Below are 127406 nucleotides of genomic sequence, written 5' to 3'. Positions count from 1 at the left end.
TGGTAGTGCTGACGAAAAACCAGAAGCAGAGCAGGACCAGGCTGGTCAGGATTGGAAATGAGTATATCAGAGGGACAAAGTCAGAGAGGCAGGGTTGAAATGATTTGGATGTGTGCAGAGGAGGGATAGTGAGAGGCTTGGTGTGATGGAGGATGGTAGGGATAGGGCTAGATGGAGGCCGCTGAAAGACGAAGAAGACCAAACACATCCCTACTCAGCTGTACACTGACTGTGACTGGTCACATCTGACCAACTCATCTAGGGCTAGAAATCTAGAAAGCCGTTGAAGTATTTCTTTAAATAGCATGAATATGCACATGTCGAGGAGCGTGTCAGGCTACATTTCACTGTGTGTTATACTTGTATAACTATGCATGTGACAAATAAAGAACCTTGAATATGCAGTGAGTTCTTCTGCTAATTTAAGGAACTGGGATGTCTTTAGCAGAGCTCCCCAGCAGGTCTTGTATTATGTAAAAGCACAATATAAATGTGTACAGTACAGTATAGAATCCAATAATGTTCATCCCACAGTGTCATTTCTTCATAGTTATCACAATACTCTTGCTTTCAAATTGGTCTTACTCGTCTGCTGATACCTACCGCTGCTCTGTGCCTTCTTCGTACTCTTTTGTTTTCTCTTTCTTGCATTTCCTTGTCCGTCCGTTCTATGACTGCATTTCCTCAGGATCTTTTCCCTTTTTTTTTCAATGCCGCTCTTCTTCCATCGCTCGTCAAGCTCTCGTTCTCTCCTTATCTTGCATCCCACAAGCCTGGAGATCACTGCAGGCTGATTGCTACATGCTTCACGCATATAAACCTTGACGATGTCCTTAAGATGCCTCCACTCCACTCCATTGAGACGTAAGCACATGAACGCAAAAGCACACAAATGCGCAATCCTGGACAGGGCTACACATGAGTAGGAGACTCACACAGACCTTCCCTCTCTCATTCTGCTTTGCTCTGCCCTATTCTCCTCCTCTTGCCTTCACTGCTCCTTTTTTAGTCTTGCTTGTTTATAGTAAGTCGATGGAAGACGTGGAGTAAACCACACAGGAGAGAGATCAAACATGCCAGCTGCATTTTAAATTCTGATTGAGATAGATAGATAGATAGATAGATAGATAGATAGATAGATAGATAGATAGATAGATAGATAGATAGATAGATAGATAGATAGATAGATAGATAGATAGATAGATAGATAGATAGATAGATATTTTAACCATTAGAGAAAAATAACTCATAATCATCTCACAGATGTAACATTATCTACAGCTACTTTCATTACCATTGATATTCATTTAGTCTTTTTCTCCCATTGATCTTTCTGAGTTAACTTCTACCATTTTAATGCTTCAATCTTAAATATGATCAACCTATCTCTAATAATCAGCTATGTACCACAGGCCTTCAAGCTGGCTGTAGTTAAACCTTTACTCAAAAAGCATCCCTAGACCCAGCAGTCTTAGCTAATTATAGGCCGATCTCCAACCTTCCTTTCATATCAAACATCCTTGCCTGCACATGCCTGCAGCACAGAAACAGCTTTAGTGAAGGTTACAAATGATCTTCTTATGGCCTCTGACAGTGGACTCATCTCTGTGCTTGTCCTGCTAGACCTCAGTGCAGCGTTCGATACTGTCGACCATAATATCCTATTAGAGCGATTAGAACATGCTGTAGGTATTACAGGTACTGCTATTAGGAGTTGGTGGGGTCTCTCTGGTGTGGCTTCATGGGTTTTGCTTCCTTTTTCAGCACAGGTAGTTGGGGCGGTGTGTCACAGGATGCTGGCACACCAGCGGTACATCAGACGTCATTTGATAGCGCGTTCTTAAGGAGCAGCGCGACGGACGCCTGGTGTCGGAATGTTGTCGCCTCCCTGAGTTTTAATGTGTTGATTGAGCTCTGCGGTGTGCACTACGGCAAACCCATGTTTTGGATTTGGTCTGCTTATCCGCATTCCTGTATCCTTAGCTGGACCCATCACCCGGGTGATGGGTCCAGGTGCTGGTGCTGGTGCTGCCAGGTGCTGGTGAAGCCGCATTTCCTGGATTTCTATGGAGATCAACCTTGAGATCTACCTCTGCATCCCGGAGATTTACGGTGTGACAAGTGAGCTCCCCAACTCTCCCCATGCCTGTTGCCGTTTGCTATCGATTGTTTGGTGTCTTCCCCTAAAACTTCGTTTCCCTTTTTCCCGTAGATCCACCCTGTGTGCGCTGATTTCCCCGTTCACTCCGAATGCGTGTCAGCTTCCTTCCCTGGTTTTCCCTCGTTTATTTTACAACCTCCCAGCCTATGTAAATACTCCGGGCACTGTAAATAAAAAGCACCTTTTGCACTTCTTACATCTCTGTGTGTTCTGCCATAGAGTCCGCTCCTTCAGCTTAACAACTGCGCTGCAGTGGTTTGTATCATATCCATCTAATAGACTCCAGTTTGTTCATGTAAATGGAGAGTCCTCTTCACACACTGAGGTTAGTTATGGAGTTCCACAGGGTTCAGTGCTAGGACCAATTCTGTTTACATTATACATGCTTCCCTTAGGCAGCATCATTAGAAGACATAGCATACATTTACACTGCTATGCTGATGACACCCAGCTCTATCTGTCCATGAAGCCAGATAACACACACCAATGAGTTAAACTGCAGGAATGTCTTAAAGACATAAAGACCTGGATGGCCGCTAACTTTCTGCTTCTTAATTCAGATCAAACTGAGGTTATTGTACTCGGCCCTGAAAATCTTAGAAACATGGTATCTAACCAGATTCTTACTCTGGATGGCATTACCTTGGCCTCCAGTAACACTGTGAGGAACCTTGGAGTCATTTTTGACCAGGACATGTCCTTCAATGCACATATTAAACAAATATGTAAGACTGCTTTCTTCCATTTGTGCAACATCTCTAAAGTTAGAAATATCTGTCTCAGAGTGACGCTGAAAAACTAGTTCATGCATTTATTACTTCCAGGCTGGACGACTGTAATTCATTATTATCAGGATGTCCTAAAAACTCCCTGAAAAGCCTTCAGCTGATCCAAAATGCTGCAGCAAGAGTCCTGACAGGGACTAGAAAGAGAGAGCAGATTTCTCCTGTTTTGGCTTCCTGTTAAATCCAGAATTCAAAATCCTGCTCCTCACATACAAGGTCTTAAATAATCAGGCCCCATCTTATCTTAATGACCTTGTAGTACCATATCACCCTATTAGAGCACTTCGCTCTCGCTCTGCAGGCCTACTTGTTGTTCCTAGAGTATTTAAAAGTAGAATGGGAGGCAGAGCCTTCAGTTTTCAGGCCCCTCTTCTGTGGAACCAGCTTCCAGTTTAGATTCAGGAGACAGACACTATCTCTACTTTCAAGATTAGGCTTCAAACTTTCCTTTTTGCTAAAGCATATAGTTAGGGCTGGACCAGGTCACCCTGAATCCTCCCTTAGTTATGCTGCAATAGACGTAGGCTGCGTGTTTCTTCTTCAGTCACCTTTCTCACTCACTATGTGTTAACAGACCTCTCTGCATTGAATCATATCTGTTATTAACCTCTGTCTCTCTTCCACAGCATGTCTTTATCCTGTCTTCCTTCTCTCACCCCAACCAATCACAGCAGATGGCCCCGCCCCTCCCTGAGCCTGGTTCTGCTGGAGGTTTCTTCCTGTTAAAAGGGAGTTTTTCCTTCCCACTGTCACCAAAATGCTTGCTCATAGGGGTCATATGATTGTTGGTTTTTCTCTGTATGTATTATTGTACAATCTACTGTGCAATATAAAGCGCCTTGAGGCGACTGTTGTTATGATTTGGTGCCACTGACTCTGATATCCTAGGTGCTTACAATAATACTACAGCAGTCATTTGGAATCTGCTGGTGCATGCCACATTTGGTTGATGTGGATAGGGCCCATGCCACTGGGCAACTTCAAGCTGCTGTTCTGCAAATCCAAGCTGCAGTATTCTCTGCATTAGTTGTCGGTGCTCGTCTCATCTCCCAAGTTCAGCTCATTAGTCCAAGTTTGAATTTTTATTTATCTTTTATTGTTCATGTATTTTGTTTCTAGGTTCATTTTTGCCAACAAATAAAAGCTGCTGCTTTAAGTTAAGTTCTCCGTCTCAGAGTCCTGCGTTTGGGTCCAACCCCTGCCTGCCAAACAGCTTACCATAACAGCAATGCCATATCTCCACAGTCTGAGCCTGGACTCTATCCTCTAAAATGACAATGTTAATTCCCCAGAGAATGGGGTTTATTAGAGACTACATCCAGAATTTGGGAGTGGAGAGAATGGAATGGCCTGCCTGCAGTCCTGACCTCAATCCCACCAAACACCTGTGGGATCAACTTGGCCGTGCTGTTCATGCCAGAGTGACCAATATATTCACATTGGCTGACTTGTGACATTGAAGAATGGAATGCCCACAGCAGTGTGTGACCAAGTGGTGACTAGCATGAGAAGGAAGTGCCAGCCTGCTGTGGCTGTGTATCGTCCTTCCACATGGTTCTATGGCCTGTGTTTGTTAAATGAATAAATTGTTAAATTGCCAAAATGTCATGTTTCTTAGGACTTCAATCATCCAACCCAATAAACAACACCAAACAAACTCTGGCTATTGCTGATTCTGTTTTTGGACATGAAGCTGACACCAACAACCATAGTGAAGTATCTTCCAGTGGCCAAAGCAGGTGACATCGCAGGAGCTCTGAAACTGTTGGCTAAGGATAAACATAAATTCTGTAAAACTATAACTCCCATTGGCAGTAATACCAGTCAGCTACATCAATAAGAGGTCACTAAAATTTGAATTGAATCAGTATGTAACAGTCAAAACAATGTTGTACTAGGTAGTTTTCTCTGGTTCCCACTAATTGGACCAGGAGTGATGTGTTTAGCCACATGTCCTTCTTAAATTGCTGGTTGTCTGAACGGTTCCAAAAAATAATGTGGGCTTTATAGATAATTGGAAGACTTTCTGGGGAATACCTGGTCTTGTTAGGAGCTACAACATCCAATCCTTGGATGGAGCTAATCTCTTTTCTAGGAATCTGGTCAAACCCCCCAAACTATCCAGAGTTGAGACCAGGAAGCAGAGTTTCAGTCTGGTAAATGGATTGGTTCTTATATAGTGCTTTTCTACTCTGAGAACTCAGTGTTCATACAGTGCACAGTCTGGAGCAGACAGGGATCAAACCACCAACCTTCCGATTAGTAGGTGACCTGACTGCGTCAGCTCCAGACCACCAAAAGACAACAAAAAGTCCCAAAGAAAGAACAATGTGGTATCTACAACTATTGCGGGGTCTACCGTGTTATTGTATGGTCTACCTTATAGTATAAAGCGCCTTGACGCAACTGTTGTTGTGATTTGGCGCTATATAAATGAATTAATTTCAACTGAATTACAACTGCACCAAAGAGTAAAACAGTGAAATGCAGATTATTAAGTTTCTCTCTTAAGTTCCTATTGGTACATGAATTAATAATTCATCAACGTATTGATGTACTCTGCCTTACGGACACCTGGTTACAGCAGGTGGATTATCTTAGTTTAAATGAATCAACACCCGAGTCATACTAACTGTTAGAATCCTTGAAGCTCAAGTTGAGGTGGGTGAGTGGCAACAATCTTCCACTCGAGGTTATCAATCAACCAAAGACCCAGAAAGTGTTTTAATTGTATTTGTTGATATTTGTCGTCCTCCTGGACCTTAATCAGAGTTTCTATCTGATGTCTCCAGGTATACCCTGGGCCTGCTCCTGGAAAGACATGCCCAGCCAAAACACCTAGCCTTAGCTGTCTCCTTTCGATGTGGAGTAGCAGCACTGCTCTGAACACCTCCTGACTGACTGAAGTCCTCACCCTATCGCTAAGGCAGAGCCCATCCACCTTTCTGAGAAAATTTCCACTGCTTGTATCTCAGTCTAATTGTGTTAACAAGAAGATCGGACTGAGATACAAGACTCCCCCAAACAACAACACACCACCTGGTGGCGGATGGATGCATAACATTCAGGACACAATAATTTACTGACATTGGGCATCACATAAAAACATAACAATTAGATTAAACAAGTAAATCCGACCAGTGACAACAACAACAATTACTCGGCTAGTCATACATTGTGAAGTATTACATCTCCACAGCGCAATACCATTGATATTTATTTAGACTTTTGTTGTCCAATTGATCTTTGTGAGTTCACCTTCAGTAATTACTTCCTCCAAACAATCAATGTGTGTTTTAGACCCCATTGCAACAAGACTGTTCAGAGAAGCCCTATCATTTATTAATGCTTCAACATTAAAAACTGTAAACCTATGAATAGGCTAAGTGCCTGAAAATGCTTCAACAAGAGTACTGACAGGGACTAAAAAGAGAGAGTATATTTCACTGGTGTCCCTTCATTGGCTCTCTGTTAAATCCAAAATTGAATTAAAAACCCTTATTATTACATAAAAGGTCTTAAATAATCAGGCCCCATCTTATCTTAATGACCTTGTAGTACCATATCACCCTATTAGAGCACTTCGCTCTCGCTCTGCAGGCCTACTTGTTGTTCCTAGAGTATTTAAAAGTAGAATGGGAGGCAGAGCCTTCAGTTTTCAGGCCCCTCTTCTGTGGAACCAGCTTCCAGTTTGGATTCAGGAGACAGACACTATCTCTACTTTCAAGATTAGGCTTCAAACGTTCCTTTTTGACAAAGAATATTATAAGGATGACCCTTAATCCTTCCTTAAGTGTTTCTTCTTGACTCACCTTTATGTGTGTTTGTACACCATTCTGCATGTAATTATTAGTTATTAATAATCTCTAGTTGTGTGTCTTTTTCCCGTCAGTCCCTGAGCCTGGTTCTGCTGGAGGTTTCTTCCTGTTACAAGGAAGTTTGTCCTTCCCGCTCTCACCAAAGTGCTTGCTCATAAGGAGTCAACTAAATGTTGGGGTATTCGCTGTATTATTGTAGGATCTTTACCTTACAACATAAAGCAGCTTGAGGCAGACTGTTGTTGTTGAGACCCCCCAAGCACACTGGGTATGTTCTTTGTAGCCATTAAAGAGTAGAGATTAATAGTAATTTTGCAAGAAAAAAAAAAAAAAAAACTCTCTCTCTCACACACACACGCACCAAAAAACCCCAACTTTCATACTGGGATAGTGATGAAAAACGTATACCTTTAGTAGAATGGATAAATGATTACATTATTTATAATATATATTAATATAAACAACATATTAAACAAAATATAGATGATATAAACATAATTTCCTCCTGAATTGTTACCTTCCTATATTAATGCTGCTTGTGATGGCAGAAATAGAAGTGCAGTCCCGCTAACAGAGCGGGAGCATAACAAGGAATTTGAACATTAGCCGTTCATTATATTAGCCTCGACTCGTGGCGGTAATAGTCGGTGTAGTATTAGCAAAAATAGTACCAATTATTCGACGGAGCGGAGGGACACCAGCGTGCTGCGGTTTGTGAATGTCTAGGGATCAGCGGAGAAACACCAATGGATGGCGGCTGTGCTGCGGTTCAATGTTCCACCGTTTTTTCAAGTGGAGAGAAAAGGCGACTGACGCTTGAACGGGTGGAGACTGCTACACGTTTAAATCCCCCGGGTCGGTTTTTCATCTTTCAGCAAGGCCAACTTTTCTTTTTTTCCTTTTCCTCCCATCCGTTGGATTATTTAGAGCTGTTTTAATGTCGTAAGTTACAGGTCTGCAAGGGCGTCGTTGTTGGGAAGTTTATTCCGGGGGGGGGGGGGGGGTTTGACCAGCAAAGGGCCATGGCAGTCGAGGCTCGGCCGGAGCTGGTCGGGAAGCGGTTCCTCTGTGTCAGCGGTGCCGAGCCGCCTGAAATCGGCGACATTGGTCGGTGGCCGTGGAGGTCCGGGGTTATACGGGCCGTCAACCATCGTGACAGCGACAATGCCGAGCTGACGGTAAGGAAAATGCTGACTTTGTCCTCGTAGTTGTCTGTTACATGCAAAGCAAACGGGAAAATCTCTGTGGTTGGTGGCTAGCCAGCGAGGCACTGTTGTAGGCTTGCCAGGCGGAAATTATTTTGCGGCTTTCTTTTCGGTCGCTGCGACTCTTCGGACGCAGGAGTCTGTGGTGTGTATGCACACCTGATTAGTAGAATATGTTGCATTGTTTACGTGTGAGTTTGGCTAGTTTTCGGACCGCTTAAGCCTGCGAGTCAATGCGTGGTAGCTTGGAAAGCAAACGGTTAGTTCAGGTCTAAGTTCTGCGCTTATTTACACGAAATCCTCCAACTTGTGTCTTCCAGTAGGCACGCGCTGTGGCTCAGACTGATATAAGTGGGCTGGTTATTCAGTTAGTGCCCAGATCATTTGAAGCGCGGTGTGCCTCTGCCAGCCTGAGGGATATTGTAAGGGTCGATTGACACATAATCAATGCGAAGCACCGAGTGACACGTGAATGGCTCATGTTGTCATTGGAGAAAAGCATGTGTAGGAATTTGAGTCCCTGCTTTACACTGCAGATCAGCTGACGCGTGTCAAGTTGGCTTTCCACAGACGTTAAATAGTCGTTATTACTTCGTGGTTACTAGTCTCCGTCCGTGTTATTAGGGCATTTCTTGTGGCCACTCGGACTTGCGCACGGGTGCGGGAATGCTAGGATTTCCAAACACACAACAGAAGAGGCTCGCTGCAGGCTGAACAAAGGCCATTTTGTCTTCAAGTAAAATATATGGTTTGCATTTTCAAAAAGGACCTTCTGTCACGCTCCTGTCACGCAGGTGCCCATACGTTTCCCGCTTCACGTGTAATAATTGCATTCGTAATAGTAGCCGGGCAGTAAATACACAACCCTCCTTCCTATAAAGAGGCATTTTTTATAACGGGCTAACGTGCCAAAGCCAGCAAACAATGAAATATTTGCCCTGACAAGCCCTTGGCTGGCGAACGCAGTGTATAGTGCATTCTCCCCTTTTCTTTTGTTCAGTCTTTTTTGACTGCCTATGCAGATAACTGGCAGAAGCCCCAGCCCAGCTCTGATTTGATGCTTTAGCCTGTTGTCTTTGTCTATATGTTCCCTTTTTTGAGAGCAGTAAAGCGTCTGGCTTTAAAGCTTATGGCGAATTTAATCATGTGATTGTCACAGAGCTCTGTGGCGGATTTATTCTTTGTGTATGATTTTATTTGTCAAGTTAATTTCTTGCATATTTTCCAACGATTTTGAAGCTTAAACGTTTTTTTTTCAGTGTTCTTAGTCCTTGGCAGACCATAGATGCAACTGATTAATACTGATGTCTTTTTGATTAGAGAGTGGACGAATTTGTGTTGTCACACCTTCCTTGCTTTCTGTTATTCATATAATCAAAGTATCAGGCTGGCATGGGTGGTTATCTTTCATGAATTAATTACAGTTTCATAACAAAACATTGTTGGTGCCTTCACTAGATCAGACATGTGCTTCTTTGTACTGGACAACAGCCGTGTCCCCAGATTACTAATGCCCAGTAGAGCTGGTCCTTGTCTGTGATGTAACTTAGGCATGGAGTAGTGTTCTACTTTAATTCCATACAGTGTGGCACAGTCTCATTAGCAAGGGGCTTAACTATCAGAGTGAATACAGTGGAGAGGGATTTGAGAGTAGATTAGAGGAAGTGTGTCAAGCCAGGTTGCCAGGCCTTTGTCAAGTGTCTCTGATCAGATAGGCCAAAAGTTCATATTTACTGTTAATGCTCACTGAGATTTATTACTCAGCAGATACAAATGTAGAAAAAAGAGAACGCCCCTTAATGTTTTTCACGTTTGTGGCTGAAGTAGAAATCAATGAGTGTGTATCAAAAATCCGTTGGACAGAACAGCACTTAAGAATTCCTGTAAAGACGATCCTCTTGGTTTCACTGTCTTAAAGTTGCATTTAATTCTAGGGCTGTTCGATATATTGATATATATCGGACGACGATATAAAAACATCTATCGTTTCATTTTACGCTATCGTTTATTTGGTGGTGTCGCAAAATAAACTGTTTACAGCCATATTTGTTCATGGTTCTGATGGTCGCTGTAGTGGCTTCTTCTTCAATTTCTTAAAGTTCTCTCTTTCTCTTATATTTAATATAACCACACTACAGACGGACAAGCGCCTGTTTTTATGTGTTGTCGTTAGCAACAACGACGGTAACACCATCGCGTGTCCGCTTGTTTATGTTTCACAATAAAGCTCAAGATCCTGTTGAGACGTTTCAAAATAAACTGAATCACGCGAAAGAGCAGATTATTTACAGATGAGAATTAAAAAAGACGCCAGGTGCTAAAAAATAAACCTTAGACTCAAACGTTAGAAAGTTACAACTTATGTCTAAAAATGTATCGTTTCATACATCGGTTAAAACACTCGACTCCAGCTACACGACGCACAACAGGAAACACTTCACGCAAGTCGAGCTGCCCGAGATTCACAGAATTTACAGAAAATGTTACATTTTTGTGATTTATATCGTTATCGGACGATAGACGTCTTATATCGGGATATGAGATTCTGGACATATCGCACAGCCCTATTTAACTCTTATATGGAGTGGAAGAGCTTATTACTTGATTTGGAAAAAGAAAGAAAATATGTTGTTTCTCTGATTGTTGCAGTGCGGTCCGTGTGACCTGATCACAGACAGCGTTGATGCACTGAGATGTGATCGGTCAGACGTATTCATATCGTATTCATTTGGTTGCATGGTTAGCCAACCATGTTGGCTACTCACAGTTTCTAGAGTTCATTTTGCATAAGACAGTTTAACAATTGTGTGTAAATATGAAGAGCTCCGAATTAAGTGACCATATACCCTGTGTGTTTACTCAAGGGTTGGTACAGGGTGCTTTGGAGGTCATTGTTGGTAACTGGTTGTTTATAAAGGTCTTCTAAGCTATATTATCAGGGTTGATTGAGTTAATGTAGAGTTTTCCCAGGTATGACATGAGAAAACAAAAAAGTGAAACTCGTTGGTATTTTGACTTCTGCATTTTTCACTCTAACACTCGTGGATTGAGTCAGTGAGCATGGAAATAATCATAATTGTCTTTGTGTGATTTTACCAGGTTAATATTCAAAATTCAAAGAGCCATGAAATGCTGTGGACTGTGTCTGACAGAGATTTTATTATGTCAAAATTATTTAAGATCTTAAATTTGACATCTGGCTAAGCTGTATATCAAGTAAAGTGGCAGAACCTGTTTTACCTTCAATATAAAACATCTTCAGTCAGGCGTGGGCGATATATCGAATATACTCGATGCATTGCTAGTTTTTGCATGTACGATGGTTAATGGTTATGATAAAGCCATGTTGAGTATAAATTGCCATAGAAATATTAAGCTGTCTGCATATGAGGTTTTCCTCTCCCACACGCTGCGAAGGCATTATTACTCCGTTATTACTCCATTATTACTCCGTTATTACTCCGTTATTACTCCTACTTTCAGTTTTTATTTTGTCTCATGAATTCATGATGATGTTGAAAAAAAATGTTGAACGGTGTATGGTTCAAAATAACATTTGGCTTTGGAGGTTGTAAACATATCGTGATATATGTCGTTTATTGTGATATAGCCCAAAAAAATATCATGATATTAGATTTTCCTCATGTTAACCCAGTCCTACCTTGAGTGTAGTGATTTGGTCCTATATAAATAACACTGAATTAAACGCAGCACGGTGGTTAGCACTGTTGCCGCACAGCAAGAAGGTCCTGAGGTCAATTCCACCATCAGGCCGGGGTCTTTCTGTGTGGAGTTAGCATGTTCTCTCCGTGTTTGCGTGGGTTCTCTCCGGGTACTCCGGCTTCCTCCCACCGTCCAAAGACATGCAGCTTGTGGGGATAGGTTAATTGATTTATCCAAATTGCCACTAGGTGTGAATGTGCGAGTGAATGTGAGTATGAATGGTTGTCTGTCCCTGTGTGTTGGCCCTGCGACAGACTGGCAACCTGTCCAGGGTGTACCCCGCCTCTCGCCCTATGACAGCTGGGATAGGCTCCAGCGCCCCCCGCGACCCTGAAAAGGATAAGTGGAAGCGAATGGATGGATGGATTAAATGCTGTTTTCTGTTTGTCTTCAAATCATTTGTTTTCAAAGTACTTTCTGACAAATAAACAAGTAACACTGATTGCTTCTCAGTGTCCTGCAGTTTAACTATGACTTCATTATGTTGGACTACAACCTGTAGGCCTCATTCATCTCAGTGAGCTTGACATAACGTGACATGAACCATTGTTCACTCCTCTCCTGGTCAGAGTGACCCTTGCCAGAGGTGTTTGTTTATCTCTTCACGAGCGTCTTTTTGCCCAGGAGCAGGCTTACAAATACATTGTAACTAAATCTTAATCCTGTTACACAGAATGTCATAACTGTTAGTTAACCCTTTACAGCCGATCGGAGCGGGCACGCTCTGTTTTGCGTAACTATTTTTAAATCCCGGTAGCTCTGAAACCAAGTAAGCTAGCGCAATAATTTTTTTTGCATATGAAACTGGAGGAGTTGTACTTACATCTTATGCCATCAGCTTGTCCTAGGTCACAGTTTCCTTCCACATATAGCTTTGCAAAAACTGCATAAAAATCACTTGCAGCAACAAAAACATGATATTCCAGAAACACGCTTCGCCGATCCATCAGCTGTTTGTAACACTTCCTACGTCCATCAGCGCGAACTATCACATGACCGCATGACCTGCCCGAAACCGGAAGTGACGTCATTTTGCGGAAATGTAGTTTTTTACGATCGGGGCCTTATGAGCTTGTGTTTTACTTGTTATGTGTTTTAAAAAGTTATGTTTGACTTTATGACTTTCTGTGTCGTTTCTGGGATGCTTAAGACTCATATTGCACTGCTGGAAATAGTTTATTTTGATGCACATGCTGTTATTTTGCAAATTTGCACTATAATATTTATTTTCGTTTTCCCTGCAGTATATAAAAATTGGTGTATCTCAAAAATAAAACTATGAAGACACTCAAAATAAATTTCCTGTGGTGGGAAACTAGTTTGTGTAACTTTTTTGTATTTACAGTTTTGAGGGATAAGCCTCTTAAATTTCTCTAACTAGAAATATATGTTAAAAAAACAAAAACGATTTTCAATTTTTTTGTAGTTTATTGCACTTTTTTGCACTTTATGTAATTACTATGCACCTAATGCAGACATATTATTAAAGTTTGGGCTATAATGGTTGTATTGATGTATAGCAACTTGAAATGCTCCCAAAAATGGCTCCACAGCATGTAAAAATATAATATAAGCTCTGGCGAACTTGGTTCTATGGTAGGTCTTAAAGGGTTAATAAGATACAATGTATCTGTTTTGATGAAATAACAGTTTAGTTTGATACAGTTGGTTCTGCTTATAATGATATTTAATGAGTAGCCGCAGGGTTAGATTCAGTCTACGTGTGTTTATTTTCCATCTCATGTCATATCATGTCAGGCTCTTGTTACTTCCTAATCTATTTGCAGTGTCACTAGGTGTTTGCCACCTGAGAAGCCTAAAGTCATTTTAATTAGCTCTGCTTCGGTTCTGGCAGGATTTTTAAAAAGAATAAAGTTCAGAAAATGAAAATAAATTACTCCATTGATGATTTTTGTGAGTTCCTCTGCATTTGAGCCAGTATTGGTTCTGCAAGCACTCTGAAACACAAACTGGTAGCAGGTTTAAATGGAACTGATATAAAATGATAAATATTAACCCGAGAGCTGAACATCTGTGAAGCAGTCATATTAAACAATGTCTAAACAGCATTATAGGCCCCCATAGTTTTCAGTTGCTTGAGAGACAGTGACACATGCTTAAAGAAAAGGCAAAGCTCAGCAGCAAAGCTCTACTCTGGCACATTAGACACAAAATTGACAAACTCATCTGGATTCACAGTGAATAGAAAGGGCAGGGCAGCCAGGTCATTGCCTATAGGAGCTTTTGTTTTTCATTACAATCCACTGTGTGTGTGTGTGTGTGTGTGTGTGTGTGTGTGTGTGTGTGTGTGTGTGTGTGTGTGTGTGTGTGTGTGTGTGTGTGTGTACAGAACCTTTGGTGCCAGTTTGTTTTTAAGGCTGTAGCCTTCGGTCCATCACTGTGTGGCTAATCAGCAGAAAATAACAGGCTGTGAGTGGAAAAGAACCTTCCACATACAGAATCCATGCATGGGTGTTGCAGTGTGTGTGAGTGTGTGTGTTGGGTCGTGAATAACAACATTGTTTAGAAACAGAGGGAATAAATGTGGCAGAATAGATGCTGTCAGCTTCTTGTGTAGATGTAGGCTTAGTCCACATGAAATAGACCCATATACTATATCATTCTGTACAAGACACAATGGATTTGAGTTCTTTGCATTGTTGTTCGGTGCTTCGTCTGTTTTTCAGTTTTCACTTAAAATGTGTTCTTCAACAGGTCAGTCCAAATTATAGTCACATGACTGTACATATGAGTCACATGGTCTTCAATTCATTTTGTTACATGGTTAAAAAATATTGTAAAATTTCTGTTAATATTGTGAAGAAGCTTTGTATTATCTCAGGCCGAGCTTCTCACCACCGCGCACTCATTTCTTTTATGCTCTGTAAAAATCTCTCATTGAACAAATACTCTAAATTTCATTATATAATTGAATAGTTAAAAAAAGATTTGGGAGAAAAGAAGCACTTGTGTCTGTTTCGTGAGCCACACAGGATGTAAAGCTGAAAAACGATGTTGTTGGGAGGTTAGCTGAGCACAGTTAAGACTTTAAATGTACTGCAAATTCTTCAGGATATTCTTGTAGTACTACGTTTCTCACATTAGTTATAGCATTCGTTTCAGTTCAATCAGGTAAATAAATGAAATGTGTAGAATGGTTATATTTATTTATTAGGTTGGCATCAGTGCATTGAGCTACATTTTGCAATATGACATCCAAGCTGTGAGGTGTCTGTGCAGCGCGGTAACGAGATCCACCAAATGTTAGTGGTTTGTTTTCTGGTGCCTAAGGAAACAAAATGTAATCTGAAGCCAAGTTGGGATGGCTGGATGCACCCTTCCCCCATTGCTGTCAGACACACACACACACACACACACACACACACACACACACACACACACACACACACACACACACACACACACACACACACTGAACCTCATTGCTTCATACAGCAGCCACAAAGTCTTCTACAGGCTCTCGGGCTTCCTAGATATCCCTGGGAATATATTAGGCTCCTCTAGTCAGCAGCTGCTCTAGCTTCCTGCAGGACCTTGTCAGACCTCAGTGGGCTGTTCTTCTGTTCTTAGTGTGGCATGGTGTAACTGTATAATGCTAAAACGTATTATAACCTTGTGTATTGTTCCTAGCTGCAGCAATACATTTAATGTTAAAACCAAAGGAAGGCTGTCCATTTTCACTTTGTCTATTAAGCAGTAAGTGATTCTTCATTGATGGCTAGCTGCACTGAAATGAGAGAATGCATCAGGTAGCAGTAATGCTAACTGATGCTAAGGTTTGTAGAGCACTTTTTAAATGATGACTTGTTGGAGAGGGTGTTTGAGTCAGGTGCACTGTGCTCTGCTGCACTAAGCTTCAGTCTGATACTCTGTGGTTGACTTTTCCCTGTAATAGGTTGGGTGTACGATATTCCACCCATCTTATTTGCAAAGAAATGACTCTGCACCATAACGAGAGGGCCAGGTGGCACAATCAGTGGGCAGAGCAGAGGTCCACAACGTCCGATCAGGAGCATTTCACGTAATATTACGGTGTAATTTAACCCCTATATATCCTGGGGTTAAGTTGTTCTTTTCCCAGGCACACTGCAACCATAACAGAGTTTTTTTTTATCATGGCATGATTGGGAATCCTAATATCATCAACATCTGTGGAAGGAACAAAAATCGCCACTGTACCATCTCCTTCGCTTTGTTTTTTCTCGCTTGTAGTGGTAAGAAGTAATCTAGTTACTGAGATAATGTGGTCAAACTAGAAAAAAGCTCAAGTTTCCAAAACAGTTTTTAAACAAATTGAACTGGAGCACTTTCAAGGACTTTCTTGACAGACCAGAAGTAAAACTAATTTCTTTTCCCTGTGTAAGTAATGGTCAGGAGGTAAGGCAAAGCAACAGTAAAGCTGTGTATCATGAAAATACTCAAAAGTTCATTTAACGGCAACATTTTAAAATAGAAATACATCAAAGTGCAGCAGGAAAGCACTAATGAAGCTAAACAGAATGAAATAACTAACCTCTCATGCCTTACTGGAGAATTCCCAAGCTCTCCGAATCACCGTCCAGTTGAACGATGTGCTCTGCACAGTGTGCGAGGGCGGACACACCAAACAGCTCCCATATCAGGATTTTGACTGTGTAATATTTCAGCCAGAGCAGTGAAACTTCCAGTACTCCGCTCTCACAGCAGAGCATGTATAACTGAGTTATAGAAGGAAGATCCCAAAGCATCGTCCTGCAGATTGACTCACTTGCTATCATCAGTGTCTACGCCTTCATCAGGTGGTGTCATCCGCCCGCTCCAAACCTTGCAGTTGTTCGTCTGAGCTGCTTTCTTCCATTAAAGCTTCTCTTCCTCACTGACTGTTTGCTCTATAAGGTAAATGCCTCATCTTTTGGTTTTCTGTGTTAAAAACCCAACACAGTGAGTAATGAGTGATGCAGCGACGTTACAGTGGTGAGCTGGAAAATGATTATACATCTAAAGAAAAAGGACAGTCATTTTAATTTTTCATAAAATAAATGAGCCACTCACATGATTTAATTTCTGTGTGTAGACAGACTGTGTAGTTTTTATTACATTTTGGCCTCATGTTGAATTTCACATCATCCTCCCCCAAATAATTCAACTCAATTAAATCAAAACACAATGCAAAGTAGTATTAAACTGTCATCATATCAGCTAACCTCATGCCCTGTTTTCACTCTGTGGGAAGGCTTCAGTAATGGATCACAGCTCAGTGAGTGGCTTACCTTTGGAGGATAACAGTGCGTGGCCGAGCTCTTTGGAAAACCTTCTAAGCTCTCAGTGTAGGCATGAATCAACAGCTACGTGAACAGCTTTGTTTAGTCAGGATCTTTTTCTGTAGACGGCTTTGAGCAAACTACATAATGCACTGTGTAGGCCAATGTCACGGATAAATCAAAACATGTGAGCTGACCTGTGGGGTTTCCACAGCAAAGTCAGTGTCTCAGTAAAGCATGTAGGGAGGAAGCATAAGGAGCGAGTAAACCTGAGCTCGTCTGACTGCTTCAGCACCTCTGTCCTCACGCTTGGCTGATTTGGCATAAAAGAGGTAATGCAATACTACACACTGAGATGGTTTGACTGGACTTAATGTCTAAAATGTTTCTTCAATTTGTATATAGCTGGGATCCAAATAAGTAGTATAGATCAACGCCACCATGGGATGTCTCTCATAAAAGCAACTCGACTCAATAAATGACTTGTGTCGCACTTCAGACTCATTTCAGTCCAGCCCAGAGCTGTTCTGTGTGTTTTTGAACGCTGCTGTCAGTCAACCAGGAGACTGGCTGGGCCCTCTAACGAGACTGTTACCAAAGAATGTGAGCGAAGCTATTTTTGTGTAGCCAGTAATGAGGAGGTTGTACTCATTCAGTTTGGAACATCTCCCACATGGATTGATGGAGGCACTGTGGCTCGCATGCGTTCATCTTTTCTTCTGCTGCCGTCTTCAGCTTTGGAGCACAGGGTGAGTGGAGTGTTGTTTGTCTGCTACCTGTGAGCAGTGAGCTTCAACTTACATAATGCGCCCGACTTCTGTCCTAGCTGAAACCAGTCGGCCCTGAAACATAATTCACTTAATCTTGTCATCTACTGATTCGTTATATTAAACGTGGTTGCTCTGTGCCAGTGGGACACTACAAAGCATAGAGTGACAGCTGGCGTGCCGGCAGCCTCAGTAGATGAATTTTAAACAGAACACTTTGTTCTCTGTGAGCAAAGACACCAACCATTCCTACCTGATAAGACTGTGATGAACAATATAAATCTCCTATTATGGTTTTGTCACTACCACCACCATAGATGCTGGCTGTCATGGTTACTGAAGCACACCACCTCGTTGATTTCTCTAAATCTTACCATGTGTTTTTATAAACAACAATAAGGTAACACCTTAATCGCCTGCCTAATCCTGGTAGGGCTCACCGTGCTCCCAGTATGGCTTAGACCCACTGGGGCACCGTGCCAGGCTGATGCTGGTCACGTCTGTTCTGGTGATTGTTTTTGTCATGCAGGGGGATCCACTGTACTGAGCGGGGTGTGCTTTATACTAACATTAATATTACTGATTAATGTTCTCCTGATAGTCCTTTAATAATATGGTGAGCATCTAGTCTGATGGAGTCTGCTTTTGGCTTCACCTGTGGCTCCGGTCGGTGCCCTTATTGGACTTAAAGAAGCATTGCAATAATAATCACATCTCTAAAAAGCTGCCGTTATATTTTATGTGTTGGATGCTCTCTTTACTTATGTGGAATTAGTTGTTTTTCATGTATCTACCACATGATGTGTTTGTTGCAGTGCAGGGTTGTGTCCAAGGATGATGACGTCAGCAGTGTTGATTTTTAAATGAAAGCTTAATCTGACGGTGCAAACTCCACTGTGTGCTGGGAGGCCACCATTAAGGAATAATTATATCTCAGCTATTTAACTGATGAAGTCCACTTATGTTAATTCTGGTGTTCTAAATTGTTCATTGTTGTATATGAACGTCCACGTGTGTCTTTACTAGGGCTGCCACAAACGATTATTTTGATAGTCGACTAGTCACCGATTATTTTTGCGATTAGTCGACTAATCAGATCATCATCCATTGGACGTACAGGTACAGCTTATTGCACCAGCAGCATCTGCTCTTATATCACTATCATTAGCTTACAGCTTTAAGATGATAGTTTATTAAATTTTAATGAAATTTGCAGATTCTTTCGGTGAAGTTTAATAAACTCCTTGCTATCTAAAATATAACAGGACACCGGAGTAAATTCTGGAGCATCTCACACTTCTGATAATCAGTTGTTTATTCAGCTGTGTAAAAACTATAACTTTAATCTCATCTAAACCGATTTACTCAGGAACAAATAAAATATTAAAAAAGCCAAACAATAACATTTTTAAGTTATCTAAGTGACTCATATATATTTAACCTGAGTAGCGACAGACGGCAGTGGGTTTGAAAACGATTTGGGTGAGCCTAGCCCCCGGCTAACTATCGAGCTAGTGGGTAACAGACGTCTCCGAAAACGTCGGAGCGCTTTTGAAAATATGTGGTGTCCTGATAAACTGAGCAGATATTTGAGGTTTACACAGCTACATTCTCCATGAAAATATGTGAAACGTTTATTTTGTGACCCAGAAAGAATAATAAGAGTAACATTAAAACTAACTAGCTGCCGCCATTGTTGGAAACTGAGCTGGGCTGCGCTATGAATTCTGGGACACAGCTTCTTCTTCTTCTTCGGGGTTAATGGCAGCTGGCATCCTTGTACATGCAGTGCTGCCATCTTCTGTGTCAGTCCGTTATTACACTCTTAAATCCTGCTACTTATTCCTGCGTCCTTTGTGATCTTACAAAGCTTCAAACGACGCGTCGACTATTAAATCAGTCGTCGACGATTTTGATAGTCGACGTAATCGTGACTAGTCGACTAATCGTGGCAGCCCTAGTCTTTACCTGAGTTTCTTCTGTTTGGGTAGCACAGAGTGTGGAGAATAAATGGTGCACGTTAACCTCCTCCTGCCTCGACCCGGCTGTGATACGAGTATACCGAATACTTCTTTGTTTAACTGCTGGGTATACCCAGATGGAAGTTATTGTATGTGCTGTACTCCAGTTTACCTCCGAGCTGTATGTGTAGATCCAGTTTCCAGGCGATAAACGTATAGTCCAGCAGACGAGGTGTAATCTAAGTTGATCGCTTGACCATTAAATGAGTTTGAATGCTAACCACTGAATGACGTTATAGCAGGAAATGCAAAACCCACTGTTGGTTCTTTGTCTCTTACCTCTGTCCGTCTGTTTGATCAAATAGCTCAAAAAGATTTCTGCACACCTAGGGCTGTGCAATATGACCAGAATCTCATATCCCGATACAAGACATCTATCGTCCGATAACCATATAAATCACAAAAATGTAACATTTTCTGTAAAGTCTGTGAATCTCGGGCAGCTCGTCTTGCGTGAAGTGTTTCCTGCTGGGCGTCGTGTAGCTGGAGTCGAGTGTTTTAACCGATGTATGAAACGATACATTTTTAATCTTGATGCTTGCTCAATCATCCAGGTAACTAAATCAAAGGCAGCCATTCCCCAACTCTCTGTCAATGGGACTCATGGCCATTGATCAGTGGTCATTGATCAGTGGTCATGAGAATTTGCATAATTAAGATTAAGGAACTGACCTCCCAGCCCATTGTTCCTTCAGTGGGCTGGTTTCAGTCATTATGCACATGTCCTGTTTATAAGATTGGAACCTGCAGTCAGCTGAGACTGAAGACGTCACTTCGTCCAGATGAACAGAATTAACTTTTGGAGATACATTTTTAGACATAAGTTGTAACGGCGCCGTTTTCTTTGTGAGTATTTATTACACGGCGTGCTGCGGGGAAAAGCCTGTTCTAACGTTTGAGTCTAAGGTTTATTTTTTAGCACCTGGCGTCTTTTTTACTTCTCATCCGTAAATAATCTGCTCTTTCACATGATTCAGTTTATTTTGAAAAGTCTCAACAGGATCTTGAGCTTTATTGTGAAAGGTTTATGTAGAAAATAAACAAGCGGACACGCGATGGTGTTACCGTCGTTGTTGCTAACGACAACGCATAAAAACAGGTGCTTGTCCGTCCGTAGTGTGGTTATATTAAATATAAGAGAGAGAACTTTAACTAATGAATACAGCCACTGAAAACATATTGCTGTAAACAGTTTATGAAACGATAGATGTTTTTATATCATCATCAGATATATATGGTTATATCGAACAGCCCTATGCACAGTTATGTGTAATATGTGCAGCACTGACTGAAGGGACAGTGCAGGTCATTTGGACGATCTCATTTATGGATGTTGCCGTTTGCTGTTTTCATTTAGAGTCAAAGACAGTTGGCTGCATGCACAGGACATGCAGGAGAATCAAAATACTGTTTGTCTGTCTTCAAAAAGAGCCTGTGTACACAGACAGTATGGCACATGACCAACAGCAGCAGGTATGCTTGCAGTAAAGAGCCAATGACAGACGGTCAGTAGCATTAAAAGATATGAATGTATGTGTGTGAGTGTAGGGGAGAGGTGGTGAATAGAATGTGATTTCTTCTATTAGGTGGTGCAGCAGTGGGTAAAACAGCTGTTTTCACGTACACCACAGTGTGATACTTGAATCACAGGCTGATATCAGCTATTGGCTGAACCAGACTCCCGATTCTTAGTTCTTTAGAAGCAGCGACACTTCATGTTTCTGAACTCATATTGTGCTTCATGTTCTTCAGCAATGAATCTGTTTGTATTTTTGAAAAATGTGAACATTTCAGCGGCTGTGGTAAGCTGCTGAAATGTTTCTGATCACAAGCTCCTTGATTTGGACCTGAAAATAAGAGAAACTGATAGATGTACACACTGGTACGCTGAGCCTGGCCCTCTGCTGTTGGTGCATGACTCACTAGCTGGCATTCAGAGAGACAGAGTGAGGGACGGAGGAGAGAGAGATGATGTTACAGAGAGCTGTAAGAAAGGAGCGAGCGGCTGTTATTTGAAAAATGAAGGGACAGAGTAGAGAGAGCTGTGTACTCTCATTAGCCGTTTGGTTCTGTAGCCAGCCAGGCTCTCTGGAAGAGAGGGAACGAGAGCAGAGGAGGAGGGAAAGGGAACGTGAGAGAGAAAATGGGAATGTGAGAGAGAGGGGTTTCTTTCTCCTCTGTCTGGCCTCTCTCCCATAGCAACAGCGGCTTAGCCACGTGAACGGCAGTTCCTTTGAGTTCACCCGCTGCACAGAGCTTAACTCCTTCAGTGCCAGCTTACAGCAGAGGCACAGAGCACAAGACAACAAAGATCTACAAAGGATCTGAGCACACTGTATCCTTTCCAACTGTAGCGTCTTCAGTTGATTTCATTGACCACACAGTACTAATCACTGCTCTACCATCTGATAGAATATGTGCAATATAATACAGTGGTGTCCATGACATTTGCACAATTAAAAGCTAACAGTCCTGTAATGCAATGCAGACATTTTACACATGCAACAATTATTTTAGTGCAGCTGAGCAGCTTCTAGTGAAGACACACTGAAATGCAGGGATACTGCTCCCTAATGAGTGATCTTTAACATAGTTCAGCAGAGTCGTGCACTGAACATCATGCGGAGGAGATCAGAGTACGCTTGTGCACTTATGTTAAGGTTTACAGCACTGTGAGAGTGAAACGGTGGAACGACTGTTGACTGGAGAAAGCATGGCTCCCCTGTGGAGTCCAGCTTCACTCTGCCTGTGCAATACAGACATAGAAACATCTCTTTTTCTTCCAAGAAAAACCCCAAAACAAAGTGAAGGGCCGTGTATTTGAGTGTGTAGTGCTTTCAAAGCAGAGCTTCATCTCCGTTTCACTAAGAGTGCAGTCGAAACGTTAAAGAGCTTGTTTTTGCCTTTGCTGCCTTCTGTTCATTCTGTTCTCTTCGTTCAGCAGCTAGCTAACTCTTTCCAGATGGCGTAGTGCTAATGCCACTTTCTTCTCTGCTGCTGTGTCCATAAGCACTAAACCAAATGACTCGGTGACCCAATATTGGCACTGATGTCCACATCAGTATTGAACTGCTTCTGTTTATTTGAAATGCATTCTTAAACTAAGACATAGCAATGCAAGGTTGTAAGACATCTAATGTTACTAGTCCTTATACTGGAACAGTGATGTGTTATTATGTTGCAAAGATGTCAGAGAAACACAAAAAGAAACATACAAAAGTCAACAACAGTGAAGCGCTCTCCCAGCTCTGTTTCGTGCCATAAAGCTGAGAGTAACTTCTGAGATAGTTGAGTGTGTCTGATGGAGTCTTTGTGACTGTGATGTGTCTGCTCCTGTTGTGTTTGCCAGGTAGCAAAGCCAGTGGGTGAAGTGTAAGCCTCACAGTAATTCTCTCTCCCAGCATAGCTACCCAAGAATTACACCGTTAGCTTGTGACCTGACAGAGAGTGTATCATGTGAACGTGAAGACTGACATGTGAGTTTAAACTGAGTTTAACAAAGTTTAATATGCTGTCCACTTAAAATCCTGTTTCATTTTGTCTTGATGGAATCAGAGCTGGGATCCAGCCTGATCCAGGTCAGACCTGATCCGGATCTTTGGCTGTGGGTCTCTGCTGATAATGCGTACTGATCCAGTACCAGTGTGAAATTATGAATCCATATCCCGCGCTATACTCGAGCGTAGTAAAGCTTAACAGCAATGTCACACCGTCCTTTCAGCTTCTCAGGCTCCTGCCTGAATATCATGACAGTGAAAGTAAATGAGTGAGTGAGCGAGAGAGGGAAAGCATGTCAGCTCACTGTGACCACAGTTTGCAGTCAAGTAAATAAACATAAGAAACATTGCTGTTCCTCTGTATGTAATTCTGTACATGCTGCTGTTGCTTGGTTCAAGAGAACAGCAGAGATCTGGCTTTTGTGCTCAGCATCGGATGGACACGGTTTTGTTTTGTCCTTGATCTCTCGTTGATCTTTGCTTTTCATCTTATCCCCCCGAAAACGGTCCTTTTCTATTGAGCCATAGCAAAAACCACTGCTGTTTAATGATATGCTTTAACTTTATGATAAAATCAAGTTCAAACTAAAGGATAACTTCCAATTTCGATGAGATGAGTATGGAGCTCACAGAAATGCTGCTTATGTTTGGAGAAAGAAGGAGAGGCGTACAACCTGAAGACCATGATCCATGAACGTGGAGTATCTGCTGTGGGGATGCGTCATGCATCTGGATCTGGGAGTCATGTCAGGGTGGAAAGAATCATGAAGAAAGAAGGACACGTGAAGCCAAAGTGACATTTTCATACAGGACTAATAATGCTTCGTCATCTAGAGCCTCGAGCTGCCGTCATGCTGCATAAAAAAACAGACTCACATGTAGAATCCCCAAAAAGTTGATCCTGTTCATCTGGACGTGGAGTTTTCAGTGAGACCAACCTTTCGTCACTCATCCAGGTGACTCCTTCAGTCTCAGCTGAATATACATAACGACTGAGAATCAGCCATGAGGTCAGCTTCACCATCATTCACATGTAGGACTAGGGATGGGTATCGTTTAGGTTTTATCCGATACCAGTACCAAACCGGTACTTTTGAAATGGTGCCGGTGCTCAAACGGTGCTTAAAGAATGGAGAACACAAAATTGGTCCAAAAACCTCTCATGTTCAGCTGTTTTTTTGTAAAAAGATAACAATGTTAGCCTTTTCTGCAGCTATGGGGCATATATGGTATCACTCTTGGCTGGAAGCAGTGCTTAAACAATGGAAAAAACACAAACTTTGTCCTAAACCTCTCATGTTTAACTGTTTCCCACTTCTTCTTTGGTCATTTTAGCCTTTTTAGCCAGGGTGAAGGGAGTATCTGCCATCAAACAAGAAGACAGCCGCATGTAACTATGATGATGTTTGCTAGTTCACCTTACATGCATTAATGTAATAACGTGGTTAAATTCAAATTCAAATTTTATTTGTCACGTACACAGTCATACACAGTACGATATGTAGTGAAATGCTTGGACAACTGCTCGTGACCTAAAGAGAACAAAAAAGGAAAAGGCTATGAATAAGATAGGAAATAAATATGAAAAATTAAAAAGGGTAAATTTAACTAGGAAGGAATAAAATATAAATTAAGGTTAAAAATGAAATAACTGTACAACACAAATTAGAATGAAGGGTAAATTTAACTGGGAAGAATAAGATAAAGATAAATATATAAATTAAAGTTGAAAATAAAATAACTGTACAACAAAATACACAATATAGAACTATATAAGAATGTATGAAGAAATCTAAATATAAATAAATATATACACAATAACAGCAGCTGTACAAGTATTAACCGGAAATGAAGAATATAGTGACCAGTGTTGTGCAAAACCAAAGTCCAGAAAGTCCAGTGTGTGTGTAAGAACTGTATGTGTGGGTCAGTACTGTGTGGTGGTGTGATTGAGAGACCGTATCGCCTGCGGGAAGAAGCTCCTCCTCAGTCTCTCTGTGTTGGTCTTCAGGGAGCGGAATCGCTTTCCTGACCTCAGCAGAGAGAACAGTCTGTTGTTGGGATGGCTGAGGTCCTTCACCATCTTCCTGTTAGCCTACTCAACGTAAATTACACACGAACAACATTAAGCTACTCACGCAGAGAAGAACGGCTGCTGCTGCATCATCATCTTCATCATTCCTGCTACACTGGCAGGGCTAGGGGCCAGGACTCTCCTCTTCGGGTTTTTGGGGGATGTTGCTAACTCCGGGTCTGATAACAGGCACCACACCCGCAGTAGATGTGCACGGTGTGAGGTCTCGCAGCAAGCTATCAAATACGGCGCATTTCTCAGCTTTTAAAAAAAACGCTATGCGTCGCCAGGTGTTTCATCAGATTTGAGGCGTTGCCTCCTTTGACAGTATCACAGTATCAGCTTAAAGCACTTGTTGCTGCTGAGTTTGCATCTTTTGCTGTGAAGTACAGCCAGACTTTGACCGCTTCGCCTTGGACATTTTTAATCTGTAGCTCTGCTCTAACAGAACGTACGTACCTGGCCCCGCCTACTATCCTCGGAAACGTAAAATGATTGGCTAGAAGTGTATCACAGCTCAGGAAAAAAAAGCACCGAAATAAAGCACCGAAATGTGCGCTGCTTTTCGGTCTGGTTACTACCGTTTATGTCAGAACCGGTGCCGTCATGGCACCGGACACCGGTACCCATCCCTATGTAGGACTGATCATTAGAAGATACCAGGCTGGACCTCAGTACTCTATATCTTACTATTTTGGACATTTAGAGCTGAAATAAATTGGTCTTAGATTAAAAAACATTAACATGCTGGAAATAATATTTGGAGACCTGCCTGTGAAGAGTTCATTGTACAGTTCTTTGATTGTTATAAGCTGTTACAGTACAAAGTGATTATTAAAACACTGAGTTTAATATAAGCTTGCGTTGGGATGGTTTCAGTTTGTGAAAGCTGAATGGTTGTGCTTCAGTTACACTTATGTAATGTCACCTTTATGAATGGAGAGCAGTATTTTTAATTAAGTAGGCCCCACCACCGCCCCTGAACACTGCTGTGTGATTAGCCTTGAAAACTGCTTCAGTAGCTCCTGTATTTGACGTGTCTCAGCTGGAATGTGAATTGCAATTAAACAAGTTAACTCTTGTTTCCTGAGAGAGAAAATATTCCCTCCCAAAGAAGAGCTCATCATCATCATCATCATCAGCAGGCTGAATGCTGGTCGGCTCTTTCTTTCTTCATCAAAGCAGCAAACCGTACTATCCCCACATGCAGGCGACAATATTGATTTATTTTGGATTTATGAAATTCAAGAAAACTGTGCCTTTATAAATGCAGCAGCATCACCAGCAGCTCAGAGCTCTGCTGCCTGTTTTGTGAAATCAACAGTCAGAAGATACTTTTAATGATTAATCACTTACATGAGCTGTTACAATGAATCCTTTGCCTGATTATTGTCACATTTTCACAGATGTCTTCAGTGCTGCTCTTTTTCTTTTTAACTTTTGTGCTGCTCATGGGCTAAAATCCTGTGAGTTATTGTGGCATATTTTAGTTGTGCAGTGAAATTTGAATTGGATAACAGTCTGCTCTAGAAATACCAGTCGGTTAAGAGTAATATCTTCATTTAATGCAGCAGCTGCAGCTCCGACAGACATCTGTCTCTCTGAATAGAGAATGAGTGTAAGATATGTCAAAATAAACAGGAATATAATCCAGATGTGTACCCAAGTTGCCTATAGCCCCAGTAGCTATATACTCGATAGTACACGATTAGTATTTCCCTGTTTGAGCAGTCAGACAGTGTCGCAGTCACAAAGCAGTAAAGCTTGTCAGACAAGTAGTCTTTGTTCTGGCGGCCATGCAGCCAGGCTTCTTTCCACTGTCCTGTCAGTGTGTACGTCAGCCTGGCCCCCTGTGCTAGCACTCACACTTGAAAGAAAAGACACATGTGGACTCCAAATGCCTGCCCACACACAAGGCCCGCTTCATTTCTTTTGTAGTGTTGGCAAGCAGAGAAAAGAGAAGTGACTGGACTACAGTTCTACACTGACACACCTTTGAGGAAAACAGTGCTGGAGGTGATTCTGAGCAACACACACACTTGTCTGTAGTAGTGGTGTTGTTCATGTTGATGAAGATTGTGAATGGAGAGAGAGGTGATTTAAAACAGCAAAATGATTAATGGTGTAAAACGTGCATCAATGAAACCTGAGCTCTTTGTTCAGTTTCTGTGATCTGCAGCATGACAGTTTGATAATGTATTCAAACAGAATCATAGTTAACAAATGAGTTTTCATGGATTGATTAAACGAGCTCCTTATTGGATCATATTTAGATTTTCACATATTCTCAACTTTTTACTCTTCAGTTGAGCTCACGCTCGGTTCCATGTCTTGGGTACTGTAAGAGTTATTTCAGAACATTTTGTATTCTGTATTACGCTGTGAAGACTGAATGAAGCAAATACTATCCCAGTGAACTAGATGCATGATATGTAAATACTCTGCACACTGTCATGTGTGTGTGTGTTTGTCTGTGTGTGTGTGCATGTGGAGGGTGTGCTGTCACATTGTTACATCCTCTCTGAAAGACAACACTACTGCTAAAAAGCAGCCTTAAGCTCAACTTCTTTTTTTAAGCTCCGTGTGTGTGTGTGTGTGTGTGTGTGTGTGTGTGTGTGTGTGTGTGTGTGTGTGTGTGTGTGCACGTGCACAAACAGTTTTAAATGTGTACGTGTTTTCTGTTTGTCATGGTAAAGAGAAAAAAATGGAAATAGTTGATGAAGTGTTGAATCTTTGTTGGTGTCACTCTACCTGCACTCACCCTAACATGCTGCCGTATTGAAGACTGACACAATAGAAAATAACAAAGAGTGCTTTCCCTTTAACGGCCCGTGGTGATGTGTCCAATCAGAATTTACAGCTTCTTTTAACTCTTCAATAGTTGTTCAGTCTTGTTTGCTTTCTAAACTTTTTGCACATTTTGCACACAGAGCAGGAGAAATCTCCAAACAATAGTATGCCCGCAGCCTGCACGAGTGTGATGTATTGTCCCTGCAGGGCTGAGAGACTGCTGTGCTACAAAGCCCAGTTAGACCGGAGATGTAACATGAGAGTGTTCCTTGAGAATCTAGGGCAAGGTTCCTTCTCCACACGTGTGTCGGTCTGTGTGTGTTAAGCCTGCCTGTTTGCCTTCAGTTGTGTGTTTAATGGCTTCTGAGATGCGTTTTCCAGTAAATGTGTAGGTTTCAGAGACCTGCTGAGTAAAAGTGCGGCTGTGTGTTTGTGGTCAGCTTGTGTATCCGTGATAACTTTGTGTCTGTACGTGTGCATTATCATACTTGGCCTGTGAATGCTTGCTTTCTGGCCATGTGTGTCCCAGTGTAGCAGATGAAAGGGAGGGGTGTTCTAGCGTTGGCTTCATTGATTGGTTCCATACAGACTGAAACTTGACCTTCACAGCAGATGTCTGTGCGGCTGCCAAAGACACGCACGCATGCATGCGCACACGCACACGCACACACACACACACACACACACACACACACACACACACACACACACACACACACACACACACACACACACACACTGCATAGCTCTGCCATTACTGTGCTGCTCTTACAGTGTTCTGTGTTTTTTAATTTATGGGTCATCACTAGGGGTGGGGGAAAAATCGATACTGTGTAGTATCGTGATATTTTGTTTGCTAATAATTAGAGCTGGGCGATATGAGATTTTTTCATATCACGATATGTTTTTTTCATTTCAGGCGATAACGATATCTATCATGATATAAGCCAAATAACTATATTTGTAAGATTTAAATGTGCCGTTGCTCACAAGTAAAATGTGAAATAATCAGCAGCTTGTTTTTAAATATTTATTTCCCATAATAAGTTCAACAGGGTAGATGTACTTAAGGAACATGAGACTTTTTCAGATAAATAAAGGCAAATATTGCAAACTACACAAAAGGCAGCCGCTAAAGCGTTTAAGTTTCAAAATAGAACAAACAAAACAGACTAAATTGTCAATTCCACTTAGAAACAAAATATTAATTCTAAAAATAAATCTTAGTTTGTTTTACAGAAGAACAGACAAAACTGACTAACTTTTGTCAATATCAAATAAACTGAGAACTAAAAGGAAATTCTCAATCTCTCCTTGTTGTATAGCTGAGCTTTTCAAACAGTTTTAACAGTTACTTTAGTCTGACAAAAGCCGAATGACGAATTAGCGCTTCCAGTCAGAGACTGAGGCTACGTCCACACGTACACGGGTATTTTTGAAAACTGAGATTTTCCGTTTTCGTTTTAAAAATAATCCCGTCCACACATAAAGGCAGAAATGAAGGAAAACGCTGCTATGAACATGCCAAAGCAGCAGGTGGCGCTAGATTCCTAACCGTGCAGAAATGTTGGCCAATCAGAAGTCTAGAAGCCTCGGTGGGAAAAAGTAAACAAAGCTGGGGCATAGAAGCAGAACCGAGTCGTCTGTGTGGAGGGACAGTAACTGTGTGTATATGTGAGCATTTAAACACTGCAGAGAGTAGAATTAACAGTATTGTAGAAATTCATTTCACCGAAACAATAACGTGGCGCACAGTGTGACGCATGCACCAGTTTATTGTATTTCCAGACTTGCTTTCGGCACAATTTACAGTGCGCGCTACTCTGTTTTTCGTCAGACTTGAAATAGCTGAAATACCTTCACACTACGGAACTTCTCCGTTCGACAATCTCTTCGGCGTTGGAACCATCATCTGTTTTCTCTTCGGTCACGCTCGGTTGATTTTTCTAGTTGGCACACTCATTTCCTCCATTATGCGCTGGCTGCTTCCCAAACAAACACACGTGCGGCTTGGCACTTGTGCTGTACGTAACAAGTCACGCGACGTGACGCTGCGGCCGTGATTGGTTCGGCTCTGCGCTACTTAATTTGGATTGGCTGACCTTTTTTTTTTTTTTTTTTGAGGACAAGAGCAGCGAGGTCTATCGCGATAGCTTAATTTCTCTATCGAGTAAAAGTTATATCGCGATACATATCGTTATCGTTCTATCGCCCAGCTCTACTAATAATGTATCGATACAGCGACAGCAGAAATCGATATTTTGTTACAAAAAAGGTTTTGGTGCTCTGACTTCAGAGCACGTTGATCCTTTTTCTGAGCAACAATCCTGACACTGTCCAAATGTGTTTAACTTTTTTTTTGGCAGCAATAAACATGACAGTTTACTTATTTTAATTTAAGACATGTTTTATTTTAATTAAGTTTAAAACTTTTTTATTTAACGTAAAATTAGATTTTGTTTTAATTTACTTTCAAATTCTTCAGTTGCTGAAGGGGCTGCATAGTTTTCATATTGCATAGTTCAGAATAGCTATAATTGTACCAGATGGTTGCATTCAGTTAAGTTGGACTAGACTGTAATACAAACCGTTCAGTTTGTCAACAATAAAACTGAAATGAGAGAAAGACTGAGTGTGAGACTTTGATATTAGATAAAAATGAATATTGATAAAGTTTACCTTTATGTACAGAATCTGAATATCGCAAAATATTTTAAAAAATTGCAATAATATTGTATCGTGCGTTAAGTGTTGTGATAATATCGTATCGTGCGTTAAGTGTTGTGATAATATCGTATCGTGCGTTAAGTGTTGTGATAATATCGTATCGTGCGTTAAGTGTTGTGATAATATCGTATCGTGCGTTAAGTGTTGTGATAATATCGTATCGTGCGTTAAGTGTTGTGATAATATCGTATCGTGTGTTAAGTGTTGTGATAATATCGTATCGTGCGTTAAGTGTTGTGATAATATCGTATCGTGCGTTAAGTGTTGTGATAATATCGTATCGTGCGTTAAGTGTTGTGATAATATCGTATCGTGCGTTAAGTGTTGTGATAATATTGTATCGTGCGTTAAGTATTGTGATAATATCGTATCGTGCGTTAAGTGTTGTGATAATATCGTATCATGGGATGTATGGTGATTCCCACCTCAGAATGCAATGTAATGTCTTTGATACGCTGCTTGGTGATGGGGCGACTCTCAAAGCGGAGCCAATGAGAATCGATAAGTGATATCCATAATGGAATTGGAATCTCTAAATTCTTATCCATCCCCATCCCCACTTAACAGTGATGATGTACTGGGCTGTTTTTCAAGGTGATGCTAAAATGCGAGCTGTCCAGTTCTTGTCACAGCTTTGCATGTCTCTCTGCTGTTTGCTAAATTAGAGGTGTTAGCACTCTGCAGTTTCCTAGAAGCACTCTCATATCAGCTCGCTTGTGTCTCACACGCTTGCTTTCTTTATCCTCTTTGGGTTGGGACTCATGACAGCTCCAAACTTCACATTTTCCAACACAATAACACAACACTATTCAGCTGCCTGACAGCACTGACAGCACTGACAGCACTGACAGTGAGAGGAGGCAGGGTTATCTGTGGACTGTAGGCTGTGTCAGCACACATATCAATGCCACAGTACTGTAAAAACCTGTTTTAAATATTAAAAGTCATCATGGAAAATGTTTTTTTCCGTATGGAAAAGTTCTAGAGAAAGTCAAAGATTGATTTCTAACTTTTCATTTGCTAATTGATAGAATTGTACATTTTAGTCTAACCTCATTTGTGTAGTGTTGTTCTACTTGATTGTGTACAAAATATAATCCAGCATTTAGCCTAAAACCTCAAACTGTTTATGTTTTTGCCTCATTTCCTACCTGTTATTTATTTAAATCAGCCCCAGAGAATGATTTGAATTATTCAAACTTGACAGCGATGTTTTTCCATCAGATAGAAGAATGTGATGAAATGTGGTGGGAGTGTGCTGTCTGAAGGCGTTCTGCATAAATCAACATGTCTGGTGATGCTGTTCCAGCTCTCACCACTGACGGTTGCAGAATTGCAACTACAGTTGCAACTCGAGTTGCATTAAAGCCCGTGGAGAACACTATTTGCACATCTGATACAGCTTTAGCATGATGGAGAGAGAGACAGCTGTCAGGGTGTCTGCACAGAAAACCCATTTCACATTTAGACAGAGATAAATCACAGTTTGGCTCATCAGCTTGGCTCAGTGTTCATTTGCTGTGGTCACTGTCATCACTACTACTGTTAATGCTGGCACTGCAGGGATGTAGCAACACCACAGGTTCTGTGTGTAATCTTGCTTGCAGCAGTAGTGCCTCTGCCACTATTTCATTGTGCACTTTTTAAAATTTGTTTGCAACTTCCATGGTGTACTTTACGCACAGGCTTTGGTTGATTTTCTTTGCTCAGTTATTAAACCGCAACCCTGAACACTGGCTGCCACTGCTGTCATGGTATAAACACCTTCTAGTCCTAGTAATGCTGCAAGCTTTCCTTTGGTGCTGTCCGCCCTAGGTCACATCGTATTGTCCATGATAATAGCAGTAGAAAGTGTCATATTGTGATATGATTGCTATGGCAATGCCAGTGTGTTTACTAAAGGGCCGGGCATGTCTGAGAGCGAGAGCCACACATCAGCCTCAGATGGTGATTTGGTACCTGAACAGGGAACTACATCAACAACCTCCAACAATGCGTACAACTTTGGAAAACATGCAAGAAAGTTATTCCTGCTGAAGGTGGAAACAATACGCTTGTTTTGCCACTTGAAGCAGAAACACACCATCGAGTGCAACTAAGCCACGAAGCAGGAGATGCTAGCAGCTGGTGATGTGAAATTGAAATGACTCCAGCAAGTTTTGCTGGGACACTTCGTGCTGGGCTTTAAGCTAAGTTTAGAGATAACATCCCAGGTAAAATATTTTCACCTTTTCTTTGTGACAGTATTATTTTATAATTTTTAATGAAACTTTCCAGGGAAAACTGTTCCTGTGGTACTTTTGAGCTTGTGCTGTGTCACTGGATATAGTGCTGTGCCATTACTACTGCCATGTACTGCTGCTGTGGGTGCTGGCACCTTGCTTCAGTAGAGACAGTATATTGTGACAACATTTTGAGGCCTGTGCTGACCGAGACAGGCTGTGGTGTTGTTTCAGTTGGAAGTACAGGGCGAAGGGGAACACAGTGACTGGCTGAGGCTCATAACCTCAACTACAACAGTGTATGGTCCTTATTTATGGGCATTTGCAAAGAGATACAGATAAGGTGTAGATGATTTGCATGGTCACTCACTGCTAGCAGCCATGTGTCTGAATACTAACTGACAAGGATTACGATGAATGAACACACACAATCACAGACCCTGTTGAACTGTGGTAGCAGTGGTGATAAGGCTTTGGTGAACTCTGATTGGATGCTGTTCTGCACTCTGTTAAAGCTTTGTACCAACACAAACCCTAATCAGTGACTCTTATCAGCCGTTACAGTTAGGACTGGGTCATAACTCAGTGTCATTTATTTACTCTCAGTGGAACTGGGTCCTGTGATGGTACTGTGATGATGTGCTAAAACCCATAGAGGTGTCAAGTGTTATGCAAAACATAATGTTCAATCACAGGGTGTGGAGAAACGACACTGCTCAAAAAACATCAGAGCGCAGCATCAAGTCAGTTGAACTCCTGGGACGTTGATCTGGTCAGCAGAGGGGGGGTTAATCACTTTCAGGTGCTTTGGTATTAATGAAATTAACAAACGCTGGGGAGAGTGTGGTGCTGCATGTAACAGGATAGGCAACGGTAACTCTGACTGCCATTAGGTGGTGCAGTGGGCCCTGCAATGCCTGGCCTCATGCAGGAAGAGGATGATACCCCCCTTCTTTTTTTGATAATTATTATTTCCATCAAATGATGCGAACTTAAAGTGTTCCTTTAAGTTCTCTGAGCAGTGTACATACATGTGCAGGTATGTAGAGTAGTTAGTCGAGTAAATCCTGACCTGTGTGGATGTCTTGAGACTAAATGTCAGTTGATATCCTCACAGTAAGCATTAGCATATTTACATAAACAACAATACAAAATGTTTACATTTTACTAGAAAGATTTAAGAACGTGTAAGAAGAAAATCATGTGCTTGAAAGTAATTTCAAAATGAATGTTTTTCTTGATGACAAGACAAAGCAGTGAAGTCCTCAGTGCAGAAGCAAGAATGATATAAGAGTTGGGTAGTAAATGAACACTGAGCACCGACTAGAACCAGAGTGGACAGACTGTGCACAGCGCTGTGTTAAACACACTGTCCAGTATTTTGTCAGTACATTACAGAAAGAATGACGGTGCCTGATTTTCCATAACTCTGGAACTCTGAAAGGTCCTAAATGCTGCATACGGACACTGATATGAGTGTTGTCAAGTGTGTAAGAGATTACTACAACATACGCACAAATACAAGCTTATAATGAGCTTATATGAAAAGCAAGCTGGTTCATTTTAGTTATAAAAGGCTACAAAAAGTAATCCTGCCTGACTTGTTTCTGTCAACACTGAACAAACTGTTCCATGGTGATGTTACAGCCCCAAGTTGGGACATTGTATACATGTGACACAATGATTTTCAAATCCTTTTCAACCTATATGTAATTGAATACACTACAAAGACAAGATGTCTCATGTTCAAACTTTGTAGTTGTTGTCCAAATCTTCACTCGTTTTGAATTTGATGCCTGCAACACGTTCCAAAAAAGACTGGGAAAGTTGAACGGGTTAATTGGAGTCAGGTGTTTGTCCTGATTGGGTATAAATGAGCATCCCCAAAAGGCTCCGTCGTTCACAAGCAAGGATGGGGCGAGGAGGGCTTCACCACTTTGTGAGCAACTGTGTGGGCAAATAGTCCAGCAGTTTGAGAACAACGTTTCTCAACGTGCAATTTGAAGGAATCTATGGATTTCATCATCTACTGTCCAAAATACGATCAACAGATCGAGAGAATCTGGAGAAATCTGTGCACGTCAAGGCCGAATGCCAACACTGGATGGCCGTGACCTTCGATCGCTCAGGCGGCACTGCATTAAGAGCCGACATCATTCTGACATGGAGATCACCACGTGGGCTCAGGAATACTTCAGAAAACCATCGTCAGTTAACACAGTTCTACATCTACAAGCGCAAGTTAAAACTCTACCATGCAAAGCGAAAGCCATTTATCAACAACACCCAGAAACGCCACCGGCTTCTCTGGGCCCCGAGCTCATCTGAGATGGAAACGTGTGCCGTGGTCTGACGAGTCCACATTTCAAATAGGTTTTGGAAATCATGGCCGTCGTGTCCTCCAGGCCAAAGAGCAAAAGGACCGTCCGCATTGTTATCAGTGCAAAGTTGAAAAGCCAGCATCTGTGATGGTATGGGGGCGTGTTAGTGCCCATGGCTTGGGTAACTTGCACATCTGTGAAGGCACCACTAATGCTGAAAGGCACATACAGGCGTTGGAGCAACACATGCTGCCATCCAAGCGTTGTCTTCTTCAGGGACATCCCTGCTTCTTTCAGCAGGACCGTGCAAAGCCACATTCTGCATGTGTTACAGCAGCGTGGCTTCGTAGTGAAAGAGCAGCCTAACCTGCCTCCCGTGTGTGGCGCATTATGAACTGTTGAGCAACTGAAGCTGTACATCAAGCAGGAATGGGAAAGAATTCACCTACACTGCTTCAACAATTAGTGTCCTCAGTTCCCAGTGTGGTTAACAGGAAAGCTGATATACCACAGTGGTCAGCATCCCCCTGTCCCAGCTCTTTGGGTCGTGTTGCAGGCATCAAAGTCAAAATGAGTGAAGATTTGCAAACCAGTAATAAAGTTTATCAGTTTGAACATTAGATATGTTGTCTGTGTTGTGTATTCAAATAAATGTAGGTTGAAAAAGATTTGCATCGTATTTTGTTTGTATTTCTGTGTACAGTGATATGCAAACATGTCACTTTTCCTTCTTTCTTGTTGTCTAGTCCGTCAGTTAGCAGGAACAAACCTGATTCTTACATGATGGCTTAACTAGCCGAGTAAACAAATGGCTGACCGTGGACGTAGGACTGTGAGCAGAGTCAGCTCATCACTTTGAAGTCTTTTCTCAATAATGATATGTGCCATGTCTCAGAAATGACTTCATTGCTTTCTGCCTTCACACTAGCAGGTTGTTGCTTATATAATGCCTACTCAGTTTTGTGTGTTCGCATGGGAGAGTGTGTGCATGGAAGTGAATAACAAGGGTGTGTGTGTAAGTGGTCTTTTTTTTGCAGGAGGCAGACTGTGTGTGCAGCCGCTCTTTCAGAGCCAGGAAACATGCAATTTGAAACGGTGGGATGATGGAATTTCTAGCCCACATGCTGTAGCAGGAGATGAGGACACGTGAGCCGGTTGACCTCAAACCATCTCTGAGAGAGGGGGAGGGCAGCAGCACAGTGGTGCAGCACAGACAGTCTGGAGGAATTAGTGTGTAGGAAATATAAGCGGGGAAGACACCTTTTAAAGGGAAGCGAGCGGAGATAAAAGGAGACATCAGTTGGGGAGAAAAGGGAAAACAAAAGATGGAAGGCAGAGAGACGACGAGAACAAAGCCTGTTGGTGTGACATGTCCTGAGTGGGTGTTTCTCTGACACTGTAGTGGACTACGATCCCTAAAGCTAGGGATGGGCAGGACCGAGTGTAGTTCGGTGCTTCAGTGAGCGTGCTCAGCAGTCCTGCTTTCTCTTGGCTTTCATGGATCAGTGCGTGTGACTGTTACTGTACACGAGATTCTTTTAGGCATGACAATTATTTGCATCTGTTAGACTAAAAGAAGAGCAAGAACACGAGTGAGAGGTTCAAAGACAGAGCTGAGTCAGGTGATCTGATTTATTGGATATTTAGATGATCATCAGAATCATGGTTATTTTCCCCAGTTTTATGTTTATGATCTTTAAACGTTTAAATGTTTTATGTTTTTTGCTGTCTTATTAATCGTATTAATCTTTGTCAAATATATGACTCGTACTATAAGATTTTGGCACATGAGCATCAAGTAAACATGGCTGATGGCCAGAGGGCAGTGCTCACCTCTGTCTGGGACCTTTCATTTAATAAAGTGTCACGAAGCTGAAGTTTAGAGAGCTGAGGGCTTTTTTCTAGCTTCCTTTTATATTGGCCCTGCACATTAACATTGATGTGAATAACAGGTGGTGCTGACTAATAAAAACAATCATCCAAAAATACTTTGTTTTAAAGGAGCGGGAGCGTTTGCTTCATACAGAGCATGAAAATGATGAAGGCCAGAGTTAGGAACACGCTATTTGATCAAAATCTTTTTTTCTTTTTGTGTAGTTTAGAGTATGTGACACACACACACACACACACACACACACACACACACACACACACACACACACACACACAGTATCTCTGGTTGAGTCACAGCTCTTCTGCTCCTCCCGCCTTCATCTTATTTCTTCTTTTGTGTCAAGCTGTGCAGCTCGACTCAAAGCCACATGAAGACAGATGCTGTGCCCGCTGCAGCTCCAGCTCAGTTTACAGGCTTTTACATAATTTGGAATAAAAAGATAATAGATAAAACATCGCGCCCTCCTGTCATGTGTTAGCAGTTGGTGCTTTGTCTCTCGTTGAAACGTGGATGCAGCTCTCCATGCTTTGGGCTCCACACAGCCAACAGTAAACATGTCTTGTAATAGCACAAGCATTCTTATATTTTTGGGCGCCAGAATAGCACTGTGAGGTTTGAGTCTTGTGTGCTGTGTAATTAAGCAGGAGCTAAATTTAAACCAGACTGTGATTACGTTTAACAAGCAGAGACAGCACAGCAGTCTGCTCGTGTCACACTCACGCTGTTCTTAGACATGTTTGTGTTGTGTGTTTATGTTGCACAGGCAGTAAAAGATCCACGCTGATCATTTGCATACTGAAGACTCACATTTTGGGCAAATGTTACTGAAATGCTTGTTTTTTTGTATTTTCTGGGACAGTCGTGAAGTTCTCGCAGCTGTCTGAGGAGTCCTGTGGAAAACCAAGGACGCTCTTACTTTCTTCTATAGGAGTTAAGAGGCAAGGTAGCAGCTCTTTGCCCCTAGCCATGTAGGATTAACTTAATTAACAGTGTGAGCAGCTCCATTAAAGTAAAAGGTTTGGCATTTTGCTGGTCTGGAGCATTCAGGTGTGTATTTACGATGCTACACAATGCACAGAACCAACAAAAACATACATGCCAGACTCTGCAGGCTCGGTTACACGTAAATGTCTTGACAGCGCAATCAGAAAAAGAAGGTTCCCAGGAGAAAGTATCTTTGTTCAAAAAAGAACAGCAGCACAGCTTTGGTTTGAAAGATTGTTGAAGTCCTACAGAGAAAGATCACTTTAAGTTCCTGTTGTTGAATCATGAGGTCGCCATCGGCCCTGACACGAACCGAAAGACTCCATCTTGGTCTGGAACCATTAGTCAGACTGTACGTTGCCTTTTCTCGTCCTTCACCGCTCACTGTGCGTGAATAACCAGAGGAAAGGAGAAGATGAAGGCACATATAGGAAAATGAAAGACGAGGAGGAAGAAGAGGAGAAGGTCACAGACTGTAACGGTGAGAGCAGTGCGGTGAAAGTCAGACCTGTCGTGTGTTCCCTCTGCTGTGCAGAAGCCTGCACACTTTCAGCTCCTGTCACTATCAAAGTCACAGTCGCTCCAACCAGGACGTAGCAAATGAGTAACACAGTAGAGTTCTTATTCTGACTTCTTGTAAAAGTCTGAAGGAATCTGACCAGGATTACTTGATGTAAAGCGTTCTGTAAACTGTCTTTCATATCAGTGAGGTTTGATGTTTCTGTCATGCTTAAAGGTTCCTTTTCAGTTCTGTGAAGATTCAAAGTTAACATTATTTATTTTCTGCAGCGGCACAAATGAACCAGCTGCTAGTGGACGAAAACCCCCGGTAATCAGAGCTAATCGAAGGCTGACAGTCCCGATCCACAAGAATCCCCAGAAGGGATCGGTCCCATCCAACTACCAGCCAATAACCTGCCTCAGTACCACCCGGAAGCTCCTGTCAGGCAACATACTGGCTAAGACGAGCAGGTGCATGGCTCAGTACATGAGCGGGGCACAGAAAGGAGCAGGTAGAAGCACCAAGGGAATCCTACCGGTGGCTGGGCGAGGCTGGACTAAAGCTACGTCCACACTGATGCGTTTTCGTTTGAAAACTCATTGTTTTTTCGCCGTTTTCTCTCCCGTCCACACGTACCCGGGTATTTTTGAAAACGCAGATTTTTCTATGCGTTTGCACCTTCCGTCCACACGTAAACGGCGTTTTCAGTCACTGTAAACGGAGATTTTTAAAAACTCCGGCCAGGGTGAATATTTTTGAAAACTCAGTTTTTGCATTTACGTGTGGACGAGAAAAACGGAGAAAACGCAGCGTCAAAGGTGTGCGCCTTTTTTGACGTCACACTGTGCGCCACATTATTGTTTCGGTGAAATGAATTTCTACAATACTGTTACTTGCACTCTCTGCAGTGTTTAAATGCTTACATATTGTCATGAATCGCTGTGCGGCAGGCAGGAGTTGGACCCAAAGTGCAGGACTCACAGACTCGGGGAGGTGAACTCAAAACACAGCTTTATTTGCTGGCAGGGAAAAAACAGACAAACTAAACTGGGAACAACAAACTAAGAACTCACAGAGAGACACAGGGCGATCCACACAGCATGAGGGACGACGCGACACTGACTCAGAGAAACACAGGGCTTAAATACACTGGGAAGTAACGAGGGGGATGAGACACAGAAGGAGGGCACAGCTGGGAGAAATCAGGACTGACGAGACAAGCAAAGCAGGACGCATTCACATAAGACACGGACCTTCAAAGTAAAACAGGAAGTATCACACAGAGACGCAAACTTGACACAGTGGAGACAGCAACTAAGAAACACAGAGACATAAACCATAAGGCAGAGGACTCTAAGAACCGAGAGACACAGAGGGGAACTCAAACATGCCGACACAGACTTACACAGAACAGAGGGGACACAGAAACATGAAGGGCAAGGGATCAAAACTAGAAACCATCGAATAACTCACAAGTACAATAATGCAAACATCACAAGGAACTAAAAACGCTGGGTCAGGGGACCCAGGACCGTGACACATATACACACAGTTACTGTCCGTCCACACATACCACTCGGTTCTGCTTCTATGCCCCAGCTTTGTTTACTTTTTCCCACCGAGGCTTCTAGACTTCTGATTGGCCGACCTTTCTGCACGGTTAGGAATATATCGCCACCTGCTGCTTTGGCATGTTCATAGCAGCGTTTTCCTTCATTTCTGCGTTTACGTGTGGACGGGATTATTTTTTAAAACGGAAAATCTCCGTTTTCAAAAATACCCGTGTACGTGTGGACGTAGCCGACGGCGTTTTGAAAACGCTCTCGAAAACGAATACATTTGAAGACGGTGCTTTCGTGTCGCAGTGTGGACAGTCAGAACGGAGACTTTCTAAAACGATGACGCATGTTAGTCATGTGATGCAGTCATGTGACCAAAGATAGTGGAGGGCAGCAGCTGTTCTAACGATGAATATCAGTCTGTACGTGCTCCTGAGAGCTTTTCTTCAAATTCTTTAATTCTCACTCGCGTTTGCAACTTTGTACTTTTGTGTTACTCACAGCAACAACACCTCGTTGTTAGTCCATTTAAAAAACTCGGTGCTTTTCCTCGACATTTTGCCGCGACGTTTCAAAGAGCCGCAAATAAGCGGCAGACAGAAAGGCGCTTTCGGCTGTTTCAATGTGGACGCACGACTGAAAACACTAGCGTGGACATGGAGCGTTTTCCGACGAAAACGCCGTTTTCAAATCTACCCGTGTACGTGTGGACGTAGCCTAAGAGACAGGACAGAGGAGCTGATAACGGCTGTGCAGGAGCAAGCTCAAGCTCAAAAGTGATGAAGGCAGGGGTCTACCAACCAGGGAAGAGGCGGGTGCAGGCTGTGCAAAGATGCCCATGAGAAAACCCAGCACATCACAGCAGGGTGCAAGATGCTAGCAGGCGTACATGGAGCACCATAACCAAGCAGCAAAGATACTGTGCAGAACCCTCAAGCTCCCAGGCCTCTGGTGGACAAAGACTGCCCACAGGGCGAGTGGGGAACTCTTTACATTTCCTTTTTTCCACCATCTTGTCCCACACACTCCAAAATCCATGACTTTTACCCATTTTAGGAAAAGTCACGCAATATGAGCTGATGTTTAGTTACATGATTATTAAAAAGCAGAGGGTCAATGGCTGATGGCCCTCTGACACCTAAACCTTCTGTTTACACAGCAGGCATCAGCTCTGCTTACTGCCTTGTTATGTGAACTTTGCTTTGCTACAGAAAGATCTTTGATTGATTTTTGCCTCCCATTGTTCGCTGTCGTGAAACCCACAGTGGGGGAGTGCAGTGATTTCAGATTGCAGACACTGCTGAACAGCCTTAATCCGGCCTGTGTGTGTGTCTCTGTGTGTGTGCATATACCCATGTGATACAAATGCTGGTTTAAACCACTGTACTATTTAGGTCTGCTGTTGAACAGATGGTCGTGAGCACGCTGCAGCAGCATGTCTTTTCAGAGAGGCAGTGCTGTTGCATTACCACACGCACTGACTTCAGCTGCTGTAGGGATTTATGATGCTAGATATCATTACAGTGCTGATAACATTTATCAGAATATGCAAAACTCATACTCAACCGATAGTGCTGGTGTTAGAATAACAGCTGGAGGAAGCTGTGTGATGGGAAGCTCTCTGCACAGAATCCAGAGACAGGACTGTTTTCATAACTGTCTGTTGTTTGGGGCGTGTGGTTTCCTGCACGTGCACGCGCACACACACAGACACACACACACGCACACACACACACGCACACAGACACACACACACAGACACACACACACACACACACACACACACGCACACAGACACACGCACACAGACACACGCACACACACACACACAGACACACAGACACACACACACGCACACACACACAGACACACACACAGACACACACGCACACACAGACACACACACACACGCACACACACACAGACACAGACACACGCACACACAGACACACACACACACGCACACACACACAGACACAGACACACGCACACACAGACACACACACACACGCACACACACACAGACACAGACACACGCACACACAGACACACGCACACACGCACACACACACACACACGCACACACAGACACACACGCACACACACACACACACGCACACACAGACACACACGCACACACACACACACACACACACAGACACACACGCACACACACACACACACGCACACAGACACACACGCACACACACACAGACACACACGCACACACACACACACACACACACACACAGACACACACGCACACACACACACACACACACACACAGACACACACGCACACACACACACACACACACACACACACACACACAGACACACTGAGTGTGGCTGGTTAGATAACTCTTGCTGAATATTGTTACAAAGGATGGTTGTGCTTAATCTTGTTTAATCTAACAGCACACATATTCAGAGCTGTGTGGTGACGTCTCTTTAATGGGCCCTTTGCTTTCATCAGGATATTTCATTGTTGCTTCTGCTTCATCCCAGATTGGACGTCTCAGTGTGAAGTCAGGATCTTGGATCTCAAAACCTTGAAGATGTAAAACTGAGGGACTTGTAGTCTTTAGAAGGAATTCTGCCTGGAAACAAGATGTACCAAGAGGCTGTCAGTGGATGTGCTTTCTGCTTCTGCGTCCCCCTTTTTGTTTTCTTAAAACCTGCACTCTTCTGGGTGCTTTAACATTTTTATAGTAACTTTATAGTATCAGTGGGTGTTTGTTGGGTCATGTCTTTGAGCTGAGTTTGTGTTTTGGTTCTTATAGAGTGCTTTTCTACTATCTTGAGCACTCAAAGCACTTTGCACAACTTGTGCATTCACCCATTCACACGATGCTTCCTAACATTCACACACACATTCATTCTCTGATGGATGCATGAGTATGCAGACTAGGGTGAAGCCAGGAATTGAACCACCAACCTCCCGATGACCTCAGTGGTCATATTGTAATGGTGGCTACGTTGATCTGAATACATCGTTTATGCTTAAGTGGTAGAGACGAGGCTGGTCACGGTAATCTCACTGATTTCCAAAATAGTGATTTTTTTTCCTTCATTTCCATCAAAGAAATAGATTTTCAAACATTTGAAAATGTGCTCCAAAGTAAACACAAATAAACTATAATTTAATCTCCTGTAGTCTCCTGGGCACGTTTGGCCTTTGTGAAGCTTGGATGGAGATTTATTCTTTTTACAGATCTTACATTAAAAACTAGGAGTAACTGAGAAAATCCACTGTTTGATCAATAATAAAATGACCTGTGTTGAATTGGTTAATGTTGTACTTTTGGTCAGCTGTGTGAGTGTCGCCACTATAACACACGCTCACCGCAACACTCACTTTTCTGTTTATTAGTCAGTGAAAGTCTGTCTCAACAGTAGAACGTCCACAGACTTGAACTTCTGAGTTGCTGCTCATCTCTGGTGATCCAGCACAGCAGGTAGAAAGCCGGCACAATACTCACCCTGCTCCTGCTTAAGGTTTAAGGCCCGTTGTTGAACATTGTAAGCATGGTGCTCCCAGTGCCAGGACAAAAAGAACAGCTTTGCTTTGTAATTTGATTTGTTATACTAAACTACACTTACAAACATTAACCACACAATTTGAGTCTAGAATAAAATGAAGTGTGTTGTGTATATAAGAACAAATGGATACACCAAGTATGCAGAAACAAAACACAGGAAACATGAGCGGATTGAGGCGAACTAGATCGAGTTTTATAAGGTCTGCAGCTGCAACACACTGCATATGTTGTGTGTATGTTTTTCTCTGCGTGAGCACAAACTTGTCTCTCACAGAACAATTTGAAATATTGATAAGAGGGGAGGAGAAACTGATGTGGGGACTGCTCGCTGTTAGCTCGGTTTCTGAGACGTGCAGCTGTCAGACGTGCTGCATCCACACCGCACAACTCATGTTCTACATACTGGCTTCTGCTGAATATCTGTAGGGTCTCTGTCCGTGACCACATCCTCTCTTTGAATCCTGTATCAGATCATATTACAGACAATTCTTGTCTTTCCCGTTATCTTTTTGTTTGCTTGTTTTTTGTCTCATGTCATTGTCAGCAACAAGCAAAATGAAAACGAGTCCAGGTCTTAATTTGCAACAGTAGTCACTGTGATTAAGGGAACTGGAGCTAAGTTGTCATTTGCTGATAGAAGAAGTGAGGCCAGCCTCTTATATTAAGAACGTGTGTGTAAATATAGTCTCGGTTACTCGATGCCAGTCATGGTAATGGAGACTATGAGCTACACTACTCAGTGAGAATGACAGTAGTGTTGTAGCCACAGACTGCTGCTGTTACAGCAGGTTGTCCGTTTGATTGTGGGGCCTTACTGCCACAGGTCAAAAACAGGTTGGGGGCTTAATTAGTGACTCCAAATTTTGAATATAGTGTATAGTTGTATGAATGTAGCGTAGAGAGCTGCTGCTGGTCGGTGAGACCAGAACACCAGGATGGTTGATTGGTGACCATGGAAGAAATGCAGTGGTGTGAATGTTTTATCAAACAAATTTAAATATTAGAGATAGACAAAGATAACGCAAGTAAAAGACATCATGGCCACACACTGTAGATGCAATATCGTTTCATCCCAGCTGTATTTGTTACTTTTTCACAATTATGGAAAAAGTAACAATGTTTTTCTAAGCTGCTACAAAATGTTCCTGTTGCTACGGTGTGAGTGGGAAACTTTGGATCTTTTGTTCAAGCATGATGTTACTCTGACGTGCACTTCCCACATTCACAGCATTACAGACCAATCACATCTCCCATCGCACTGACAGTCCTCAGTAAAGGCCTTTCAAGTGCATGAAATGTACTTGATTGTGCAGCGATGCAACAAAAAACCTCAGGGTGTCGACCCTGCTGCATGAGGGATCTCCTGCTCACCTGAAGGGAGCAGACACCAAAGGAGAACCACCGGGCTCCGATCAGCGCTGGGACTAGTTTTCTGCTGTGCTGGATGTTACGCACTAATCTGTTCTTGTTCCACTCGGTCTTGAAGTAGTTCCGCTTGCAGACATGCTGTTTATATTGTACTTGTTTTTTCTAATGAATGAAATCTGAACCTTCTGCATGAATCACTAGTTTGTTTTGAACCGGTCTCATGTAACCCAGCAGCGCTGGATGTGTCTATCGTTACATCACTGCTTGCCTCTGCTTGTCTCTGGCTGCTTGCTAATTGCTGGGAGCCTGTGGACCACTCCTGTTTGGAGGCACTCACTCAAACAGTGCTGCTGTCACGGTGGTTCATGTGTGGAGGAGGAAAGGACACATGCACTGCTAATAAGAGTGAAATGAACACAACATGGATTTTTGGAAATCCCAGGTGTGTCAGTCATATTAGTGGTTAAGACACACACCCTATAGCTGTGTCGTCTGTCCTTCCACACATTTACTGGCTGTCAATGCCACAATAGATAAATCCTCTTAAGAGTTAGTCAATCCTTCACACATCCTCCAGTATGGTTTCAGGTCTGTGTAGCTGGGAAGAAGCCTTTACCTGAACACGTGTCATCAGTGGAAATCTGAGGCACTTTATTAGTCTTACTTACTCAGATCAGAGTAGAAGCCATATTTAATCTCAGCGTTCATGCAGGACTTTCATTTTATCTTTCACGGGAACCTCTGGAGCATTTTTAACAGGCGCAGGGCAGCGCTTTGGTGACTGCTGTGACGCGCTCGCTGCCAGGCTCGAGTGGGTCAACATCTCTGAATGTGAATGTGATCGTGTGTGTCATGGTTACACAAAACCTTTTCTCAGGACCACTGAGTTTATCTGCTGGTGCCTTCATGCTCATATGAGGATAATCAGTCATCTAGTTATTAACTTCACCATGTGATAACAAGTGCCACGTCTGTATCTTTAACTGGAAATCCTTTTTCTACTGGGTCGTAACTATGCAGAGAGCACTTGCTTGCTTAGCTGTAAAGTATCGGATTCACGTACAAATGGAAAAGAAACTGGATTATTTCAGCGTCTTCGTCCACTAAGTGAAGTGATAAGAGAAGTTTTATGGGTCAGGCAGAGGACAGGTTAGAGGGCCAAGTAACACAATTACATTTCTCCACTGATGTCTTCTGCCATGAAACACGAGATTGTGTGTGTGTGTGTGTTGCTGGTTCATTTATGGTAATTTACACTACTAGAATAAGTGGAAACCGGCTTCCCACCCTCCTGCTGGGTGGGAGGGTTTGTGTGGAATCAGATTTCAGGCAGGTAACGCTCAGCCCGAGCATGTGAGCGAGCGCTTACAGGTGTTTTTAATGAGATAACTCTTCTCTGCCCTTGGACACACTTTATTACTACGGGTTACAAAAGGCTTTAATGTTTGAATGATTTGCTTTTCTGTTTCAAAGCAGAACAGTGTTCCTTTGTTGTGACTGAGTTTGTGTCTGAAACAAATCTGTGTTACCTGTTGTAAACTGCCAGGTATAAAGTATCTAACACCACACGTGTTCAAGGATTTCTTAGTAACATCTGCCCACGTGTAGTTCATGGCTGCATGTCTCCACAGTGGTGGCAGAAAGCAACAGTAGTGCAGTGTGGTGCTGCAGAATGACACCAAGTGATTTTCAATGATACGTTATGAGCATTGCCTCCACGGCTGGCTGCAGCGACCGGCAGCGCAGAGTAGGGCTGGGCGATATGACCCAAAATTCATATCTCGATATTTTTTAGCTGGATGGCGATATAAGATATATATCTCGATATTTTTTTTAAAGCCATAAGTTAAGAACAAAAAGAGAGTTCTTAGTCACACTGTGTCCCAGATGTCACACGGGCACTTTTATTTACATACAGCGTAGATGTACATGAAGAAATTACTCAAAAATAAATTATCAGCATTTATTAAATAATCATGGTCCATAAATAAAAGAAAACAATGTTGTTTTTGTGCATAACAAAAAGCTCACAATTGTTCAGTCAAAATGTAAACTAAAAGACGCTGAGCATAATAACAAAGAGACAGATTTCACAGCTGCACCACGTCTCTGAACAGGTGCCATTTGTGGTCCTTATACACACACAGTACGTATCACTCCGCGAGGCTCCTCCTCTGTAGCCGTAATCCTCGACAATCCATCAAGTGGTGCAGCTCCGTAGCTTAGCAAAGTCATATTAAAACATTTTTTGACAGATTGCTGAGCGCTGTGTACCACATAAAATCGGTTCGCGGTCAGTAAGCACAACCAGAATTCATACATAAGGCGCGCTGTCGATTTTTGAGAAAATGAAAGGATTTTAGGCCGTGCAGCTCCTCCGGGCTGCATGTCGTTAGCGCGGTTAGCTCGCTAACACGTTGACGCCGACCAGCCCCACGCACGGTAACTCGCTAACGGAGATTTTCCGCTTTCATCTTGTCGCTGCCTGCAGGTGAAGCTATGGGGGAGGCGGAGTTGTGTTCAGTGAAGGAGAGGCGAGGCCGAGTAACGTTGCGTAGAGACAAAAGTGGACGAAAGAGAGGCAAACCTGCGGCTCCACAAGTATAATTATAACGTAACATAGACTATATCGATATAAACGATATTGCCACATCTTATATCTCGTATGAAAATATATCAATATTTTTAAAAAACTCGATATATCGCCCAGCTCTAGTGCAGAGTTGACTGATTGTTCCTGTTTTAAACTGAATGAACTCCAATGGACTGACTCAAAGAGACCCTACGAAGCTTGAAGGTTAAATATGAGTGAAAGCGGTCAGCTATGGTCCCCAACATTTACAGGAAACAGAGCAGAATAAAACAGTCTGACGTTTCATGTCTGAAAACACAATTCCAACATATTTATTAACACAAATATTAACACCTACCCACATAGTTACTGAGGGGAGACAGAAGAACTGCAAGAGTTACTTCAAACTCAGTAGTTACTCTTAAACTCACGGCTAAAGTGGCCTTTGCACACCGAGAACAACAATCTGGAGTCCAGCGCACACTATGAGCAGGCAAATAACAACACACGAACTTGAACTCATCTATGCTGAGGGCTGAAGTGCTTTTTAAGGTGGAAACACTAACAGTACCAGGGTGTTCGTCTGTAAGCTGGAGATTTGTTTTCTGCAGCACACGTGCTTCACACACAAACTTTTAGCTCTTCTAACTCGATGCAGACCTACTTGTGAATGCTCACTTGAATAGAGGTCTTCTTTGTTCAGTGTATCAACCCCAGAGCTTGCTGTGTATGTGCATGTGTGGAAACTCCTGCCTACCTCAGCAGAGTCCCTCTCTCTGCCTCCTTTCTCATGGGCGCACACAGCTGAGACTCGGCGCAGTCACATGACTCGGTACTAGGAGCCCGGCTGATTAAGCTGGCCTGGCACTACAGCACAGGGCCGACCAGCCTTGGGTGTGTGTGACGCATCTCTGCTTCAGTTGTCGTGGTTTCAGCCAGTGTTTCCATATTCATACAGCTCAGCCTGTTGTTGTTGTGTGAAGACAGCAGCAGCTGTTTCAGCTACATTCATGTACATATACATACCTGACAACAATGAAGCTTTTGCTCCTGTGATAATTCCACCCACAGACAGACAAGCCTTTCTTTTTCCCTTTCTCTTCCAAAGGCTCGAGTCATTTACATGAATATTATTACAGTGCAGACTGCAGCTGGCATAAACACTTATTCTGGTGAGGAGACATTGGGCCAGCTTGTGTCTGTGTGACGGGCCCGTGCCATGTGCCATGTTGGCTTAAACTCCAGAATGCCTCGCTGCTAAAGCTAAAGCTACTTCCTAATGTGACAGAGGAAAAAACAGACGGCGTTATCCCCGAGAGGCTGCAGAGGGTTTGATTTTCACAAGGAAAAATCTCTCCATTTAAATTTAGGGATAAACCCTTGAAGAATACGTTATTTTCTTATACGCGTGGGACCATTAGCAGCTCACTGAACCCCTGACTGGATGACACTGGTTTAAAAAGTTCCCCATTAGGACGCGGTAACTAAACCCAGGCCTTACAGTGTTCCTGGCACAGTGAACACGTGTCTCTGAACTCTGAACTGGTTTCATTCTTTCTTTTTGCTCACTGAGTGTAATCAAACTACTTCAGGTTTACAAACACACTGTTGTTGCTGTTGGCTGTGTAATATTGCACAACTGTCACTTTCTAGCTGATAACAGCTGGAGTTTGACCCCCATATTTGTCATTGCGTAACACGTAGAAAACAGTCGCATGGATGGAAGCTAGAGTGAGACTAGATCCCAGCTGGTGTCTCCAGGCACAGCACCAGTCTAGCCTAGCTCAGTTCTGTTCTTCAGTTTAGACATGCCCACGCAGTCGGTGCATCGACTCAGTGCCAAACAGAGAAGAATCCGACCCTCTGCATGCACTCCTTCACTTCATCCAGGAGTCTTCTCTGAGGAAAAACATAAAAACTTGCAGGTCACTATTTACCCGTGACATTAATGAGATGATGCTTAATGGCACCCCGTCCCCACCCAACTCCAAATCTCATCTCTGTGTTTGTCGCACAAAAGCTCTTCCCTGCATATTATCAAGTATAAAGGAGAAATCGTTAAGGCCTGTAGAGGGTTTCTTATGGAACTGAAGCAGTTTAAGCTTCGGGCTTTGACGGCTCTTGGTTATATTCAGGAAGCAGATCTTTGTTGGAGGGAATCACTGCTGAGACAGCGAGTAATTGTGGTTGTTCATACAATAAAGCCAGAACACAGTGACTAAAGATGTACTACAGATTATTAAACAGCCCTGAAGCACTGTGACACATCCACAGAGGTGGCGGTGTGCAGATGTTTGTCACGGTTGTTTATTCAGAGACCAGAGCTCACCCGACGCGTCACAGAGGAGCACGAATTTACAGCTTACAGTATGATGAATGCACATATATGTTGAGTCCATATATGCTGTTTCTATCCAGAGCTCGTCGTGCACAGAGGGCTTTATTTATTCATTACCCCCCCACTGTAGGAGGCTCCCACATGCCAAGGGACACATATTTGGGAGGCCACGTGTCAAAGAAATGGCTGAGTTGTTGGCCGATTTTCAGGATAAAGATCTTTAAATGTAACACAAGTGCTCTCTTTCCTCCTGTGCAGCATGAACTGAAAACACCCACACAGATGCAGAGGCAGGCATGCAGGCTGGAGAGGACAGGAGGGATTTTCCCATGCTGGCTCTGCAGTGGCTGCCCTAGATTCCACTGAACGATTGTCTCGCTGCAACTAGACTATTATTAGAGCTGTATTATCAGGAGACGGGGAGTGAGAGAAGAGGGAGGGGAGGCAATGCAGAGAAGAAAGCCCCGCCTTCTTTTTCCTTCAGTGTGTCCTCATATTCTGCTGAATATTCAACATTTAGTTCTTTATTTGGTTCCCTCAGAAGTCGGCTTCTCTGTTCCCATCAGGAGTTGATATTTCACACGAGGGTTGCAGAGCTGCAAGTGCAATGAAGTGTGTTACCTGTCTCACATCCATGGCTATGTTGTGTCTTTGCAACAACCCGTGCATTTTAGGCTTTGTTTGAGGTCTGCAGAAAGATTACCAAGTCTCCTTTGATAATTATCAAAGTTTAATTGCAATTAAAAATAAAATTCTTTGAAGTTCCAGAAAAGTGTGAAAGGCAGTTTAATAAAGTGTGACTACTGAACAGATCAGAGACAGGTGGCTTCAAGACTGAAGCTAAGAAACAAATTGGGTTTCCTGTCAGCAGCTCAGTTAGTTAGTTCATGTGGACTACACAGGTAAAAGGCTGCAGGTGCTTCTGGAGTTAAACAGCGTGTGTGTGTGTGTGTGTGTGTGTGTGTGTGTGTGTGTGTGTGTGTGTGTGTGTGTGTGTGTGTGTGTGTGTGTGTGTGTGTCAGTCTAAGGGATCTTACTCCTCGGGCATGTAGAGAGATGGTAGATGGATGGAAAACAAAGCAATAATAATAGAAAAGCAAACGCATGCGAGTAGAGCAGGGCGATATGGCCAAAAATATTTATCATGATATATATTTGAAAATTTGCGATAACGATATAACTGACGATATAATTGATGCGAGACAAAATACAACTCCACAACATTACTAGCGCAAAAAGACAACCTTCCATTTATTTTCACTTAAACAAGAAGCTGGTTTTTATGTACATTAAAGCTTTATAAAAATGTAACAGTGCAAATGCAAATTCCTTGCTGAAAGTTTAACCAAAAGGCATTTCCAGTAGAAATGGGCTGACATGTCCTGAGCATAACCATGTATAATATCCACTGAAGTTAAAAAGAGGTGCTTTGCAACATTAAACTGCAGTGTGCAGTACGTATTTTTTGGACCATAAGGTGCACGGGATTATAAGGCACATTAAGCGAAACAAAGCAGTCAGATAAGTCAAACTTTATTAAACTCATTCTTCTTGCTTCCTCCACTTCTGTACCAGTGATTCATTAATGTTGAATTCTCTGGCAGCTGCTCTATTCCCATGTTGTTGCAGTATATTAATGACTAACCTCGTATTGTGGATGGATTATCTCAGTTGTTCTCCTGACTGAAGTTTGGTCCGTTTACAGCATCCTGCCATGCGATTGCATTTGTCTCTAACCATGAAGAACCTTCACGTTAACTTTTATAAGTGGAAAAGTGTTAGCGTTCGTCCTCCAGCTTCACTGTTTATGTTATGCTAACATAGCTGTGTCGCTAGCGATCACGTAGCACATCCTTATATACCAGCTAGCCCAACTTCAGTAACCCTACAAACGTCACTGCTGTTTAGTTTCCTGTCTTCATTTATGTTGGAAGTGATAGCAGAGCTGTACGTTTGATTTTTTTCAGAAATCTCTCAGTCAGAACATGCTATATCATGCTTAGGTAACTAGCGAAACTAGCGAGCTAACTTCCGCTAGCTTCCTGCTAACTTCTAACTCCGTTAAATGTAATAACTTTTGTTTTCATGGATGCCTGGAAGTTAAACTTCATAGTTACACCTGGTAAAGCAGCAATGCTGATCGTTTTATTAAAGATGAAAGAATTGAGACAGTTTTTAACTCTTAGTGATGCTGCAGTGTTGTTTGACCTGAAGTCAAATATACGGAGTTTAGGACCCAGATTACTCCCAGATTTAAGAGCATCTTAGTCCGACAAATACGACAATAACGACGGCCGCTTGCATGTTCTGCAAAAAAATGTGCTTTGTTGTGTATCTGATGGACAAACACCAAACCAGTTACACATCACGGAAGTTGCACCATTTTTACAAACCAATTCTAGTTCCTCAACAATCGGCCATGTGCGTATGAAAACAAAGGCACTGCGCATGCGCGTTTTACTCATATTCTATCGCGATATTTCATTTTCCTATCGTTGCCTAACATTATACCGGTATTACCGTGAACGGTATAATATGGCCCAGCCCTACATGCGAGCCACCTCAGTGAGGTCGGGACACGTGCTCAGTCTCATGATGAGTCCAAAGAACCAGCAGTTCATCAAGCCCTACCACATACATGTCTTTAATACTGACTACAATAATAAATGATGAATATCATTAAGATGTTTATACAGGTCATAAAATCTCACCTTCTATATTCATTGTGTGTAAAGTGAAATGTTTCAGGCCTTCTTTTATCTTCTACGTGGTTTAGAGTAGAGATGGACCGATCCGATATTACGTATCGGTATCGGTCCGATACTGACGTAAATTACTGGATCGGATATCGGAGAGAAATAAAAAATGTAATCCGATCCATTAAATATCAAAAAAGCACCTCACAAAACTTGCGACATGGCGACTCGGCTCATAACCGTAGCACGTCGGAGCAGTGTGGTCACGTGATAGAGCCGCTGTGTGTGTTTGTAGCCTCGCTACCAAACCAGCATTTCATCTCCGAGGAAGTGATCCCAGAGAAGTAAAGCAAGTGTGTAAGTTCATCTCTGAATGTTTGTAAAGCATTCCAGCGTTAAGCTTAACAACCGATATATGGAGCGACTGCCTCTCTCTCTCTCCTGCTCCTACTTCAATCATGAAACTGATCAATGATCAGCTGATCGGCTTTTCTGTCGTGAGTCCGTCTCTCTTGTTTGTTTTTGGCCCACTTTGCAGCAGAAAGAGGAAACCAGCGGCTGAACAGCAGCAGCACGTTTAAGCTTGATCAGCTGAGTGAGGGGTGGTTCCCTATTTTTTTTTTTTTTTTTTTTTTTTTTGCTGGGAGTTTGCAACCCTATTAGTCAGGTTTCTTAATATTTCTGCTAAGTTCTCTTTAAAACACCAGAACAGGGAGGATGGAGCAGGTTTAAGTTCATTAGATTGATCAGTTTTGCTGATCTATGAAATATTTTGGGTGCAGTGTGTTCTTTACATACAGGTGTAACAGAATAGCTTTAGTGTTGTTGTTTATTTAAACTTGAGTATGAACTTATCAAAATGCAGCAAGATATTAAAAAACAGTTTTATTGATTAAAAACCACAGTATATCGGATTCATATCGGTATCGGCAGATATCCAAATTTATGATGTCGGTGTCGGACATAAAAAAGTGGTATCGTGCCATCTCTAGTTTAGAGTTCATGAATATCATGAATCGAGTGTCTCACATTAGAATGTTTCGATCATATATTCACCTTTACCACAAATTACTGCTTCAAAGCGGCACTGCATGGAGGCAGTCGGCTGAAGTGTTACTGGGTTGGTCTTCCTCATCTTCCTCGTAGTTTCTCCTTAGGAAATGTAAAGAAACTGGCATCTGTGTATGTCAGCGCATAGAAAGATGAAGTGAATCCTCCTGCTGGACGGCTGCATTGACTGTAGACTTGGACCAGCAGCAGCAGATGACTCCACAAACAGACACTTCACACTGGTTCCTGTTTTGTGAACGACCCTCTGAAGGCTGTGGCCGTCTCTGTGCACCTCCTCCTACCACACGTTTCCCACACTGTCAACTTTCCTAATAATAATTAATAATTAATCTTCATCAGTGACCTTGTGTGGCTCAGCTCACCATGACTGTGGTTTCCTGCGCTGCACTAAACCCAGAGGTTCATGCTAGAATATTGTATTCATTTGAGATGTTGTGTTTTCAGGAGCTAATGTTGAAATTGAAAAGAAGCAGGCCTATGTCGTGCCTCCATGAACACGCGTTAGGATGTGTGACTGTCCTGTAAGCACAACACTACGCAGCTGTTTTCTCCTGGTTGCATTGGATCATATCTACAAACGACAACAATGTGATTTGTCTTGAAGCGTCGGCAGCACAGTCCCTCCTGGCTCCTGGGCCCACACATCTTTCACAAGGAGAGGAGTGGATGAAAGAGGAGAGCGGCAGGAAAAGCTGGGTCACTCTGCTCGAGGACGTTTGCTTTCCTTTATCTGTCTGTTGCTCACTCTACATATTTGTCTCAACCTTTTTCCACTTTCTTCCACATGTTCCCGGTTCCAGTTCTGTTGTGTTGCATGTGTCTGTGCTACGCATCGTGTCTGTTTCCAGCGTGGTGCGAGCAGAGAGAGATGACCTTCTAGAAGAAGGGACGTGGCTTCATGCTGTCATTGAGCATTACTTCAACTCATCTGCTCTCTTATTGCATCTCTCGCCTTCGTGTTATTTCTAACCCAGTGACCTTCCACAAAAGAGACACTCTCACAGAGTGCTGTCTGTCTCTGTGTTGGAGTTCGTTTCATTGTGAAGCACCATGTTGTTCAGTTGGTGACTGTGAATATAGATGATTGTTATTGAAGATGCTCAGTGAATCAGACTAGACCCTGAATGTTAACATTTTAACACATGCTTCCTCACAGAAAAGCGACGAAGTTTTATTTATAACTTGGGAGATCATAACCATCTGTGCTGCAGGGTAGACTGACACGTTTCAGCAGCTGCTTCATATATCTATGTGCCTCTTGGGGACCATCTCTGTGAAAGTCACCGTGCTGATTGATATTCTGTAACTCTAAAATGCTCCAGCATCATCTGTTGCTACGTGGCACCTTGGCTTCAGTATTGTAAGCCTGGTTCATGCTCAGTAGTTCACCTCTCTTCTTAGTATTTTTAGAACTCCTTGTTCTGTCACCACATACTGTTGACTGTTGATCATTGCTCTCAGGGGAATCCACAGTCCCCAGCTGATATGCTGTAGCTGATATGCAGATTTGTGTTCATGTAATGTGACACAGATTCACCTCTTCATGGTGCAAATTCACTGCCTTTGTATCTCTGCATTCTTCGGCCTGTTCATTCCCCGAGTCAGCTCTACGTGACCCTACAGTTTGTATGTAATGAGGCAAATAATGTCACAAACACACAAGTACTCAAAGTAGTATAAAGGATGGGCTTGTTCGTGGTGACAGATGTAACTTTTCTTTCTCCTGTTACTGCGGATGGAAAGGCTTGAGTTTAAATCTCCTTACTTGTTCTAAGTGTGTTTGTGTGCTTCCTCCTCTGTGTGTGAGGCCGTGGAGGTTCCAGGGGGGGGATAAAGAAGTCTTTTTAGCTTGGCTAGCATGTTTTCTCTCCAGTCAAGCTCAGTAAATCAGATTAGACTTTTTGGCAAGCAGAATAGTAGTGCGTGTGCGTGTGTGTGTGTGTGTGTGTGTGTGTGTGTGTGTGCGTGTGTGTGTGTGTGTGTGTGTGTGTGTGCGTGTGTGTGTGTGTGTGTGTGTGTGCGTGTGTGTGTGCGTGTGTGTGTGTGTGTGTGTGTGTGTGTGTGTGCGTGTGTGTGTGTGTGTGCGTGTGTGTGTGTGCGTGTGTGTGGACATGACTGTTTGGAGGGTAAGACTGGAGCTCAGACGGATCTAGAGGGAGATGGAGAGGAGAGGAAAGGAAGAGGGTGTAGCTGCTTGTGAAAGTTATGAAGTCATCAGAGGGGTAAAAACACTGAATCACTCTGTCGACTCTTTTCAAATGTTCATAGATAGTTTTCACTGTAATGAGAGAAAGGAAATTAAAGACAGAGTGCGTGATTTGTCCTGCAGTTACAATCACAAAACTCCCAGAAGGCTTTCAGTCTGCTGCTGCAGCTGTATGTGATGTTGTTCAAAAACATGAAGAGATTGTTTAGAATGGTTTACCTGCACGTTCATGTGTGCTTCCTGCAGTGCACTCGAGCAGTCTCATATGAAGGCCAAACCACTTCCACTCCATGCAAGGATGTGCATGTTTGTGCTTTATGCTTATGCATCTCAGTAAGTCCACTGGAAACACCTTGCTGCTGTCATCATGGTCATGAAGTGCTCTCTCAGTCACAACCTTTGTTCTCCTCTCTGTCTTCTTTCTTGTGTGTGTGGGTGTGTTTTCCAGCTTCCCCTGGTGCTCAGTTTAAAAAGCAGATTTGACTGCACTCCCCCCATTGGTTCTACATTTTCATGACTTGTGCTCATTGGCTGCCAGCGGCCGTCGGTGCAGCCAGCCAGAACGCAGCTCTGCAGCTGTTAGTGATGGGCAGATTATACTCTGCTGCACTGCTAAACACACCTCCAAAACAATCAGACACTAAAGCATCTGTACAGAGAAAATATGTGAGATTTTGATAAACTTTGCTTGTCCCTCTCTGCCCCCACCCTGCATCTGCTGTTGTTCTTGGCTGCACGCTCAAAGCTCTGAAATGTTTGAAGCTGAACGCTCAGCTGCACGTGAAAGGTGGAAACCAAGAAACACACACAAAGATTCAATAGGAAACTAGGTGTGTGTGTGTGTGTGTGTGTGTGTGTACATAGCCAGTGCTTAGTGCGACCTTCAGTTACTATAGCAACCAACTCACCAGACTCTCCATTTTCCAGTTTCTATGGTGTGTTTTCGTGACTGAGTTCTACATGTGTGTGCATCTGCATACGTCTGTGTGTGTGTGCATCTGCATACGTCTGTGTGTGTGTGCATCTGCATACGTCTGTGTGTGTGTGCATCTGCATACGTCTGTGTGTGTGTGTGTGTGCATCTGCATACGTCTGTGTGTGTGTGTGTGCATCTGCATACGTCTGTGTGTGTGTGTGCATCTGCATACGTCTGTGTGTGTGTGTGTGCATCTGCATACGTCTGTGTGTGTGTGTGTGCATCTGCATACGTCTGTGTGTGTGCATCTGCATACGTCTGTGTGTGTGTGTGTGCATCTGCATACGTCTGTGTGTGTGTGTGTGTGTGTGCATCTGCATACGTCTGTGTGTGCCATGTCTTCCTTGCTGTGAACAGTAACACGTGCTCGCAGACGGATCGTCCCGACAGGGGAACAGACTGTGCAGCTCTCCTCCTCGGCGTTCCTTCTCCTGCAGCTTTGTCTAAATGCTCAGACGCCATGAGATGTGTTCATCTATCTGAGACGTCCCACGCGTGAGCTCCGGTTTGTGCGCTGCTGAGAGACGCAGACGGGTTCTGCAGGAACGTCTCACTCTCCCTGTCGTCGGCACGTCTCTTGTGCTCGACTGAGAGTGAAATCTCCAGATTGTAGAGCTGGATGAAGCAGATCGCTGAGGAGAATGTGACCCATCACGCTGATCCCGCACAGCGCACACACTCACATAGGTATTTGTTTAGAGATTCCAGTGGGTAAAGTCAAACAGGCCTCCCTGCTCCTCATTTGCTTGCTGACTGTTGTTCTCTTACTTGGATTCTTTGATGTTTATCTTAAAGCTGAGGTTTTACATACTGTAATAGTATTTAAATAAGTCATTCAAATGGAAACAGCTGTGGTGGAGACGTTTACCGATCACGCTGTGGACGGGAGGCGGGGCTGTTTAAGCTCTGCTGCCACGAGGACAGATACAAGAAATCTATAATAAATCTATAACTCTGCAATAAAACACTTTGATTTCTCGTTGTATTATTCCAACTCTGTGCTTTGACACCGTTTCCCCTGTGAGCTGATATCCTTAAATTCTATTTTGCTTTGTTTTGTTTTATCAATATTATTATTTATAACGATTGCTTTAGCTTATTATAAATGTACTTTTATATGGACAATTCAGTCTGTATGAGCTACTTACTACATGTTTTGTATCTTTAGAGGTGAATGTTCACTAGGGCTGCCACAAAACATTATTCTGATAGTCGACTAGTCACCGATTATTTTTGCGATTAGTCGACTAATCAGATCATCATCCATTGGACGCAAAACATATAGATTCTTGCACCAGCAGCATCTGCTCTACCATCATAATGATCACTATCATTAGCTTACAGCTTTAAGTGTTTAAGGTCTGTGCTAACTAAAAATAAAGACAAGATGATAGTTTATTCAATTTTAATGAAATCTGCAGATTGTTTCGGTGAAGTTTAATAAACTCCTTGCTATCTAAAATATAACAGGACACCGGAGTATATTCTCGAGCATCTCACACTTCTGATGATCAGCTGTCTGCTTGACGTTTATTCAGCTGTGTAAAAACTATAACTTTAATCTCAGCCAAACCGATTTACTCAGGAACAAATAAAATATTAAAAAAGCCAAACAATAACATTTTTAAGTTATCTAAGTGACTCATATATATTTAACCTGAGTAGGAAAGACAGCGGTGGGTTTGAAAACGATTTGGGTGAGCCTTGCCCCGGCTAACTATCGAGCTAGTGGCTAACAGACGTCTCCGAAAACGTCGGAGCGCTTTTGAAAATATGCGGTGTCCTGATAAACTGAGCCGATATTTGAGGTTTACACAGCTACATTCTCGCCTGAAAATATGTTAAACGTTTATTTTGTGACCCAGAAAGAATAATAAGAGTAATATTAAAACTAACTAGCTGCCGCCATTGTTGGAAACTAAGCTGGGCTGCGCTATGAATTCTGGGACACAGCTTCTTCTTCTTCGGGGTTTAACGGCAGCTGGCATCCTTGTACATGCAGTGCTGCCATCTTCTGTTTCAGTCCGTTATTACACTCTTAAATCCTGCTACTTATTCCTGCGTCTTTTGTGATCTTACAAAGCTTCAAACGACGCGTCGACTATTAAATCAGTCGTCGACGATTTTGATAGTCGACGTAATCGTGACTAGTCGACTAATCGTGGCAGCCCTAATGTTCAGTGTCTTTGTCTTTCTGTCTGTCTCACTTTAAAGTGAAAATAGGATCCTGATAGCAAAACTCGATTGAAGTATGATAGATTTAGCTGTTTAGGTGAGTTTAATTGAAACACTGTCACTGTTCTGATCAGGCCAGCAGCTCATTTTCTCTGAGCTTTTGGTTTTATTTCATTCTAAGCCTGCTTCTCCTGAAGTTAGAAGGATGACTTGCCGTCTTGTTGAGTTTGACTGGATTCGTGTGTATATAGAATATTGAAAAGATGAGGTGAGGATTAGATTTGAAAACGAGTGATGAGTAAAAATGGTTGGATATGAGGACAATCATGTAATTTCTTTTATGACTGTATCTTAGCAGCACTTCTCTTTATCTCACTCGTTCTTCTCTGATCTTGTCACAGCTGTAAAATCACACGTGTGGTGATCAGTGTCCTATAGCACGAAGCGATAACGTTTCAGTTTGCCTTGTTTAAAGACAAACAGTGGTGGGTATCAGAGGAAACAGCTGGAACGACGTTATCTCTTCAGTGGTGACAGAAGGTATGCATTTTAATGATCCTGATGATAATGACACCAGTATAATGATGAAACCAGTAAGAATGAATGATGACAGTGAGTAAACTGCTGCTTGTGCCCCAGAATGAAATGAAGGGAAAGCACTGAAAGAATCCGAAGTGGCAGACACACACCAGGATGGACGGATGATCACATGAGCAGGGAAGGGTGATGAGGGTGATGGTGTAAAGGAATGAGCACTACTCCACCAAACAAAATAAAGAAGGAGGCCAGTGTTGAATTTGAAGTGGAGGGTAAAAGTATGCAGCAATAAACAGATGAGTAATATGTGGCGATAAAACAGCAAGGGTAAACAAAGACGGCACGACAATGATGTCCTCAGCGTGTGCTGGCTGGGAGCTATCACTCAGTCGACTGCAGCAGTGCATTGTGGGAGACGGAGTGGGTGGGAGGCTGAATGAGGAGAGAGATGCACTCGCTGATCTCTCTTCCTCTGTCTCCCTGCTCGTGGAGGAAAGAGTGGGGGAGGGGGAGTAAATGATGAGGATGGAGAGAGAGAGAGATGATCACTGCACACACACAGACACACAAACATGTGCAACAGTCAGTCACTGGACTATCTTCTGATGTCAGCAATGCAGCGTTTGAATACTAAAGAGCGGCTGCAGACTGATCGCACGTGCTCTGTGTCTGCAGAGCTGGTCAGCGAGGCTCAGCTGTGCGACTGTCCTTCTACACTCAGGATCATGTTGCATTTGTCATGTTACTGTATGTCTTATGTTGTGTGGTGCCTGTCCAAATGTCTCTGCACTGCTGCTAAACATGATTTGTGTTGTTACCTGCCTTTTATGGAAACATGCTTTGGCACACGTCGCTCTCTTCTTTCTTCCTGTTGGATTCGTGGTCGTTAACTCTGCCACTGTCCATGTTTTGTTGCTCCCGGCGTGCTGGTGTGTACGGCTGCTGCGGCCCAAACATTAGCACGTGTGTAAATCAACCTAACCTGAAGTCTGTCCCAGCCACGTGATTGGTTCTGTGGGGGGCTATTATGGTTGTCATTGGTCTGTCACGTTGTCTGTCCAAACATGGGTGACTGATCGCGTCATACTTATATCGAGGTTAACTTATTTCATGATAATTATCTTTATTGTTTATTATCCAGCTGTAAATCCTACTTATTTACATTGTATGTGAGAGATATTACTCTTTGTCCTTTTAACTCCTCTTCCTCCTCTTCCTGTGTGTAGCAGATGCTTAATGTGGGTCTTGATGAGCTAAACCAAACGATACTGATTGCGTTCATTTTATCGGTTATTAACAGTTTTTTGTGTGTTTTCCTTCTGCTGTGTTGTGTACAGGTTTATGTGGAGTTTGATGACCAGGAGTGGGACAAGAGGGAGTGGGTGAAGGTCTATGAGGATTTCCAGCTGTTTCTACTAGAGCATCAGCTGGTCTGGGCCAAGAGGAAGGAGTGCGCAGCAGCAGGAGGAGGAGGAGCAGGAGGCCTACTGCAGGGATCCAAGGCCAAACACATACAGTGGCCTGCCCTGGTAAGACCTGTGTTTGCTATTTATAGGCTGGGCACGGTAATGAGACTGGCCAGCCAAGTTGACTCTGCTGCATGCGTGGAGCTCCAAGTATTCTGTTCTCTCTGCACTTTAATCTGCTGCTCTGTGGATCGTCTCTGTGGTTTTGCATAAAGGTGTTGCTGTTTACAAGCTTTTCTATAAACTTGTTTGGCTCTTGCTGTTGTTTGCTCGGCGTGTCATGCTTTTCCGTTTCCTGTCAATCATCAGTGAACTGAGGAAGTTTTAAGTTCTTCAGCTGCTCAGCTATGATTGCTCACAGCCAACATGCGTCCTCTGCAGCTGCTGTCCAGGGTTAGGTTTTCTGCACAGTCACCGCTGCTGCAACTGGTATGAACCTGGATTATTGTCGTTATCCACGTGGTCTGATTGTGTGGCACAAATGATTCTGTCACCATAAAAACTCATGTTAGCTTTATCTCATCTGGCTCTCTGCAGCAGGCAGCTAGCAGGTGTAGCTGCCTGCTGCATGATGATGACTGAACAATAGTGATGACAAACTGTTTCTTATGGATTATTATCTGTTTTCTTCTAATAATCTTTACACCCCGTGATCATAGCTGTGAGTTAGTTGATACAGATCAATAATACAGCACCATATTATGGCACAGTGGATACTTTGTTACTATGTTCACTGTTGTTGTGTTTACTGATTAAAGCCACAAACAAAGGCTGATTCCAGTGATTGTGACAATATGTCAACTCCTCCAAAATCTCTTTTAAATGAACTAATATCTGATTTTAAATTCATTTATGATCAGCAAGTGTGACGATCTGTGTGGAAGCAGCGGGTGTGACAGTTTGGTGTGGAGCATTCAGACGTGTGTTTACACAGCGGGGCAAACTTTCCAGGAGCGGACGTCCCAGCAGATTCAGAGTGCAGTGCTCCGAAACATGGAAAGACATAGACCTGGATCTCTGGCTCCGTGACCATGATAAATGTTCATGACAGTACACTTAAAAAAAGAAGAACATGGCAGCACAGCGTAGGTTTGCAAAGCTGTGTCTGAAAAATCCACAGGAGTCCTGGAACAATGTCTTTTGGCCAGACAAGGTCAAATTGGAGATGCTTGACCATGATTCCCAGTGCTTTGTTCAGCAGAAACCATCCATCTTCATCCGCTTTATCAGAGGCCGGGTCGCGGGGGCAGCAGCCTAAGCAAAGAGGCCCAGACCTCCCTCTCCCCAGCCACCTCCTCCAGCTTATCCGGGGGAACACCAAGGCGTTCCCAGGCCAGCCGAGAGATATAATCTCTCCAGCGTGTCCTGGGTCTGCCCCGGGGCCTCCTCCCGGTGGGACATGCCCGGAACACCTCAGCCAGGAGGCGCCCAGGGGGCATCCTTGTCAGAGGCCCGAACCACCTCAGCTGGCTCCTTTCGATGTGGAGGAGCAGCGGCTCTACTCTGAGCCCCTCCCGGACGGCCGAACTTCTCACCCTATCTCTAAGGGAGAGGCCAGCCACCCTTCGGAGGAAGCTCATTTCTGCCGCTTGTATCCGCGATCTCGTTCTTTCGGTCACTACCCACAGCTCGTGGCCATAGGTGAGGGTAGGGACGTAGATCGACCGGTAAATTGAGAGCTTCGCTTTTACACTCAGCTCCCTCGTCACCACGACGGACCGGTGCAGCATCCGCATTACTGCAGCTGCAGCCCCAATCTTAGTTTCTGTGGAGAATATGGTGGGGGATGATTTGGGTTGTTTTGCAGCAACAGAGCCTGGGCACCATGCAGTCATTGAGGTACAGATGGGACTAGTGCCTGATGTGCCTGACTAGTTAACTGGAGGACTAGTCTTGTCAGTCGTTTGTACCAGACTTACTAGTCCTTTAATCTAATTGGTTTACAGTTAAAATCAGCACCAGGTAAATTGTTGTCCTAAATGTTATGCAGCCATTTGCCATCAGATGGAGCACTGTAGTTGCTGTTCTGATCTTTTTGTCTGTTATTGTTAATTGTTGAAAGGCGAAAGAATGAGATCGCAGATATAAGTGGAGCCACTACTCCACATCGAAAGGAGCCAGCCGAGGCAGTCGCCTACTGGAGCAGGAGGCCCTGAGATGAGAGAACGCTGCGGCGTTCCCCGGAATAAGCTGTTGGAGGTGGCTGGCAAGAGGGAGGGTGTAGGTTTCCTTGCTTAGGGTGCTGCCCTCGCAACTCAAATTCAGATAAGCAGAAGGATATGGCGAGCAATTTGTTGTTGTGTTATTTGATGGTTACCTGAAGTCTGCTTGGGGAGGAGTCTAGGTAACCGAGAACCCCGCCTCAGACTTGCAAGTGCTAATCCTCCTGCCAGCTGCTTCACACTCTACAAGGGCTCCAGTAGCACAAGCACAGGCAGCAGGTCATCACTGGATAAAGTCAGCAGGGTTAGGAGAGGACTGAGCCCAACATCCTCAGTCTCTCAGCCAATGGCAGAGCCACAGAGATGGGCTTGGACTCAGTTTCACCTTAGTCAAACTACATTTGTCTGTAAGTGGCCTTCAAAGTGTGTGTAAGTGATCACGTGAGGCTCGGTCTGCTCTGCGGCTTGCGTCACTCACACACTTTGGTGTGGTGGCAGTGTGGTTACCGTGGTGTTTATGCCGCTGTCTCGATGTCGCACCACTGTCTGAGGAGATGATCCTGTGGGTCTGCTCGTGTTTTTGGCTTTGTCACTTATTGGAGGACTTGCTTCGGAAATGTTTGGCGCTGATGTCATTTATTTTCCGACTGTGCTCTTTTCTCTGTGTGCGTACGAATGTGATTCACTGTTTTGGTTATGTAATAGAGTGCACGGTGCCATCTGGCACACACATTGTAGATAAGAGTTCAAAGACACTTTTTTCTGCCTCTCTTACTGCTCCTCCCGTTTCTCACAGATTTATCACACCGTTGCTATTGCCATAGCAACAACATTGAAATATATACCTGATTGACCCGCTGCCCTCTGGTTGGCGCCTCAGGTCAGTCAGATCTGCAGACTCTCAAACAGCCACTCGGCCTGTCAGCAAACCTCACCAATCTGAGCCCTGGTCTGAGTAACCCTCACCACTCACACAGAGTCCTTTGCTTCCAAGCGCTTTGTTCTGCAGTGTGTGGCTTTGACTCGCCTTTAAAACCTCACGTGGGTCCTGCCTGAATTTTCAGCCCCAGCAGCTGCTGCTAGACAGAGACAGCATAGATGAGCAGGCCAGTGGACCCAGCAGATCGCTTTGTTGTTGCATAACTATCCGCACGCACACTTGGCTTTTATATCTCAGTGAGGACATGTAATTGACATAATGCCTTCCCTAGCTGCTTACCTGAACCCTAACCATAACCTAACTGTGACCCTGCTACTAAAGCCACAATTTCAGCCTCAAACATGCCTTCAAAAGCTGTTTGACGGGCATTTGGACCATAAGGGACTGTTGGTCCCCACAAGTATAGTAACAGTTGAATTTTTGGTCCTCACAAGGATGTATAAGTGTGCACACAGACACACAGAGGGGCTGTTGCACTCATCAGTATTAATTCACTATTAATTACTGTCATTCATCTCTCTGTCTGGGCTTTTCTCAGTGTGGGTTTTTGGTTTCTTTTGAAGCTCACTCTGAGTTTACAGGACTGGACTGATTGTGTATTTGTGTGGTTCATACATGTGTTTGTGTAAGTCTGTTTGCAGAGCTGCTGTGATATGGGAGGATCTGCTAGTCTCACTGTCTCTGTGGGTGTCCACGTGTCCTCCAACCTATTGTACTGCTAATTAGGGCTGCACGATTAATCGTTAGAAAATCGCGATCTCGATTCATACTTGTGTGCGATCTCATTTCCAAATGACAACGATTAAAAAAAAAAAAAAAGACGACGACGATTGTAGCGCATTTTGATCCGGGACGTGCCAGGAACGACAGGACACATCGCTTTGTCTTTGTGTCTTTAACTGAAGACCGTTTTTTCCTCTTTTAATTTGTAAGACTGTGAACATACAGTGAAATAATACGTAAGCATCAGTATCAACATATTTTGTAAACAAAACAGAAGTTAGCAACATAGCTTTTCTTATGCTTTACATTCATCACTAACATCTTTCCTTATACGTTCAAATAACCTTTTAAGTAACATGAAAGTAACAAATCTTACAGAAAATGAAGTTGGACATTGCTTACTTACAGATTATGGCTCAACAAACTCCCCAACGATGTAAACTGGGCTTAAAGTTGTGCAGCTTGTTTTCTGCTCCATGCATTTTCTCACACTGCCTGCGTGAACTTTGCCTGCTGCTTACAACCCATCACCAAAGGGGGCAGTGTAGTGCACACCAAATAATCAAAGAAGAAGCCACAAACTGAAGGGGTAATACTGCCCACTATTGGGAAACCTGAGAAACCCAACCAAGCAAAGAAACCCAACCAAGCAAAGAAACCCAACCAAGCCACAAACAGAGACAAACGAAGTTGATGTGCAGTTAATAAGCGCAATAAATATTTATACTGGAAAAGAAAATCGTGAGAGAATCGTGATCTCAATTCTAAGCCAAAAAATCGTGATTCTCATTTTATGCAAAATCGTGCAGCCCTACTGCTAATATACTGAAATGCACATCTATACATAAGCTGCTGTCATCTCTATGTTTCATCTTCAGTATGACAGTAAAATGTGCATCAGTTTCTTCGAGGTCACTAGCAAGAGTTTGGATGAAGTTTGCAGATAATAATAATGGATTGGATTTATATAGCGCTTTTTCAAGGCACCCAAAGCGCTTTACAATACCACTATTCAGTCACTCTCACATTCACACACTGGTGGAGGCAGCTACAGTTGTAGCCACAGCTGCCCTGGGGCAGACTGACAGAAGCCAGGCTGCCATATCGCGCCATCGGCCCCTCTGGCCAACACCAGTAGGCGGTAGGGTAAAGTGTCTTGCCCAAGGACACAACGACCAGGACAGAGAGCCCGGGGATCGAACCGGCGACCCAACCCCCTGAGATACGCTTCCCAACCCCCTGAGCCACGGTCGCCCCAGATCCATGGAGGTGTGTAATTATTCACTGAAGCTGTGGTGTGGAGACCTCCACAGACGCCAGATCGTTCTGTGAGCTGTCAGATTATTAGATGTAGAGAACAAAGGCAGCGTGATGAGCAGAAGTCGACCCAGCCGTAAAGGAAAATTGTGTGTGAGAGTATTAATAGAATATGAATTGCTGGTAGTAGTAACAGCTGTAGGAGGATCCTGCAGTCTGATAGCCATATCTCAAGTGTTAGCTCCATTCAAGGCTTAAATACATGCCTGTTTTTGTGTTAGAGAGCTGCTGAGTAAAAAAGCTCATTTCCTGCCTCCACTCTTTCTGATTTTATGATCTCATAGATCCCAAAGTTTCATTTGATGTTTCTCTTTTGTAATTTCTTATTTGCATTGTCTGATGATAAATGTGAAGAGTGTCTTTGTAAGCTCCACATTCGTCTTGCTTTCAGCCTGGGGGTGTAAACTCCAGGTCCACACCAGGTACCCTCTCCCTGTTACATCATTTGGATTTGAACCAACACTTAACAGAAATCCCATTTATGTAGTTGGATACCGTTGTGTCTGGGTCACAGCCCAGTTACTGACACACATCCAATTATACACAAGGACACAATGTCTCGTTGTTGTAGAGCTGGGCGATAGAACGATAACGATATGTATCGCGATATAACTTTTACTCGATAGAGAAATTAAGCTATCGCGATAGACCTCGCCGCTCTTGTCCTCTTAAAAAAAAAAAAAAAAAAAAAAAAAAAGGTCAGCCAATCCAAATTCAGTAGCGCAGAGCCGAACCAATCACAGCCGCAGCGTCACGTCGCGTGACTTGTTACATACAGCACAAGTGCCAAGCCACACGTGTGTTTGTTTGGGAAGCAGCTAGCGGGTAATGGAGGAAATGAGTGTGCCGACTAGAAAAATCAACCGAGCGTGACCGAAGAGAAAACAGATGATGGTTCCAATGCCGGAGAGATTGTCGAACGGAAGAGCCATAGAAGTTCCGTAGGGTGAAGGTATTTCGGCTATTTCAAGTCTGACAAAAAACAGAGTAGCGTGCACTGTAAATGTGCCGAAAGCAAGTCTGGAAATACAATAAACTGGTGCATGCGTCACACTGTGCGCCACGTTATTGTTTCAGTGAAATGAATTTCTACAATACTGTTAATTCTACTCTCTGCAGTGTTTAAATGCTTACATATACACACAGTTACTGTCCCTCCACACATACGACTCGGTTCTGCTTCTATGCCCCAGCTTTGTTTACTTTTTCCCACCGAGGCTTCTAGACTTCTGATTGGCCAACATTTCTGCACGGTTAGGAATCTAGCGCCACCTGCTGCTTTGGCATGTTCATAGCAGCGTTTTCCTTCATTTCTGCCTTTATGTGTGGACGAGATTATTTTTTAAAACGAAAACGGAAAATCTCCGTTTTCAAAAATACCCGTGTACGTGTGGACGTAGCCTCAGTCTCTGACTGGAAGCGCTGATTCGTCATTCGGCTTTTGTCAGACTAAAGTAACTGTTAAAACTGTTTGAAAAGCTAAGCTATACAACAAGGAGAGATTGAGAATTTCCTTTTAGTTCTCAGTTTATTTGATATTGACAAAAGTTAGTCAGTTTTGTCTGTTATTCTGTAAAACAAACTAAGATTTATTTTTAGAATTAATATTTTGTTTCTAAGTGGAATTGACAATTTAGTAGTCTGTTTCGTTTGTTCTATTTTGAAACTTAAACGCTTTAGCGGCTGCCTTTTGTGTAGTTTGTAATATTTGCCTTTATTTATCTGAAAAAGTCTCATGTTCCTTAAGTACATCTACCCTGTTGAACTTATTATGGGAAATAAATATTTAAATAAAAACAAGCTGCTGATTATTTCACATTTTACTTGTGAGCAACGGCACATTTAAATCTTACAAATATAGTTATTTGGCTTATATCGTGATAGATATCGTTATCGCCTGAAATGAAAAAAACATATCGTGATATGAAAAAATCTCATATCGCCCAGCTCTACGTTGTTGTAATAAACTTTACAATAACAAGAAAATGTTGCATATTCATTACATGCCATGCTGTTGACCTATTTGGCCTGTTTCCCTGTTGGCAGTGAAACAAAAAGCCACCAATGCCTTTATGATCTGTTAAAGGCACATAAATGCATAAAACTGGTTATTTTATTCTATAATGGTAGGTTTAACTGTTCAGTCAGTTTGGGTCTCCTTTCAGAAGCGTCTCAGTAGCCTGTGTGTACATATAATTGTTTGAACTGATGAATCTGCAGTTGTTTACACGTGGCTACAAGAGATCCTCCTAACTTATGTAAATCTTTGCTTCTTACATCCTGCTCCTTGGACCCGTTGTTCTGAGTATTGGTCCATCAATGACTGCTGTCAAACTGCCAGCTGTTGCAAATCATGAACACTAATGAGAAGTTAATAGGCCTTTGTCTCGTCAAGTTACAAGACATGTTTGTGTAGCTATATGTGAGCCTGCATATACACTGTTGACTGTGTTGAGTTCAAACTTGTGCTCCTACTTCTTGAGTCTGTGTGCTGTACCATCGTCCACCCTGGAACAAAGAAATATGACAAGCCCAGAGTTAACTTGCATTCATGTTTATGATGACTGTGTGTAAACTTCTGACCACAACTGTGCATGAGGTGAACATGCCTGAGACAGGACCTGCCACAGGCTGCATGTTTAGGGTCTCTCATGTTGTAGAGTTCCCAGTGACCCCACCCAGCCCATAACTCACCAAGACAGTCCCATCCCCCAGAGTCCCCCCCCCCCCCCCCCCCCCCCCACACACACACACACACACAGACATTTGGCTTTCATTTAGCTCTCTTGTGTTTACTTTGCTCTGTTTTCCTCTGGCTGTATGTTGCTCTCCTCTGGTCTCCCATAGATACAGCAGAACAACACTGTCTGTGTCTCTGTTGCGTCTCATCTCACCCCCACTCCCCTGTTTTGTTTTGGTTTTTTTTTCCTTTCTCAAAATTACCTCAGTGAGGGCTTTTAATTTAGCATTTAGTGAAGAAAAGCGGAACACCACACATAAGGTTCATGGCTGTAGTGGAGGAGAGGGTGAGGTAGAGGCAGATGATCTGCAGAGGCGACCCCTCATGGACCAGCCCAAAAAAGGAGGTCTGCATATAGTGCAAGTATACAGCTTCTTATCTGAACCTGCATCCTGGTCACATAATCTTGGTAAAACGACAATATGGGGGAATATAGTTTGGTCAGATAAACCCAAATTGAATGCTGTGATACACACCATGTTTGGTCAAAGGCCTCAGCCTAAAACACCATACCAACAAGGTTTCAACGAGGCGTTGATTCCAGTTTGTAACTTTCAGAGACAGAACGTAAAGCTGCGACTCAGTCACCTGACCTGAATCTGTGGGAAGAACTACAGCTCATAGAAGGATCCCACGCTGGGACTGTGTGGTGAGTGGGTCACACCTGAGCTGGGACTGGTTTCTCCATACAGAATAAATGTCGGTGTGTTCAATACATTTTCCCTGTGTCACTTCTCATTCTTACACATTATTTATTTACATCTATGGTTTCTTTTCGTTACATGTGGATTGAAAGTGTTGTTACTGACATAATAATCTCATGTCAGTGGCACCTTTAGAAATATGTTTACTTAGAGAACTGGTGGCATGCAGCACGAGTCCTGACAGGGACTAGAAAGAGAGAGCAGATTTCTCCTGTTTTGGCTTCCTGTTAAATCCAGAATTCAAAATCCTGCTCCTCACATACAAGGTCTTAAATAATCAGGCCCCATCTTATCTTAATGACCTTGTAGTACCATATCAGCCTATTAGAGCACTTCGCTCTCGCTCTGCAGGCCTACTTGTTGTTCCTAGAGTATTTAAAAGTAGAATGGGAGGCAGAGCCTTCAGTTTTCAGGCCCCTCTTCTGTGGAACCAGCTTCCAGTTTGGATTCAGGAGACAGACACTATCTCTACTTTCAAGATTAGGCTTCAAACTTTCCTTTTTGCTAAAGCATATAGTTAGGGCTGGACCAGGTGACCCTGAATCCTCCCTTAGTTATGCTGCAATAGACGTAGGCTGCCGGGGGATTCCCATGATGCACTGGGTGTTTCTTCACTCACTATGTGTCTGTCACTGCTTCACTTCTTCCTGAGGAGTTTCTCCTTCCCACCATTGTGACACTGCTTGATCACAGGAGGTCACCTGATTGTTGGGGTTTTCTCTGTAACATTAGAGGGTTTTTATCTTACAATATAAAAATCACCTTGAGACATTTGCGATTGATTTGGCACGAGAACAGCACAACTGAACTGAGATAAAACGTCATGATACATGGATACTTTTACGGTCTTTCTCTGCCTCTCATTGCAGTCGTACAAATGCTTGATTAGGTTCTTCTTGTGGACACAAATGTAACGTCACCCTGCTCAGCACAGTGATTTTCATGTGCCACAATCGTCACTTTGCTCTAAAAATACTGCTTTACAGTATCGCAGTGAAGACAGAGCGGACTAATGAGACTAAAATCTGATACTTCATTGTGTTGGTTCCAGTCTTTTACACGCCTGGAGCTCAGCACCATGAGCTCCTCCACAGTGAGAGTTTAAGACGTGGGAACAGCATTAACTTTATGAATTACTTCTGGTTGTACCCCAGGAGGTAGAGGAGGTCGTGGCTGGTGGTTTGATCCTTGGCTGCACCAGTCTAAGTATAATTGGGCTAGATACTAACCTCCTAACCTCCAGCTGCTCACCGATGCATCCGCTGGTGTCTGAATATTGGATAAAAAGCAGAGAAATAAAAGAACCACATACCTCAATAATTACACCCTAACATGGAGACATGACGAGTCAGGAACAGTTAATGATGAAATAATTAATCATTGGCAGATTTGAGCTGAAAATAAGAATTTTGCTGCAGTAAATGTGCCTCTTGTACTTGCATGTACTTTAGTAATTGGACCTGCTGTGCGAGAAAGCTCATCCTCAGTGTCCAGCCTAAAACACGACCAGGAGATGATCTTTCAGAATCAGAATCAGAATGGGGTTTATTGCCAAATGTTGAGCAGGTTTACAACATTAGGAAATTGCTGCGGTGCTTCAGTGCAAACATACTGTCATAAATAGCACTTAAATAGACATGGAAAAAAATAAAAGTAGGGATAAGAATTAAAAGTGCTACGTGGAAAGATATGTGCATGGCATGAGATATACATGAGATATATTCATGAGAATAAGAATTAAGAGTGCTACGTTGAAAGATATCTGTTGTTTTCTGTTGTTTTCCCTCCCATAATGGTCGTTACACATGGAGGTGTGGGAGAAAACAGCTTCATTCTGTGCCTGAATGCCTCCTGTTTGACAGAGATGGAGCACCGGTGCTGCAGCTACTTTGCAAATGTGCTGCTCACACTACACTTGTGTGCAGACACACATATAGCTTGTTCCTGTGATTGTTTTCTGCTGAGCCCAGAGAAAAGTGACCTTTAGGTGCCATTCCTCTTTGTCTGTGAAAGCATGCCTCGTCCTGCATGTCTGCTCATTACATGTAAATATAACAGCTGCTCCCAGGCTGCACTGTTGTATGGAAGAAAAATGTACACATCTAAATACGGTCACACACACATACAGCTGTGCATTCCTCTCACTTTGTTGTTGTTAGCAGGACTGTAGATGAAGCGCTCATCCTCCTGTGTGCATGCGTGCTGTGGGAAATAAGTCTTATGGCACATCGATGGCAGTTTTTCCAGGTGAACTTTTATGTGAGACAGGATTTGCTTTTGCCTCTTCTGACTGTACTTCTCTGCTTCCATACAAACACAATTAAACATTTTAAGGGTTGAACATCTTCACTATGTTGCATGTTTTCCCCAACCGTGTGTTTCTGTGACTTCACTCTGCTGTTTGCAGTTAGCAAACACTCCTAAACGCTTCTTTGAAACATGGTGCACAGTGTTGTAGGACGGATTATTGTGGACGGATTATCTCAGTTGTTCTGCTGACTGAAGTTTGGCCCGTTTACAAAAATCACAGAACCAAGTTAAACAGACAGACCTGTTGAATTCTACAGTGATAGAATAATAATAATGATGATGATAATGCTAATGATAATAATAATGATAATGATAAAGATGATGATGATGATAATGCTAATGATAATAATAATGATAATGATAAAGATGATGATGATGATAATGCTAATGATAATAATAATGATAATGATAAAGATGATGATGATGATAATGATAATGATAATAATAATGATAATGATAAAGATGATGATGATGATAATGCTAATGATAATAATAATGATAATGATAAAGATGATGATGATGATAATGCTAATGATAATAATAATGATAATGATAAAGATGATGATGATGATAATGCTAATGATAATAATAATAATAATAATGATGATGATAAAGATGATGATGATGATGATAATGCTAATGATAATAATAATAATAATGATAAAGATGATGATAATAATGATGATGATAATAATAATGATGATAATGATAATAATGATAATAATGATGATGATAATAATGATGATGATGATGCTAATGATAATGATGATGATAATAATGATGATAATAATGATGATGATAATGATAATAATGATGATGATGATGCTAATGATAATAATGATGATGATAATGATGATGATAATGATAATAATGATGATGATGATAATAATGATAATAATGATGATGATAATAATGATGATAGTGATAATAATGATGATGATGATAATAATGATAATAATGATGATAATAATGATAATGATGATGATGATAATGATGATAATAATGATGATGATAATGATAATAATGATGATGATGATAATAATGATAATAATGATGATAATAATGATGATGATAATGATAATAATGATGATGATGATGCTAATGATAATAATGATGATGATAATGATGATGATGATAATAATGATAATAATGATGATGATGATGCTAATGATAATAATGATGATGATAATGATGATGATAATGATAATAATGATGATGATGATAATAATGATAATAATGATGATGATGATGATGATAATGATGATGATGATAGTGATGATGATAATAATGATGATAGTGATAATAACAGAAGGATATTGCACAGAAATGTCTCAAATATTTTCGATGTACCTGACAGGAGAGAGCGTCGTGTTAACCACAGCACATTTCCATCCACCTGTTTCTATGCAAATTTTCAGTCTGCTGTCCAAAGCAGAGGCTGGAAATGCAAACAGCCCAAAGCCTCAGTAAGGCCAAAATTGATTTTATTTTTCATTGTGGTTTGATGGGCTCAACACGTCCAAGAAACAACTGTGGTTTCCTCCGTCAGGCCTGAGCTGAGGTGTTGTTCTTTGTTTGGTTTCTCTTAAAGGAGATGAAGCAAGAAGAAGGATATATATTATAATTATATAATTATAATATATATCCTTCTTAAATAATATATAATTTTATATTAATTGCTTCAAAAGAGGATTTATGGGCTTCATAGGTTTTATCACTTTGAAGCTGATCAGAGGTCATAAGTGACAGTAACTGGGCAGCCCTCTAGTGTATTTACTACCCATGGCCATTTAAACTTTAAGATGTGTGGTTTACTTGAGCACCTGCACATTTCACATTTACTGTAAGGTGCTGAATCTCACTAACATGTCGTGGTCATGCTCGTCATCTCCTGTGTGTCGGCCTCTTTGCTGAGGTCATGCTTACTTCCTGGTTTTGCACTGAGCTTTGGCTGGAGCTCGTTAGTGCCACCATGTCTTTGTGTCCTTTCACTCTGTGATGTTTTAATAGTAAGTGTCAAGGTTTTAGTTTTTGTCTCAACTAAAGAAAATAAAAATGACCATTAATAGTTCTGTAAAAGTATTGTTTCTGTGTAAATAATAAATGACAGTGAATAGTATTGCATGGATTTGTTATGTTGTTGGTTTTCACTGTGTATGCTTTCAGAGTGTGTCGACTGAACTTGTAGTTCAGCCTCTCAGGGCTTTTGATTATTGTTGTTAGAGCCGCTGGTCTGTAGTCCCTGAGACAGTTTACACCAGGATGTTGGGAGTTGGCACTGTCGTGGATGTCCTAAGGCAGGTGGGGATAGTCCACTGTGATGAAAAACACCTGTGTCAGTTTCACAGCACCGTCCTGGAGGACTGGGCCAGGATCTGTGCATTTACATCACAGAGGGAGTTTGTGGCGTCCACAGTGTTTGATGAGGACATCTTAGACATGTTGTGCACACTTCCAGTGTCCCACTCTTAAACTGGTGTAGTAGAAGGTGTTGATTGTCTTTGAATAAGTTAAGTGGTAAATCGACTGGTTCCTATTCAGCATGTTTCTGCTCTACCTGAGCACTCGCAGCACCAGCACAGCTTCACTCAGTGTGACTGAAGCTGTTCAGAAGCTGCATTTGGCCTCAGTTATTCAATTCAATTCAATTTTATTTATATAGCGCCAAATCACAACAAAAGTCGCCTCAAGGCGCTTCATAGATACAGAGAAAAACCCAACAATCATATGACCCCCTATGAGCAGCACTTTGGCGACAGTGGGAAGGAAAAACTCCCTTTTAACAGGAAGAAACCTCCAGCAGAACCAGGCTCAGGGAGGGGCGGGGCCATCTGCTGTGATTGGTTGGGGTGAGAGAAGGAAGACGGGATAAAGACATGCTGTGGAAGAGAGACAGAGATTAATAACAGATATGATTCAATGCAGAGAGGTCTGTTAATACATAGTGAGTGAGAAAGGTGACTGGAAAGGAAAAACTCAATGCATCATGGGAATCCCCCGGCAGCCTACGTCTATTGCAGCATAACTAAGGGAGGATTCAGGGTCACCTGGTCCAGCCCTAACTATATGCTTTTGCAAAAAGGAAAGTTTGAAGCCTAATCTTGAAAGTAGTTTGTGTTGTGTTAACAGAGTTAGAAACAGGGAAACGTGATTGGACTGGCACATTGTGGAAGAGGAGACACTTTAAAGACATTATACAGAAGATTTAAAAAATTGGTGCAATATTTAAACACAGTTTGAGAGAAATCAGATGAAGTTTCTGCAGTACTGTAGTAGGAAAGTCCATCAGTACACACACACAGCTCGTGGCGGCTGTGTTCATCCACAGAGGGTTGTACTGTTCTGGCTTCTCCACAGTGACACACTGCACCCTCCACCCCCTGCCCACCACACTCCTCCACTGACACGACCCTGTTACTGAAGCAAAATGCCAGCGTTACACAACAGCAGAGGAAATAATGAAGCAATCCTGTTACATGGCCTCTTGGCACACACGCGCCTGATATCAGCCATCTTGAACAAAACACACATGCACATAAAGGCTTTCAGCTGAACTATTTTTTGTGTTCGTTGGCATACGTGGTTACATTTTAGCTTTTAAAAAGCAGTTATTAGCTCCGTCATCCAGCTGTGACATGTTTTGATTTATTTGGTACAGTTCTGCTGTGAGCTCCTCCAGCTCTGACACGAAAACACATCTGACACCACAGAGAGATCCAGCCGGGAGCAAGACAGCATCACTGAGAGAGACAGACCGGTGTTTAAAGGGTGAGACAGGGACTGATGTTCTTCAGAGTCTTAGTTGTCCTGGGCTGTACGTCTGTCTGCTCAGCCTCTCTGTGTTCACATTAAACCCTCTGTTGCATCTCTGATCCAGCTATTACATCATCTCTGTATCTACCAGGAGCACTGTGTGAACTCATTAAAGAGCCTCACTGCAGACTGCCTTCAAAGATCTAGTGAAATCTATTGGCCACATGATACAAGAGGGAGGGGAGAGTTTACTGGTTGGTGGGGTAAGGAAGGTGAACGTGTGTGTGTGTGTGTGTCTATATAGAGAGATAGATGGATGTAATTTTTCTGAAGGCTACTTATAAGACACATACTTTGATAACTAACAGTTTCTCACATTTCTATAGCCAAATACAAAGACGTAAATGCTTAAGATGTTTTGCACAGCATGGTAGTAGTGGTGAAATAATGAGATGGAGGTCATGAAGCATGAGGTAGAAGTAGTGAGTTTGTGTTGAAACATTGTTTACATGGTTTGCCAAACGGACTGATCTTGTTGTGATTTATGACAGAAACCTGGAGGCACATTTATAAAGTGCGCTCTGAAGTCGTTGGTTATTAGTGTGTGGTTCACGACACTGGAGCTTTACTTTTGAAGCCTGTTTCCGTGTGAGCCCTTCAGATGAATCATCTTCATGAAGAATGAAGTTTAAGGAAATACGAATAGAGAAATGCTGTCTGAGTCTGAGTCTCATTTTTTTAATTGTAATGTTGGTCAAATGTTTTGAATCGTACATGTTGCACTGATGTCTACATGTTGCATGTTTCATGAGTCTGTTGAAGATATTTTGTCTAGTTTTTCTTGGCTTTAAGCTTCTTTTCTCCATCACTAACACTGCAAAGTCACCATATCTCTATCAAAACACTCACTTAAACATTCCCATATCACTGAAAGAATAAAGACAATAGTTGTTTTGACGCGTTTTATTTTACCACCGTTTTTAGACAAAGAACAAAGAAAGGACAGCGTCTGATATGAGAGGTTGTCTAAAATGAATGAACGTGTGTGTGTTAGATCTTTGTTTCACTCGACTCCTTCCTGGCTACAGACTGCTCAAGTCATGCTATGTTACCTAGCAACAGTTGCCCACTCTGCAAAACACACACACACACACACACACACACACACACACACACACACACACACACACACACACACACACACGAGTATCAGCAGGCATTCTTGTTATCTGGCAACTGTACTGGCTCTGTTCATCATGACATGAGAACAAAGGAGTGTGTGTGTGTGTGTGTGTGTGTGTGTGTGTGTGTGTGTGTGTGTGTGTGTGTGTGTGTGTGTGGTGCAGCTCTCTCCTTTGAAAGCTGACTCTCTAGCTCTGCCTGCCTTCATAGGTTGTCTGTCCTTCCACTCAGCATGTGTGTATATGTGCGGCTGCATGCACAGACCTGAAACAGTCGGGGCCTCGTGCCTTGCTTGTAGGCTTGTTAGCCAGCCTGGAGAAGAACCAGTCAGCCGCGTCAGATGCAATTTTGGTTGAAATTGGGTCAATAAAAAGCCCCTCCTCTCCCTGAGCAGATGGAGCAGGGCTAGTGTAATCTCCTGCCTCCTGTGGGTCTGTGTGTGCATGTGTAATTAGAGCTTACCTTTATGCAGTGCAGGCTGCAGATGAAACGTTTGTCTCCTTCTGCTGAAGCAGTTCAGTCCACTCACTTTGATGAGCGATAACCGCACCACACATGTTTAGTAAAGCTGAGAAATAGAAAGTACAACTACACTTGGTTGGTTGTTGTACAAGATTTAATATGTGTGTCTGTGTCTCTGTGAGTGTGTGTTAGATGGACCAGTACCTGGACCAGTGTGTGCTGTTACAGTGGTAGAGGATTAACCTGCTGAGCAGCAATGGACAGATTACTAAATCTGGTTTGTGGTCAGCTGATAAAAGCGTGATGCTGTGGGTGGGTTCAGCATCGGGGCACTCAGCTTCTTTTTCATCCAGCTCTTTTTATTGTTTTTCCAGCAGTTAAACACATAAACATACGCAGGTAAATGTGCAGCGTTGCTCCCACCGCTTCCCTCCACAAACACTGATATATACTCAGGGTGTGCACAGATCACTGTCAGGCAGTGGGCTCTACACATCAAACACAACATAATCATGAAACCATATCAACATAACTGATGAATGGCTGCCAGGAACCTGGGATTTTCCAGCACAGCCTCTGATGGTGAACCTAATCGTCTCATCACGTCTCTAATCCGCTTCCCAAATGTTGGGGGTCGAGGGTCCTCCCACCTGGTCAGAATCGGTCTTCTGGCCAGCAAAGAGGAGGACGCAGTCGTGTTCGATTCACGCGTATTCAGAGGTGGATCAGATGGAATCAGACCAAGCAGTGAAGTCAGAGGGGTTGGTGGGTCTCAAAGATTGAACTCCATGTAACTTTGGACACTTTGTGGATGGAGCTGGGGTCCACAGTTTGTCCTTAGACCAGTGGAGACGCTGATGAGGTGGAGATGATCTTTAAACCCTGTAGCCAGGTTGTCTCTGGTATTGTTTGTCCCATTTCGCCTCCCATCTGTGTTTAAGGCCCTCTAAGAAAGTCAACCTGGATTCATTAAACACGTTTCACCCAGGATCTGTTCCAAGTCCATTTTCTTTTCAAGTCTGATCCTTTAAATGATGGACTTCATGTCCATTGGAGAAGGTGAAGGTTAACATCCAGGATTAGATGAGACTAAACATCTAATCTGCAAATATCTTAAAAATACCTGAAACCTTTGAGACGACTCTGCAAAGGAAGCAAAGCCGGTATCTCCCATTGACTCCAGCCAGCCGTCAATGCTCTGTGTCTAACTGACGGTGTAAACAGGTGGGCTTTCCTTATTGGAGCAGCAAGCCACAGCTCAGGAAGATTAAAGGCTCTTTTGAATTGATTCCAGATTAGAAATGAATGAATAACCTGTAGAGCTGCAAGACAAGTTTGTTTAGTTGAGCCACCCAACCGCATCTGGCTCCATTCATCCAGTAAAGCAATGGCTGAATATTTGCTGTCCAGTAATGGTGTAGAAAGTTTGGAAGGGACCGGCCACTGATTGTCTGAGGTAGCTGCAGGGTTTCTTTCCTTATCAGTGGTTGTTTTTTGCTCCATAGACACTGAGATAACTGACTATCTGAGTTGATAAAGTTTAGGGACATTTTCATAGAGTTAATCGCTCCTCCTGCAGAAAGGTAGTGTTTCCTCTATTCTGTCCTTGTTTTGTTTTAAATAGTGCAGTCATGCAACCTATTTAATAAAAGCAACCTCTTTGACCCTCATTCTTTGGATAATTGTGGTCCCATTTCTAAACATCACTTTCTCTCCAGGGTTTTAGAAGCGATCGTCACTGAACAGCTGATTGCTTACTTTGACTAAATGAGGCTTTTCAAACACTCCAATCAGGTTTCTCAGCACAGAGGGACGAATGAGGCTGGCTGCTGCCTCTGCTGGTAGATCGTCTGTTGTAGTTTCATCATTGAACACTGGATAACTGTATTTTATTGATTTAGTCTTGTGTATATAAGGAGAAATGGAGTCATTTAAAATGTAAGAAACACTGTAATCATTAAAGAGTTCAAGTAAACTCGTACAGTCACATCTTGTTTAAATCACCTGGCTGTGTACACAGGCAGGAAGGCCAAAAAAGCCCATTTTCTAAATGCTGGTTGGTCTACATGAATACTGTAGATCAGTGGCACATTTGGCAGCTGTCGTTTTGCCTAATGTGTATGTGAGAAATAAATTATGAGCTCAAATATTAAGCAGCCCTGAGGGAGGGAAGGTAACAGGGTCGTTGCTGCTGTCTCCTCTGAGCACCACCAGGCACTTTCCTACACGTTAGACCTGCTACAGCGACTCGATGCTGGGCAACATTTTGCCAGCATCTGGTGAATGTAGCCGCCTGCTAATAATACTGAATGGAGTTGCTAATAATAGCAGGAGTAATGGCACTCGTAGTATTGTCTCCTTCCTGCTATGTTGTCATTTTGTAAACACACGATTGTCAGTAAACTTGTGTTGAACGGAGCTGAAGGGGAAGGAAGTGGAGGAGCAGAAGTGAGGCGGGTCAGTGGCGAGGGAACAATCTGAAAGGCGAGGGGAGAAAGTGAAAGACGCTCAGTCAAAGAGCGCTGTGAGGAAATAGGACGGTCCTGCGTCACACAGAGAGAGCGAGAGAGGAAGTGTGTGTCAGCCGGCCCTGCCTCTCTCCCTCCCTCCCTCCCTCCCTCTCATCTCTCTCCCTCCTTGCGTCAGCAGCAGTTAAAATGTCGGCTGTGTAGCTAGTCCTCCGCTCTGCTCTCTCCCTCTTGGCCATCTGTCTCTTCTTACCACAGGAGGAAACCGCACTCTGTTGCTCTTCCTCGCCCGTTCTTTTTCACTTCGTCATCCTTTTCTTTCTTCCTGTCTCTGCCCCGGTTGCTGGATCAGAGCTAGTTTTTCTCCAAAGCCATCGCCTCTCAGTGTTAGTTTGGACACGGAGGACAGAGGTAATGTTACACTTTTATATCCTCTGCTGTTTCGGAAGAACTGTTGTGGTTTACATTTTGAAGCAGGCCTGAGTTTGATTGATGAAGTAACGCATTTGAGTAACACATACTGGCTGTGAACTGTGGAAACTACCCACAGCTTCTATTCTGGGAATGCTGCTCCGTCCTAGGTGTTGTCTTCTGGGGTGTTTGAGTGTTGGAGAGCTGCTTTTTCTGCCTCCGCTTGTACCCGCTCCAAAAAATGTCACGTACTTTGCCCGTCCTACATGTGTAACGACTGCTGTGGAGCAGAAGCTGCCATTAAGCTGTAATGAACAAATATAAAAGGCTGTATTAACACAGATGTTCCTGTACACGACGCGTGTGATCCATAATCACATGGGATACTCAGTGGGAACTACTCTTACTAAAATGTGTTTAGCAGCAAATTCATCTGGTTTTTTGTGAACTCGGACAGAAATCGCAGTTGGAAGAAGTGAGAACTTAACCCGTGAGACAAACCGGGAGCATGTAGGCAGCTCCCTGATCCAGGACCGGCTGATCCAGGACCGGCTGATCCAGGACCGGCTGATCCAGGACCGGCTGATCCAGGACCAGCTGATCCTGTTTGCTTCTCCAAAACTACCAGAGAATCAGATTAGCATATCGCTGTGGATGTAAGACAGTAATGATGAGGCAGCTTAAAGAGCTGTGGATATTGAAGCTAAAGGTGAAATCCAGCCAAAGCATGAAAGGAGTTTATTAGAAACTATTATACAAATAATTTTATATAATAAATTCTACAGTTTATTAGATGCTGTGAGATTCTGCAATATTGCATATGTCGTCCTTGTATCAAATTGCAGGGCACATGTAATGAGTGTCAAAGTCGTGTCATTGTTACGGGCCTGATTGACACACAGGCCTCGACCTCCAGCAGCCGAGGCAAACGGTTCATTACTATGTACGACAGCAGTTTGGTTTGATGACTCCAGTCATCTACCATCAAAGTAATGAGTAGCTTTGAACACAGCCTGTGGATTTCTGGAGTAGAAACCGTTGTGTGTGTGACCCACTTAGACAGCACCGCTCGTCAGCGCAGCACTGCACCAAGATCAGATTCACAAATCTTATAAATCTTTTGCGTTTTTAGACATCGCAAACATGAAAAGTGCCCAACACGCTCTTGTGTTCGTGTAGAGAACCTACAGACGACGTTGTTATTCGGAGAGCTGAGCTGCTCGTTTGCTTTCAACGCCATGGAAGAATAAATCTCTGATACTAAGAGAGGTTTTCACGTACAGTTGAGCCTCATTTGGATTTAAAGGTCATTTCATGTTTCAGGTAGGATCATGTCTGTGTTGCAGAGTGTTGTTTGTGCGGTTGTGTAGAGCACAGTTGTGCCGTATTGTCCCCAGTGGAGGAAGATTCTTTGAAGTACAGCAGCCCCTCGCTATAACACGGTTCACCTTTCGCAGCTTTGCTCTTTTGCGGATTATTTTTGTCGATTTTGCAGGTTTTTTTTGTTTTATTACAGCACATTGTGTTCTGCGTCCCGATTGGCTGTAGACCATAGTCAATCAGTCTCGTGCTGTGTCTCCTGTACAGCACAGAGTGCGTTCAGCTTGTCACATTTACATAAATCTTCTATCCCAGCTGTGTGACTCTGCTGCACTGTATGTTTGTACGTTTTCTCCCCAACAAACACAACAACGTCGATGAAACGTTTTGCACCATCAAAGGCTCCTGTGGTAGCACCCAAAGGCAGAGCAAGATGCTAAAGGAAGGTAGAAGTTACTAGGGCAGGGCAATATGGCCAAAAATATTTGTTGCGATATATATTTAAAAGTTGCGATAACGATATAACTGACGATATAATTTACGTGAAACAAAATACTTTACAACTCCACAACTTTATTAGTGCAAAAAAAAAAAAAAATCAATGTATTGTCACTTAAACAAGCAGCTGTTTATGTGCATTAAAGTTATATAAAAATGTAACAGTGCAAATGCAAATTCCAGTTTAACCAAAAGGCATTTCCAGTGGAAACTGGCCGACATATCCTCAGCATAACATGTATAATATCCACAAAACTTAAGAGGTTATACACACACAACACGGTAACATTATGTTGAAGCACAGCACGTATCACTCCGCGAGGCTCCGCCTACGACAGCTGTAATGCTCCGACAATCCATCAAGCGGTGCGGCTTCGTAGCTTAGCAGAGTCGCACTGAAACATCTGACGGCTTTTCGAGCGCCGTGTACATAAAATCGTTTCGGTAATAACGACGGCCCGCTAGCACACGCTACCAAAAAATGTGCTTTGTTGTGTATCTGACGGACGAAAGCTACACCAGATCCACACCAGTGAAGCTGCAGCATTTTTACAAACCAGCTCTGGTTCATCGTTTCATTCAACGATCCGCTTTCGCTCTTCTCGTTCTGCGTCGCCGCCATGCTTTTTCCGCCATGTGCGTATGAAAACAAAGGCACTGCGCATGCGCGTTTTACCCATAATCTATTGCGATATCTCATTTTCTTATCATTGCCCAACATTATACTGGTATTACTGGTATGATATGGCCCAGCCCTAGAAGTTACTGTATGTTTTAGATTATAATATAATACTGGACTTATTTTTCCACGAATGTTTGAACTCTGAGAGAGTTTAAACAAGAGACAAATGTGTGAAGATGTTCACGCCTGTCTGAGTGTATAAAGTGTGTAGTGAGGTTTTACAGCCTTAAAACTTTATAATAATTGTAGAAAATAAAGCTGACTTTGCTGATGATCGTGGGTTATTTTTAGACCGTAACTCGCGTGATAAACGAGGGAGCGCTGTGCAGTGTACAGTTTCCAGTCTGTGATGATTGTAGATGCTGTATCATGCGCTTCGTTGATGCTGATTGGTCCATTATGTCTTATCAAAGTCAAAGACAGCGCAGCCATCTGCCAGGAACGTTTAGAGCATTCCTCTGCTGACGAGCTGGTCAAAGTGCCACAACTACTACCAGTGATTGGCTGACCATGAGACTGTGCTTGATTGGCCAACCACCTTGCCTAACCTGAAGCCAATAGAGAACCTACTGATTATTATTATCAAGAGGAAACAGCAGCAGTCTGATGCAGCAGACATGCAGCTCTGTAGTTCAGGCTTTGCCACAGTAATGTGGGATCACTGAGGGACAGTACTGGTGCAAACCCAGCTTTGCACTACGCTGCTTTTGAGTTATATGATGACATTTAGAATAATTGTTGACAGCGACAGTATAGTTTGTGAAATTATCAAACGATACTGTCCATGCACAGTATCGTCACCTGGTGTAGTCACCTGCAGATATCACCTGGTCCACTATCTGAATTCATTTACAAAGTGATGGTTAAAGGACGTCTCACTCTTCATGGGTTCATCGGGTAACTCGCAGTCACTGAGGGCCCTTACTTTAGTTGCTATGATACACAATATCTCAGCTGTAAAAACCCTGCACTTCCCAAGTGTTCCCAAGAGCTCCCAGCTGGACGTTTCCAGCTGGTAAAAACACTTTAGTATGCATGCATGTGTCACGTGATCCAAGCAGATGAGATCTGTAAGTGATCATATAAGTTTGTTTATTCAGCACTCGTACAGTTAGCAGTGTTCTATAGCACAGACATAATGTGCCCGCTGTACACAGACCAACACTCTGAGTGCATTTATGTGGATGCTGTGGGTCATTACTTACTGTGGATTCAACTCCTGGCTTTGATCCCTGAAACACTGACCCTTCAGTGGAAGCGTGCTAAAAACAGCAACACAAACAACTTTAATGAGACTCACTAAACACCAAATGTTTGAATGCACATCTGTCAGTGTCTCCTAGCAGCACAATTCACCGAGTGAGGGATGTTTGCACGTGTAGGTGGCGTTCTGGGCCCTGGCTGAGCAGTCAGGGCGCTCTGATGGTTCACTGGACATCTTATTGATACGGAGAGTCGAGAGGAAACTGCTCATGTGTGTTTCAATTTGACGCAATCTTTTTCTGATGCTCGTTCTCGCTCTGTCTTTGATGAGGCAGCGGCTTCCTTGAAGCTCGCGTGTGGTAACCTCTTGAGGTTTCTTAGCGAGGCATGAGCTCATAATCTCCTCTTCATTCTCCTTTACAATCTATTGAACTTCTGTCAATTATAGACACACAGCAGCAGAGATGTCTTTGTGCTCACGGGGACTGATCTGCTTTCCCAGCATGCCGCTGTGCCGTGTCTGTTCTCCCGAGATGTTCTGGTTCCCCGAGAGTTTTCATTGTATTTTTATCTCTAAATACAAGGACCTCAGTGTGTGTGTGTGTGTGTGTGTGTGTGTGTGTGTGTGTGTGTGTGTGTGTGTGTGTGTGTGTGTGTGTGTGTGTGTGTGTGTGTGTGTGTGTGCCTGTCTTGAATCAGTGTGCAGTGTCTTTAAGAAGATGGAGGAGCTGAAGTCCTTTCAGAGGGAGGCGATCAAGGTTTATTTAAAAAGTTCCACTCTTTAATCCAGCAGTCTCAGTGATTTACCACTGATGATTTAAAAACATAATCTCGTCACGTTTTTATGACTCAAGCATTTGTTCATTTTTAAATAAACTCATTTTAGCATTAATTGTTGTCTTTAGGAGAACAAAGTGTTTTTTCTCCATGACCTGGACTAAATGCATGAACACCAGAGTTTCAGCTTAGAGAGCACCTGCATTTGTTTTACGAGCCAAACCCATCGTGGTGAAGTGGAATGTAGAAAAAATCATTTGATCTTTGCTTCTTGTTTTTGTTTTTTCTGATTGATGCAAGTCAAAAATGTTATTTCAAATATAATTTGGTGAAGTTTGTGATTCCAGTGTTATTTATAAAAATGGACCAAGCATAACTTCTGATGTGTAGGACAGCTCCAGTATCTGTTTATAAAACCTTTCCATGGGTTCTGTGTGTGTGGAAGTGACTCAGTGGGTAAACACTCACCTGAACACAAGACTGACGCACGTTTTGAGACCTGAATTTGGGCTCGATGTTCATTTTCGATGGCCGAGCTTTCTGAACTGTTCGGCCAGTTTTGAAATTCGTCTTGAATCAACGTGAAATGCTCGAAAAATTAAATATCGTTTTTTTGGCATTTGCCTTAATTACATAGTGACGAGGAAGACAGACTCGAACCCAGGACACTGCTCTGTGGTTGCTGCTTACCCGCTGAGCTACGCTGGCACAAGCGACGTTGTGAAATTTTCTTTCACAATAAGCTGTTGAGAGTGCCGTGACTCATCAGCCTTGCACCTGTGAATTGCATATAACCTTTGCATTTCCTCTGCTGTTGCTAAATGATGCAGTCATGGAGGCGTCCACAGACAGATACTGAAGCAGTGGGGCAAAGGACAGAGACCAAAGAGAGGGGTCTGAGAGGACATGCACATAGCTGTGGATGTTTCTGAAGACATTTGTGGTGATAATGAAACATAAGTGTGAAAGGTTTAACCTCCTGCTGCGTCCTTTAAACAACCTGACGGTGCACGCTGGGCAGTCTTGGTTTTTAGAAACTAGTGTGTTGCAAATCATTTCCTGTACCTTTATAAAATGTCCTGACTCATGTGTTGACCATTGGTTTTGTTAAATAATAATTCAATGCTTCCCATAAAAAGGGAAGATTGTGAATTTGAGATACAGATGACGTGTTTCCTGCTACTGAGTTCTTCTTTCTAAGATCAGCTGGAGACGATCTTTAAATCCAGCAGAGTCGCAGAAAAAACAAGCAAGACTAGAAACGGCAGATCTGCTTGTTGGACCTGGGTAGACCTGCATCACCAGGGTCCAGAAGAACCCTGGATAGACCCTGCTGGCCAGAAATGCTGATGATGTATGACATCCTGGACACTTGTGACATTTGTAACCCTAACCCTCTTAAATACATACAATGCTAGCAATTGCATTCTGCTCGTAAATGCTGGAAATATGATCTGCATGGACAGAAATAGAGTTGCACACACACACACGATGTGCTTCTGCCTCCTGTGGGTGTGTGTTTGGGAGCAGAGCTTCACAGTAGCCATGGTTTTCACCTCTAATCTCTCCACCAGACTGGCCTCGTTATGTAACCATGAACCCACAGCAGCACAAACATGCACTCGTCCACTGCCGTGAGCCTCGTTCTTTCACGTTTCCATTTAGTTTTGTGACTGGTCGACTGACGTCAGGCGCTGAAATATAAACGTATATATTTCTATTTAACGGGATGCAGCCGCTCTCTGCGCAGCATGGGCAGCTGAGCCATAGGCTGACATTGTCAGAGAGCGTGTGCGTGTCTTTGTGTAAAAGCGGGAACATCAAAGTGGAGTGTGCTGCCTTTCAACTGTCAGCCTTCCTCTGCTCATTAATTTATTCATCACTCTGGAGCTCCTCTTCATGCCCTGCTCTGCGTCTCTGTCTCTCTTCATCATGTCTCCGCTCGTGCTTTTCCTCCCTAATCTTTTCCATAGCTCTGTTATTTGTCTCTCGTTCTCCCCGTTTCCTCTTCCTACATTTCTGACATCTGATTTCGTCCCATTAGCTGCAGCTCCAAATGAATCGTACCTGAAATGTATTGTAGAATTGAATATTTCCATGAAACACTGAGATCTAAATATACTCTGGTGACATCTGAACGATTGCTCGCAGAAACGAGCTCCACCATAAAACTGCAGCTGCTGACGGTGATGTGTTTTCTTTACAGACATTTAAGCCGGTGGTGGGGGAGCGCCTGTTGTCTTCAGTGGCAGCAGTGGAATTCTTATTGGACCGGCAGCTGGACTTCCTGTCAGACCACTCAGCCTACCATCCGTACCAGGTATTCACAGCTGGACGGGCTTTTTTCATCTCAGTGTTGGTGTTTGCTGTTTCGATTACGCAGAGATTGAAAAGACTACACCAGCAGCTGTGCTTTTCTATTTCCAGATATTTGCTTTTACGCACATACTTTCATTAAAATGTCTGAAAGTCAGGTAAAAAAAAATCCTTGAGATGAATTTTTGTTTCATGCCACTTGTTCAGCATTCCTGCCTCTCGCTGTGATCACGCTTATTCGTGATATTAAACAAATTTATCAGACGTATTTTAGGATCTTGTTGCATGAGTCACTGCACTTGGCCCTACTAACCTAAAAGCAGAATTTAGCGTCTTCATTGTAGTTTCTACTACGTCACTGCACTTAGAGTGGTGCCATAGACGGTGATGAAATCGATCGTGGTCATAGTAGCAGGAAACAGCTTGATAAGCAGTGGAAGGAATTTCCTGCTGATGCAATCATGCATTACAGTTATTATTTGATTTCTATTCACTCTCTAGACTTTCATGTCTCATCTCCACATATGACAAACACATACGTGTCCAGGCACGCGTGGACACACACAGGACTTTAACCCTTTAAAATAATGTGAGTGTCTGCACCGATCCGTCATCATCAAATAAGAGAAAACAGACGGAGAGTGTTTCTGGTGGTCAGCCTGCCAGGTGCGCGGTGGCACAGATGGGCACGTTCGTGACGCTTGTTCATCTCCTGAACTTTTGTCCTGCAAGAGATTTCTGTCAGGAAGAGTGGAGGGAGACAGGGTGGCCCTTTAACACAGAGTAACACAGACTTGTTAGTTAGTAGTAAAACATACAGAGCTCCTGGGAATAGTGAGCATGTCACCTGTACACCTGCAGGTTGAACAGCATTACGTCATAAATGTTTTTGATGCTAGTTCATGTTGTCTGTTTGTCTGCAGAAACACTTGACAGGAACTCGGCGCTGACAGCGAGCTTTGAGTGGTCTGCTGTTACATTAGCACACAAACCCACACTGCAGATAGAAGTGGTCAAGTGAGGCTGATATATGTCTGATATCCATCTATTGTAGGCCAACAGTGGGTCACTGTGTTTGCAGCACCCAGGCAGGAGCCTTGGATGATGAAAGCTATACAGTGCACATCAGTAACACCTTGTTTTGTTTGACCAACAGTTTAAAATCCACAGTTTGTCTGTTTAATGAAGAAATGTGTCCTTCAGCGATTATGATGGGTTGGATATACAACTGAATAGCAGGTAGTGAAGGTGCAGATAGGAAGAAACACTGAGTAGGCCCTGGACTGGATGAGCGGAGGACTGATCCACTGATCCGCTGATCGGGTTGTAGTGTGTGCAGGTGAAGAGCGTCAGCTACGATCATGAATCTAAGGCTGAATGTCAGGATGTATTCCTCATAGGCTGGGTGTCAGAAGAAAAAGACATTCTGGGGTAAGTTGGATAACGTGGTCGTGAGTAGAAATCGGTGGCTGCAGCTCATTGGACGCGTAGGCACAGGAAGTAAACAGACTTCTCTCTTTACGTGCCTCATTCATCCATCCATTCAAGCACTTGTTTAAAGTGCTTTCTATGATTACACTGACAGAGGGAGACTGCTATCATAACAGTCTCCCTCTGATGGACCCATTAGAGAGCAGGTTGGTCTTAATACCCTGCCTAAGAACATTGGGCATGCAGACTTACCTTTCAGTGGGTAGATGGTCCCGCTCTACCTCCAGGGCTACAGCCGCCCCTGAACAGAGGTTGATTAGATGGTGTTGGGTCGATAAGGAGGGCAGTGGATGTTGTGAAAAGGCTGTGGTCAGTATAGAGTGACGTGCAAAAGTGGATGAACGTACACACAGGTGGACTGCATGATTTTCAGAAGCTGCAATTTGAAAGAGGGACTGTGAGGTGGCAGTAGCTGCCGGGGGAGTGGTCAGGGGCTAGTTTGTAGGATGAGTTTGGAAATCAAGAAGAGGAAGTGAACTAAGACAAAAGGCTTGGATTACATGGTGGAAACTAACGAAGAAAGAATGTTGGTGAGGGGAAGATTTGAGCTGGGCGATGAGTGGTAGGGACGAGTCACCACATGACTGATAAAGTACTGCTGAGGGGAGCTGCCAGGAAGGTGTTTGATCTCATTACTAACTTCTTCCTCTGGAGCCTACAGAGCAAGAGCTGCGGTTTAGAATGAGTAAAGAAAAGTCAGGGAGATGTAGACAGTAGACAGGAGTACTGGGAGACTAGTATGGCATATAGAGAGGTGGGAATGGTTTATAGTGAGTTATAGGCGAGGCTGGATACCAGAGAAACACAGTGGGACCTGTATCAGCTGGCTGGGCAGAGATCAGGGATACAGATGGAAACATAATGAGTGAGAGGATGCATGAAGAAGTGTACTGTTACCTGTTTTAAAGAGCAAAGGTGATGTGCAGCACTGTAGTAACTACAGAGGGACGCGCTGATGTGATGCTCACGGGGCAGCACTGCAGGTGTGCTGTTAGCTTTGCGAGTGTTTATGAAGACGTTTAGAGAAGGAACTGCACTTTGTCTCGTGGAGTTAGAGAGACTATGATGGTGCCAGGAGAGTAAATGTGGTGCTGCATGAGGACGAGGACGGATGGTGCAGGGCATCCACGGGGATAGAGACACAGTGGTGAAGTGTGCAGCTGCTGGATTACACCAGCATCTGCTTTGAGCCCCTCAGATGAGGTCATGCAGGAGTGTGTGCGGAGTATGATGTTTGCAGACGGCAGAGAAGAGAAATCAAAGTCATTAGAAGCAAGACGGAGTTAGAGAGAGAGAAGCAGGTGCCGATGAGGCTCTTACACCAAGACAGGAGGCTGAGGATGCTCAGATGTTCATTGGGAGTGAGCAGCATTAGAAACGAGTCCATCGGAGCAGCAGTTCAGGCTGAGACGGTTTGGGCATGTGCAAAGCAGGGATGGTGGAAATACTGGACAAAGTGTGATGAATGTGGAGCTACTGGGCAGATTTCATGGATGTAGTGACAGAGGAGGATACGGAGGACAGGGTGAGATGGAGGTGAATGATCTGCTGTGGCAACGCCTGAAGGCTGTAGCTGGAAAGAAGAAGCAGCCTATAAAAATGAGATGAAACTGAAACAGCCTTAATAAAAATGATGAACAATCATAGTACTTTGTTACTTTTGATATGTGTGCCGCTGAGTGCTGGTGCCTTTTCTTTAATGAGCGGAAATGAAAATGGCCACGTCGTTCCTGCTTTACTCTACGCTCCAACCATACTGGTCCCATTTCTGTTATGGCCAGAAGGCTCATTAAAGCAGGAATGTTGATTTGAAATGAGCCTTCTGGCTGTCCTGTCCTAACCTGCTCACAGCGACTGAGAGCAGCGTGGAAACTCAGACCTCCCTGCTGCCTTTATGCGAGTGATGATTTTCATCAAGAGGATTTCTTTACTAAGAACGTCAGATTTGTTGATTTTGAGCACATTTTGTACACATTGTAACCAAATTAAATGTGCTAATGAAAAATGAGTCATTCATAATTATGTTGGATACAGCAGCCATGGAGGGACGCTGGCTGTGGAGCGCAGGGAGGTCTGTCTGCTGGATGTAACACTGCCAAACCTGAACATGACCATAAGCTGCGTGTGCAGTCTGTCCTCTGATTGACATGTTTGCACGTGACTGACTCACACCTTGGGCAGAAGTTCATATTTAAGTCAAAAAAAGCCACATGTATTGTGTTTGCAGTCACACAGAAGTTGAATCAGCTGCTGCCGTGATTTGTTTTATAGATTTCCACACACTGTACAACTTTTATGCATGATGTAGCGTGATTGTTAGAGTAAACAACACGGCCACTGAATGTGCAAATACAGTATATCAAAATTAGGCATGCAAATCCATCCATGCTCTTCCACTTATCTTTATCAGGCTCGCGGGGGCTGGAGTTTGTCCCAGCTACCATAGGGCGAGAGGCGGGGGTGCTCTGTGGACAGATCTGCTCACAGGGGAGAGAGACGAGCACCCACATCCACACCTGTGGACGATTTAGAATCACCAGGTGACCTCCCCTCACCCTCAGCTGGTGGCAGCAGATCGTAGGGGGCTGCTTGGTTGTTGGGGCCTCTCTGTATCAGTATAGAGGTCTTTACCTTTCAATATTAAATGCTTTGGGACAACTCATTGTGATCTGGTGCTGTATAAATAATATTGAAAGGAAATCAAATGAATACACACTTCATGATAAACCACATGACTACAATATACACACTGACACTACACAGTCTGCCACATGAGTGGTGACTGAAACAGGAAGGAGTGTCAGGTTGGAGGGGGCAGTGCTGACTGCAGAGGAGTTGTAACACACACACACACACACACAATGCAAATTCCTCTATTCTTAAATCACTCATGTTCACACAGAGCTCCCCGTTCTTTAGTAAAAACAGTCGTGTGTCTCTCACTCTCTGTGCGCTGCAGCCTCAGAGAGTTTTATTTCTTTCTTTTTGGAGTTGGACAGGAAGAAAGGAGTGGGAGGGGGCGGGGACTGCAATCTGTTTGGCATAAACGCTACAATGAAGTCAGTGTTTAGTGGGCCAACCCAGGCTGCTGCTCAGTTCTGTGTGTGTGTGTGTGTGTGTGTGTGTGTGTGTGTGTGTGTGTGTGTGTGTGTTACTAGAAAATTGTGGTCTGAAGCTGAAGAGCAGCAGCCAGATAATAAAACTGTTTGTGCTGACTCACCAATCTGACCAAACGATGCACACACTGTGTTTCAGATCTGTCGCTCCACCTTTCTGCAGAGATGCTCTCTGTTACTCTCACGTACAGCAGAGTAGAACTTTACTTCATGTGATCATTAAATGCTCCTAAAATGCTTCAACAGCACAAACACAGTGGACAGGAGCAAGCTTAGGAGGCAAGTGCTAACCACATAGCATGCTTATCAGTCCAGTATCAAAACAGCCGAGTCATATAAACCACAGAACAGATGCTGTCCCGCTGCCCCAATTTATTACTAGAGCACCAAATACAGATTCATCTGTTAATAATAGAGCCGACCAAACACAGTTTCCTTCTGTTAAGTGTAAATTCACTTTGAAAAGTCGAGTCTGATGAAGGGGATATGGGGTTTAGGAGCTCAGCAGGAACATCCAATGGAGATGTGGCTGGAAACCACAAAGTACCAAGTATTGGGTTTCATGGAAGCTGCTGCCAGCCCGACCCGTTGATGGTGTCATGAGGGGACGTTCAGTATTGTTCACATTGCAGGATCACTTCTGTGTGTTTAAAATTAAGAAGTTTTCTTTGTTTTCCTCCATGAATGTGACTGTTGGGGGAGGAAGGCAGCAAGCAGCTGACACACCCATTTTAATAGTGTTCAGCTGACAGCCTCAGAGCAAGTTTCTGGCTTTATGCCCTGCAGTGTTCCTAATACAAAAGCTGCTCTGTGCTGTTGCACAGTCACCTGCTGTGTCTGACTGAGACTTGTGTGGGAGACTATGATGCAACGTATGTAAGAGCGCCGTAAAACCACGTGTATAGAGTCAGCACTCAGATCTGACAAAACAAAAGCTTTGGAAGTCTGCTCGTCTTTGCCAGCTTACATCACTCATTCAGTTTTGACTGCCGTCAGAAAAAGGAGTCAAATTGTTGCTGGACTCGAGTTAGTTTCAGAACATCGTTTCAAACTGACATTACTGCAGGTTTGAAGCTTCATACTGACTAACAAACCAGGCAACATCATAGCCCCGCTGTTCACACACAGAGAATAGTGTGTGCGCTCACTGGGATGGATTACGAGTTAGAGGAGTCTATTAACAGAGGTCATTAGTCATCAGAAGGACAAACTCTAGAATATGAGACACGCTGCTTTCCACTGGGCTATTTTTAGGCTACACTGGTTTAATTTGGAGTTAAAAAAGGTTTTGAAAGTAGAGCACTGCAGCAGGATCAGAGAGGGAGGGGAAGGAGATGAAAGAGAAGGTGAAATGAAAGCGGCCTCACTTCCTGCCTCTGTGTCTTTTTGACTCCTGCCACTCTTTATCTGTGAGGAGACGTACACGGACGGGTGCTCACACCCAGTTCTTATCTCACAGTTTTGTAAACAGTAATTAACAATAGAGAAGATTATAGATGATCTCATATATGAGAAAACGCTCAGAGATCAGAGCAGCTCTGAGCTGTCTCAGCCCGTCACCAGGATAAGGAGCAACTCGTCTTATTTGATTGAAACACCAGTAATCCGTTTTATTCTGGAACATCTCAGAATGGATCGTTACTACACGAGCTGTAGTGCACATAAGCTCCTGACTGAGCTGCACGGAGCTGTGAGACGGTGTGGTGTCTGTGGTTTGGTTACTCGTCGTCTTTTAGCATCCCTTTGTGTCTGTGATGTCTCTGTCTTATACCTGTTACCTTTTTACTGTCACAGCAGAAAATCTGTTGTTATAGAAAAACGTAATTATTGATACTTTGAATGTGTTACAGCGAAGGGATAAAGAATAAAAGAGCACGTAGTAGTGTGCAGAGTGAGGGCCTTATACTGTGAAATCAAAACGAGGTCACAGAAGAGTAAAAACTAACACTTTGTGGTACAAAGTGTACATTAATACATGAGTCGGCTCAGAGGGATGAGCGGGCGGCCGTATGATGGTGAAGAGCGGCGAGCTGCAGCCCTTGGCCGCCCTTCCCCTCTCTCACTCTGCTGTCTGTAAATAAAGCCAGCAAATAATTTAAAAATAAATAACCAGTACACTAGATCTAAGAAACTACTCCAACAAGGTGTCATGTAGGGATATGTGTGTGTGAATCTTTCTGGTATTTGTTTCACTTGGTTGTGGCTCGGTGCCACTGACAGTAGAGCTTCACAGCTGTATGAAACATAATATCACGTCTTTCAAAAACACTCCATTTTTTCCTGGTTTCTAGTTTCAGACTGAATCTGGGTTTTTTATAAACATCATCAGATTTTGACAGGAGTTGGATTTTTAGATGTTTTCAGTCACTGCGGTGAGAATCCGCTGATGTCTCAGCCATGGTGGTAATGCTGGCGCTTTAGATGCTGCGTCCACACTGGGCGGGATTTGCTCTGATGATGTTTGATGACTTCAAGTGACGAAGAGAAAAATAACCAGCGGCGATGCGAGATGGTCCCGACTTTTCTCACCTTGGAGGTGTGCGGTGACTGCGAGCGCCAGGGCAGGATACGATGGCTGACACATGACCTGCTTTTACAGGATTACCGAGACAACCAAAGGATGACACATGTGCAAGTAACTGCCATCTGCTTCAAAGCCACCTTTGACAAGCAGTTTGCAGCTTTATATAAATAGTTTCAGCGGTCATCGGGATATAAATAAACTGAATGCACAAAACAACAACAAAGAGCTTGTATCCGTGCCCCAAAATAAGGTCGTTAAAACCCTTTTTCCTGTGCAAGTTTCTGTCATTGTAGTTACTACTGCTGACTTCACCCACAGAGTTCAGCTCCCCGTGCTAGCTCTATCATGTTTCTGCTTTAGCTTTTACCAAGACAGGCCTTTGCACAAATAAACAAGCACTGCTACCCTTCCCAGAAGTCTGGACTGAGGGAGGAGACTGCATTAGTTAGTATTTAATCCTTTAACAGCCTCATGTTCAGTCATTAAACAACAATGCTGCTGTACATCGTGCTAAAGCTCATGTAGACGATCAAAAAGGCACGTTTTTGTTGACACGACTGCTGTATGAACACGCATGAAAACATCATAAAACACTGAAATGTAATGCATTAGAAAACCTTTATTCTGTAGATATGAACTGAATTAAGCAGGAAAAGTGTCTGAAGATTATTCCAGGCTTTTTATCTGAACCCACAACATACTGTGCGAGTGACACATCCATCAGAGGAAGCAGGGATGTTAGCAGAGGCAAAATCAGTCTGTTATTACAGACGGAAAAATCCAGAACCGGAAAGAAGGATCATTGGATCTTTTCATCACCCACATTCCAGCAAGTACAGTATGATGATCCCAGTCTGGACTGAGCACAGGGTGTGAACCATTCATCAAGGAAGAGACGTCTAGATTAGACTTTGCAGAAGATCCACGAGCTAGCAGCAGCCTGTGCAAGAAGGACACGGAGGCTCTGACACACTGTGACGTGTGGGCTTCGCTTACATAACTCTTTCTTTTCTTACATTTAGGACTTTTGTGGTCACGTTAATAAAGAAATGTAAACATTCTAAAGAGTTATTAGCTTGTTGAAATGAACACGGTGGCACCGGTAGCTGAGAAACCATCGTCTGTGTCAGTCTGGTTGTTTCTGAGCTGGCTTTGACTCAAACACGTGTTTAATCATTTGCTGGTACTTGTTGGTGTCTTTAAGGATGAGGTGGACAGTCAAAGCCCAGTGTTAAGAGACAACCCTCAGCTCCACGAAGAAGTGAAAGGCTGGCTCAAAGACCAGAAGGTGCAGGAGATTTTTATGCAAGGTAAGTCTTTGTTTGGACTGTGTGGTCGCATTTTAGCATGCCGTCTTATTTCGCTAAAGCTCACCACGTCAGTGACATCGTTACTGTAATAGTTGTTGTATAAGGAACATGCAGTGGGACTATAACTGCAGTGGGAACTGTTTCCTGTGGCTCGCAGGTCCCTACTCATTAAATGGCTACCGTGTGCGTGTGTACAGACAAGACTCGGCCACCCAGTGGTTCACTGGTATCATTACACATCACGACCTCTTCAGTCGAAACATGGTCGTTATGAATGACCAGGTACGTGGATGCACTCACACACAGTTCTGTGATGTTATTATTTAAGTAGTTTTACACTGTGTGAAATGGATCGAAAGGATGGGACGTGTGACCTTAACCTGAGACACACCCCTCTGTCTTCATCGTGTTTAAAATAATAATCATTTACAGACGTTTCATCTGATTTCATGTGCTATTAAGAGACAGAGGCAAAAGCAGTGGAGTTTGACTTTTCCCGTTAGCCTTCAATGAAAGCAGGCATGAATCTGACACTGCCCAGTTACTGATTTACACTGAAATCAGATTGAGTAGATCCATCTATGGTATCAGTCTCAGAAGTGTTTGAATCTTAGTCACCTCAGGGTCAGAGGCCGTTTTGGTGTATCTACTCTGAGGCTGAAGGATACCTGTAATGGTTGGTTAGCAGTCTGCAGATATTCTGTTCTTGCTATAGACCTGTACATGCAGAGTAACGTAAATACTCTAATGATGTTGTTTACATTTGCATCTGTTCATCATTTGATATCATTTGAATTCTCCAAGATACGAGTGTCGAATGAACCTGGTGTGTGTGCTCAGGTGCTAGAGCCTCAGAACGTGGATCCATCCATGGTCCAGATGACCTTTCTGGATGACGTTGTTCACTCTTTGCTGAAAGGGGAAAACATCGGCATTACCTCCAGGCGCAGGTCGCGATCCAGTCAGAACAACAACGCTGCCCACGTGAGTACAGACACAGAAGCAAATATGACATACAGTGATAAACTATCTGTCACCTGTGCTGTAGGTACTCAGTGAAAAATTAGAAATGAGGAATAAAGATGGATTGTATGCAAAATATTGAGTTGATGAGGGTGTGGAGTTGAGACGAAACACACAAAGCTGTAGAATAGCAAAGATTGGTGTACTCATGACTGTCGAGCTGAATGCATCCAGCACGTGGCTTTTGGTGTTGTTTCTGTTAGCGAGCAGCTGCTGCTTTTCATCTAATCTCAGCATCATCTGCATCCTCCTGTGTATCTGTCCGTGTCAGAGACATTGGTCAACACAGATCTCTGAACGCTCCGCGTCGTCATCCTTATCCTCAGCATTCCCTGAACAGGGCTGTGGCTCCGAATCTTCCACAGAGCTGTTTGACCAATGTCCTTCCTTATTTTCTGTGTTCACCGTATCTTTAAATTGCCAACTTTGCCTTTAACGTAAAAGTTTCTATGAACCTCGCCTAAGAGGTTAGACACTCAGGCGCTCTGTTGTTCTGCTCACCTCTCGGCTCCGTGTAATGTGCCTGCGGTGTCAGCAGGTGACCATTAAACTGTGGTGATGTAATGTCAAGTTGCCACGTACTCGTTTGAAGCAAGCTGGTGTAAGGAGCTAACGTTGAACTCTTAGCCAGTCCCGCAGTCAATAACAACATTTCTCCTTGTCCCACATTTTCTTTGTGTTCATTTCATTTTGTTATTTTTCTTTTTATTATTTTTTCCTGTTGTCGTTGACATTTTAAAGATGGCGGGAGGGAGACCCGGCGGGACCACTGGCAGCACTCAGGTACCCCAGAACCCCCACTGCTACACCACCTCCCAACCCTCCAGTCCTACACTTTCTGCAGTAGAACAAAGCTGACAGACGTCCTCTGTGCTCAACATTTTCACACACCCCTAAATCTAACTCAGGCCCAGGGTTGTACTTACAGTGTGAAGCGCCGTGATGCGATTACTGTTTTCATTTGGTACTTATAAAAGAACAAGCTGAGTATCTGCAGTGGAGCTCTAATTCCACACATCTGCACTGAGATGCAGTCTGGAGCCAGCGTCACACACTGGGACAAAGCTGGAAACACAGTCGGTGATCAGCTTCAGTGGAAGCGGACTGATCTGTCTTCTCAGTCTTATAGGTTCATTTCTGTAAGTCAGGTTTTATTAAATACTACTGGCTGCCTCAGCAGGCACTCGGTCACATCAACTATCAATAGTTTTACTCCATTGGTCTTTTGGACTGCTCGTGGAGTAATCGAATAAGCAGACAAATTAAACTCTGTGAAGGTAAAACGTGGAGCTCTGTGACAGTGTTTGTTAAATGAATATAGCTGACCTGCCTAAATCATCTGAAACGTGTAATATTCGGCCATTAATTCAGTTTAAAACGTTTTCTGTGAACACAGATTGCATTAAACCTAAATCTGTGCTCTGCAACGTTTCACATGTTCTTTAAAAGAGTAACCGGGCCAAAGTGCTTCTCACAGCGCCATCTACTGGCTGCTTTAGCCTCCGCCACACCCCGGGTAATATAGCTGCTCCCAGCTGTGACGGTGTGTGTGACCACAGAGGTCAGTGCAGCAGTGTGGGGTTGCTTTTTGCTATGCCTTTCACCAAGGATTAGATCACGTGATTCAAGAACTACCTCTCACAGACACTGAATGTGCTGTGCATCATGTGCCTGGCTGTAGGTTCTGTCCTTATCAAAGCCACGGTTTGACCGCTTTAGCACGTGTCCCTCTCACGGTCAGCAACGGGACAGAGTGAATAAACACACTGGCACAGCAGCCTCCAACATGTCAGTCAGAGTCTGTAGGAGTTGTGCTAACAGGAACAGACTAAGATCGACCACACGGCGCTGAATGTCAGTGTTTGTCAGCTTCTAGTGATTACGGGGAAATAACCACGGGCCCATGTTGGTCATGAAAAGTGGATAGGTGCTTAGTTCAATGACTCACTCTGAGGCAACTTCATTGACCTGCTGATGCTGGGAATTAAGGATAACGCTGACTAATGGGAGAGAAAGGAGCGCCCACTGCCACAAACAGGAAGTGAAGCCGCAGCCTGGTAATGAGGCCTCGGTGTCAGCCTTCACAGCGATGGAAACAAAAAACTCCTAAAGACCTCATTTCACTTATTTCACTTATTTCTCGTGCAGCACAAATGTAGCCAGATCGGCATCACTGTCATCTATAATGAAAAACATGTCGTTTTCCAAAGCAGAGCTAAGCCTAGATAATCACATGCAGCTCGTTTATTGTAAATACAAATTGGACATTTAGCAAATTTAGTTCCTTGTAAACATCTTGTGAATTGCACTGACTGCGGTGTTGCATAGTACTCTGCTGCATGCGTACAGTAAATCGTATTGAGCAGGTGTGCTTTCAGGGACAGGGGTTATCAGCGTGCAGACCCCTGAACACCTTCAGCAGAAATAGATCAGCAGGTGCAGCATTGTCTTTTACTATACTGGTTACAATCATTTGAGCGTACTGGTTTGTAGGTTTTCATCTACTTTACAGACAACTTCATGTTCTCTGCAGCTCTGGGACCTCGTTACCTAATATACCACAAGAAGCAGAATGACAGTGTCTTTGTTGCTGTGCGAGAGTCACAGTATCAGGATGTGCTGGGGCAGTGATGCTGTCACTGATGAGCTCTCTCTAGCCTGAGATCAGCTCACTGCCCTGCACTCTGCAGCCTATAAAACCCAAGTTAAGGACAGCTCCAGTCATCCGTGTGTCATCTTCCATCACTGCTGTGGGGGCATCATAGCAATATTGTCCTTCCTGTCTGCTGTGGGTCATTTGAATGACAGTAGGCAGTGACCCTCAGTTGCAGTCGGGGATGTTAACTTTGTGCTCTTTCACACCAACCCCCCAGCAGACTGATAGTGTTAGCTGTGCATCTTCACCCACCAAGTTAAGTAGTTTAAACTTCACTGACATGATTTCACATATTAAACTAGGCAACTGCATAATAGCTACTGTCTACCAGAAGCTTCTGTGCTGTCACTGGGACCCAAAGCCTGTCGGGTAACCTCAACACTGCACAGATGGAGGTTTGTTCCTGTCCACGTGATAAATAGGAACATTCTCTGAAACTAGAAAGTACAAAGTAAAGCCTGATGACTCCAGCCTGTTGCAGGGAGTGTTCGTGTCTGTGGACGTTCCTCTGACTGAAGCTAAACTCAGGCGTGTTTTAAATTAATTGCAGAAGTATATCAAGCAGTCATACATATCTGACTGTCGTATAGATACCATATAGAAGAACGGTGTGTTTGTAGTAGTTGTTTCAGTGTTCCTTTCTTACCTCATAATCTGTACAGTTGCTTCACACCCATGGTAGCCCAGTTACTTCTTTTGTTTGTTGATGTCATGTGTAAATGTGTCAGCCAATGCTTGATTGTGTGCAGCATACAGCCTGCCAGCCGTAACAGTGAAACCAGACAATAGAATCTGATGTAGACTTTACTGATGTTGTTGAGGTGCACGTACTGGTGGGTAAACTCAGACTTGTGTTTGTGATTCTGTAGATTCTGTTCATAAATTGAATTTGTTATTTATTTCTGTTTTCATTCTTGCAGAGTCATTACACACGAGCCCAGGCTAACAGCCCTCGCCCCATCATGACATCAATAGGCCCCAACTCTAAAGCCTCACAGGGCATGCTGGCCTCCCAACAACTGAGCCAATCGCAGCAGAGTCAGCAACCGGCCAGCCAATTACACCACTCGCCTGGTGGCAGCGGGCGGGAGCAGAGAGAGCAGCGCATCTCTCGTTCTTCCAGGAGGAAGGGATCAGATAGCAGCGTTCCAGAGGAGGAAAAGGACCGAAGAGAAGAGCCCGCAGGGCGAGGTGAGTCGGGTTTCATCACAAGAGAGCTAAAACATGCACACACGTGAAGGCGTTTCATGGAAGCCACTTAAAACTCCAGTTAGTGGTTGTGGTAAAAAGCCCAGTTTCATGTCATATTGAGAACAATAAATCGAGTCAAACAGAACAAATATCATGCCTGTGTCTCAGTGAAATCACAACAGCATAAATGCTCACCTTTCACAAAGTGACTTCACCAGAATGTGATGTCACGGTGGCTTTCCCCATCTTTTATGTACAGTCTATGACCTTAACCTAACCTATGGAAAAAAGAAGCAATTTTTGGTCGCTGTGCAAAGGTTAGCTTAACGTAAGACTCGGACCAGACGTTAGATGTTAGATGTATTATGCACCATCATATTTAGTTTGTAGGTTTCTGTTCAGGAAAGTTTACTTTTGCGCCTCACCCATGTGTGTGGATCTGACCCAGTTTAGTGGCTAAACCAGTCCAACCTCTCACTGGCTCTGCGGCGATTACGGTCATGGTCAGACTGAGGTTTTACCTCCAGTGCTGAATATTAAAACTGTGCATTCTGACAGCCCCTAACAACATGATGATTCAACAGTCCAACATATTAACAGAAAGTTGTGTGTGTTATGTGACTGTGCAAGTGTTCTTGTCTCTTTCCTTAACATCTGAGCAGCAGCTTGCCTTTGTTTGTGATACTGAAAATGTTTCAAATGTCTGTGAAGGAACCCAGCTACACGACGATCTGTCCAACATAAATCTGTCGCTACCACGAGTCTCACACAGGTGCAGAATGATCCCACCTGTTTGTCGTTTGTTCAGAGCCCAAGTCCAAGGTGAAGCAGTCTGCGAACAAACGCAGGAAAGGTGACGAAGATGAGAAGAAGGCGGGTCCAAAGAAGCCGAAGACCGACATGACATCCGATCTGTCCGAGAGCAGCGACTCAGAAAATCCTCACAATAAGAGAGCCGCCCACTCCTCTTGCTCATCTTCTTCCTCCACCTCCTCATCTTCCTCCTCCTCCTCCTCTTCCTCCTCCTCAGAGCCCAACTCTGAGAACGAGCTAAAGACTCGCAGCGACGTGAAACCAAGTGCCATTTCTAAAATGGAGGAGGACGAGAAGCCGCTTCTGCAGGGACCCGAGACCAACGATTCCTCGTCTGTCATTGGCCGCCTGTCTCCATGGGCGGAGCTTCAAGCAACAGAGGATGTCAAAAAGAGCGTAGTGAAGGAAACGAGCAAAATGTTATCAAAGGAAGACGAGGAACTGGTCGCCGTAACGCAGATCACCCAGTCTCCACGGCAACAGACGCCGCTGATGTCTGATGTTGTCCAGGTCGGCGTTCTGGAGAACAGCAAGAACACTGTGAAAGGTGAGCTGCTGCAAGTTTCTCATCTCTGACGACGCTTCAGTGTTCTTACTTTGTTGTGTTTTGTTTTAGCGTCGTCTCGATCCCAGACGCCGTCGCTGTCCCACCTCCACAGCGCCGGTGTGATTGACATCACAGATGACGCCCAGGCCACCGTGCACCGCGAGAGCTCAGAGGCTGTGTCGGCACTGCTCGCTTCCGAAAAGGCCGAGTCCACGGCCCTTTCACCTTACCTCTCTCTCAACCCTTCACCCGTCTCATCGCCTCCTGTAGCGCCGTCTCCCTCGCCATCGGAGGGAGGCCGCAGGACGGAGATGGAACCTCCCGTGCAGCATCAAGGCATCTTGGGAGGCGGCGTTACGGCGACTAAGAGCGTAAGCAGCAGGCTGGAGTTTGCGTCCTCTGAGGTCATCAGGTGAGTGCAGACAATGTTTTAAATATTTCAGCTCACGTGTTTTTACCTGATGCTGGGACGGCGCCCGAGCGACATGGACGCCTGTGACAGAATGAAGCGACGTACGAGTTTACATTGATACAATAGCTGTTATCTCAAGGTCAGGGGTCAGAGGTCAAGGTTTCTGAAAATCTGGTGACTGCGATAATTCGAGATCAAGGCGACATATTCTATTGAAATTCATCCCGTAGGTGTGGTGCCTGAGCTGCGGCTGTAAAAACATTAATGTGGTGGTGATCCAGCTGTGGAGTGGGACTACTTTTCCCAGGGCCTTTTCCTTACTCCAAAACCAGGAGTTGGACATATTTCCGGTGCTGTTTGATCGTAGAGCTCAACAACAACAACAACAACAACAACAACAACAACAACAACAATCTTTATTTATAGAGCACATTTAAAAGCCTTGGGCATACCAAAGTGCTTTACATAAAACAATAAAAAATAAAACAGTTCACACATCAAATACATAAAGGTAACGAATTATGTTCACAGATAAAAGCCACCAATAAGAGTAAACTGCAGCACATAGGTTATAGCAAGATAAGACTGCACCACCATGATAAAAGACACCAATAATGGAAAGAAAGCAGAGAATTTAATACAATAGGTCAATAGGTCACTGCAAGCAAGCTCAACCACTGCTGGATTTGTGGGCCTATTTTAGGAGAGTAAAACACCTTTTTATATTAAAATATTAGCAGTCAACACAAGTTTAGCAAACACAATGGATCTCTGGTCATCAAAACTAGAACCACATCTGGCACAGCTGTGATCGCGGCCTGCTCTGGCTCCTAGCTACTGCACATTTGTGGCTTTGTGATTCCCTAAAACCTGCAGATTGAGGGAGATACTGAACTTTGTTTTACCTGGTATGCATAAATATATATTCTTTACGTATGTGTTTATTCCTCCAGTGTGCTTTGTGTACCAAAAGTATTGCTCACTTAGCCAAGATGTAGGGCAGCGCACTGGATGGTGGATGTCACTGTTAAATAGAGCAGCCCACTAGGACCCCTCTGTGTTTGCATGTTTTTGCCATTCATGTAGACTCTTTCTGGTTACTGTAGGCTCCAGTGCAAAGACATGAATGTTAGGTTCCCACCTTCTCTCGCCTTTTGTAGCCTTGAGATAGACTAGCAGCATGTTTAGATGCACCCTGCTGTTTCTCCTGTCACACTCGGATAGACCTGTGACTAGGCTAACAGGAAGTACATGGATAGATGGAAAATGACCTGGTCGGGTCAGGGTTAGACAAAGTGGACTGAGGATCTGAAACTGAAAAAGAAACGTGTCCCAGTCCTGGATCGTAACTGAATGCAATCACAGAAACCTGCCCTGGACCACATGGTGATCTGAGGACTTCTCTCAACGTTTAACTTTATAGTCTTTCAAATATGGTCAACATCATACTTGCTTCTTACTTTTCCTGCTGTGCTTTTTTCCCAGGCCTGTCACATCTATAGCTGAAAATGTGTTGCTGGTGGAAAAGGAGAAAAATGTCCTTCCTCACCATCATCTTCATCAGCAGCAGCACCATACACTACAGTCGTTCCACGCTGGCATGAAGAGTCCCTCTTTATCTGAAGAGACAAGAAAGCACCCTCAGCAGCAACCAGCCCCCCACAAGATGAACACGGTGCTCCCCCCTGACATATCTAAACCTCAGATCAGCTCCAGCCCAAACCCCGGCTCAGCTCACCTGGACTCCCTGAAGCAGAAATCCCGCCCCGACAGCTCTCAGAGCCCCTCCTACCCCAACGCAAGTCAAGCTGATCTCGTCAAAGCTAAGGCCCACGCAGGCCTGGCGGACATCTCTAAACCTAAACCTAACACCTCCCCCGAGGTATCTAAACATAAAATGCTGAGGTACTCGGATACTTCCCCGCCTCCACCGTCTCGTTTGCCAGTTAAAATAGAGTTGGCAGAACCTCCGCGGTCTGGCTTCAAGCCAGTGCGGCTAGAGTCGGGCGCGGTCAGTACGAGCAGCAACACAAAGAGTCCGCTGATTATCAAGAAGAATGAGCCCTTCACTGTTTACAGAGACCCAGCTCTGGTTCGCTCCGACGCAGAGAACTCCGCCTCTGCAACAGTCTCATCCAATCACGTGGCAGCCTATCTCCATCCCCACCTGCACACGTTGCACTCCCCCCACTCGCCCTGCCTTACCCCTGCGTCACACCCCCACGCAGCTTCCCATCTCCTTGCTCCTGCTCACACCTCCGCCCTGCCTCACCCACACCTTTTGCCTCCCACTGTGCTCCCAGCCATGGCCCCTCCTGCAGCATCTCTCCACCCTCGACTCGACTCTCCGGGAGGTCTGGGTCACCTTGCTCTGCCCCACCAGCAGCAGTACCTACAGGTGTGCCTCCTGTGTGCTGCAGTCCTGTACTGTGGAGAAGAGTAGTGTCTTTGTCTTTTTACCCTCATTAAAGAAAAGCTAAAGATGCGTCTGTGTGTTTCAGGGCCAGGGCCACCATTCGCCATCTCTTCTAGCCCAAGCTCACAGCGGGGCTGCAGGACTTGGTCTGTACCCAATCCTGTGGCAGTACCCCAACGGAACGCCAACGTCCTACCCACCAGGGCTCAACCTGGGTGGACCCACGGCTAAGTGGGTCCACCCTGAAAATCCTGTTACTGTGAACTCTGAGGCCTCTCTCAGGAGGGTAGGTGTACAGGAGCACCCATGTCAGCGTGTTTGTGTTCATATTTCCACTGGTGAACAAAGATAAAGGATGTGGTAAAGGCGAAGGAAAGATTTGGTTGGCAGAAAGAAGAAGTGTCACCTTTAAGCTATAGTCTGTTTCTGTTATACGACAGTTCATTCAACAGGATGACACGTGTCCATATGTCCATATTTATTTTATCGAGATGTCTGTTTCCAGCGTGCTGACGCTTACAGTGATTTACCCGTTTTGATGTTCAAAAGTTCGCTGCTGTGGTTTCCAAAGGCTGGTTTTTTCTTTAACACTGGCAGATGCTGTTGCTCCCCTGGTTTCCTATAAGCCTGTTGGCCGTGAGCATGATGTGTGACACAATAATGAAATAAGACGCTCACCTGTAAAGCCCAAATGCACGTCGCTGAGCTCTATGGATGGATCTGTGAAAGTCTGCACCTTCCTAAAAATGCCAGCACTACAACGCTACATTGATCCTAGTAATAGCAGTAGTACAGAGCTTTGTGATACCGAAGCCTGCCACCTTGTGGATTATATTTTAACAACATACAACTGGCTGGTGTGAAAGGAATTATTCTTTTAGTATTTTAATGGTGTGTAGCGCTTGTTCAGTTTTATGTTTTAGTCGTCTAAACCATTATTAACAGGTCAGGTGAGCGATCTGTTTCTGGAGCTGGTGCCAAAGTAACACCAGTTGTGTGTTCATTCAGGAACGTAGACTTTAAACTGACAGCCTTGAAATGTCCACTTTCACATTTAGCATCAGTTGCAGGCGTAGAATGGGTGTAAAAGAGCGATATAGCATCTGTTTCTGAGAAATGCAGACGATTACGATGCACCTTACACCTCCAGTTATTTCTCATTTCCAGCAGGAGCTTCACTGGTGACCAGAGGTTTACGTGACCTTTTGCTGTCTTGCTCTGTGACCTCAGTAAAGACATGTGACTTATAAATCACAGGTTGTTAGCTAGTGAGCGTGCAGCGTCCCTCAGATCCACAGTTCGTGTTCCCGGGATTGTGACGCGCTGACGACGTTTGGTTTTAAAAAGCTGAGCAGACTAAAGTCCTCCCTGTGTGGAGTGGGTTCACCGGTGGGTGACATCGCAGTGACTAGTCCAATCCAGGGAGAGTTTCTGGCTTCAGGTTGCATTAGTCATTATTCGTAGTCCGTGGAGGAAACCTGGGGTCGGACCCCTTCATGTGCAGGCTGATGACATCCAGCAGCTTGTTCCCTCCATCTGTATTCCAGAGTTTGGTGTGATTGTCAGAGTTTGAGTGTGATTATTAGAAAGTGCTGTGTGTAGGTGTGCGTTGTTGAATGTGACTTAAAACACTCAAAGCAACAACACAAATATGTTTTAGGTGAGCAGAAAAGTGGAATACAAGGCCTTTATTATCAGTCCATATCAGCCCATTAACCATTTCATGTTGATTAGAGGAAACGCACAATCAGCTGACAACACCTGCCACCTTCTTCTTTTATCTTTCGGCCGCTCTCTTCATGGGTGGATCGTTACCTTCATCTCATCCTGTCCCTAGCATCCACGCCCCTCCTTTGAGCTCCTCCCCTGATCAGCCCTGTATAGTGATAATACACAACCCTGCATGTGTCTCTAAAACGAGGCGCGCTTCCAAAGGTAAAAACACATTCGTTAACCATGAAGTGAAGGATGGTCAGAGCTGAGGACGACTGACGTGACACCTTTAAACTTGACTAAATATATTCAGTAGTTTTAGTAAACAGGCTGCACAAACATGTTCCAATCATATATATGAAACATGCTGTGAGAAAAAAACTATCTAAACATTTACAGTCAGTGTGATTCATGACATGTTTCAACATTATTGCTGTTAGGTCAGACAAACTGGCTGTCTGTCAGTATCTTCATATTCATGTGATACTTAACGCACGATACGATATTATTGCAATTTTTAAAATATTTTGCGATATTCAGATTCTGAACATAAAGTTAAACTTTATCAATATTCATTTTATCTAATATCAAAGTCTCGCACTCAGTCTTTCTCTCATTTCAGTTTTATTGTTGACAAACTGAACGGTTTGTATTACAGTCTAGTCCAACTTAACTGAATGCATCTGGTACATCTGGTACAATTACAGCTATTCTGAACTATGCAATATGAAAACTATGGAGCCCCTTCAGCAACTGAAGAATTTGAAAGTAAATTAAAACAAAATATAATTTTACGTTAAATAAAAAAGTTTTAAACTTAATTAAAATAAAACATGTCTTAAATTAAAATAAGTAAACTGTCATGTTTATTGCTGCCAAAAAACAAGTTAAACACATTTGGACAGTGTCAGGATTGTTGCTCAGAAAAAGGATCAACATGCTCTGAAGTCAGAGCACAAAAACCTTTTTTGTTACAAAATATCGATTTCTGCTGTCCCTGTATCGATACATTATTAGCAAACAAAATATCACGATACTGCACAGTATCGATTTTCCCCCACCCCTAATGCATTTATAGTTCCTGTATCGAGTATTACTGGTTAAAAGTAATGAACTGTGTTACCCACACATGCGCCAAGAGAGCCTGAACCCTGTTCAGCTGGAACTGAAAGCTCATGTCAGGTTCGTTCACCCAAAGGTGAATTACAGCATCTGTTAAAGATACTTTCCACTCAGGACCCGAGACTTTTATTTTCATACATGTCCTGGTTGAACTGGATTGTTCGTCATACTAATCAAAGCTGAAATAAAGCTGCTTTTCCCAGCTGTGTTGTTGGACCTCTGATGAAGAAGCCTGTGTTAAAAAAGCTACCGGCCAATCAGACGCGAGTGTCTAAGGCACATAATAACCTCCCCCCATTATTGGTTGGCCACATGTTTCCTCACGTAGTTTTTTGCCATGAGCAGAATAACAGTGGTGTTTTTGTTTGTGTGTAGAATGCTGCCAGTCCATGGCTCCATAAGACTGCTGCTGCTGACAGTTTGGGAATGCTGAGCCACGTTCCTGTCCGGCCAGCCAGCGCCGATGCCCACCGCCCCCCCGTCAAGATCGCCCACACGAGCCCTCCGTTGTCAAAGACCAGCATGGATCTTCATAAAGAGTAAGCAGAAAGATCAGTGCTGTAGTTAAAGCTGCACCGTCGCTCTGTCACCAAACCCGCGTTAATACTGATGAAACCTGGAATCATTGTTTCTCTGCATTTCAGTGAAAACTGAAAATATGAACTTGTGAAAACAAAGAGCTGCTGATGTTTGATGGGTTACACCCTGCAACACCAGATGAATGACACAGACCGACAGTCCCACAGTAGCTGATTTGTGTTTCCCACCTGTGTTTGTGTCCTATGGAGGGAAAAGCTCAAAACGTTAGAGGAGGTGATGGCGAGGTAAATCAGGCTCAACTTCTACAGATCAGAGGACAGATTATGGAGGGTTGGATTAAGTGTTGACTTAAAAACACTTAATTAACATAAAGATCGTAGTTTGGCCACGTTGCCATTGTGACTTGTTGTTATTGAAGAGTGGAGAAAATCCACGCTGAGGAAAAGAACTACTTCCTGTCAAACCAGACGGTCTCGCAGGTCACGGTACTCTAAGGAGTCTTTAAGTTTCTTCATTCTCCGTACAACACAAATGTTTGTGTTTCACTTCTTACTGAACCTCACACATGAAATGAAAACGTGCACTGAGGGGAAGCAGGAAATTCTTTGGTGGCTTCAATATGCATTAACAAGTTAACTACTGTGGGTAAAAAGAAGCACAAAATATAGGAGCCGCTGAATATTTGCTTTGGACATTTGAACTCCTCTTTACTTCAAAAGCTCCGTGTTCAGAGAGCTCTCACAGAGCAGACCTGAGGTGGCTCTGAGCTGCAGGGAATACCTCAGATGAAGTGGCACTAATGCTGTACTGAAGCTGTCATGAACCGTAGTTCAGCACACAAGCTGGACCCAGAAGCAGAGACACACGCCAGGGTGCACGCAAAAAACTTTATTTTAACTAAGGGTGTCCCGGAAGGGTCAAAGGAAAACACGCCAGGTAACTAGAGAACCAAGGGACCGGGAAATAACTCAGGAACGCCGTAATCGGGACTGTGGGAGGCTGCAACAGAAAGAGGAAGAGGCTTACTGGGGAACGGAGAAATAACAGCATACGTGGGTAGAGAATTAATCTTACGGTCCAGACGGGGCCGTGGGAACCGGAGGGAGGGCTGAGGGTCCGCGGGGAAACTCCAGGTGAATAGAGGAGACGAGTGCCAGTAGTGATCCAAAAACTTCAGGCGGGCAGGAGAGGGCTCCAAACACGCCGAGCTGTTACCTAAGCGCACAAGGAAAGGGTTAGCGTTTGTTCCAGCAAAAGAGAATTTCGCAACCACCTTCACGTGGAAGCATGTTACCGCTGAGAGGCGACTAACGGACTGGCGTGGAGCAGCTGGCAGAGCTGGGTTAAATGGTCCACCTGATCGCCTGGGATGGGATGCAGGTGTGGAGTCGACAGCCACACGCGTGGGCATCCCATCAGCTCCTTGGACACCAGCCGCGGACCATGACAGAAGCAGTCTACCCAGAATGCCATTCATTCAGCAGCTTGTAGCCACCTTACACAACCAACATCACTGACTACCCAACACAAAACATGGCTGAGGTTAAACCATCCATCAGTTGTTTCTGAGTCATGAACACTGACCTGCACACACACAGTTAGATCTTTCCAGTAGGAGCAGTTGTTGAAAAAGATGGTAAAAGCTTGTTTCATGAAGTTGAATATCTGTCCTGTCCGTGTGCAGAGATGTGGATAAGAAAGGCTACGTGGATCCCATGAGGACAATGACACTGGCACAGCTGAAGCAGGAGCAGACAGACAGAAGTCGCACTCCAACAGGAAAAGACGTCCATCTGCACCGCCTTTACCTGGATCCCCACAGCAAGGCCCGTCTGACGAGTCCACAGGTACGTGGCTGCTCGCACACTCTCCTGATAAACACTCACTTTTAAAGCAGATGGAAGAAAGGCGGGTTGAGAGTAGCGGACACATTCAGGCATCAGAGTCGTATATTTGTCTGTCATGTGTAAATATTAAAGCACATGGGCCATATCAGCGCGCTACCCTGTTGTTATCACTTTGTTAAGAAGCAAAGCTGATGCTGCACAGACACTTTCAGCTAAGCTTGCATGTCAAATGCCTTTGCAGACATTTATTTTCCACTTGATTAAAGTCTATGGATCGTCTGGCCCTTGCTTCCCGTTTCTCAGTGTAGCCCTCATTTAAACTGACTGTGATGGCCGTGGTCTCTGTTTTAGTGACAAATGTAGGAGAAAGTGTGAGAAGCGTTTCTTGCAGCGTTTCTGTTTTCTTCTCAGGAGGCGCTCCAGGCAGCAGACCGCGCCTGCAAATACAAAGAGGAAAACCGTCAAATCCTGAAGGAGAGCATTGAGGTCGCTCCCTTCACGGCTAAAATACAGCGCTCCGTCGACCCTGCGATGGACAGGGACAGAGAGAGAAGCAGAGATTCGAGCTTTTGTGTTCGGATGCCGGGTCTTCCCTCGCCAAGCCCCAAGACTAGCCACGCCCTCACTCATACCATGCAGTCAGAAAAGAGCAACTATTACACCACGCTGTCTAACAGTGTGGTGAATGAGCCTCCCAGACTCTACCCCTCCAAAGATGTCGGTCCTTACTATGACAAAGTGTCGATGGGGGCCCCGGGGGTCGTGGCCGGTGTTGGGGCCGCCGTGCAGAGCCCAGGAGCTCTGTCGATGAGCAGCTACCACACCAGCTCCAAAAACTCCCTCTCCAAGCCCCCTCCTCTCATCAAGCACCAGCCGGAGGGAGGAGAAGGTTTAGCGGGGAAAATCACGGAGCAGCTCAGTCAGCAGGTGACCCTCGTTCAGCCGCAGCATCAGCTCCACGCAGGCGTAGACAGGATAGACCGTCGCAGCCCTGCTATTTCTCCTCCTTCCTCCACGTTGTCCTCTTCATCTTCAGCCTCTAACCAACACCATCACCATCATCACCTGCAGCAGCAGCAACAGCTCAGGGCAATGCCATCTCTCCACCGAGCACCTGTCTTCCATCCACCCACACAGCACGCGCTGGAACGCAAAGAGGCTGCAGAGAGGGAAAGAGCCGCGCACGGTGGACGCCTCTCTCCTCCAACCCTCACTCCCATTCAGCCAGTAACTGGTAGCAAAACATCAGCAGAGCAGCAGAAGCCCCCCACGTTGCTGCCAGAGCTCAGGGACATCAAAGGTCACGGGACTGCTGCTGCCATCACCTTTGTGGCCTCTGCCACCCCCGGAGAGATGGCGGCTCCATCCGCAGATGGGTGCAAAGGCAGAGACTTGATCGAGGAACGAGGAGGGGTGTGCTCTGGGGATAAGGGGTTCTCTAAAAATAAGCCCCAGTCGGCAATGGCATCGGTCATTGTGCGATCGTCTATAAAGTACGACAGTCCCGTTGGTGCTAAGAAATCTGGTGCTCTTATCCACAAAGAGCTCCCCCAGGGGAGGTTCTACACATCGAAGTTTCAGGACGAATGTCCACGAGAACCTGCAGCAGGTAGGGTCATCCAGCCTAACTTGAACCTGGAGGGTTATAAAAAGACTCCTGTGCCAGGTGTGTCAGGACCTGTGGGAGCCGGTGCTACAAACTCTGTGTGCAGGACTGCCATTTTAGTCTCCTCAGCTTTTGGCTCTCAGAGTAAAACCAGGAGTGCTACTCCTGAGCCAGTTTACTCGGCTCGATGTGACTTTGCAGCGCTCAAACCTGGCACTGGGGGTCGGGTGCTCTGCCATATAAGACCAGAGACGGAAAAGGAGCTCCAGGAGGGCTTTGGCTCACACGCATCTCCAGGCGTCTCTCTGAATCCTGCGAGTGTAGCAGGAGCACCCCGCCCCAGCCCAAGCCTTACCCCAACACCTAGCTCAATCTCTGGCTCGAGTCAGCCTTACGCCTCTTCGTTTATCCACCTCAAGAAGCACAAAGCTGCTTTAGCTGCGGCACAGTCCAGAAGCAACCTTTCTACTCCTCCCTCGTCAGTCACAGCTGAAAATTCTTCCTTAACTGTGGATTCCACTGAGAAAACCCCCATTTCCAGCTCCCCGCCTCCACCTGCTACTAGTCAGGCCTCCTCGGTCTCGTTTGACAGCAGCAGCAATAGCTCAGCGAGCAGGAGTACCACACCAGGCAAGTCAAGTCCCCTGCTTAATGGCCAGTCCCTGGGATCAGCCTTACCGAGCTCTGCGCAGCCCAACAACTACCACAAGCTGAAGAAAGCCTGGTTAACCCGGCACTCCGAGGAGGACAGGAACACCGCTACCACTACAAGCTCCAGTATGAAAGTGGAGAAAAGTCCGAGCACCACTACCACAAGCAACACAGCAGCAATGTCAGAAATGATCAAGCCCTGTACCGTCAATCTCAGCGCCTCCACCTCCAACGAGGTCGAGATGAGCAAAGACATTGGAAGCAAAGGTGACAGAGACAGACAGCCTGAGGACAAGTTGGCCGGAGCTCCAGGAGGCGGGGAGGAGAGAAAAGTGGGGTCAAGGAGGGTGAACAAACGCACATACGAGTCTGGTTCGGAGAGCGGGGGAGATGATTCTGACACCAGCGAGAGCAAGATGGAGGGCCGAGCCAAGCGTCAGCCTAAACCGACCTACAAGAAGAAGCAGAACGACATGGCCAAGAAGAAAGGAGACAACGACAGAGAGGAAGACGACGTGAAGCCCAACGGCATCTTCAGATCAGCCCGAGAGAAGACTAAACTCAAACTGGCCAGCAGCAGTAAGTCCTCGCTCGTGTCTCGCTGTAGGTTTGTGTCACTGCTGTTAGGGAGCATGCAACAGTGTTTTTGTCACAGCAGTGCAACTGGGAGCTGTGGGGGTAACATTTACACAATGAATCAGTGTTAGCCAGAGTCTCTCACGTGTTCTCGGGAAGCTCGAAGGAACAAAACTGTGTAACAGATCAATGAATCATCCTCCTCCTGAACATAACACGGGCTATATTTGCAAAATGAGCAGCTGCGATCATAAACTCAGGGAGTAGTTTCGCCGTGCTCATACTCACGCACACTCTAAAGAGTCTGAATATTCTTTCTGAGCACAGCTTTAGTATTTCTGCATGGCTTCACTTTCCAGAAGCATCATCGTGCATGTTATACAGAGTCCAGGTGAAGGTGTTGTTTGATGTAACAATTACATTTATAAATGAGTATAGGTGTCTGACACAGCCTGCAGCTCAGCCTGGCAGGTGCAGTAAGGTTTCCTTCATTATGAGCTTCTGCCTCTTTTCTGTTATTATTCTTTTGTAAGTATATTTAAACTTTCGTGGCACTGCAGGGACTGCTCTTAATTCTGTTGTTACAGTGACAGTGAAGATATTCTGATACACAGGAGTGACAGTTATGACCTCCCAGCTTTAGCTTCATTATCACATAAAAGGTTGTTTGTGTAGATGCTAAACAGCATGTGTGGCATGAAGCACCCATGTGACTGCTGGTCTCATATGTTCTATCAGAGGATATAATATTCATTCTTTCTGAAGGGAAACTGCTTGGATGCTTTTCTTAATCAAATGTTATTTATTGAAGTCACATTACTCAGAGTGATTTCTGTAACTTCAGATGAGAGAAAATGTGGCAAAGACGTGAGCGCGTCTCCATCTACGCCCTGCTTATAAAGAAAATCTCCTCTTTTATCTGATGTATTTTCTGTGTTTCTCTTGACGAGCAACTCTATGTTAATATTTAAAAATGAAGCGTAGTCACAGTTAATGATTATGATGTTATGCATGTTAGATGGGATCCCTCGCTCTGTGCTCAAGGACTGGAGGAAAGTGAAGAAGCTGAAGCAGACGGGAGAGTCCTTCCTGCAGGATGATTCATGTTCAGAAATTGGCCCCAACCTGCAGAAGTGTAGGGAGTGCAGGGTGGTCCGCAGCAAGAAAGGGGAGGAGCCCGCTCACTCCCCCGTCTTCTGTCGTTTCTACTATTTCAGACGGTAAAGCACTCACTCTATGAACTCTCCTGCTTTATCTGTGCACTGGCTCCTTCGTAGAGTGCCACACCTGCTGAGATTTACCTGAAATGATCCGTCCAGGTCATATTGATGTTGTTGTTTCCTCTGTGGTAATAAAGTCTTTGTTTGAAGCAGGCTGCCTGGGTGTTAGACAGTTTCACCCATCCTGGCTAACACGAGTCAGACTATTGAACTTTGTGTGTAACAAGTTAACAGTTGTTTGTGACATCAGGCCTCTTCCGTGCTTCTGTTTGAGAGTAAAAGCTGCTTTAGTGCGTGTGTCTGTTTCTGCAGTCTGGCACTTTAATGCTGGATTCAGAGTAACGTCATGTTTAAAACTACATGCGCTTTAAAAACATGTCACACTTTTGGTTTTTTCTCAGCTATTTGATTAAGACTGTAAGGACAAAATAAGCAACATTTGTTTTTTTGTCACCAAAAACACGTCCGAAACCAAAATACAGTCACGCACAACCTTGTTTGAACATTTTTATAGTAGATGCGCTTCTTTCATCAGCTTCCTCTTTGGACAGCCAGCCTACACGTGTGCACCACCTTACTGAGATAGCCTTCATGTTTCTTCTCATCTAGGCTTTCCTACAGCAAGAATGGCGTCATCCGGATGGATGGCTTCTCCACTCCAGACCAGTTTGACGATGAGGCCCTCAGCCTGTGGGTCCCGGGGCCGATGGAGCAGAGCCACCTGGACCAAAGCACAGCCAAGTACATCCTGAGCTTCATAGGAGACAAGTTCTGTCAGATGGTAGCAACAGAGAATACTGCATCCAGCTGGATTAAGAAGGATGGTAAGTTTTCTCAAAAATAGTGTCAGAGTTTAGATGAACACGTCTTAGCGTGTTTTCCTCTGAACCTTTATCGTGTGTTTCAGCCAAGCTGGCGTGGAAGCGAGCAGTGAGAGGGGTGAGGGAGATGTGTGACGCATGTGAAGCCACACTTTTCAACATCCACTGGGTCTGTCAGAAATGTGGCTTTGTCGTCTGCCTAGACTGCTACAAGGCCAAGGAGAGAAAGAGCTCCAAAGGTCAGTGTGGCTTATTTGGACAGTTCACCAAAAGTCAGAAGCGGTTGAACCGGAGTCTTTTTCAGCAACATGCGCGTGTATGTAACCTTTCTCTCCACTGTGTCTGAGTGTGTTCACTGCGGGACTTTTTTCTCTCTATGATCAGATAAAGAGCTGTATGGATGGCTAAAGTGTGTTAAAGGCCAAGCCCACGACCACAAACACCTCATGCCCACCCAGATCATCCCTGGCTCAGGTACAGTCCATCCTAGCTCTTTGTGTTGCTATTTCCCTGAACAACAGCTGGTGTGTAGTTTTATGACTGAATGATACTTTGCAGCACAATTATTTAATATTGTGTGTTTGATTTTGATGTTTCAGTGCTGACAGACTTGGTGACGTCCATGCACGCCCTGAGAGAAAAACACAACATAAGCTCTCACTGTCCCTGTGCCAGCAAACAGAACCTTCTCACCAAACTGCCTGCCACCAACGGCGTCTCACAGGTACCACACCCTCTTCCAGTCAATCACATCCTGACTCACTGTCAAGACTTTCTGAAGAGGTGCTGAATTTAAAATGTGCAGAGTTCAGGTCAGAAAAACCTGTTAGCTGTGCTTTTGTGGCAGGTCGCTCACTGCTGAAAAGCAGCATAGTGCGATGCTGCCTGTGATTGTTAGTGGTGGTAATGTAGAGTGAGATGGGTGCATGGCCCAACACGCTGAGAGTTAGCTGAAATGATCATGACATGTATGTTGTTCAGTATCACAGGACCCCGGGCTTTGGATTTCTTCAGGTTTGTAGTCACATTTCGATATAGAGATAAAGGCCTGTGTGTTTGCTCAGCAGTGCGTACACACTGCAGATCTACTTCCTCTGACATTGGATTTGTGTTACATTGAAAACGCTTGTTCTCTGCCTCTGACTCATTTCATTAATTTCCATGATACAGAGCAGAACATGTAATTCCACAGGATGGTGCAGCAAGTCAGTCTGGCCTTGACTGCAACACAAAATGATGAATCGCAGATGGTTTATTTATACAACAGCAGGCGCCTCAAGGTGCTTTATACTGTAAGGTCGACCCCACAATAATACATACAGAGAAAAACCCAACAATCATATGACCCCCTATGAGCAGCACTTTGGCGACAGTGGGAAGGAAAAACTCCCTTTTAACAGGAAGAAACCTCCAGCAGGACCAGGCTCAGGGAGGGGCGGGGCCATCTGCTGTGATTGGTTGGGGTGAGAGAAGGAAGACGGGATACAGACATGCGCTGGAATGATAGCTCATAAGACAGATATGTTAAGTGGGACCACTGGAACATGAGTGCTGTCACCAGTAAACCACATTTGCAAAGAAAAGAAAAGATAAAATGGGATCAAGAGAAAAGAATAGCTTTCACCAGTGGGCATGACTCGTAAAGCAAAACAATAGATGATAGATATCGATCGGGCCATTCACAGCTGTAAGCACTGACCGTGTAACGTCATTGACAACGTTTTCTAAGTGATAGGTAGGGTGGGGGCAGTCTTTTATGACATTGTTATGATGCTACCTTTGTGGCACAGACTAGATCAACATGTGTGGGTCGCTGTGGTCCACTGCTGAGTGAGAGACACAGGACCTGCAGCCGACACCAGCCACATCATGGTTAATAGCTTTTACATACAGAAATGGCATCATCGGTCCATCAGTTCCTGCACTAGAGTTAATCATAGACTGTGGTTTAGTAGTAAGTGAACCGAAAACAGGTGCTATTATCTGGGCTCTTCTATCTAATGAATGGTGGACTTTAAGCAGGCTTAACAGTAGTTTTCTAACAGCTTTGTGGTTGAACTAATAATACAGTAGCTGTGTGTGGTGATCATAGCTATCTATTAACCCGTAACCCAGGGGATATCAATACTGTGGACAGGCATTTTGCTTGGTCACTGTTTAAATAAAGTTTATTCTTCCTCTGACATGAAGGCTTTGTGATTTCATGCAGTTAAGTGAGTTCATCCAACTGTTCCTTCTGTCCAGGTTCTGCAGAATGTTCTGAATCACAGCAACAAGCTGTCCCTGGTGAAAGCTGAGCCAGGCTCTCTGCAGACCTCTGACCTAGGAGGAGTTAAGTCAGAAACTAACGGAGGAGGTGGTGGAGGAACCAGTCCAGGTAACGACGGTGCAAATGCTCCCATCACCCCGCCAGAGTCCCAGTCGCCTCTGCACTTCCTGGCAGACTTGGCAGAGCGGAAATCCAGGGAGGAAAAGAAAGGTGAGAGGAACAGAAGCCACAAATTATTATTAATAATCCGTCCACACCATTAACTCTTTAAGTTTAAATGTTTCGCTGAATGTGTAGTTTGGCTCCGTCCTCTTTTTGTAACAGAAAACAAAGAGTCGGTGGTGCTGGGTAAATCTGTGAAGGAGGACAAAGAAGGGGACAGCCTGGAAGTCCTGCAGCAGTGCAAAACCCCCTCACTGGGTAACAGTACAGAGCAGGGCTCCACACTCAGAGATCTCCTCACCAGCACAGCAGGGAAGCTGAAGCTGGGCTCCACTGACGCAGGAATTGCCTTTGCACCGGTCTACTCCGCTGCTTCACAGGTACACAGAGTCTGCTGTGTTCAGTGTTTAAATATGATTCATACAGGTATAGCCACTTAAAATGGCCTAAACAGCAGATATGGCGATGTCTTGTGTAGCCACCAGGGGGAGCTGTGTGGAGGCACATGCATTTATGTAGCTTGTAAAGTGTACAGGCATTCTGTAATTATACCAGAATCATAACATTGAGCCTAAATACTGATACAGACATCTGTGTGTAGCAGATCAAATACAGATTGTGCAAACTGAACAAGCAGGATAGGAGACAGGAAGTGATGCGTGCACTCTGATTATTGGTGACTTCTGATAATGAAAGCATAAAGTGATTATTTAACTGCACTGCTAATGTTCTTGCATAAAATGCAGAAACTAAATGTGAATCATTCATTTCTGGATCCTGAATGCAGCAAGTTTTTTTCTGCACATCTCTGATAAATCGCTGCAATAATTTTAAGGCCAATATTTTTCAGGGACAGATAAGAGCCCAGACTATCATTAGGTCAGTGACAAATATGCTCTCCATGCCTGGCAGTGGTTCTGAACACTCGTACACAGCCCTCTTTGCAGGAAGTATTTACAGAACACTGTTATAAAAATCATTTTCCCAAACTTTATGACATTTTTAAAATTAGGCCTGTATAGATCCTCAGTCATCCAGGTCATGGTAGTCTGAGGAGCTTGGAGCAAAAAGTGACTGGACTGGAAGTTTCAGCCGAGAAGCTTCTTTAGTTCTAATCGGTTCTCTGACAGCGGTTTCACCCCAGACCTCTGCTGATAGTGACCCATGACTTTCACGTCGTGGTTCATTGGATGAGCCACATGATCAACAGTGGGTCAGCCACCCTCTGAAGAGAGGGCTCCCACTAGGACCTAAATACCCCGGAACTCTCCACCATTTGGTCTTAGAACTGAAGAAGCTTTCTGGATCAGAGATGAGACGCCTTCAAGAAACTTAAAGAAGTCAGTTCTCTTTTCTTTTCAAGCTCCTTCTTTCAGGAACTGAATCAGAGAAAGACCAACCTTCAAACTCTCTTATAGAAAGTTACAGTGACAGTCTCCCCTCGCTTAGTCACAATATAGACAAATGATGGGTGGCTCAAGACTTTTGCACAGTTTAAAGAAATTTAAAGGATACATTAAGTTGTAACCCAAAAAACAAATGCAGGACATGCTCACAATTCAAACAGGAGTCTGAACAAGTAACAAAGCAGCAAACGGTAGGATAACTGATCACCTCCACTTCTGTTTTTGGATGTAAGAGGATGTTTGTGTGCAATCATTTATTTTTTTATTTATTTAAGCTGCACCTATTCTTTTAGATTTTTGCTCCAAGGAGCCAGACTTTTGTGTAATTGTCTAAAGCGGCCTCGAGCCATAGTTCTCCCGTCTTTCTGAAACTCTTTAAAGTTTATCTTTGGACATGGGCTGCTTTTTCAGTCCAGTCCTACCCGACCACTTCCCATGTCCCAGCATAATGTAAAGAAAGGAAAAAGAAACAGAAGCCACAGGTTTTTATTTCCTGTAATATGTGTGATCCTCTTTCCTTTTTCTGTAGACTGGGAAGGGTGGGCGGAGCATGCCCAATATCCTCGATGACATCATTGCTTCGGTTGTAGAGAATAAAATCCCCGCCAGCCGCCAGAACATCACCACTAAGTTGTCAGCGAAGCAAGAGCCCATCACCCTAAGTATCAACAATAACGCCCCAGCTGAGGAAGCCAAAGCAGAGAAGAAGAAGTCAGCACCTGTTACTGCAGCAGAAGCGGAGGACTCGAGCAGTCAGCATCCAGACATCCCTCACTGCTGGCTGAACAACAGACGGCTACTGTGGCTCAGAGATCACCGCAACCAGAACAACTGGAAGCTCTTCAGAGAGTGTTGGAAGCTCGGACAGGTGCACATCCGTGTACAGCAAGTCGGTTTAGCAGTGCTCCACTAAGCTTCATCACCCTGGTGTTGAGATGCATTGTGTGTCTTGTGTGTTTGTGTAGCCTGTGCTGGTGTCTGGGATCCATAAGCGACTGAATGCCAGTCTGTGGAAGGCCGACTCCTTCAACCAGGAGTTTGCAGACCATCAGGGAGACCTCCTGAACTGCAAAGACCAGGTGCTGTCCAACTCTGGGATCAAGGAGTTCTGGGATGGATTTGAAGACATCACCAGTAAGTTCATCTGCATTTAGTCTTGTGAGCATTACTATGGTAAACCATCAGTGACCGAGTCTGACTGGATCCTTTGCAACTGTTCAGAGCGACCAAAGTCCAAAGATGGCGAGCCCATGGTTTACCGACTGATGGACTGGCCATCTGGAGAAGAGTTTATGGCCCTCATGCCTTCAAGGTACACAGCACCGGTGTTGATCCTCAGACTGCTTTTAAAAACAGGTCTGAAGGTACGTAAATGACTCAGTAGTGACGACGAAGCCGTCTAAATACAAGTATTCATTGCAGATATGATGACTTGATGAAGAACCTGCCTCTGCCAGAGTACTCTGATCCAGAAGGGAACCTCAACCTGGCTTCTCACCTGCCTTCATTCTTTGTCAGGCCAGATCTGGGGCCAAGACTCTGTTGTGCCTATGGTAAGAGGAGCCGTCAGTTTATATCTAGCAGTGCCAGATTCTGCTCATCAGAATCAACTTTCTGGGGCTCATCGTGACATTGATTTCTTTGTTCCTACAAAGAAACTTGAAAATGATGCTGAGTGTGTCAAGGTTGCCTCCACGTTCCCAGTTGGAGTCGAGGTTTCCCAGAAAACCATTTTCTTTGAGAAGAAAGCCCTCCCACCAACACTAGCTGTTATTTTGAGTTTCAGTCCCCAGGACATAAAAACTACACATTTAAAGGTCTTAAATCGCATCTTATTTACCAGCTCATTACTTTTTTGGCATAGGAGCAGGATGACCACATATATAATATAATGTGGGCGATCGTGGCTCAAGAGTTGGGAGTTCGCCTTGTAATTGGAAGGTTGCTGGTTTGAGCCCCGACTCAGACAGTCCTGGTCGTTGTGTCCTTGGGCAAGACACTTCACCTACCGCCTACTGGTGTTGGCCAGAAGGGCCGATGGCGCGATATGGCAGCCTCGCTTCTGTCAGTGCGCCCCAGGGCAGCTGTGGCTACAACCCTAGCTGCCTCCACCAGTGTGTGAATGGGTGGATGACTGGGTGTGTAAAGCGCTTTGGGGTCCTTAGGGGGGACTCGTAAAAGCGCTATACAAATACAGGCCATTTACCATAATACTCAGAACTATGTGTATAAAGTTCCACACATGCATTATTTTAAGTGCTCTTATGGTGTCACTGTAGGTGTAGCTGCATCTCAGGACCAGGACTTTGGGACTGCAAAACTCCACGTGGAAGTGTCCGATGTGGTCTCTGTTCTGGTCTATGTTGGAATAGCCAAAGGCAATGGAGTCCTGTCCAAAACTGGTAAGGCTGGTGAAACGTGTGAGGGCTAACAGGAGCTGTTAGCATTACCTGAATCGCTGGCTGAGAGAAACTTTGTCAAAGAGTCAAAATGGAGAAAACTAAACATGAGTTAATCTGTGGTTTGTTTACTGTATTATGTCATAAACTAAACGACTGTTAGTTTAGATTTTTGAGAGCTGAATGACATAGATACAGTTTGACAAAGGTCGTTGTTAAAAAATGATAATACATGAACGACGAGTTTGTTTTTCTGAAGGAGTGTTGAAGCGTCTGGAAGAGGAGGATCTAGATGAGGGGGTTCGAAAGAGATTAAAAGACTCGAGTGAAACACCAGGGGCGCTGTGGCACATCTACCTCAACAGAGACATGGACAAAGTCCGAGACTTCCTGCACAAGGTCGGCACTCGCAGAAACACACTCAAAACGTGAATTTAGTGAATTTCAGCGTAGCGCTGACCTAGAAAACCCTTTTCCTCCCCTTCAACAACAACCACCTCAGCTCTCTAAGGAGCAGGGTTTGGACGTGTCGCTGGACCAGGACTCCATCAGAAAGCACGCATGGTACCTGAGCAGGAAGCAGCGTCAGCGGCTGCTGGATGAGCATGGCGTCCAGGGCTGGACAGTCGTTCAATTCCTGGGAGACTCTGTCCTTATACCTGCAGGGGCCATGCATCAGGTATTTACCACACACACACACACTGATCACTAACTGATAAGGACAACACGTCCAACTCTACCAAATGTAATGCAGCAGAAATGAAATCAGTCTAATAGTCGGCGGCCTCTTTGTGAAGCGCACAATTAAAATAGAGGAAGTGATGGTGTTTGATGTTTCATAGTTTAAACTGAATGCAGCGTAGTTGACATTATTTCTTATTATTCTTATTGCACAGTGGAGCTTTCACACAGTTTCACACAGTTTGGGTGATGGTGTGATTGTACGTAATATTGTGGCAGCAGATGGTTTACACAAACTAGTCATTTTGAGTGTGCCTGAGCTGCTGCTGGGTCAGGTTTCAAAGACGTCAGGCTCTGCGTGCGTGGCGTTTCAAACAGTCATCAGCTGTGAGGACTGGTTACTATAGTAACTAACTAACTAGAAACGCACACTCAGACACACAGCTGCCAAACAAGATTCAAGTTTTGAAACAACTGCTTCCCTACAGAAAACTCTCAGGAAACGTCTTTCACCGTGAGTGAAAGACGTTTCCAGTCTACAAAATATCCCGTTGTTACATTATCATATCTATAGTGTTTATCATGGTGGTAACAGTGTAAAGACACATGGTTGCCTGTGGGGGAGAGACGGGGAGGAGGCTGCGCTTCATCTCTGAGAGATCCATACATGCTGTCTCAAACGTGACTGGGTGAAAGAGGACAATGGAGCTACGCTCTGATGTATATAATATACATGTAGAGCAAAAGGTTTGGGAAAGAAAGACTTCTGTTTCAAATGATTCTCCACGCCGTCTTTAGAGCAGGTCACATGATCATTCCGTGGCAGGAAAAATCTAATTTTTCTTAAAATTTATACTGATGTTGTGAAAAAACCATAAAAGCTATCGAAGCATGGTTTTAGTCAATAACAGTCCAAAGTCTTGTGACCCATGTGATGTTTGAATGATGTTTCTGTGATCAACTCTGGCCGAGCAGTAGGCCTTCAAAGTGGCCTGCGTTTGTGCCTTTTTCAGATGTGTTCCCATTCAAATGAATGGGGAACAATTAAAAATCTATTCGTTTTGGGGAATTTTGCAAAAACCACCAAAATCCCCGGCACACCGTACCCAATCGAGCCGCTTGAAACGATATATGGAAGCGTTGTCTCAAAGCTACGACGCGTTTCGCTGCAAAGGTTTAGGCAGAAGAAGAAAAATAAGAAGAAGAATATTAAATCTGCATAGGCACACTCAATTATCGATGTGTTTGGCTTATTTTTACTTGATATTCTGTGATTGTTGCAGGTCCAAAACCTCCACAGCTGTGTTCAAGTCATCAATGACTTTGTGTCTCCTGAGCACGTGGCTAACTCCTTCCACCTGACCCAGGAGCTACGACCCAACAACGAGGAGGTCAACTATGAAGACAAACTACAGGTAATACAATACACGCCACACAAAAAGCGTCAGCAGAACACCGAGCACAGCAGTCTCGTTGTGGTTAAAGCTCTGTGGCTGAGTTAGACTCCGTCTCCGTATCGTCTGTATTCTGCTGCGTTTGTGTTTGAAAACCAAAGCGAAGTCTGTCAGAGGGGCAGTCATCATCAGAGGGATCTTATTGTGTCAGACAACGACATGAAAATGCTCCACAGTGGGAGGTCAAGTTCAGTGACTCTTGGTGAAGCCTAGCAGCTAGCAGTTCTACACGAGTCAGTCAGAGCAGCCATACCTTCACTGCTGCTGCACGCTTGTTATGAAATATCCACACAGGGGAAAAAAACATTTTGGGGGGGCAGACTGTGAACACAGCTTTTAATGCTGGTTGGTTATATGGCAACCTATGGGAATGGACTTGTTTGTGGAGCCTCAAGGGGTCCTCAGAGGAACGGCAGCTTCTCAGGTCCAAAGGTTGCTGCTTGGCAGTACTGGGTGTGTGTCTGCGATTTGACAGGCTGCTTGACGTTTGAGATTTGAACATAAGTCTTGTAAAAGAAATGGATGAGGTCCAGCACTTACACCGTGTCGCCTTGCTGTTTCCCTGCAGGTGAAGAACATCCTGTATCATTGTGTGAAGGAGGCAGCGAGTTCCCTTAGAAAGAGCGGCTCTGAGAAAGACGACGAGGAACACAACTCATGATGCCCTCTCAGCCTCGTTCATGCCTTCCACAGATGGCTGCGACTCCCATCAGCACCTCGCCCTTTCCACACCCTCCTCCTTCTGCCATGGAGGGCTGTGTCACGTGACCACAATAAATGGCTGGCTCAAAGCTGGTCATGTGATCCAGAGGACCTCACAGTGTGACCCACATTCATGTCACACATCCAGTGGCCAGTGAGAGGCACTGCCGCCCTTGTCATCACCCCAAACCTTTAGTGCCAAGAGGAGACAAATTGAAGAGCAGCTGGGCTGAGAGGGCTGAAAGCCCCACAGGCTCCAAACACAAAGCGAACGCTGGCTGGGAGCCTCACTAGAGCCAGTGTGATGGAGTGAATCAGCACTACAAACCTCCAAACGCGTCTGCATCCAGCTGAAATGCAGTTTCCACGGAGGCTCAGACTGTCGTAGCAGCACTGGTGGAGCCGCGCTCACTGCTTTGGACGATAAAGGCCAGGAACTCTAACCTATGGCAGCAGCTAACACAGCTGATGGCGTCAGCATCACCAGCAGCATTAGGATCAAAACTGGCATCTCTGATGTTTCGAAAGGCAAAAAGACACACGAGGGCGGAAAATGCAAACCAGAAATCTCAGCTGTTTTAGTCAGTAGCCTCTGCTGCTCCCTCGTTTCTCGTTCCTTCGTGTCGTTCTTGTCCTTTTTTCTAGTTTTGTTGTGCTTTTTTTTCAGGATTTCTTTCATCTAACCTTGTTTTATCTCCTCTGTGAAGATGTATTTATTTCATAGCTCTATTAAATGCAGTGTTATTGAAACAAAATGCATTATGTAAATGTGAGTTGTACAGTTTGTTTTCTTTTGCTGTTTTTCAGTTGTAATACGGCTCTACTGTGATGGAGGACACACACACACACACACACACACCAGCTAATGCCTGTACTTTGGGAATTGTTGACGCTCTACAGTCCTCATGCCATAAATACATTTTCTGAAAATGACCTGCCAAACTATTGTAGACTGTGTAAAGTTGTATTATGTAAAGGAAAAAACAAACGAAATGGCTTATACACGTCAGCATTTTATGAAATAAGTATTTGCTGTAAAAATGAGACATTTACAGAAAAGATGTAATTTATTTAAGAAAAGAATTGATTGTCTTGTTTTTGTTAGGATTTACTATGGTGACATTTTGAAGTTAAAACATAAAATAAAGAAAAAATGAACTATAATATGTACATATATACATCCACTGAGGTATTTTTTTAAAACATGGCTTGCTTCAATTTCAAATTTTAACTTGCAAGTGTTACATGCTTTGTACATTGAAGTTCAAAAGGGTTTTACATTTTCCATTAAAATGGATTTATCTAAGATTTGCTTTTGTGTTTTTGATTGAGGGCTGAGGGTGAACGGGAGCTGTTCACAGGGTGCCGTCTCCTTTTCCCGACCTCTGGGTGGGAGAACTGATAAGGACAAACGACGTCACAGCGGTTTCCTTAATGTGACACAGATGTGTTGAAACTACAATGTGCAGAAGATGTGCATCTTAATTCGTTAATTCATTTTATGCAGGTCATTCAATCCGAGCAGCCTGTGAATATTTCACTGCTATGCTGATGACACCCAGCTCTATCTGTCCATGAAGCCAGATAACACACACCAATGAGTTAAACTGCAGGAATGTCTTAAAGACATAAAGACCTGGATGGCCGCTAACTTTCTGCTTCTTAGTTCAGATCAAACTGAGGTTATTGTACTCGGCCCTGAAAAGCTTAGAAATAAGGGCGTAGATTTGGTGTTGGCGTTGGTGGGGACGGATGATTCGACCACCCAACCTGCCCCGTTTCTCTTTTTCCTTTTTGTCTTTGCTTCTTGATAAAAGGAGAAATATACTTGCCTACATATGCTATTCTACCTGCTTTTAAACCATTTAAAATTACAATTCATAGTTTTATGTGAATTATATAATGTTAAGTTACTATTAAACAAATGACTGACTAAGTATTTTAGGCTTTAGTTTACTTCAGCCACATTCCATATAAATCAGGTATCATACAAAAGTAAAAATAGCTTCAAATACAGTCGTGACAATAAAAGAATATGACTTTAAGGACTTAACAACATTACTTCAGTTACACCAACATCTCTGACACATCAGCACTAAGGCAACACTGAGTGACCTGCTGGGTTTGGTCCATAAAACTGCTCGTCTAAGATGACCACAGAGTCAAAGATCTCTCAGCAAAGTTATGCAACATTTTGGGCTCTATACAAACATCACTGATGACTCATCAGTGATGTTTGCAGGCTGAGTGCATTTTTAAAACAATTTGTGCAAACTGCACTACAAGGTGGAATATTTGCAAAATCATGACTATTCATGACATTTTGTCTCAAAGATGAACCCTATGAATACGTCAGTGCCATTAGGATGAAATTATTGTGTCAGCAACATTAGACATATAATTCTAACAGCCTCTGTAAACTAATATCCGGGCTGCTCGAGGCTCCGTTTTCTCTGACAGCTTCAATCAACATGAGAAACGCTGCTCTGAGACTGAGAGAACTAACAGTGCTGCCTGCTGTGCAAACACGTTCTTCATGGTTACATACAGTTTCAGACTGATGTGGGCCAAAGCCTGGCACAGCCTGTAACGTTATTGTGACACATTTTATGAGTGAGCTTGGCTTTAAGTGACTCACAGGTTTCTTTGAAAAACACTTTCTTGTATCCAGGTTCTTTGCTGCCGTCCTCCTCTCCTCCTCCTCGCAGCGCAGGTTTGCCGCTGCTGAAACAAAACAGAGCTCCCTGAAAGGCCCAATCACATTGGCCATATTTGTCACATGACGTAGGACTCCAGTAGAGAAGTAATTTCACTCTTTCTGCACCGCTGGGTGACTGAGACGCTGACAGATCAGTTTTTCTTTCTATCGGGTTTGTTTTTCTTTATTCGAGGAGATCAAATTATGGGTGGGGACATGGCCCTTCCGTCCACGCCAAATCTACGCCCATGAAATATGGTATCTAACCAGATTCTTACTCTGGATGGCATTACCTTGGCCTCCAGTAACACTGTGAGGAACCTTGGAGTCATTTTTGACCAGGACATGTCCTTCAATGCACATATTAAACAAATATGTAAGACTGCTTTCTTCCATTTGTGCAACATCTCTAATATTAGAAATATCCTGTCTCAGAGTGACGCTGAAAAACTAGTTCATGCATTTATGAAAAGCCTTCAGCTGATCCAAAATGCTGCAGCAAGAGTCCTGACAGGGACTAGAAAGAGAGTAACTCACCTCTTTCCCTGCGCCAGCTGAACTTTGACAGTTTATAATAAGTTAACATAATCAAATCACTGTGTTACACAACACTAACGCAAACAACAAGTTCAACTTCTGATGCAGTTGCAGGACGCATGGTGCAGCTAGTAAGACAGAAGCATGAGCATACACCCTGTGCGCATTAGTATACAGTACTTCCATTTCACCAGAAGAGGACGCTACGGGTCAATCCTGAAGTTATTTGGAGGTTACAACTGGATTTATGGAGGGTAACTGTACTTTTTATTTTACT

General features: G+C 43.8%; 1 protein-coding gene across 3 annotated transcripts; it reads left to right on the top strand.

Annotated features, from left to right (window-relative positions):
- Positions 1-7468: 7468 nt before the first annotated feature.
- jmjd1cb (jumonji domain containing 1Cb) lies at positions 7469-125075 on the top strand. Of its 3 annotated transcripts, XM_026177542.1 has the most exons (31): positions 7469-7942; positions 61130-61321; positions 87117-87230; positions 95562-95667; positions 95825-95949; positions 96508-96651; positions 97432-97473; positions 100267-100537; positions 101346-101897; positions 101967-102309; positions 103795-104707; positions 104811-105011; positions 107936-108099; positions 109785-109947; positions 110359-112783; positions 113799-114000; positions 114610-114824; positions 114908-115060; positions 115206-115295; positions 115421-115545; positions 117066-117300; positions 117415-117632; positions 119188-119526; positions 119624-119792; positions 119880-119970; positions 120081-120211; positions 120938-121060; positions 121317-121456; positions 121560-121736; positions 123022-123153; positions 123761-125075. In XM_026177542.1, exons 1-31 carry the CDS (start codon positions 7787-7789, stop codon positions 123851-123853), a joined length of 8544 nt encoding a protein of 2847 aa, XP_026033327.1. In that variant the 5' UTR covers positions 7469-7786; the 3' UTR covers positions 123854-125075. The 3 variants fall into 3 exon arrangements, with proteins under 3 accessions (XP_026033327.1, XP_026033328.1, XP_026033329.1); XM_026177543.1 differs by lacking the exon at positions 97432-97473; XM_026177544.1 differs by lacking the exons at positions 7469-7942; positions 61130-61321 and adding an exon at positions 80225-80430.
- The last annotated feature ends 2331 nt before the right edge of the window (positions 125076-127406 follow it).

This window comes from Astatotilapia calliptera, chromosome 8, assembly GCF_900246225.1.
Source record: "Astatotilapia calliptera chromosome 8, fAstCal1.2, whole genome shotgun sequence".
Classification (NCBI taxonomy): Eukaryota; Metazoa; Chordata; class Actinopteri; order Cichliformes; family Cichlidae; genus Astatotilapia; species Astatotilapia calliptera.
This window is presented reverse-complemented; position numbering and strand designations above follow the sequence as displayed.

Coding starts and splice junctions, on each gene's coding strand:
- jmjd1cb (XM_026177542.1), top strand. CDS start 7,787: ATGGCAGTCGAGGCTCGGCCGGAGCTGGTCGGGAAGCGGTTCCTCTGT. Junction 101,898..101,966: donor CAGCAAGAACACTGTGAAAG/GTGAGCTGCTGC, acceptor GTTTTGTTTTAG/CGTCGTCTCGATCCCAGACG. Junction 102,310..103,794: donor GCGTCCTCTGAGGTCATCAG/GTGAGTGCAGAC, acceptor CTTTTTTCCCAG/GCCTGTCACATCTATAGCTG.